General features: G+C 30.5%; 10 protein-coding genes, 1 long non-coding RNA gene and 1 pseudogene across 16 annotated transcripts; 9 read left to right on the forward strand and 3 right to left on the reverse strand.

Annotated features, from left to right (window-relative positions):
- Positions 1-4189: 4189 nt before the first annotated feature.
- Positions 4190-6216, forward strand: LOC114369280 (annotated as a pseudogene).
- A 4534-nt stretch (positions 6217-10750) lies between these two features.
- LOC114377670 lies at positions 10751-15152 on the forward strand. Its single transcript, XM_028336302.1, has 6 exons — positions 10751-10947; positions 11234-11389; positions 13682-13762; positions 13860-13985; positions 14132-14227; positions 14868-15152. The coding sequence occupies exons 1-6, from the start codon at positions 10848-10850 to the stop codon at positions 14948-14950; spliced, it is 642 nt and encodes a 213-aa protein (XP_028192103.1). The 5' UTR covers positions 10751-10847; the 3' UTR covers positions 14951-15152.
- A 756-nt stretch (positions 15153-15908) lies between these two features.
- Positions 15909-17163, forward strand: LOC114370282. Its single transcript, XR_003657812.1, has 3 exons — positions 15909-15993; positions 16182-16587; positions 16778-17163. It is a non-coding gene; the product is annotated as an uncharacterized LOC114370282 (long non-coding RNA).
- A 992-nt stretch (positions 17164-18155) lies between these two features.
- Positions 18156-25372, reverse strand: LOC114377679 (CCR4-NOT transcription complex subunit 11-like). 2 transcript variants are annotated; one of them, XM_028336314.1, is made up of 12 exons: positions 25082-25372; positions 24630-24740; positions 23377-23463; positions 22577-22630; positions 22266-22411; positions 21965-22115; positions 21747-21884; positions 21222-21293; positions 21071-21144; positions 20830-20971; positions 19528-19606; positions 18156-18506 (listed from the first exon to the last, which is right to left on the reverse strand). In XM_028336314.1, exons 1-12 carry the CDS (start codon positions 25238-25240, stop codon positions 18409-18411), a joined length of 1311 nt encoding a protein of 436 aa, XP_028192115.1. In that variant the 5' UTR covers positions 25241-25372; the 3' UTR covers positions 18156-18408. The 2 variants fall into 2 exon arrangements, 1 of the variants encoding a protein (XP_028192115.1); XR_003659129.1 differs by lacking the exon at positions 18156-18506 and having other exon boundaries at positions 20830-20960.
- Positions 25373-54606: 29234 nt separating this feature from the next.
- LOC114377691 (VAN3-binding protein-like) lies at positions 54607-59962 on the forward strand. 3 transcript variants are annotated; one of them, XM_028336325.1, is made up of 7 exons: positions 54607-55045; positions 55831-55950; positions 56908-57352; positions 57957-58199; positions 58464-58513; positions 58788-58845; positions 59052-59962. In XM_028336325.1, exons 1-7 carry the CDS (start codon positions 54707-54709, stop codon positions 59264-59266), a joined length of 1470 nt encoding a protein of 489 aa, XP_028192126.1. In that variant the 5' UTR covers positions 54607-54706; the 3' UTR covers positions 59267-59962. The 3 variants fall into 3 exon arrangements, with proteins under 3 accessions (XP_028192126.1, XP_028192127.1, XP_028192128.1); XM_028336326.1 differs by having other exon boundaries at positions 55840-55950; XM_028336327.1 differs by having other exon boundaries at positions 55843-55950.
- A 5148-nt stretch (positions 59963-65110) lies between these two features.
- On the forward strand, positions 65111-69727 carry LOC114377727 (protein tas). 2 transcript variants are annotated; one of them, XM_028336328.1, is made up of 8 exons: positions 65111-65409; positions 65515-65610; positions 66596-66679; positions 67027-67187; positions 67544-67661; positions 68224-68359; positions 68938-69116; positions 69219-69727. In XM_028336328.1, exons 1-8 carry the CDS (start codon positions 65158-65160, stop codon positions 69456-69458), a joined length of 1266 nt encoding a protein of 421 aa, XP_028192129.1. In that variant the 5' UTR covers positions 65111-65157; the 3' UTR covers positions 69459-69727. The 2 variants fall into 2 exon arrangements, with proteins under 2 accessions (XP_028192129.1, XP_028192130.1); XM_028336329.1 differs by having other exon boundaries at positions 65272-65404.
- A 4682-nt stretch (positions 69728-74409) lies between these two features.
- On the forward strand, positions 74410-82156 carry LOC114369287 (PH, RCC1 and FYVE domains-containing protein 1-like). The gene is made up of 7 exons (XM_028326489.1): positions 74410-74457; positions 75698-75784; positions 75870-75971; positions 76458-78536; positions 78647-78793; positions 80613-81073; positions 81653-82156. The coding sequence occupies exons 1-7, from the start codon at positions 74410-74412 to the stop codon at positions 81813-81815; spliced, it is 3087 nt and encodes a 1028-aa protein (XP_028182290.1). The 3' UTR covers positions 81816-82156.
- A 2144-nt stretch (positions 82157-84300) lies between these two features.
- LOC114377754 lies at positions 84301-85451 on the forward strand. The gene has a single exon (XM_028336330.1). It carries the CDS (start codon positions 84461-84463, stop codon positions 85082-85084), a length of 624 nt encoding a protein of 207 aa, XP_028192131.1. The 5' UTR covers positions 84301-84460; the 3' UTR covers positions 85085-85451.
- A 2926-nt stretch (positions 85452-88377) lies between these two features.
- LOC114377770 (malate dehydrogenase, cytoplasmic) lies at positions 88378-92352 on the forward strand. Its single transcript, XM_028336331.1, has 7 exons — positions 88378-88532; positions 89570-89728; positions 89870-90045; positions 90566-90843; positions 90934-91069; positions 91159-91270; positions 91862-92352. Exons 1-7 carry the CDS (start codon positions 88490-88492, stop codon positions 91954-91956), a joined length of 999 nt encoding a protein of 332 aa, XP_028192132.1. The 5' UTR covers positions 88378-88489; the 3' UTR covers positions 91957-92352.
- Positions 92353-95391: 3039 nt separating this feature from the next.
- On the reverse strand, positions 95392-97724 carry LOC114377786 (transcription factor MYB13-like). The gene is made up of 3 exons (XM_028336333.1): positions 97422-97724; positions 97106-97235; positions 95392-96339 (listed from the first exon to the last, which is right to left on the reverse strand). The coding sequence occupies exons 1-3, from the start codon at positions 97552-97554 to the stop codon at positions 95811-95813; spliced, it is 792 nt and encodes a 263-aa protein (XP_028192134.1). The 5' UTR covers positions 97555-97724; the 3' UTR covers positions 95392-95810.
- Positions 97725-118146: 20422 nt separating this feature from the next.
- LOC114377802 (cryptochrome-1-like) lies at positions 118147-122749 on the forward strand. Its single transcript, XM_028336334.1, has 4 exons — positions 118147-119259; positions 120206-120424; positions 120681-121387; positions 122006-122749. The coding sequence occupies exons 1-4, from the start codon at positions 118944-118946 to the stop codon at positions 122564-122566; spliced, it is 1803 nt and encodes a 600-aa protein (XP_028192135.1). The 5' UTR covers positions 118147-118943; the 3' UTR covers positions 122567-122749.
- Positions 122750-126674: 3925 nt separating this feature from the next.
- Positions 126675-131282, reverse strand: LOC114377818 (probable inorganic phosphate transporter 1-3). Of its 2 annotated transcripts, none has more exons than XM_028336336.1 (3): positions 131153-131282; positions 127809-128884; positions 126675-127482 (listed from the first exon to the last, which is right to left on the reverse strand). In XM_028336336.1, exons 2-3 carry the CDS (start codon positions 128823-128825, stop codon positions 126898-126900), a joined length of 1602 nt encoding a protein of 533 aa, XP_028192137.1. In that variant the 5' UTR covers positions 128826-128884; positions 131153-131282; the 3' UTR covers positions 126675-126897. The 2 variants fall into 2 exon arrangements, with proteins under 2 accessions (XP_028192137.1, XP_028192136.1); XM_028336335.1 differs by having other exon boundaries at positions 131031-131210.
- Between the last annotated feature and the right edge of the window lie 12897 nt (positions 131283-144179).

The following is a 144179-nucleotide window of genomic DNA, read 5'->3' on the forward strand; positions in this document are numbered from 1 at the left end:
GTTATATGAATGATCTCTTTGCTTAAACAAACAATCAGTTGGTAATCACATGGCATGTTTTATGTTTATTAAGCTTCCCATTTGACTAGCTATTCCATTGAGGAAACATAACATTGGGATTTGGCCCATTTACTTCCCTTATTCTCTATTTAATTAGCTTTTTTACTTGATATTATCACCAAGCAAATTCCCCTCTATTGGTAATTCTTACATGTTGTGAAGGTTCACATGTATCATATCAATGCATGTGAGAAATTTCTTTTAGCCCTCTTGCTCTAGCATCACGTGGTTACTCCACTAGTGAGGCTATATATATTTTTCATTTATATATAGCCTCACTACGACTATTCCTCTATGATTCTATCTATAGCAATGCAAATTTTGTCTCCTTACAAATCTAAAGCATGTGATTTGGACATATCTCTTGTATCAACTCCTGTGAACATGCTTATTTGTCTGCATTTGAAGGTAGCATGAAATGTTGGTATTGGAGGATCTAATTTAGAGAGAAGAGTATGTGCAAGCATGTTTGTACATCCAAAACGGATTTGGGTCTTGTACATCCATGGTGCTATGATACTATTGCTAAGTCAAGGGTGCCATAAATGGACCCAAAAAAGAGGTCAATTAGATTTAGTATCTATATCGATACAATACCTTGACAAAAAAGAAAAATAATTATAGACTATTTATGTAGACCAAAAGAAAAAAAAATGGTTGATTAAAAATTTAAAAGGCTAAAATTTCAACTTCATAATTTATTTTAGATGTATATGCATCTTATTACGATTTTGATCGTTTTCGTCACTGATTATTATTATTATACCTTATTTTCTAAATTGCATTAGGTGAGTCACATTGGGTCTAAATGTCTTACGATCTTATTCCAAATTGGTGCATTTAAAGAAATTTTGAAATAACCTAAAATAATAATTTATCTTAATTATAATTATAGCATGAATCTAATCTTAGGGTATTTTTTTTTCATGTATTTCAAAAATTTTCTACTAACCACCCTCTTTTATTATAGAAATATCTGAATTATCCTTTCCACAGTAAAAAAGGATGTTGGCATAAAAATCCTGAGGTGCGTGAAGTTTTATCCCAAATTTTTAATAAATGTTTCCACCAAAATAGTCCTTAAGTTGGTCTAGAGTCTAGACTAGCAAGTTACTTATAATTAAAATTAAATTTACAAAATTAAGTTTAACCAAACTCTACTTTTCAATTGTAATCCAAACACTCGTTAATCTTTTCTCATATATTCTATGATTTACTACCAAAGTTACGAACCTTGAATACAACATCGACTCTCTGGCCGTGGAGCTTACCAATGAGGAGTTGGCAGAAATTTCTAAAGCGCGCATTTCTTGTTAACGAAGTTGCAGGACACAAGAATTTTACATGTTCAGAATTTGAAAATTACAAGCATTCTTTTGATAATTATTTAAAGAGAAATGCTAGCAATATTTTTTTTTTTATAAATCTACTTCTCATTTCTTATTTAATAAGTCTCTCAATATTTTTTTTAAAAATTTAATCTATAATAAAGAATGTGTTAAAAAATATGTTAAAGAGTTCATTGACACTCTTATCCAAATAAAGACTTTACGTAATCAAGAATTTGTGGTCTATTATTCCTTTTATTCCAAAAATATAACTGATGTTTTAACATTCAATTTTTTTTCACATTGACTAGTGTCATCGGTTTTTAACAAAATATTAAAACTTATACTTCAAAAAATTAATGAATTTATGGAGAGTAAGAATATTTTAATAAAATTATTTCAATAAACAACTTATTTTTTTAATCTGTGTAAAAAAAACTTTAAACATCAATCATTTGTAAATGAAAGAATTATTGAATAAGCATTATGTTTTTTTTAGGGGAGAGGATGGGGGCATCATCATTGGCAAAGAAAAAAAATCCAAATAACTTTAATGTGAGAGGAGGGAAGAAAAGTTTTCAATTCCCTTGACAATAACACTTAAACTATCTGTTGGCTTTTCCAAAACACTTTGAATTCTCATGTGTTTCAACTTATCCAGAAGCTAACAAAATTTCAGTTTTTTTCCAAAAGATTAAAAGCATGTTATTAATATTTTGTATATAATAAAATGTATATTTTTAATGAAATTAAGTGTTCGTTTTTGTTTATTGAATATATATTTATATTTTAAAATATTAATACATAAAGGACTCTTATTTAGTGTTTCACCTTTTGGACCCATAAAAATGTGACCCTGCACCGCAGAATCTTCACAGGGTAACAGCATAATACCAATATCTGTCTGATAATGTCTTGGTTAAGAAATAAGGAGGTAGTGTTCAGCAATTGCGATGAATTGTTTATTATTTGCAAAAGTATATTGCGGTTTTCAATTTCAAAACAAAATAAAACTGGAAAATAACAATAGCAAGTAAATCTATCATATTTTTTTTAGTAAAATGACATATCCTATCTTTACTTCAAAAGAATTGCACAAGTATTTATTAAACTGAAAGGCAAGTCTAGAACAGGCCAAGTCTGAAAAGAACTCAATGAACACTTCCCCAGCATAATCGTATGATGCTTAGCTACAGCAATTGCCATCACTCTGCAGGAACGAGTATAACAATACAAACTGTGATTCACAATTGTCCCAAAAAGCATGAACAGATGACAACGATATACCCCCTCCATTAAAAAGTTAAAAATAAGTATGTAACTATTGCTAAAACACTATCTTGTTAAGTGCCTTTAAACGGAAAATTTCTAACATGATCACAAGTTAATATATCTCCTCATCAATTAGAAGCAAGGAAGGACATGGAGCATTATTCTCAGGCATGGAGGCTCTAACATGACATGAAAACTTCAACAAGTTAATGACATGGAAAGTTGTTTTATGACATGGAGAACTATTATTAGAAGCATTACTCAGACTTCTGAGGCTTAATAGATGGAAAAATTCTAACATGACTTGGCCGTGAAATTTCTAACATATGACAAATTAATGAAATTTCTAACTACTAGCTAGGGTCTAGGACCACATAATTAAGTATTCACAATTTTCATATATAAGGCAGTCCACTTATAAATTATGATCAAGTTTGCTAACTATGTTCTCTCAACAGCACAGGAATGGAAAAATTAGCAAAGTTCTGCTGATAATTCATTGCATTGCAGGTGCATAATCAACAACGTTAGTACGAGGAACAAATTAAATCAAGAACGACATACAAGACAACTTCACTACTGAATAGCATGTACCAAGTTAGGAAGGAGAGGAGTACAAGAAAGGCTAAGGAATCAAATCATATATCATGCATGCATTTTGCATATGACTTGATATTTTGCACGATGCATGCATGCTAAATAGTAATAAAAACAGTGAAAAAGATTGGAAAGTATTACATAAATTAAACATTCTTCATGTTGTTCTTAAAATCGTCTCTCTCTCTATATACAAACATTAAATATTAAACCGGATCTTTTCCCATGATGCTCAAACAAACCTCCTTTGTCATTAAGTCTCAATAGTGTGATATTGTAATTAGTCAATCCCAGAATTTGGCCATTTTTGGTGAAGTATATTGGGCGAAAGAAACATAGAGAATGATGATAACAAGTTGAGAAAACAAAAGACTTGGTCCAAGACGAGTGCACTCTGTATTCCTTCATGTTCCACATTTGGTACACCGTAGGCAACTCGTATTCATCAACATGGCTCCCCACAAAGATAGACAGACATCCTCCCATCACCCTAAAATGATACATTCAAATTTGATCATCAGTTTCAAAATCGAAGAGAGCTAGATGTTGCGGCAGCGTAATCTCTGATAATCTCTTTTCCCTCATATATATCAAACTCAAGGATCACGTAAAGGAATGAAATCTTCACGTGAATAGCAGACCGGGCAATGAAGAGCTCCATTCAATAGCTCCCCTTCGTTATTATTCCTCATCAATGATGTGAATGTAGTGTATATATAGTGATTCTCAAGAGTATAAATTCTCTGCAAGAACCCACAATCTCTACGCTGGAAGATTCTGTACGCAGACCGTGATGGGAAAGGTAAGGTGGAAGTAAGAGTGTATTTTGATAAACATTTCTAGTTGATCCAAATCCTTCATAATAAAAGGGTCTTTTCAATTTTCCTTTCAATTCTAGATTGCTTTGACATGATGTTTTGTTTTCATGTGAGATGGGTTCAGATGATGTCTGCAAAGAAGTGGAATGTGGAAAAGGAACATGTAAACCTTCCAAGAACAGCTCTTTCTTCTTTGAATGCGAGTGTCAACCGGGTTGGAAGCAGAGTCTTTCAATGATGAGTCAGGCTTGAAGTTTCTTCCTCGCATAATTCCCAATTGTAAGCAAAGGATTCTCTCTTAATATGTTCACTATCATATTGCTACTTTATATTGGTGAAATTGTCTACCTTTTAGATGTAAAGAATGCAAAGTGTATATGTAACTTACAAATTCAATGCTGCTTTATTGAATTCAAAGTGGCTGTTATATAGCCTTTATAACTCCTAACAGAATGCTAGAAAATAGCTCACGTACAACTATGTGATTCTCAACAATTGGAAATTCAAAAGCAACAGAATCCTAGATATTAAAAACATAACAATTTAAACTCCTAACTTATAGCAACAGATTGTAACAGAAAGTTAGACTCTTAATTGTAACAGCAAAGACCTCTTCATTAGAAGTAAGGGGGATTAACTACAGAAAAAGAGGCTAGCGAGATAACTTGGTGGAAATTTTACCTAGAAGAACACATTGTCTGCTTGAAGGGTAGAGAAATTTTCTTCATACACTTGGCCCCTATCAGAGTTGTCTTGACTAATATGTTTAAGTAAATAATATTTGGACACCTACAATGCGAAGTGTGACACCTAGTGAGAGAGAGATAAAAAGAGAAATATATAGGAATTATAGATGATATAATGTGACAGGAATTAGGATGAGAGATTGTAGAGAGGAATGATCGATAGGTGTAGATAGATATTTGAAAAAATTGAGTGTTAAAAAATTATTACTCAATGTGTTACATGAATGGTAACACAAATGTTTTTCTGTTATTAAAAAAATTTGGTGACCACCTCTTGCCCTATCTAAACCATCTAAACCAGTATAGAGAAAGAAATAAAAAAAAGAAAAAGAAAAAGTGATAGATGTGATACAAAATGATGAACATCTTATATGATGTGATAAAAAAATACTGAAAAAAGAAATATCAATTAAACCCTTGAGGTATACACAAAATACTACTCTATATAAGTATTAAACAAAAAATGCATTTTTAATGTCATAAAAAAACTCAAAATTTTAAAACTTTAACAGGATTTAGAATTCTTATTCTTTATATAAGTATTAAATTAAATGAAAAAATAAATACAAAAATTTCTCAATATTTAGAATTATTTTTTTATAATGGTCCGCAATTGCATAATTTTCAAGATAACTAATCTTTAATCCGTAATAGTAACACGATGCAATCCCATAAAGTTGTGAAGTAGAGGATTACTATAGTTATACCATAATCTGTCCAAAATTTCGTCCAACGCAACAAAAACTGAGAGGAAATTACATAAGAGAATTAAGTCAAAATACAAAATTGCAGTACACTAATCCACCACAACTAAACCTGCTATCCAATGTTTGTGGCAAATTGTTTCAGATCATATAATTTGTTTTTAACTTATTATACGTTTAGCAAGTGCCACATGGAACCGTACAACTTACTAATGAACGACAACAGTGATTAGCAACAATTTTTTTTAACACATTCTTTTTATAAGTTAAAGTTCATGTGGCTCTTACTAATTTGGGAATAAAAATAAGACCTACATAAATTCCATTCAATAAGAAAAAGTGCATAAATAAGTGTTAGAATATATAAAACTAGTAGTATTAGTTGTTATAGAAAATGTTACTAGTATTACTCTTAAAAGTATTTCATTGTTTTTCATGCCCAAAGATTTGCATGGTATGTAGGCACATTGGACTACTCTTACTCCAAAGCCCCTGCCCCTGTTCAACAAAAGGCAACAAAACCCAATGAGTCAATTTTTTATGGTAATTGAAAGATATAACTACTGGCATCTCATACTTCAATTTGATAATTTTTCTTATGAGATATCAATAGCATTTTGTTTATTGTAGCTTGCCATTGGGTTGATTGTGGAGGTGGCTCATGCAACAAGACATCCATGTTCTCCTATAATTGTGAATGCGATGCTGGCTATTACAATCTCTAAATGTCACTGCATTCCCTTGCTTCAGAGAATGTAAGATTACAAACCACATTCATAGTTAACACGATACCATTCGTTTTAAGGGAATAGTATGTTCTATGATTGATGTTGATGTAAAAAAAGGATTTTACCTATGTTCAGATTATTGTACCACTAAGTAGTTGTAGATAATTTATTTGAGATTTAAATTTTTTTTGTTTAAGGTTCTTTGGGATGGGTTACTCTGAACTTGGAATATCAATGACAAACTCATCTACTTCTACACCACCAGCTTTGAATGACAACATTAAGAATGAGGGTAAGTTCACAAGCATTTGGTTTTTCCTTATCTTTGCTCATCCAACAGGTCTTTATTGAGACTTTGCATACATGTTGTTCTTTCCAAAAATCTCCAGAGAAACTGGAATTTGATCAATTAATATATCGACCTGCTTAAACAGTTGAAAAATCAAGGTATGAACATGGTCATATGGTTATCAAAATTGCCATTCCGTTTGTTATAGATTGAAAAACAATAATTTTGATGTAAAATAATTTATTAATTATTTTTTAGAAAAAATGAGTTAATTTATATTTATTTACTATCATAAAAATCACTTAAAAAATTGTGATAAATTATTCAAAATAGCCTTTAATTATAATAACATTTTATATTATTTTCAGTTTTTGATTATTTCGTAAAGATGAAACTAACATAGAAATTAAAATAAGTATAAGTAATTATATAGAAAAAGTGAATTTTTTATTTAAAAAAATGCAACAACGGACCATATATAAGACTGTTTTTCTAACTTATAGTCACAAATTAACTTGTTAAGCTATATACTGTAGATTGTTCTAGCCATGTTATGGCAATGCATGATCCTTGTGCGTGTTTGAATTAGTAGGAGTGATTGGTGTTTGATCAAATTTTCAAGTCAAAGTGTAATAAAAAGAGACTAAAAGTTATTTTTATGATTATGTCGGAGTTACGGGAATGTGAATCTAAACACGTTATTGATTATAATCATATATTCCGTGTACACGTGATGATTCATTTTCTATTTTTGTTTATTTAATATTTAGCATTGATTTAGCAGGTAGCTCGATTCTAGAAGGAAGCTCCTTTTGGCTGGTCATGCTAATTATGTTTATTGCATATAGCTTCAATTACAATAGAATAATAGCCGGATGATTTTAGCAGTATCTCATTTTATGCTATTAATTTGGCCAGGGATCAGTAAATAAGGCATCACAGAATAAGGGTTTTAATACATGACATGCAGTTTTAGTTATTAGCACACGATTTGTCCTTTTTTTAAAAATTCTCTTTATTTATACAGTTATTCCAGAGAATATTAATGTGATATTTGAGAGTGGAGATAGTATACCATGGCTTGTGTTAAGAATAGTTTGATAATATGATTCGATGAACGTTCTTTGAGGTGTATCGTAGTGTGTTTTTTTTATCATAGTAAATATATAAAAAGGGTACAAGGAGTAGAACCCATATTCAAGAAGTCTTGAGGTGTATCGTAGTGTGTTTTTTTTATCATAGTAAATATATAAAAAGGGTACAAGGAGTGGAACCCATATTCAAGAAGTCTTGAGGTGTATTATAGTGTCACTCAGACCAATGATCCAGAAAATGGCATTAATGAGGCGGGAATGAAGGATGTCTATCATGTTTTTGTGAAATAGACACATCCATTTTGCTTTTTTTCTTTCTTTCCCCTCATCATTAATAAGAGCCCATGAAAATCAAAGGTAAAGTGATGGGCATTAATTCAATAAGGATGCAAATTGAAGCTATTTAAAGATATTCCAAACTAACCCCATCGACCGGATTGAATTGAATCAATTTTTTAAGAGAAAAATTATTCAATTCAATCATTTTAGTTTTTTTAATTAATTATTCATTTTATTTGATTAAAAATTTAAATCTAATTTAATTTAAAGTGATTTAGATTAGAGCCATTTTTAGTTTTAAACTTATGTTTGCTTTTCTTTTGGAAAAAATATTAAATAAATGATAATATATAATAAACATCATAAAAAATCATTGAAGATATTAAATATATATTTTATAAGTTAATAAACAACTAATAGTAGTATAACTATTTAAATATATACTATTAAAAGTAAATTTACACAAATAATGTAACTTTAACCCAATAGTTACTAAAAATTATCTTTAATTAAACATATTTTTCACAAATAAATATAAGTTATAGGATATACTTCTCAGACTTGATAAACCTTCATTTTTAGTGGACGGTCCAATATTTACTTAGTATTAAGAGAACCTTGCGAAACTAATTAAGGTAAGAGAACTTTATCTTTTATTAAATCATAAGCTATTTATTACATATACTCTTACCTGAGCATTGCTAACCTGAGTGTCAACATATCTTTGCAGGTATACTCTATCACCATTAGATGAGGAGCTCACAGAAGACCATTCGATTGTGACAAATTTAGTAAGAATATGTGATAATTTTATAAATATATAAAAAAATAAAAATGTAAACATGAGTAAAAATATAAATTTATTAATAAAAATATATGTATACACTCTCTTTGTTTTTAATTATAAGAACTTTTCAATTAATTTACGTCTCTTAAGAAATATAATTAATTTAATTAATCACATTAAACTTATCATTTAATTGTACTATCATTTAAAATTATTCTTTTTTTATTTCTTTATCTACTTAATTATTTTTTATTAATGTTTCAAGAAAAAATAATTAAGTAATAATATATAGGAAAAAATAATTAATACATCTAAAAATTTTAAAAATTTCTTATAAAAAGAGAAAAATAAATTTTTGAAAAAAATAATCTTGTAATCAGAAATAAAAGGAGTATAACTTTAGTTTGAATTACAAAATTAAATTTGAAATAAGATTCAATCCAATAAAAAAAATTGATTTTTTCAATTTATGATTCATTTGATTTTCAGTTTTTGGATCCATTTTCATTTTTGTTTTGATTAGATTGGTTGATGAACAACACCTAAGCACATGGTTTTGGCAAATCAAATCAGAAATAAATAACTGACTCATACGTGTTTGAATAAATCAAAATAAAAATGAAAAGAAAAAAGGGGTTGACTATTCATTTCATATTCACATTGGCCGGTTGCATGACCCAAAATCTTTATTATCCTTACTACGTAAAGCATCACAATTTGCGACACGTGTACATACATGAATTAAAAAGTGACTACTAAAAAATCAAGTAATTTCATGAAAACGTTCGAGAGACACCCAACGTTCTATTTAAAATCTAAAGAGAAAAAGAGAAATGTAAATATAAGATTGATATGTGATACGAAGAAGAAAGATGGAGAGAAATAAAATTAGAAATAATTTGTCTCAATTATTCTTTCGGTTTCTATGCAAAAATTAACATTGATATTTTAATGAATTTATGATTAGTAAATAATTGTGCTTTTAAAGCAACATACAATTGGAAATTACTTGTTGTGAACATAACATTAATATAAAATATTGTTGTTAATAATTATTTAATGCGGCCTCTCATTTCAACATTTTTTAATTCATGACACTTAATCTATTACAAATTTTAATTTAGTTTTATTTAGATCAATGATATATTAGTAATTATTAAGTTAGTGTAGATGAAAAGATATTTCTTAAAAAAATATGCCTGTCAAGAAATCAGTTCTGAACAAGAGTGTTCATGGACTGATCCAATTCAATGAAAATAAAAAAAAATCAATCAAAAAATTAAAAACAAAATAAACCGAATGGATAAAATATTTAAAATATCAATTTTTTTATTAGATCGAATTTTAAATTTGCTTTTCAAAACCTACCAATTCCAATCCAAACAGAACTATATATATTATATATTTTTATTCGTAATTTAATGATATCGTTTATATTTTTATTTCTTATATATTTGTAAAATGATCACATAACTTGTACCCATTTATATAAAATATATTTAATTAAAAATATTTTTTCTTATTAATTAGTTTGAGTTAAGATGCATATATAAAATTATCAAGTTGAATAAATTTATTTTTGATATAGTATATCTTTTAAAAAATCATATTACTATTAGTTATATATATAATGACATATAAAAACAATGCTTGATACTTTTATTTATTTTTGTTATATTTATTATATATATTTTCATTTATTTAATATTTTCTAAAAAAATAAAAGTAAGATTAGAAGTAAAAATCGATTCAATCCATATCAATTTAAAATAGACCGGATTAAAATTTTAAACAAAATCGATTAACACATGAATTAACAAAGCAGAAATAATTAAATTAATTTTTTTTTAAAAAAAACCGATGGAAATCCAATTCGAAAAAATATCATATACAGAAAAACAACATTTGATAGAAACAATACTCCAGTCAAAGACTCAACTTCCAACGACATGTCCACGCACTGCCTTTTGGTCGTAGCCATGTTCCACCATTTATTAATTTGTATGCTTGATTTTCACACTTGTCCACGAGTCATTCAAATTCAAATACAAGTACCCCAAATATCTAAGCCTTGTTTGCTTTTTCTAGTGTTAGCTTTTTATGTTATGTGAGGCCCTTCCTCTCATTCTCTTTTGACTTTCTCAAATGGCCTTTGCAAGTGTCGTAGCCATTGTCGCATTTCTTCTTCTACAACCTCTTTCAGCTACTTCTGACCTCCTTTCTCCTCTGCTTTCTCCCATCTTTGGTTTGTAACCATTTCTTCTACACTCTTTTCTATATGTTTGTTTATTTTCATTTCCCGGCTTCTAATTTCTTGAGTGTTCATCTAAGGATTTGCATGGATCTTTTAATTAACAAGATAGTGGATATGGTTCTTGCATGCAAAAAAATTGTGTATTTTTATACCATTTCTTGTTGATCCAAATCCTTCATAAAAGGGTCTTTTCAAAAAAAAAATTTGACAGCTTGGGAATACTAAATTGCTTTGACATGATGATGTTTTGTTTTGTTTTCATGTGAGATGGTTTCAGATGATGTATGCAAAGAAGTGGAATGTGGAAAAGGAACATGTAAACCTTCCAAGAACAGCACTTTCTTCTTTGAATGCGAGTGCCACCCGGGTTGGAAGAGAGCTCCTTCAAATGATAAGATGGGTTTGAAGTTTCTTCCTTGCATAGTTCCCAATTGTAAGAAATGAACACTCTTAGTCACCTAAAGAAAAAACAAAATATGTGTTGTTCTCTCTTGATTTAATCTTGACTGCCTCTAACCAGCAAATATATTTGTTGATGACAAATGTTTAACTTCCATCCAGTGCCATACTAAAATAGTGACTATGCAAGTGTAGTAATTTTTTTTAATTAAATAGTTCAGAGTTCAAATTCTTAGGTGCAGAAGGACAGACCAACCTAAGGAGGAGGTGATCCCCCTGTTTTTTTTTTTTTCAATTTAAAAGATTAATATATTAAATTTTTATTTTATTTTAAATAGATTTGATTGTTTTTATTAAGTAACAAAATCTGATTTGAAACTGATTATATTTTTAAAATTTTAAATTATTATGCAATTGGTTTTATCTATTAAATCTTTTTTAAATTATAAAACGACAATAGTCTTTTTCTAAGAAATCTTATTTCAATATTATATTTTATCAAAATTTAGTTATTATATAATAAATTTTTATCTTCTAACCTTTTGAAATTATAAAATTAGTAGTAATTTTATATTTTTTTAAGAAATTATATCAAAATATTATATTTCATTAAATTATTAAATTTTAGTTGTTATATAATCAGTTTTTATTTTCTTTATTAATATGTAGTTGTTAAACTCTATTTTGATAAAATAATATGGAAGATACTTTTTTATTGAATATTTATTAGTATATGTTGAAAACAAAATTGTTGAAAATTAGTAGTTATTGATTATTTTCATGACATAAAAAAAATGAAAGATATTATGTGTGCTTATTTTGGGTGATAAGACGTCATGTGTTTTGATAGATTATTAATATATTTAATGTGTTGGATGTGTTTTATTTTGTGTGATTGATCTCCCTCTCCTCATGTCCGTCTCAGCCGTAATTGGTATTGAGTATGAAATAAATCATATTAAGAGAATAATATTTATGTATGTTTATGATTTCTGATGAGGATTAATTACTTTTTCAGACTGTGAATATTTCATACTAATACCATAATTAATAAAAAAAATAAGTAAAATAGTAACATAGTTACTAGACGTAGCAAAACGGATTAATGGGACTGATGTGAGTTGCGGGTCATAGTCGGTTGAGCCCAAAGAATCAAATTTAATTTGAGCCTTTAAAACTTAGTGAAAGTTTAGTTTTTTGAATTTTTAACAAGTTTATTCGGTTAAATATGGATTGGATTTGGTGAATTTGTATGTTAGCAACCCCATGTTTGGCACAAAACTAGCAGGTCAGTATCTATCAGAGGTGCAGGATCCTTTGTGTGGGATTTCATCTTAAAATCAAATGTCTGTCAGAATAGACTATTCACCAATTTCCTTCATATATCTGTCCTTTGAAGGAGCTGTAATTAGTTTGCTGGCACTAGAACGTGAATTATATGAAGGATAGAGGATCTGTTCGTCGATCTGTGGAGGGGTGGTGGGTTCAAATTTATTCTGACATTTTTTTTGCCTATAAAAAAGTACTAAAAATAACTCACGTTTAATATAGACTCAAAATTTTAAGCTTATGTCCTATATTTTATTGGCAGGTTCAGATTTTGTTAATTAATCGGTCCATTTTATCACCTCTAATAATAACACATGATTGGTTTTTCAAAAACAAATTGATATGTTTTTCATTTTCTTCTTGCTGTCTAGTTTGGCCGCATGTGGTTAAGAAGTCTATGGTTTTTGCTTATTCAGTGGAATTGTCTGATGTGGTCTTATGTGGATAATCTTGGATTTTTAGAATCTTGAGTTTAAGTCTAATTCAACCCCAAAAATTAACTTAAGGAGTGGTGGCTGTCCCTCACTTATATATTTTAACTTGACTTTATTTATAGTCGATGTGAGACTTGAATTTTTCCTAATACATTCCCTCACGTCCAACACTTCTTGGACTTGATGTGTGGATAACAATGGTGGATGACCCTTTGGATTAATATTGGATATACTCCGATATCATCTTAGATTTTTAGAATTTGAATTTGGACCTAATAGATAAACAATATACATTATTACATTATTTTGATTGTCATCGACAAATGTTAGTAATATATTTTCGATCATTTCTAATACTTTTTTTATTAGATAAAATTCATGTGAGTCCTACTAATTTACAAATGAGACTCACTAAATGGGACATAATACCCACTTGAATTTCACCCAATAAAAAAGTGTGTCTACAAAATTGTATCAGAAAGTATAGTATTGGCAATATTCTCTTAATAGTATTTGATTGTTTCATCATATTCTGAATGATTTGCATGATATATCCTCTGTAGGTACATTGGACTACTCTTGCTCCAAAGCCCCTGCCCCTGTTCAAGAAAAGTCAACAAAATCCAATGAGTCGATTTTTGATGGTAATTGAAAGATAATAACTATAGTCTATAGGCATCTCATATTTCAATTTGATATTTTTATGACATATCATAACATTTGGTAAGTGCATTGTTGTAGCTTGCCACTGGATTGATTGTGGTGGTGGCTCATGCAACAAGACATCCAAGTTCTCCTATAGTTGTGAGTGTGATGTAGGCTATGACAACCTCCTAAATGTCACTACCTTCCCTTGCTTCAGAGAATGTAAGATTGCAAACCTCATTCATAGTTCATACCATTTGTTTTAAGGAAATTATATATAAAAAAATGTTTTGATCTATGTTCACAGTGTATCTCCAAAGTAATTGTTGAAGATAACTCAATTGAGATTTGAAATTTGTGTGTTTAAGGTTCTCTTGGCTTGGGTTGCTCTGAACTTGGAATATCAGTGAAAAACTCATCTACTTCTGCACCACCGACTTTGAATGATAACAGCAAGAATGAAGGTTTGGTTTTTTCTTATATTTGTTCATCAAACAGAAGTTTTTTTTTTCTTTTCCTTTTTCTGACTTCAAACTGAAGTTTTAGTTGTTGTATAAGTTGGTCTTTATTGAGACCTTGCATATATATTATTGTTTCTAGGGTAAAATTAGTTTTTTTTCTTCAAAATATTTCGAAATTTAGTTTTAGTTTTCTATATACAAAAATTTAACAAGTTTATATTCCCTACATTTTATTAGAAAACATATATTTTTAGTTTCTGATGAGCTAAAATCACATCATTTTTAATAAATTTAAGAAAATTAAAAACGTGTTAAATAATTTTAGGGATTAAAGTTAAATTTCGAAATATTTTGAGAAACCAAAACTATGTTTTACTCTTCTAAAATCTAAATAGACATAACTTAAACAGTTGAAAAATCAGACTTCTTTTATATTCTTTCTTTCTTTTGGTATAAATATTGTCCTATTGTTATCGAAATTGCAATTAGAGACTGTTTTTCTAACTTATTGACGGAAACCAACTTGTGAAGCTATATATATATATATTTGTGGTAGGCATGTTGTGACAGTGTATAATCCTAATCATAATATCGTGTACTCGTGATAAATCCTTTTTGATATTTAATATTTTGGGTTTATCAGGTAGCTCAATTCTACAAGGAAATTCCCTTCGGCTGGTCATGCTAATTATGTTCGTGGCAAAGCTCCATTTGCAAATAGGATAAGTGTTGGATGGTCTTAGCAGCATCTCATTTTATTGTATTAATTTACTGGTGTTCATATAAATAAAAATAAGGCATCACATCAGGGTTTTAATACATGACAGTTTTGGTTATTATATATTTCACGATTTGTCCTTTTTTTTCGTTAAACAATTATTTCAGGGTATATTAATGTGATGATCGAGGGTCTTGTAGCTTTTGTGCTTCCCAAGTGTCACGAAACTGTATATTTGTTTGATTTTGTATTCATGTAACTTGCGTAGGTTCCAGAATTTCTCTACAAGTATTAATGTAAATGGAGCCCAGGAGGAAAAACTGGAAGAGATGTTAACGGAAAATGTTTTCTAAGAAAATGACAATTTAGTTCAATGCATATTTCACTTTTAGCTCATAAATACATTTTATAATAATTAAATGTTAAATGATTTTATTAATAAAAAGTCTTAAAAAAATCAAGTTAACTTCTTTGGCCTTGGAACTAAAACTATTATTCTTTATTGAAAAATTAAAATACTCCTCAAGTTATATGTCCACTTCTAAAAGCAAATTTGTTTTTATTGATCTGTCTATTTAAAAGTTTGAGATAATATTAGTTGTTATCTTAATAATTAAAATCTTATCTTTACGTAATTTTTAAATACTTTACACACTTATTATAAACAAAAGAAATAATAGTGGTCATATAAGAAAACTAAAAACGCAGCAAAAAATAATAATAAGAAAACTAAAAGTAACTAACATAAATAAGAACAATGACTACATTTCTTAATTTGTTTGTTACAAAATAATAGTGAATATACTTTTTTTTTTCAAAATATTTAGTAAGAAGTTACACTTTAAGGCTACATGAGAAGTCTTTTAAACCTAGTAAGCCAACTTATTTAAAATATAACACATTGAATTATATATAATATAAAATTCAAATAAAAATTATAACACGTTACATTACCAACAAAATAATAAATAAATAAGAAATGAAATAGAAGGAGTATAGAACTTTATTTTCCAAGTAACTTATCACCAACTGGACAATGGTTGAAGATTTGGTAATGTTGGTTCACTGATGCTTATGATTTTACTAAATACTTCATTACAGCTGCGAATTTTTAAGAAGAAAATTATGGGTTTTTTTTTTTTCTTAGCAAGTTGTAAAAATTAATAATGCATCTTGCTTTTGCTTATTTGTCCAACTGTCCTTCATTCATATATCCATGTTGTTGTTAATCATGCACAGGAATATAAAGAGATGATGAGGCCTTTTATGTGGTGATAGTGTTCTAATGAAGACCCTTAGTCTAGTACAAGCTGCTGCCATTGCTGCAGAACGCAGATTACAGTATGAGATATGTTGTGGTTCTCAATCTGGTGGTGACTATGAAGTTGCCAAGAACATTGTGCAGCATAAGGGGAAAAATGTAAGAAGTTCAAGTTTACCTGTTAACTCATCATCTAGTACTCCTAATTTTGTAGATTTGACTATGGATACACACAAAATTGGATCTAAACGACGAATATGCCGTGGATCAGAAAGCACTTCACATTCTCAATGCAAATCAAGTGTGTCATCTAGTGATAATAGAACTCTTCATTCTGAAGAATCTGGAATGTGAGAGTGTGTGATCTGCACTCTGTTGAATAAAGTAAGCATCCAAATTCCAAATATATATCATTGATTATTTTTTCCATTCTTACTAAGTATAATAAATAAGAGGTAGAAAGTAAAGTATTCACTTAAGAGGAATTGAATTCTACTTGAAATTACCATACAATTAACACTACCTATGGCCTTATAACATGATGCATTTTCTAATGCTTGTTGTACCATCGCAGAGTCGCATATGCGAGTTATGAGGCAATCGCCAAAAGATGTTAGTACCAAATACAACAAAACTTGGTCTTGAAAATTTTGTACGTTGGAAAACAATGTCAAGTTGGACAAGTGCTCAGCCTGTGACCAGTGGAGATACTCTTATGGCTCAGCAGTATCAAACCTTGGTACTTGGCAGAAGAACTGTGTAATTTGCTTTGTTGGTTTTTTGGCTTTAGTCTTCACAAGCACTCTGTTTTTGGTCGTTTACTACCCATATGTGGGATGCTATCAGTATAAACACAGAAGAAGCTAACATGATGTAGGGTTTAAGGGGCACGAAATTAATATAAACATTTCTATAAGTAAAATACAAAAAGTCTTAGCAATCTTCTTATGTGCATATATCTCTTGGAAATAATATAACTTGTGCTGTAAATATACACTTCATACACTAGAAGTCTTAGCAATCTTGTTATGGGCCTTTTGTTTTCATGAAAAACAACAACCATTAAAATCAATGGAAAAATAATCAAATACATGGTGAACACCATGTATAAATTATTAAATAATTTATGCTTACTTTAAAATAATTTTTTATCACATTATTATTAAAATCATATCTTTTCTTACTTTTTATCTATGCTTCTCTTCAATGTACAATTTCACCTCCATCCATTGGGCCCTCATGGCAGAGGTCCACTGGTGCACAACTATGTATCTAATTAACAAACTTTTTCTATTTGATACTTATCAGGAAAAAAATGGCTTATCAATATCAATGTATAGGAAACATCGCTTCTGTTCATACTACAAGTTTTTTTTTTTTTGTCAAAATTGAATAATCATGACACCAACTGACTTTAATGTATACAATAATACATAGAACATGTCAGGATTCGATTACCTAATCGGCAAAATATTGAGTTGTTTATTGTGATTTGTCGACTGTGATGCTCCACCTAATCTCGTAGTAATTTCTTCTTTGTTCAACATCACATTAATTACTCAAATTTTCTATTTTTGCTCCAATTGAATGAGTTTGGTAGCCTAAAATTCTGGATATGAATCTGATGTGCTTCAGATTAGATCATAAATCTTGTGGTATTGGTAGCTTCGTTTCAATCACTCCTACAGTGAACGAAATATTATTGCAGATTTTTTAGCTTGCAAGTAGTAACACTCACAAGTTACGTGTGGCTGTGGGTTTACACACTTCATATTCCAACATCTTGTGGGTTATGCTTATGAATGTGTATGGGTAACTTACCCAAGGTCTATTGTAGATTCTTAGGTCCTAGCCCCTTCAGTAAAAAGATAAATATATTAATTTGTATTTGAAGATGTTATTTACTTATTTTACTTAACTAGAATGGTAAAAGGCAAAGGTTACACAAGGTCAACCACATGAGGTAGGGGGTATAGTATAGTGTTAAAATTCAATTACATTCTAAATTCTCTATTCTCACATCTTTGAACATTTCATAATATAACCCGTTACAATTAAATGCAAATGACATGCTATAATCTTGATTTATTGTCCACAATTAGAAAATGAGTACATAACGCTACCTAGCTCTAGGTAGATACATATCTACAGAAAGTCTTGAAATAGGACAGCAAAGAGGAGAAAATTGACAGACTAAAACAACAATCATTCCAATGACTTGAGCAGCCTAAATAACGCAGCTGCCTCTCTAATACGTGAAAACTCGATGCAAAACGCTTGAACTTCAATGAAGAGATCTTTAACTGCAAGTTGGGATCATCACTAAAATCAGTGACATGTAGCCATTTTCACTTTCTTCTTGTGTGCCAGTAAATATACAAAATTACATTCAACTCTCAATAGCAAACAACAAATAGGAAACCCGCAGAAACCAGGCAAAATCAACTCTCAATACTGTTTTTTTTTTTTAAGGAGATTCAAATACAAGTGATAAGATATCCACAAAAAACATCAGCAAAAAAAAAGATATCCACAAAATACATCAGCAAAAAAAAAGACAAAAACTAAACATGTAACACTGCATGACAATCTCAGAAGAAATACAAAGACAGCCCCCTAAAAAGTCCTTTAGTCACAGAATCTAAGTGCACTAGTCAATCCTGAATAAACTCCAAAGGTCAAAGTCGAGCAGAGAAAATACTAGTGTGTCTTTCCAACCAAACACACCAAAAAACCACAAATTGAGCAGAAATCCTTTTAGAACCTCTATTAGTGCCAAAAGAAACTTTTGGAGATCCTTGGACAAAGCCAAGGTTCTTCTTCTCATTCTATATTGGCACAGGCCCCAAAGCATAGTTAAATTCAAATTGCAGGGTGGCAGGAACATGGATGTTGTGGTTACAAGTGATGATCCAACAAAATGATCATCAAAATGATGGCCTTGTTGGTTAGCCGTATGTACTATGTAACTGAAATTTTGAGTACAATAAACAGGTAGCCCCAATAAAACCCCATTAGAGATTTATTTCCCAATTAATTTTGTACTAGCTAAAAAGTTCAGGAGCTTAATAAAGGTATTCACTTGTGTGCCTTCAACAAAGAACTTGTCATTTAAAATATTATCTACAACAGTTTAAACAAATTCTGAACCTGTTCAAGTATGCTATTTCTACACCTTCCGCTTATCACCAATTGTATAACTAATCCAGAGTAAAACTAGTTATTAACAAACAATTTATCTTCCTTTCTTTCCTTTACTAGAGACCTACAATTTTTAAAGACAATAATGTTACAATTCAATAATGTCCAACTGGGTAAACTCACCATTAATAATATTGTTCCGAATGAGGCTTTGCAGAAAAACACAGACAAGTCTCACAAGCCTGTTCTGCATGTATTTATCCTGAGAAAAAAAGTAGAAAGCAGAGATGTTAATTATGGGGGGAGGGGGGGAAGCAATAGCATAGTCATCTTATGAAATGCAAGGAGAGAAATGGTTACTAAATTGGACCACTATTGTAATCATTTAGTATCTGAATGACATGAATATAAAATCCAGCTAAAAAATTGTATCAATGGTTGTTATGCAAATTTTACATAAAAGTTCATTGCCAATGACTTTTGAACATGTGGAAATAATAAGGTACTTTAGCATACATATGCAGGTGGTTAGATAAGGGCAGTTATCCTATAACAAATGTATTTGCATGCATGCATCGTGCATTCATGTGGATACATTTCTGTCCAGTTTAAAATTGTAGTAGTCAACTGGTTGGCATGAGTAGTGGATACGTTCATGTGGATAAACCTTAAACTCTTAAAATTTAAGGTAGACAAAACAAGTTATCTCATTGTCAAACTTTTTTCCAGATAAACTTAGGTAAACTCATTAAACCCATGTAAACTTGCATAAACTCGAGTCAAAAAGTGAGTCATCAAGTTTGAAATCAAATGCAATCCCCCCCCCCCCCCCCCCAATTGAACCCATAGTGACAGTGTTTTACCAGGGCATAAATTTAAAATGTTTTCATTTTAGTAAATTCTATTTTTATGAATTTATTGGTTATTTATGTAGTTTGATCTTATTTAGAACTAATGTACTAATTACTATAACACTTTATTATTGAAGTTTGCTACTTTGCTTTATTATGAAGTTGAAATTTTGAATTATTGTTGAGCTTAAGAGTATTATGTTATGCATGTCATTAATAGGTTCTTTAATATTATTTTTTATATTAGGCTAACTCTTACAATTTTACAAGTTGAGTCTATGGAAGCTTCACGAGTTTATGTAGAGTCTTGGTCGACAACCTTTACTATCTCCAGCACTTCTATGATACCACAAGACAACAAAAAGATTGCGATTTCATTTCTGGCAAATTTCAGACCTAACACCATCGCTAGAGGTCAGTTATTTTTCTATCCTGTCAGTCCAAATTCTCCCATAATCCTATTGTCTTTATTTTTACCATGCCATTCCCATAAGTGAATGAAATATCATAAAGAAACCCAATCCAAAATCCCTACACAATCTACAATAGATGAAACAGAATACCAGTAAATATTAACACAGAAGCACAATCTTTTGTGAAAAACATGTTTGTTTTGCAGAAAATAAAGGCTTACCTTGATGCCCACACAAGATGCTATACAATTAGTTATGTACATGTGAATGAATTGAGATGGTAGTTCAACAGCTGTTGTCAGCCTGTTCACAACTTCCATTGAATGTAGACTCATGTCCATATTGACAAGTACTGTAAAGTATCTGTATCCATAAATAAGCAAATAGAAATAAAGAAAATAATAGCGATAGGGTAATGTATGTACTAGAGCACAGATAATATAATAGAGGAAGAATGCATACTCTGCTATTTCTGGAGAATTTATCAACTTAGTGAGAACGTCAACTGCAATAAGGGGATTGTTTTCCACCAGGTCCTGATAAAAAAAATGAGAATAAACATCAAGACCTAACTCGGTCATTGATTCATCAAAAAGATTACAAAAACACTTACTGGCAACTTTCTTGGTGTCAGTCCACAGTGATATACAAGTTTTGGATCATTTGCAAACTCCACCAGGACTTGCTGGATTACAAGGAAATCAAGATCGTAATCTTCATTAAACGTTTGACAAAATAAGAACTAAGGTACAGATACACATTTGACACTGCAATGTGATACAATCTGTAACAACTATATATATATATGCTATTGGAGAAAAAAGAGTCTTCCAGTAGTTTACTCAGCTTTCCTTAAAATTAAGAGAAGGAAATCTTTTTGCATAACAAATCAATCAGGAAACCCATCAATGTAATCTAGTTTCTACATAAAAACTTGCAGGTTTGGATGGCATACAAGCAACAAGGATTTTTTCCTTGATTTGTTACAGTGAGGTGCTAGTTCAGAATTACTTCATCTGTCCCTATATTGTTCAGTGTAAAGCACATGGTCTTTTCATGGGGTTATCCATTTATCCTTAACAGAGATGCTCCTACAATGTTTTCATCTTCTATCAAATCAAATAATAACAATAATCACCTCTTGCTGTGCAGGTGCAAGGGCTCCCTTCAGAGCTTTCGCAATTAAGTCCCTTACTGCAGCCCCTCTGCTGGTATCAACACACATACCATAGTCCCACATAAGTTCATGATTGTCATCAGGATTGAGCCAAACTAGCTGAAAATGAATTCCCAGTATAAATAGCTTGAATAATTAAAACTCAAGAATCAAATATTGCAGATACAAATATGCAGTACCTCCCCATCAATTATCGGCAGCCTTGGTGGAAGGGGTCTGATCCAGTGAGGACTTAATCCTTCCAATGAAAGATTTGACAACAACCCAACTAGTGCCTCATCTTTATCTCCGGCACCATGTTTAGGTTTTGTTCCAGGTCGCAAATCAAACCTATAAATCGGTCGTTATAATAATTTAGAGCGTATGAACTTTGAATTGCTACTCTAAATTAGCTATAAGAAACCATTGAAGGGACAAGAAAAGCAGTAAAATTTAATAAAAAGCTATATAAATTAATCAATCCACTGCATGGGGCCATACTCTACAGAATCTGCATCACAACTTGGGGGAACATCTGGGTCGGGGACTACATTTTTTACAGAGCCATCTTTAAATAAGCAATGGTATAGTTCTAGATGAACTTTATCAGAAAACTGCTGCTTCAATTGATCTAGAGGAGGGAACTCCTGGAATCAGAGAGGAAAAATAAGTATAGAAATCCTAAACCAAAAGAAGGACTATCCTGAGACATTTGAAAAAGCAGTGATACATCTTAGAAAAGTTAGATATTATGGAAGGACAATATTGGATATGTTATGGGTAAGGACTTTGAATATCTATAAGTAACTTACATGTAATGACTGATCAAATCCTTTCACATAATCTGATGCAGACTGTTTAAGAAACTGCAATCCTCCAGGAAAAGAAAACACCTCAGAAATTACAAACCACTAAAAATAAACACCTAATGAAAGAGATAGAGTAAGGAAGATCAACAGAAAACATTAGATGCATGTTGAAGGTGAAACAAGTGACAGAATCGTAAACTGAAAATAAGTTAGAAATATGTTTAACCAACAAACAACATTCCATTCACAAAATTTTCAATCTAAAACAAACTTAATGGCCAAAAAGTGGATAGATTTTTATCAAGGATTTTTTTAGGAGAGAAGAAGGCAAAGGCAACATGGAAGGAGGATTAGAACTCCAACAGACAAAATGAGAGTCAAAAGAAACAAGCTGAAAGGAAAAAAGATTAGAACAATCAAAATTAGCATTCACTTATAATTACAAAATGAACCAGCAACCAGTCAAATAGACTCGCTTAAGAAAATGATTTCCAATATCATACAACTTCTGATTAAAATTTCTTTATAATCTTGCTCTGCTAATTCCACACTTGACTAAGAGTGGTTGTTACAGAGTATCAATAACAGTATTACATGTCAAAACTTGCAAATGCCTAATAACAATACCTATAAATAACCTCTTCCCCGACTATGTTCAAAGAAATTGTAGCAAATAATAGCTAACAAGAAATGATGTTTAACTGTATAAAATAGTATGTTGAACTATAAAAAAACATCATTATGGAGAAGAAATAAAAAGATAACATTTATGAATAGCGTTAGACAATGAAACAGAATATAACCTCTTTCCCACTGTTGGAGCTATTGAGACCTAGTAGCTGTAGAATAAATGCCCTCTCAACTTTTTCTGACCCTTCATTACAGGAAGCCTGTAGCCAAGAAATTATCCTTATCTCAACAGTCATATAACACAATAACATTAAATGTAGAGAGAAAAAGCACAATCCTACTTATTACTTAATTCATATAGAGATGAAAAATGATGCAATATCAATTGCTTATCATAAACCTTTCATGGTTGTTTCAGCTAAGATTTCCATTAAGAGTTCCAAAAGGGAATTGGCTAAAGAGAAACCCACAACTACTAACTCAGTCAATATCCAGATTTTAATAATACCATTTGTGCAGGAATTTTTTTAATGGTTTATCCTAATGTTTTCTTAGCTATTCCGCTCCCCTCTAATTGGAGTATCTTCCACTCATCAACTTTTCTTACTCACACGGTAGTCAACTCGCTAGTTTAAACCATTAACTGTTGGAGTATACTACTGCATAGCATACTGTATTCTGTTAGTTAGTTAGTCAGTTATTTTCTGTTGTAAATAGCCAACTGCAGTAACCTAGAAATAGCAATCAGTTGTACCTCTAAACACATATATCAATTATAATTTTTTCTCAGATTTCTCTCAATTCTCCTCCTGTTGTACCATTTAAACATAAACTTTCTGCCCCATAGTGACCAAGTTGTGCTAATTCACAATAAACTCACCATCTCTTATGGTAAACTTGATTCAAATTCAACTTGCACAAACTCATTATTGTGAATGAATTAGTTATTTTCACTTTTTCTTAGACTGATGTTCATAAATAACTCATTTCTAATTCAGATAAAATATAGTTAGTTCTATTTTGTCAGAATTTCAGATTTGAGAAACACAGTGGAAAATTACTCTACAGAAAGAATGTTAGCTTTCCATATTTGTATAATATTTTAGTCACACTTTTTATTCATCAACATCTGGAGCATGTAGGGGGACATAAATGCACTGCAGTACAGATCCATTTTTAATGAGCAGTTTTTCCATTCTGTTGAGTCATTTACTCTCTAATATATTATTGACAATAGTTTAACTAGTTTCAATGATAAAACCTTATTCTAAGGTGCCTGCTTGTCGTTCTTATTCATTGTGATTTTGTTAAGGAATCACATCCTCCTCTAGCCTTCAAAAACCGGTTCTAACTTCAAAGAATTAGACAAATCAAATAACCATACAAAAAAGTTCCAACAAGTAAAACGACAATAATAAGTGTTTACATTTACAATAAAGCTTATGAAGGGATTTGAAGCCGGTTTCTGGGATGAATAAGCCTCAACTAGCAGAGCAAAAGCTATTAACCGCTCAGTGGTGCTGAGCACCTTATTGTCCTGCCCACAAAAAGATTCCAAACAGATAACATCCAACATTATTTCCAATCAAATAATAACAGGATAACAAAAAATAAATAAAATAAAACACACTAAAAATCTGTATCTAAATTTTAAAAACTAAAAATCACAAACCCATCCCAAAAAAAATGAAAATCCAACCCATTATTTAAAATCAACATCATTTCCACCTAATTATCCTAGAATTTAAATGGAGAATCCCTAAAAAAAATGGCATGCTAGAATCAGTATCTAAGGTACAAGATTTGTGATAGAAAAACCTAGAAGTTGAATTGCGAGTGGGGAATGAAAAACCCTAAAAAGAAAAAAATGTTACGAACCTGCAATAGGATGAGGAGATAGGAAGAGAGAGTGAAATGGCGAGAGGAAGGGATTGCGGAGTTGAATTGGGAGAGGATCTCATGGAGTGGACGCTGCTCTGCTCTGAGGAGAGAGTAAAGTGTTTGCGATTCTTCGCCACTCAACCTTCGAATGCTCATCTTCTTCTTCAATATTAGTTAGGGTTTCGGTTTCACCCACTCACTCCAAGTCAAAACCAACGAGCGCGATTTCTAGGTTTTGCTTCTCCCTTCTGTTATCACTTAACACCATGAACAACAACCAAATCATTAACACTGCAAGATTTATTTTTATTTTATCGGATGCCTTTTACATTTTATTTTATCAACCAATTAAAAAAAAAATGTTATGGCACTTTTTAAATTAACTCGTGTACTGCACGATATTAATTTTATAATTTATAATTCTTTTATATATCATAAATTTTTAATGGATTTTTCTGTTATATTTTAATTAATAAAAATATATATTAGTATATATATAGACACACATAATACTCAACAATATTAATATACAATAAAGTGCTAAATGTTATAAAAACAACAAAATTTTCTCTGATATATATTACATTTTTATATACATGCATCAATTTTGGGTTTTTATAAAATTTCTTATTTCATAAAAAATTATCTCCATGAATTTTATTTTATATTTAATATATTTTCTATAATAAATTTATCTATTGTTAATTAAAGAAATTTGAACATTAATATAAAAAGTTAATTTAACATATAAAAATCTTATTTTAATTGAATAAATAAAATAAAAATTAATTTGAACTAAAAACTCATTCAAAATGGATCAATGTTATTATTGAAACTGTAGATGTTTTGTAGCATTGGAACAAATTTTTATCTATTAATGTTTCCTTTTTAAACGTGAGTTTATCCTTGCTTTGCAATGCAAATATAACTTAATACATATTGTTTAAGAAAAAATTTGTTTACTAAAAAGAAATAAAATAAACTAATCGATAACTTTGCCTAGTACATTGTTAAACAATATTAGAATCATTATTAAAAATGTTAAAAGAGGAATGAAATAATTGATTAAGAATAAAATTTTGTCATTAAAATTAAAAATTTTAAAAATAGAATTATTTATATTTAATAGAATAATAATTAAATATAACACTAATAGAATGAATAACAAAGAATCTATTTACATAATAAAATAATATTTATTTGAATTAATAATTGAATTAAATAATACTATTTAATATTTTTGAAGGAAATGAATATGATATATATACATACAAATTGATCATAGCACTTATATTTTTATTTTTATTTCATATTTATAAAATTATCACATAACTTATATCTATTTATAAAAAATATTTAATTAAAAATATTTTTTATTAATTTTTTTACTTTCTTTTTAACTGAATTAACTATTTGACTTAAGATGTATAAATGTAATTGTCAAGTTTTTTTTTACATAATTATCAGGTTGTATAAATTTATTTTTGATATTGTATATATTTTAAAAAAAATTATACTTTATTAGTTATATAATGTTATGTTATATATGAAATATTAAATGAGAGAAGTGCTAGAAATACATTCTCTAACACACCTATTCAATCATTTTCTCTCTTATTGGTTAAGTTTTTTTTTTTTAAATTATAAAATCAGATGAGAGAAAAAACATAAAGTAAGTTTAATAAATATAATATTTCAAATTTTATACAGGATAAAAACAAAAAGCAAAAACTAAGGCCTAGTAAAATCTATCTCAACAGCATCAGCAAGGAGAAGCAAGTTGATCGTTGATGGGGGGAAGACATAAATGGCAATAACAACATCCTTCTCATCCCCTTTTATTGCAAAGAAATCCTCACATTGATTTCCTTCCCAGAGGGTGTGGGCAATACATGCACACCATTGGTGACTAAGCATGCCCCTGATGTTGAAAATTAGGGTAGTATAGTGATGAGTAACATTAATATTGTTGGTATGGATCAAGGTCACAGCTTGTAAGAAATCCGAGTAGCAGGTGACTTGGGGTAGTTGACGCAAGCCTTTGTGAATTGTTGTTTATGCATCTCCCAAACTCCCATTGAACCTTGAAATCCAATCTTTATCTCCAAATCCAGCTTGACCACATTGGCCTGGTCTATTGCCATCTACCAGTGTTTGCCTTGGCTCTTGCTCCATATCAAAATGGAAGCACACAATAATCACCTCAGCAAGGTGAATGGTAGTATGCTTATGATCAAAGAAAAATGAGTTCCTTGAATTGATCGTCAAATGCTCCAAATGTCTGTTAGGAAATGAGCTTGCCTCGAGCCCATAGCTTCCTCCTTCAACCAAATCAATGGGTCCTTTTGAAGCTGAAGGTTGTCAAGAAGAAAACCAAGCCTCGACCAAAGGTGCTTAGGTGACTCACAATCCCTGAAATAGTGGAGGAAAGTATCCTCTTGCCGAAGACAACATAAGCAATTACCAGATTGGGCAATACCTCTGTGGTAGAGTTGTTGGAGAATGAGAACTGAGTTGTGAGGAAGCAACCAATAGAGGAACTTAATCTTCTTCGAGGCCTTTAGTCTCCAAATCCAATTCCAGACATAGGTTAGTTGATCTCCAAACCTATTCTTGAGCAGCCATGGGTAACTCGATTTAGCAGTATAGCTCCCATTTAGATTACCCTTCCAAATAACCATATCATGGACATGATCATTCAGAACCCAGGTGATTCTTTGTACAACATGCATAATATTTTTGGGAATAAAAGAGGCCAAGTGTTGAAGCTGCCAAGAATTATCCCGAAACACATCCCTGATTTTGAGGTTTGTGTCTTGAATATTTACAAAGTCAACTTTGCCACATAAAGGCCCCTCTTGGAGCCAGGTGAAACCCTCCTTCAAAATCTTCTTCGTTTTGCATAAAGCAGCTCAAAAAGGCGAACCTTTCTTTTTCTCCAAATGCAAGAAAGGGTTGTTTTTGCAATACTTGTTCCTGACAACTTCAACCCAGAGCTTATTCGGCTGATTCACCATGTCCCAAACTGATTTGCCTATAAGAGAAGTATCTGTATCCCTAGCCTTTCTAAGACCCAAGCCACCAAATTTTTTGGTCCAGTGACTTTGTTCTAAGCCACAAAATGGAGGCCTTTATCTTTATGCCCTTTACAAAGGAAACCCTGAGATGTCTTGTCAGTGCTCTTACAAAGATACTCGATCAAGAGACCAAGTCAACTGCATACAATTAATATGACAGAATAAGGCTAAGACTGAAGAATTGGCCACAATAAGCCTACCTGCTTTATTCAACAATCGATGCTTCTAAGAGGTCAAATTTGTCCTCGGATTATCCAGGATAAAGTTAAAATCAGCCACAGAAGTTTGTTTATGCAACATGCGAAAGCCAAGGTATCTATCAAAAACTAGGGTGATCTTGATGTTCGTGACCTTCACATTCTTCAGATGTTTTTGGGAAGGGACCCTAGATGAGTAAAATGCCCTAGATTTTTTATCATTCACCTTCAGAATCGAGTCTTGGCAAAAGAGTCTAAGATACTGGAAAACAGTCTAGCTTGGAATGATTTTGCCTTCATGAAGATGGGGAAATCATCCAAAAAAAAAAAGAAGATGAGCGATAGTTGGATCGTTAGAAGCCATTGAAATAAGAAGCCGAGTAGCAGACACTTTCTTATTGATAGCCAAAGAAAGCTTTTCCATCCATATGCCAAAAAAGTAAGGAGATAGCCTCTCGAAGGAAGAAATGAGGGCAACTTCTCACCATTCCACAACAACAAGGACAAGGAGGAAGATGAGACACAATGCATAATCAGATTAATCGTAATAGACAAGATTCCAGATGCCTCCAACTGATATATAATCGTAGGCTTTTTCTAAGTCAATCTTGTAGACAACATCACCCTTCCTTCTCTTGGATTTCCTCATTGAATGGACCACCTCTTGGAGAATGATCGTGTTGTCTGAGGTTCTTCTTCCAGGTATGAAACTACTTTGGAAGGGGCCAACAATCTCCTCCAAATGAGGGGGCCAACAATGATCTTTGTAGTAACAATGTACGTTTTTTATCTCTCCAAATTTGAAGTGTGTAACTTTTGGTCTTAAATTTTTTTAGATAACAGTTTACATATGAGTAAAAAAATGGTTTAAATAATTTTTTAAACAAAAAACTTACATTTCAAAATTAGAGAAATTTAAAACGGACAAAAAAGATTTGAACGAACTAAAACTGAATTTTAGTCATTTTAAAGGGACCAAAATGTATTTCATCCTTTTTTTTTTATCAAACTTCTTATATATAAAATTGGAACTCAAAATTTAGAAACTAAAATAAGAAAATAGATTATACATTAATGTTATAAAATAATTTTATATTGTTATCCAATTAAAATCATCATATATGTGGTATGTATTTATTAACTTTTAATAATTAACTTAAAAGTTATATCAACAATAATTTTTAATTTATTGAAAATATAAAAAAAATTCACTAATAATATTTAACAATTAAACTAAAGTCAAATTATAGTTTTTTTATGTGTACCATGCTGAATATTACTTGCTCAAAAGTGATTTATCATTAGAAAAGTGACAGATCTTATCATTATCCTTTAATATGTTCTCTCTTGTCTTCTAGTGTACTTTTTTTCTCTTTTTAAAGCTTCAAACTTATACATTCTCAAAAAATATCCAAAAGCAAACAATTCGTACGGGAAAATGGTAAGGGCTGGGGAAAATGGCTTGTATAAATTGGGAGAAGGCAAAAAAATTAAAGGAGGGCTAGGAGTCAACGACTTGGAACTTTTCAAATGGAGGCTATTGGTTGATAAGGAAGCTTTAGGATCTTAGTGTTATAAAGTATGGAAATATATGGATGTTGGAGTGGAAATTCAAATGGTATAGAGAGTGAGTTGTTTGAGTGGGAGAAAAAAAATGGAGAGTGAAATGCTCATTGTTCTTAGTCATGTGTTTATATTACTTGGCAATGCAAAGTAAATCCTCACAAAATGGATCCCAAAAAAATGGTCATGCATACAGCAGCAACCACCAACATGCATATTGTCACAAGATACTCCTCATGCAAATATGAGGGCATGAAGATACGAGAACTTAACTCCATTGAGCAAGCCTTAACTTTGGCTAAATCTCATTACTAAAAACACAGATCAGATTACTTTTAACAAACAGACTTGGCATCCAATACTATTCTTGGGTAGAACTGTAACCAATGATAGCACATACACCGAACCCTACGTACACTGGAGAAAGAGGTGTTCGATCTGTAGACATATATAGAGCACGTACAGATTTGTATATCAATGATGAAGGAGTTTTATCAAACAATGCAAGAAAGTGAGTCTGGATGGATGGAGATGAATATAGCTTTGAATCAAAACTACCAGAAACAAGATCCAATCAGACTACTGATCAAGATTTTAGGCCAATAGATCAATCACAAAGTGATACTACTACATATAAAGGTGGAAAGCGAAGGGGGGAAAGGGTGAAGTACAATTAATGATGATGTTTTTCATAGTATAATGACTTCAATGAACAAGTTGGGTGAGTGTTATTACGCTGGAACTGTTCAAATTAAATATCCAACAACTGACTTCTTGTTTTATGCATGAGAAAGATGCGTACAACTGAAAGGAAAGATAAAGTGTTACCTCAATGTTGGATAAAATAGAAGGATTGTCTGAAGATGACATAATAGCGACCTTTGCCATTGCTTTTTCACTATGAATTCTCAGTCAACGATGAAGAAGTTTGTGGATATTGTTTAATTTAAACAAAAATGGTGTTTGATAGAATTTAGAATGTCTAGTTTTAGATACATATGTAGTAATCTTGTGGCAGTGGTAGGGATTATATATGATGTTATTGTTGGTTAGCTAGTTTTTATATTTCAAAGTACAATATATTTTGTAATTTGAAGTGGTAAACTTGTAGGACTTGTTTTGTTGATGTTTTTTGTTAGTTTCATATATTGTGGAATTAATGTCCATAGTGTTTCTTCTAATTAATACAGAAAGCTTCTGATGATAGCATTGAAGCTTTGGTATCAGATTATGTTGCCTATCCTGAAAAGGAACAAATCCCTCCTAAGGTATTGTGTCTACGTGGGAATAGTTCACATAGTGCATTTAATCCCCTTGTTGTTTTCTAGCAATGCTAATTTGGTTCAAATATTGGCATCATATAGTTAAAGCTGCTTATGCTAGTATTAGAAGTAAACCTTTTCCCTTTTTTATTCTAATTTTGTATAGTATATTTGCCTTCAGTTAAGTATGCAAGCTACATATGTCTATCTGATCAAGTTGTATGAGCTTGTAATCTGCTTCTTCTTTTTTTTCTGCCGTCAACATAGCTGCATTTTTAATCAAAATAAATGGACACCAGTGTCTGTTGTTATGTTTTATGCTATTTTTAATATAGTTGTTGTTTCCATTTATGTTAGTTTCATTTAGTTTTTTTATTTAATTGTATATCCATCCTTTCCCTGTATCTCTCCAAAGAGTATATTTTTATTCTTTTCCTTCCCTGTCATCATGGTAACAACGTCTTAGATAGGCATCCTTGCATAAGAAAAATAATAATTTGAGAAGGTAGTTAATTAAGTTTATTTTGCTAGAAAATTAAGTATGATTATTAGTGTTTGACATCAGACATGCATATGATAGGGATGTTGGCTTTTTGGAAGATAGTTACTATGGTGTATGGCCGAAGAAAACACTATCTTCCGTAATATGTGGTGCAGTGTCATTATTGGACCATGCTTCAGAGTTTCAGTAGAGTGGTTACTACTGAAAATCCTAAATTTATGTGTTTGTACAGGAGAATTAAAGAAACTAATTAGAATTCTAGCTTGTTACTGATGCAAGAGCAAATGATATATGGCACCTGCTTAGTAAAAAGATTGCTTGAAAGAAACGCATTCCTTTTCGGCTCCTTTGACTTGATGGAATTTTGTGTCACAGAGACAGTAAAAGAACTACAATTACAGAATGCACGTATTCAAATTGCATATGAAAAGTAAACCACCAAATTTGTTTTATATCTGTTGCAACATTCCTTATGCGGCACTCTTTTTTTTATATATATAGATATACTTTTTCATTTGCCTATAAAAAATTAAAAAAAAAAAGCTGGAAAAAAGTTTATTTGCTTTGGTGTTACAAACTTTTAATAGATTAATAGGTGTACTACACTAAGTATAAACTCGTGTTAGTGCTTTGTGTTTTGTATCATTTCACATGCGATCAATCTAGCTGTCTTTTCCTATCCAAATTAATTTTTATCCTTTCTGGTACTTCCCTCCAATGCCCAACTTTTTAATATTATTTTCCTTATCTATTCTTCGTGTCATTTCGGGAATGTTGACCTCTATCTTCGAGCAATTTCTCTTCATACATTTTTTTGTTGTTTTTGAAAGAATAAAGGGGCTAAGATTTTATGACAGTATGCAGTTATTTAGTGGATTTGGTTGGAGTGAAATTCCTGTATTTTGGGTTAGGATTTTGTGCATGGTCTCTTGGTGCACAGTTCATGATTTTTAAACATATCTTGCATTGCTGATATGCTAAGAGATTAGGCAGCTTTATTAAATGTTTTAGCCAGAATAATTGGTATTATAAATTGGGTTCAGGATAGGTGAACATTTTGGGTGCAAATATGCATATGCTATCATTTGGCTTGTATATGTTTCTTTGTGCTGCGATGCTGGTTTTGTGTAGTAGCAGAGCTAAAATCTCAACACACAAGATAGCTCATTTATCCCGACATGATCATAAAATCTCATCAAGAAGTTGCCATGATGGTTTGACAAGATATCTAGCGTGACACTAATTTATTAACTTAGTTGTTTTCTTGTCTTTTTATTGATACTGTACCAAAAAAATAGTACACATTGGGACATAATCTTCTTACCGACAATCTAGCATGTTTTGTTACCTGTTTTTAATGTAGGCTCTTCATCTAACAATTAACCTTTAGTATTGATTTAAGACTTGCCCGTCATAGATTTTTTTAGTATTTTTTAATATTGTTTTAAGATTTTAAAGTTTAAAGTGATAGAATTTAATTTTTTTTATTTAGTATTTTGTTTAAGATTATTTTATTCTAGACTATTATGTAAACATGAAATGTTTATTATTTTTTTAAATATTTATTATTATAATTTTAGCTTGTAATAATATGTGTTGTTGTAGGTGTGATGTATATGTATTGAACGATTTAATTTAACTAATATTTTTTTAATTTATTCCAATTTATTTTTCTAAAAAGTTGATTTTATGTTAAATTTTTTAAAATATATTTTTTTTAATTTTAGGTGGGCTAATGAGTCAACTTATGATGGGTCGGATTGATATTTTCAAAATTTAACCTTAAATAATCCGAATTAGATTGATATGTATATACAGTGGGTTGGGCTCAACGGATCATAGTGACCCATTTTAAAAGCTCTAACTTGCTCTAGGGCACTTATTTTCACCCTTCCATTGTATATTTTGATCAAGAAAATTGTGTTTCCTGATATTTTAAGAATAAGAAAATTATAAAAAAGCGGGCTGAGAATGGCAGAAATGGAAGTGGGGAGAGCAGTTCCCATGGCCTTAAAAAAATGGGGTGTTTGTTTCAATTCTCAAAACTACATACTATTGACTAAAAAAGGCTACATATTATGTTGGAGAAGAAAAGACAAGGATAACAGTTCACAGCCTTTATTTACGCCATTGGTTTTATATGAACATTTAAGTTGAATAATGAATACAAAAATGGATCCCATCCCAAATTCAACTTGAACAGTGCATGGCAGCCTAGCTTTGAATTATTAGACCTATCATTAAGTTAGGTAGTAGCCTCAACACTGAAACAAGATTATGACGTGGTCCTCAAATTAGATCACAAAATTCTAACTTAAATCCATCATGCCCCATCTCAAATCCTAGGACAGTCATCTCTTTCACTCTTATTTCTTTTCTTGATATATTTTGGATTATTGTCTCTTCTCTCTAGTAATATGATTTGTTTAGAGACTTAAATACTATTAACTATAACTAAACTGAACCCAATATATGAATATATCTCATAACAAGCATTTTATAACCTCTGCAAATGCACGGAGTTTTTATATATTACAATAATCTAATTATATAAATTAAAATTACTTTATTATATTTTCTAATGAATCAAATTAATCTATAAATATAATATCATATTTAATTTGATTTAAATATGAAGATAATTGAATAATTACAACAGTAATATTTTAATAATGATAAGATTTGTTAGAACACAAAAAAAAATTAAAAATTGAAGTAATAGCATACTCATAAAAATAATAATTAATACAATTTATTTAAATTTTAACAAAAAAATGTAACTTAACATAAAATATGATTCAATTTAAATTTGAATTTGAATATTATAATAATAATAATAATAATAATAATAATAATAATAATAATAATAATAATAATAATAATAATAATAATAATGTATCTTTATTTTCCCCTTTAATTACCTTTATTATCACTTCACCTAAAAAAGATTGTGAGCTTTCTTTTTGTTTTAGCATTATTCTTCAGTTGTTATACAACATTTATATAAATCGAACTGTTAAACAATAGTTCAGTTCATGTGTTTAGAGAACTGTTTTGATATAAAAAGAAGGAATGACCTTAGGTTGGAAAAACGGGTGACTTTTGTGAGTCTCTCTTTACTTCAGTAATTTTGGAGTGTGAATTGTTTCTTATCTTCCATTGGAACATTCCGTCATTGTTATTTGAATTGAGATGCCAATGGTTTTACAAATATTATGAAGTTGATGTGATCAGAAATATTCTATTTTATTATTTTTCTTGAATCATAGTCGATCCCAATGGCCATGCAAGGTAACAATTAAGAAAAAATATTAAGTTTCAACAAGCTTGTAATTGATTAAAAGGGAAGAGATTATGATTGATCTTCCTTCACCCAGTTTATTTTATAGTTTCATTAATTAATTACAATACGATTATAGCAAACATTAACTACTACAAAAGTATTTTCTACAATGCTGGATCAGAAATATTATTTTAGTCATGCACTCTATCTTTATTGTTATATGTTGCTATTAGAACAATAATGGGTAAAATTTTATAATATTTATTTTCATATTTATGTTTAAAAATAATATTTGTACTGAATTTTATATCTGCATAGATAATAATTTTAATCTTTCTTTGTACCTACTAGGTAGGTACCTATAGACCCATACTTATGATTCACATTTTACTTATGTATAAGATTAATAATAATAAATCAATAGAAATAATTTAATTGAAACAAACATAATATTGATTCTTCTAAACATAAGTTATAAATAATTAAATACAAAGATAATTATTTAACCATTAAAATTAATATTTTAATCACTTAACAAAAACTCTAATTAAAGATTTAGTATTTTCTAATCTCTAATAGTGATATTGTTAGCGATTAAAGACTTAAAGTATTATCATAAAAAATATAATTATTTTTCAAAAGAAATTATATATATACTCCTATTTTGTAACATATATATTAATTATATATATAATATTTTATTAGTTTCGCTTGTGAGTATTTTTATGAATACCCATAAAGTCCGGACATACTTTACCATCCCTAGTTGCTACATATCCTTGGCACTAGGATGTGGTGTAGGGTAATGTTAGAAAATGATAAAAAGAAAAATAGTTACGCTATTATATTCTCTGTGATATGTTATGGTTTAACTCTTTTAAACAGCAAAATTTCCCCCAATGTTATGCTTCCTGGTGCACTACATAATGTCTAGTTTTGTTTCATTTTATATCTCCCCTCTATTCTACGCAATAAGATGCCATCTTCAATGAAAATTAGTCTACTGAACCATATATGAACCGCCCTAACAGTAAGAGTGTGTGTTCTATGATTTTTACATGACATAGTTATATATATAAATATTTTGTACTCATAAGTTTGGTAGACCTGTTTACATAGATGAGACGTTTAAGGAAACACACGTTAAGAAAAAGGATAACACCTGGGTGGATAAGAGATCAGATCAAACCTATGTAAGTATTTTTGTACAAACTTTTTTTTTTTTTTTGGTATAGTGAACAAGCTTATATACGTTAGTTAACATGTTATATAAATTATTTAATTTTTCAATAAAAAAATTAACTTTGGCTGTTTTTCATTTAATTAGGGAGATTTTATGAAGAAATTGTAGGAAGGCTTAGTAGTGGGACATAGGCCATTAACCTTACATCAAGAGTTAAATTGTGGGGTGATGTTGTTGGAGACAAGTCTTGAGACATGTCCTCCCATTATAGGCCTAGTGTGAAATCACTAATCTTGATGTCAGGAGCATCTTGTAGGAGTACTCAAGACATTTTTCTAGAATTTGTTGAACAAATTCATGAGCAAATGAAAGATTTCCAAAAATTGAGGAACAAATGAAGGAACATTAGGAACAATATCAAAAGATACAAGATCGAGAATATATTTAACATCATTAGGGAACTTACAACAAGTGTTAGTGACCTCATCAAATATCTTTAATCCAGTAGTCGTCACTATTGAAGAATATTTTGATAATAATTATTAATACATACCTAGTCATTAGAGACATGACACTTTTATGGTTTTTTTGGTATTATGACTTTGTATCATACTTTTATGGTTTTTTATACTTCATAGTAACACTTTTATGGTTTTTTTTATTACTTAGTAGCAATTATATACGGATTTGTACTATGACTTAGTAGCTCTACTATGAAGTGTTATGACTCATGTTTAGATGAAAATTAAATATTTTGTTATGGATTAATTTTCTGTTTAAACAGATACTTTTAAATTATGTGTTTGAAATTAATGAATATATCCAAATATTGATAATTTTGTAAATAAATAAATTTTAATAAAAATATATATAATTACCAAAATTAAACCCAATGTATTACAATGAGTTTTTTATAGTGAGAAAACGCACTGTATTATCAACAGAATTATCGTCTATATATTTTAGTGGATTTGATCAACTGTAAAATAGCTCACTATAATACAGATGGTGTATCCATTGTAATTGTTTACACATTCTATTTGTACTCATCAATTATCAACAGTTTTCCCTTAGTACTATTAGTACTATTGGCGGTCAAATTAGTGACAGCTAAATCCATTATATTACTCTCGAATTCATGGGTTTACATTTATGGATAGAATTATTATTACATAAAAACAATGAAACATTTATAAGCCGTCAATTTACAATAAATATTTTAATCCATTATAATAGCAAATATTATAGTGCTAGAAATCAATTTTGTACCATAAAACTAAACACATGATTGAAAAGTTTGTGACTCAAATCTGGGCATCCTAATTTGCAAGTAGCAAAACTTGACCCATATCATAAATAACATAACTCCATCTGCTAAGTGCAACTACCACCCTCCACCATCACTCATGATATATATACGGCGCTTCCTCATTCGGCGGCGTACGTCCCACCATTATTATTATAGGCAGTCATATATATAGCCACAAAGTAGTATCAATTCACATCCAAAGTAGCTAGTTAGTGACTCCCCAAAACTATGTTTGATATATTCAACATTTCAAGTTCAACCATACCCTTTGTCATTTCCCTAGGTCCACTTCACTTAAGATAATTGCTATATGTGTACACCAATAAGGAAAATTGTGGTGTAGAATACTCCCTTTGCATTTTGCAACCCTTTAGTCATTTAGTATTTAATAATATGTCTCTCCCTCCCTCTCACTTTGAATTCGTGAGTGAATTATTGATGGGGCTTTTTTTGTTTCCATTCATGGGTTTCTCTACATACAAACCCTTTCCTTTCTTTACGTCAATTTAATTTCATCTTGAAAGAATAGGGCGTTCTTTCAAAATTTGAACCGATTCTAGCTTTCTTTTTGTTTCAAAAAAATTAAGAGAGATACTCTCTTGGGACCCTTTATATGATTGCTTTAGCGTTGTGTCTAACAACTTTGATTGTTCACGGCAAAGCTTAAAAAGCGTCCCTTTTATTTGTGTAAATTTTATTTACGTGATACGGATAATGTGATATATACTATTAATCGATATTCAATTTGAACTATTTTTTCCCATGTTTATTCCTTTTCAATTCAAGTGACTGATTCTCAAATGGACTTTGGAACTTGGAACCACATGTGTCTATCTTTTGTGCTTCATTATGTTCCAATTTTGCTCGAATCCCATGCAGTTTGACTTTTCATTAAATCAGAAAAGATAAAAATTAACACCATGTGTAAAAACGTAATATGTTGGATAAAAAATAGTAGTAATAACAAAAGGAATAAATCAATTAATTCAATAAAATCTATAAAAGAAACAACATATAATTTACATAGACATAAAAAAGAATTTACATTTTTATTTTATATTTTATTTAATTATATTATTTTACTTTTAGATGTGAATATAATATAAAGTCTAAATATTTTTTTCTTTCTATCAGTTTTTTATTTTATGAAATGGGATATCCTATCTCATTGTTGGTTAATATTAATAAGATTTTTCCTATCGATTATAGCCAAAAGAAAATACACGCCGACGTAGGTCCATCCCACTATGGATGAAAACAATGATATCAATTATTTATACATATAATTAAAGACTAAACCAATTCCTAATTTAGGTAAGTGTGTGTTTTGATTATTATATTCACTTTTAGTATGGTGTTAGCTTCTATGGAATCTTTTGTTAGCAAAAGCATGCCCCCGTGAGTAACATGTCGCAAAGATTTAGGGTTATGATGATTATTCATTCTCTTCCCCATTGTTGAATCTAGAAAGGGTTACCTCCTAAACAAAATCTTCCACTCCCTTCCATGAAGCATATTTCATGACGATATGCACAATTTTTTAACAATTATAATCAATTACAATGTTATTAAATTAAAAGGAATTTATAGGACTCTGTACCTTATTATTTTAAATTAAACATCATTTTTTAGATCATAAGAAAATAACTTTTTCACCACCCCAGTTTTACAATGTTGTCGAATTCCTATGAGAGATCTCTTCCAGTGATTGAAACTAGTGCAATTTTTTTATTTTGAAAAGAAAAGGTAAAAGATCTTACGTTAAATTCTTTATTAGATAAAAATCTTTAAATTAACTCATTTTTATTTTTCATCTATAAAAATTGCACGTTTGGATTTGAATTTTAAAAAATCCGAACATTAATAACAAGAATTCCACTACATTTTGCAATTCCTTATTAAATATTTAGTAATTGATCTGATATTGAATATTCTATAAAAAAAACCTTTTACTGAAATAGTAATTAGAAAGATAAATAACATAAATAAGATTCTTTCATCTCGTAGAGTAAATTTTATTTCTTCTTAGCTAAAACATAATTCCAAAACTACACATTCAATTCAAACCATAATTATTTTTTACCCTATTCCCTTTTACCTTTCCTTGTTCCAGTTTTTTTCCTGTTAAAGCCACTCTTATTGTTAAATTACCATGTAATTAATCTAGTACAAGAATAGGAAATTGTTGAAAACCAACTTTATGCATGCGTCAAGCACATTGTGATTGATATGTCATCTTCAAGTCAAATTAAGTCCCCCGTTGTGTATACACATTTGTTGTGCTGGTGCTCCTAATCAAATATTCCACTTAAACCGTATTTGAAACTTGAACAAGGATTGAAACTTGATATTTGCTCAATTGGGTTGTTGTTTCACCATCTTTGAACAGTACTAGGCCTCCATGTCATCCATATGAAATGAGTTGTTTCCTATAACAAGAGAGGGAATCATTCTCCAATTAATCTTGTCCCTTGCTTGCTCACATACATATATGTAGTTCTGTCCCATCATATTATACATTTTTATTAATGCTTCACATTTTGCTAATTAATCACCCAATTAGAAGCTTAGGTCCATATACTGTAGTTTTGACCTATAAAAAATGGCCAATTGGGTTTGTTGAAAAGGAAAATGATGGTGACCACACTTGAGGAATTCCTTGCTTTTTTTTTCTCCGTGCGGAAGCAAGCTCTTGTCCAATTTGCACTTGTCTTAGAAGCAACAAAGACATGTGGTAACTAATCAATAGATTGTAGATATCAAATTATACTATATTCTTGGTCAAATAGAATCATGGCCTTACATAATTTCGCACATATGGAAATAGTTGTTACTGTTAAATTCAGACACAACCTTCTAGTCCAAATACTGAATCTCCTTTTTTTTTTTTTGCACGGTTGTTGCAGCCCCTGCCCCATCTCATCATATATCCTTCAACTTTCGAATCATTACTGGATATTAATTGCAGCACTGCCAACCAATAACAACGTATTATTCGCATAAGAAATGGTACCTTGTATAAATCTCATACAACTTTGGTAAATAAACAAAAGGTTTATCCTCCCCTTTACAATCTTTCGAAGCAATAGATGTATTATAAACGCTGATAATACGTTAAATTTTATTTTAAAACTATATAATATTAAGTGAATTGAAGTTTCTTAATGGATATATATCAATTAAGGTTTTAAAAAATAGTTCGTGATCAGACTTTTGACCGTGATGTCAAGATTTTGGTCGTAATTTGGAACGCAACAGATAGATTTGTTTGTAATTATTTTGTAATATCAAAGATCACGATGAAAATATGACTATGATTGTGAGTAAAGTGCAATTAAAATCTTGATATATATAATTGCATCCAAGTAACTGAAAGTGTTATTAGTTACGTTTATTTATAATTTCTCGTAATATCAATAATCATGACGAGATGACAATTGTGATTGTCATTAAAATATAATTTAAAACCTTGAATATATATATATATATCACAAGTAATTGAAGGTCCCATCAGGTTTATCTAATGGGATCATGAAATTGAAAGCACTAATTAACTGAAGAATATGCATATGCAGTTGAAGGTTCCATCAGGCTCTAAAGCCAGAATTTTGGGCTTAGGAAGAATTTGCATAGGGATTATGAAAAGGTACTGATAGACTCCAACGACTATTCTCTTTAGCTAAACGTAGTAGTGCCTTTGTGTTAATGATGAAAACGAGTTTATTATGACGTTGGACCAACCTATATATGCAATGCACCCCACCACTTTAATCCATTCTATATGATCACATTGCTAGCTCCTCTGACTCAAGTGACCACATGTCTCTCTGCTTGTAGAAGCTGCTGAGTGTGTTGATAATTTAATAGCACTCCATATTCTGTGGTTGGCATAAATTCGAATTCATGAAGGCCCTGGCTTCAATCATGGTAGTACTTCTTTTGTATTAAAGTTCAAAGATCAACCAAGGGATTCGAATTCTGTACTTCGTATGTCCGTGTGTACATAAGGAACTTTTGTTGCTTACTAATGTTCACAGGATATAGCATTTTTCAGAGTGAAAATTCACATTGACATAATATGGTTATTATGATGATTACTTTTATATTTCATTATGATGGCATCAGTCATCACAAAAACCTTGCAATGTTAGAGCCCATACTTTCCTTGAATGCCTTTTTTTTATATATATCTAGCGACTAGCATGGCAGGGCAGACTAATTATATTTCTCTTTTCACGGATCAAATTTAGATGATTTTTTGGAAGATTCAATGTAGATTGTTTTAAAAGTTTAAAACTACAAATTAATTAAAATTTAAGAGATATTATGAGAAAAGTGGTAATATATTTTAAAAGAATTATATATAATATAGAAACTTTTTTGGGGGTGTAACTATATATGAAACACGCCACTCCTAATAACTAATATAGATTTGTTAACAAATTCCTTATAGATAATGAAGATATTTTCAAATACATGTACAATGATATATATATATATATATATATATATATATATATATATATATATATATATATAATATTTAACAATAGAAATAGTATAATGATAATAAAAATGTACATTGAAATATAAAAATTAATTGTTAATTTGATATTTTAATTTTAGAAAATAATTAACCTCAATTTAATTGATAAAATGTTTTGTTAATATTGAGTAGTGATTTTTAAAAATATAATTTTTGTTAGATAATTGATTAAAAATAAAAAAATACTAATAAGATTTTCTTTGTAAGAGTAAGGATTTGAGCAACTTATTACTTATTTACAGGATTTGAATTTATTGTCTCTTGAACAACCACTTGTTAATAATAATGAAAACTCAAGTTTATATATAAAAAAAAAAATGAAAGCTCAAGTTTATAAGGGTAGATTATTCAATTATAAAATATTTTAAATTTGAATTTTTCATATTAAAATATTAATATAAATTATTAAACTTAATTGCATTCTTTGTGTCAATACTAGCCTATGTGCGGTTTTAGTTTTATTGATTTTAATAACTCATTTTTTTCTAAGCAAAGAATATTATTAATAGCACAAGTTGTGCCTCAATATGGTAAAAAATTACAAGGATTTCAAATGTCCTTAAAGCAAGTCTGATCAATAATTCACATTTAATCCTTATAGTTTTTCAATTATTCAAATTATATGTCAGTCACTCCAAATTTTATCCAATATTTAATAAAAACATAATAGAGGTGTTATTAGTACATATCATTGACTTGTATGCGTTGGTAAAGGAATATATATATATATATATATATATATATATATATATATATATATATATATATATATATATATATATATATATATAATGGCTTTTGTTATATTTAATATACTCTTATTTTATACAAATGAAATATACATCGAACCCTAATTTTAAAAATACTTATGCATCACACCTATGTTATATTTATGACTTTCTGTTAATTATTGGATAGAATTTTTAGGTGAGGAACTTAGTATGAACAATTGAATATCTATAAGGAGTAAATGTAGATAATTAAAATTAGGATACCAGCGTTGCTTCTAAACTAAATTATGAGAATAAAAAATATAATTACCCAAAATTATTAAGCCTAATTTTATTTAAAAATTATTTTCGTAAATTTTATATTTTTTTCTAAAATTATTAAAATCTATAAATCAAAATAACATTATAACATCATGTCAAATGTCATATTTGACAAAAAAAAGCTGATAAGTAAGTTTAAATTATGAAACTAACTTATTATTGAATTAGAAACATTTGGTAAAATTAGTAATTAAACTAATTGTTATGTGTAAAATGATATAAATAGATGTATATATATATGAATTTGTACAAGACATTTTAACTGTTATAGACATAAAAATGTTTTTTTTATAATTTTAATTTTATGTATTTGAGTTAATTTTGAACCATTATCTTTGTTTTTCACTTTTTCTTCTAAAAATTGAATATTTATTAAATTTAAAACAAATAATTTGAATAATTATAATAGTTTAATGTGTAAAATGAAAATGTATTAAAATAAATAGTTCAATATTTAAAAAGATGTTAAATGATAATATTTATTTAAAACATTGAGGGTAAAAATAGAAAATTATAAATCCAAACATTATAAAAGTAACATAAAATAATTTATTAAAGATTTTTAGTCAAATATACATATAAAATAGTATTGAATAAATTATAAATTAACTGAAATGAGTTCAAATGACATTCAAAATGAATTTCTAACTAGCTTTGGACTATGCATGGTTTCTAACTTAATTATCTTGATGAAATTCGTCTATAGAACTATTTATTATAGGGAATTATCAGTTTATAGAGCTTTAAAGCTCCTCTATTTTTCCCTTAAAAAATCCTCTATTTTCCTAAAATTTTATAACTGAAAAAGAGTTAACCCTTTTAAAAAAATATATATATTGCATTAAAACTTTCAATTTCTCGTGAGATTCAGCATCACATAAAGACGAATTACTCTAGAACACAAAGCGGAAAGTTGCACCAAAAACAGAGACTTTCGTCCCCTAATTATGCCCAAAATTCAATGAAACACTAATTGACTAGGAAGATCCAGCTAGGTAGAGCAATGTTTTATGTCATGGGGGCGTAAGTGCCGAAAATGTTGGCATTAAAAGAAACAAAAGTACAAACATTATCCAATTATTTCACCATTGTGACCAACCAATTAACCCATTTACAGCCCCACATATTTGACCACGGAAATATTCCTTGCCGTTTGTATAGTTTCCATTGCCCTCCACAACATTAACATTCAAAGGGACAAAGGATGATGAATGAGGCTTAAAGAGACAAGTACTAGTAGTAGCAAACTGTGTAAAGTAGTGGCATGAGAAATCCAAAATGGCAGAGGGAAGAGGGGCTAGCTATAGAAGAAACAAAACAAAAAAGATTTTCATAAAAGGAAGAAATGGATAAAGAACAAAAGAAAGGTGTTGGTGTGTGAAGCTTTTAGGGGAGAAAAAAGTGAAAGGGGAGAATGTTAAGATCAAATAAAAATAAAGGGCAAAGCGTTAAGGGGCACATTGAATAGGAATAAATGCAATGCAGTGATTCAGTGACTGGCTGAAGATTTTGTTACGGTAAAACGTATCTGTCAGGGTCTCTCTTGTAATTGTTGGGTTCAGAGAGTGAGGGCCATAACACAAACACAAAGACCTCAGTGAGAGGGACACAATCACAACACGCTTACATGACACACTGGACCCACCTTACCCAGCCAAGTTATTCTTCATACATCCTTCCTCATTTATTTTGCATATTTGAAGGTGACATTCAAATATTCAATAATATTTGCATTGTTTTTCTTTTATTTTCCTGTAATTTTTTAAAAAATTATTATTATTTCTTTAAAATAATCCTTCTACACGGACAATTATATTATTTTTTTATTCATAAAAATTAAAGACATGTATTATGAGTTTAGAACAATTCACACATACTGTTTAACCATGTTCAACTAACTGAATTAAACTTCCTTAATTGTATAATTATATTGTTAGCACTAGATATAGTGAAACAGGTTAATTTTTCACAATATATATTGAACAAAGGTTTGAATCTCTATCCCATAATTAATATCTGACCATATCCCTTTCTCAGTGTATTGATTTGTAGTTTTTGCTTAATATATATTCCTTTTCCAATTTTTCAAGTCATTTTTCTAGTCGCTTTACACTATTAGAAAATATTCTTAACCAACAATATTTTACTACTTGACTAGTACATCAAACTAGTCCTTCACATTGGAAGTCATGTGATTATGATATCATTACTTAATGATAATACTTAATGCATGGGAGGTACTAAAATAATGGATTAAAAGAAAATTTTGTAAAAAGATTATGCATTAAAAACATAATATATCAAAAGTCTCAAACATTTAGATGTGGTTGCTATGTCAGACTAGTAAATGACATGACAACTCATGTGATTTCTAATGTGATTATTGTTGATGGATTGACAAGTGCACTAATTTGTAAAATTAAAATGAAAGTTCGAGTATCATATTCACAAAAACTTTTTTTATACTTATATAGATGAATATTTGATTAAGAACAAGATTTGGAAAGGTTGTAGAAAAATAATAATTTAAATTGATAGAAAATTAAATCAAACAAGAAGAAAAATTAAACAAAAATTTAAATTAAAAGACAGAAAGATTAGAGTACACCATAATATTGTAGAAGTAAATTCAGAATATAAGAATGTTGGGAACTTAGCCTACAGAGTTACTCTTTGATGTAATATTAATGATTTTTCTCTATTTATAATTATTTCAATTTATACATGTATCTACTAGTATACTCTAACTTTGGTCCCCCACACGAAAGAGCCTAATTTATCAATTTTCTCTTCCAAATTCCTTTGTAGAGCTAAAATAGTAAATCACATTTAGAATATAGATGTATAACATGCTAACCAAAATTCAACCTATCCCTAGTGATGACTTTATTTAAATATCATTTCCTAGTCCTATTAGAAAATAGCGTTTCACAACGCTATCCCTAAAACTTACTATGCAAATGAGTGGTCAAGACACAAGTAATAATATTAAGCACAAGAAATGATTATGCAAAAGTAATATTATTAAATAGATAGGAAGAGAAATTATATCAAGAGTAGTTAACTATCAAGTTCCCAACAAAGGAGATTTAGCCTCTCGTTGTCATGAAAACATTATAATTGCAAGAGAAAAATATTTAGTTAAGGAAAAAAAGATAAGAAAGAAAATGGAGGGAAGGAATAGCCCCCAATACTTGTTTCTCATTCTTTTAGCCTTTGTCTTCTATAAAAAAAATTATATTCTTTTGAAATTTTTGTGTGTCTTTTCCTTCTTCTCTCTTCCTCTTTTATAGGTGCATATTAGAAAGCTTCTTGCACTAAGCCCGCCTTTACTTTCTTAAATTAGCTTATTTTCCTTAATTATTCATACTCTCCTTAATTAGCTTGTTTTTCTTAATTAGTCATATTTTCCTTAATTAGTTCACTTTCCTTAATTATTTCTACTTTTTTTGGGCTTTATTTTACTCATTAAGCATCATAAATTCATCACTTTTAATAACAAAAACTTAAATGATATTAATTTAACAATTATTTTCTTAAAAAGGAAAAATTATGAGAGAAAAATTATAAATTCCTATATAATTTAGCCCCAAAATATACTCATAATTAGTAGTTGTCAACTATCATATTATCACTTAATACTTAATAGTGATATTTGACAACAAGGACAAAAAATATCAACGAAAGAAAAGTATAAGAACTAAGACTGGTCAATTATTTTGTTTACAGACTATAAGTGAAATTCGGAAAAAGAAAATTAGGGACCAAAAACATATTAAACCTTATTTTAAAATAAATAATATCATTAGGGATGTGCACTAGTTTGGTTCAAGTTAGAAATCCTTTATCGAGCCAAATCGATGGGTGTTGTTATCCCTATCGTCTCCGACCGTCCAACTCATTGGTTTATGTGGATTGCAAGTTAGTTGATTCAGTATACACGGATTACCATCATCATCAAGTCAATCAATGACGATCTTTCTCACTTTTCACCACTTACGGTATCCATTTTTTTTTACAACATTGATGGAGCTATGTAATTGACCTTAAAGATGAGCAACCATTGGATCTGGAAGAGAGCAAAATTGTCTCCATTTATGGTGCCACCACCTTCTCACACCACCATTGAACAACCTCCTTAGATCTTAGAAGATAGCAAAGTAGCAATGTAAGAGGAAGAGGGAGTTGGTGGCAACATTGGTTAGAAAAGGAGATGAAGACAAGGTGGTGGTAGACATTGGTGCGATGGCACTGGTGTGAGAGAGACAAGAGGAAGAAGGGGGAGAGTGATGAGATGGGAATGACGACTAGGGTGTTTTAGGGGAAGGAAGAAAGCGAGGGTGAGCCTTAGGCCTTAACTGTTATGTATGAGGAATAAGGGATATTGGGCTTCACTTCACAATAAATGGGCGTAATAAGGGAAAGAAAATCATTAAGTTATTGGTCTCAGTTCGGTTCTGGTTCTAACAACTACAAATCTACACACTGAACCCATCAATAATAACCCATGCTAACCCATTCTCAATACCTGACTTAATTGTTAACCCATTCGAACCCACTAGTTTTGCAAAAAAAAAAAATTGTTATGGGTTGAGTCAGATAAATATGCATACCCCTAAATATCATATTATACAAAATATTGTCTATTAAATAAAAAAATATCATTACTTCACTTATGATCGGTCTTGACATTTTAGGGGCTCAAGATAAAATAATAATAAGGAATCTTATATATAAATATTTAAAAAAATAAATATATATTACATAAAAAGGATATATAAATATTGTTATTATCACATTATCTAATAAAATTTATACTTCCAATTTAGGATCCAATTTACCATCATTTCCATTTCTTCCTTCTCTATTTCTTTCACTTGTTTTGCTAATTAGGCATGAAAATGAGTCAAGCCTTACATAAGCCCAAGCTACAAACCCAAGCTCAATCCTATTACTTGTGACATACTTATTTTTTAAGTTTAACCTGACCTTTATATAAGTCTATTTGACCCATAAACCAGTTTACGAGCATAGCATATTTAATGTTAGTGCCTTAAATCATGTCAAGTGATCAAATAACACTTTTTGCATTTCTTCTAAAAGCTAATCTAAACATTTTAATAAAACAATCACCACATTCTTTTTGCTGCATATTACCTCTTGCCAAATCAATTTGACTCTTGCTACAATGTTGCTCATTCTTCTGTTTCATTAATTGTAATCACATGTTTTTAGTTTTAAATTTTTTATAAGCAAATTAAAATGTTATTATTAAAATCAAATTTGACACATGTAACAAATAGCATTCCTCCATTGCAAGTTCCAACCAAGCCACTTCTCCCTTGCAATTTCCAAAACATGAATCACAAAATGACTAATAGCACCCCTCTCTTGCAAGTTGCAACCAAGTCACTCCATCCCGTGAAAAGCACCCCCACCTAGGTCGGGGAATACTTATTTAGATTAGGAACCAGGAGTGAGGTGGGTTATTTTATAATATTATATATCATATTAATAATATATATATATATATATATTAAGAAGATACTATTATTAAACAATTAGTCCTTCGAACTTAATAAGCTTTTTTCTAAAGGTTATGATCTAACCTATTTAACTAATTTCTTTTTATAAAAAACTTAAATTTAACATTTTTGTTCCATAAGTCGAGTTAAATTAGATCTTAAACAAGCAGATCATAGGCTTCGTGCATGTGTGTTCTTTTGCACGGGATATCCTATAGTTATAATACGTGTAAAAAACTAATAACTAGTTAAAAAGAAAAGGAGGGTAAAATAGCATGTCAGGATTACTTCTTTGAATCTTAATAACATGCATGTCCTGGCTGGCCTTTGGTTGTTAAATTGTATCTATCTCTCCTACATTCCCAAACCAGCTTGCAGATATGAGGATGCAGACACAATGGATTCTTTCCAGCATACTTGATAGTAACAATGACTCGTTATTATTGCCCATCACTATTAATGTTTCTTACTATATATTCTATCGATTTGGTTTGGTCACAATCTGATTCTGTGCATTATCGTTACTTGTTTCGTGTCTATTGATAGTGTCTTTGTCCGTGCACGAACAATTCGTGTAGGTACACACATAGGTGTGTAGTTTTAGCTAAGAAATGACAAAAAATACTCATACTCTCATACAGTTAAACCCAGCAGTTTGACAACCGTCCAAATTTAACTTATAATAATGTTAATTAAATTTTAATCTAAAAACATGCATAATTGTAAAATGCTACGTGTTATAATTTTTTTAATGAATTACTACAATTAATATTATTAGAATATATAATTTTTTGAAAAATAACTACTAATCCAATCATAAATTCACGCGTTAGTAGTATATTATTAATCGCAACGTGTTTTAGACGTAATATCGCATGCAAAAATCAATATTACTGGGGAAAAAAAGAGATGAATTGAAGTGTCACAAGATCCCACCAATCCCAGAACTAAAGTCTAAAGGGATTGCAAGTATAAATTAAGTGAACTCCGGCAATAAATTAATAGAGGAGAAACCATTAATTAGGTGTGAGACATTCCTAAAAAGTCATTTTAATCAACTAATAATTTATTATTTAATTAACATAATTAATTTTATCTGATTAATATAAAGATCGTTAAAAATTAATTTTATATCTCATAATTTATAGTTGGATTTTCCCCCATATATATACTTGATGTAGTATTTGACTATTTGTGCTTATATATTTTTTTTCTTTTTATTCTCAATAATCTACTAAAATTCTTCATTAACTCCCTCCTTTAATATTCAATTTGTATTTAATAAAACTCTTTACAATTACATAAAATATTTTTTCTATAAAATAAAAACCAAATAAACCTATGTGTTTAAGTTATGTTACGTTTATTTCTACTTTAATTGTAGTTTTATTAAATACTTCTAATTCAATAAATTAACTTAATTTTTCAATAAACTGAAAAATATTTTTTATTTTATTTTTTACGCTAAATATAATTGTTACCCTTCAACCAACATTAGGTAGTCCAAGTAAAGCTGAGCTCAAATACCTTAAGCATTATCTTGGATTCAGGTTAGGTTTGTTGGTGAAAATTTATCATCGATAAAATCAATTAATATTAAATGAATAATAACAAGTTTACATCTATTTTTTTTTTGTTGGCAAATAAAGGATGTATATTAGTAACGGTAAAATAAAAAATATCTTTGATTTATTTTTAATATTTTTTAACAAAAATCAAAATAATTAATGTTGTATTAAACATTTTTTATTTGCTCATTGTAAATATCAATTTTCAGCCAATTTCTTTTTACCCATTTTGTTTTTTTTTTAATTTTAAGCAAATTTTCTCAAGATCAATTGTAAGATTTATTTAGATCAGACAATAAAACAGTTTACCGATTTTCTAGTTAGACCATCAATGATCAATCTAGTCCCCTTTTCAAAACATTGATGTAAAGAGTGTAACCCTAGCTAATTCTCTCAACGTGAGATACAGTTCTATTTAAAGGTGAAAACATACATTTTAATAATGTGTATATCATATAATCTAATGAGTTTGGCACTTGTAGTTATTAATGCAAACGAAATTCATCAAATGAGGTGTACTTTACACGTACGTGTTGATGAAAATGCAAAAAAAGAAAAAAGAAAAAAGAAAAAAAAGAAAGCATGCATCAAAATCAACACTATTCCAATTGTCTGTTTCCACTCGTGTGGCAGGTGGACATTAAAGGCAATGCAAGCAGAAATATTCAGCGTTATTATAACTGTATATCTATATATCTTCTCCTTTTCAATATTTGTTGTAATAAATTAAGAATGCATGAAAAAGAAAGGTTCACTTTGCATGCATGGCATGATCATGAAGACAATAATATTCATCTATCTATCTAGGTATCAGCCCAGAGAGAGGAATATTTCATTAATGGACAAGCTAGCTGGATGAACAGTTTTACACTTTTATTGATCGATGTTTCAAATCAGAACTCTCTCATGCTTACAAACCTAATATGTCATCAGACACTTCTTCATAGAACTGTAACATCCTTGTCCCCTCTTTCCTTGCTAGGAGGAACTCGTGACCAAGATAGATATATAATGAAGGATTTAATTAAGGTGGTAGTAAATGCTATAATATTGGTATGTTCTACACAACTTCATACATTTTTAATAATGTCATATTTCTCGTGCAGAGGATTGATCATGTTTAGTAAACTGTATGTCTTACACCCAACTGAGATCAGTCATATATAGTCATAGATCAGTAGTGAAGACCCTGTCAAAGGATTATATTTACATATATGTGTGGTATATATTTTGTTTTCGGGATATGATTCACTTATTTGTTACCTGCAGGGTTGTGTAGAGAAATTTTGACCCTTTATAGATAAATTTTACTTTATTTTTCTAACTTTCTAAGTACTAAATTTTTTTTAAGGTTTTATGATTAATTAATGAACATCTACTTTATGATAGTATATTCAATTACTACTAGGAGTGGTTTTGTCCATTTTAGCCTAACTAAAAAAACCACAAATTTTACTTTCAAAGAAATGTATTTGAAGTTGTGTGAAATTAATTTTGGGTAAATACTCAATTTATTATATGAAAATGTGATGTGTTGACATATTGATGTCTAAAAGTTGAAAATTTTGAATTTAGTTTTTGAATATGAAAAAAGTGCGACAAATTATCTTGTTGGTAACTTTTTTCCATTATCCCTAATGTGTACGCCTACATGACACATCTGTGATGATGTTGTAGCTTACGATTGTCATATATATGTTCACATGTTATTTACGTAATTATCATGTGTCTAAAAGTTGATTTTTTAATTTAATCTTTAAATTTAATAATTTGTTGTCATTTTAATATTTGAACTTAACTATTTAAAGACATTTTGATTCTTAGACTTAATCACACACTGTCATTTTGATCTCTGAAGACACTTTTAATTTTTCAATTAAGTCTTATGTTTCATATAAATTATTAGCATTTATATTATCATATTTCTTCATTTCTATTCTTTATTCCTCATTTTTTTCACTTTCCTTTTACCAATTTTATCATTTAAATTATACTATAAATATGAAACTAATTTATGAGCGATTACATAACATTAGTTAGCAACTAAATCTAAGATATTGCTAATATGATTCTATAAGGTTCCAAATTAGATCTTTTACCCAAATCACATATTGATATTATCTTATATGCTATTAATATATGTAGAATATTAGTTTAATTAATAAATTATATTTTATGGAATAACATTAATCACAAAAATACACTTAAAAAAACTTGAGAATCACAAAAGGGAGAAAAATAAAGTTGTTATAACTATTTTCTTGCATATCCTTTTTCACTAGGGCAAGTGTAGTACATCCTGCTCCCTTTTTTTTTTGTCTTTGGAGTTTTCAAATCGTTGCTTAAGGGTAGGGTATTAGAGGACATGACCCTCAGGTGGCACGTGAAACACCTACCATTTTTCATTCTTTTGATTACATTTGGAGTGTGGAGAGTGGAATTTTTTTTCTTAAGGATGAAGGAGATGTAAGTGGGAGGGATAATGTAGGATCCATGCAATGTGATCAATTGGCACATTATCAATGATCAAAGTGAAATGATCAACCATATCAAAAAATGTAAATAACAAATGTTATTTTCACAAATTACTATCCCAAGGTATATAGAGACATTCAAGAATTTTAAATGTAATGGTTACTTCAGAGTGTTGAAGAAGCTCTTTGAAATTTTTTAATTGAATAAAGTGTAGCTTCTTAAAGATGTTAGACAATGTTTATTAAGAAAAAAAAATATATAAATAGTTTTAAAGATATTTTTAGAATTGATGCTTCTATTGAATAAATGATGAATTTTGCATCCACATAACCCTTTGGTGCATGACATGCGAAGCACATATCATTTTTCATTCTTTTAATCATGTTTAGAGTCTAGAGAGTGGAAAATTTTAAGGATGAATGGTGTAAGTGGAAGGGATATGACCTAGGATCCATGTAATCGATTGGTACAAGATGGATGATCAAAATGAAAGGATCAAGTATATTAGAATTGTAAACAACAAATGTTATTTTCATGAATTATTACCCCAAGGTATATAGGGACATCAAAGAATTTTAAATGTAATGATTACTTGATAGTGTTGAAGAAGCTATTTAAATTTTTTTAATTGAATAAAATCTAAATTCTTAAAGATGCTAGAAAATGTTTATTAAGAAAAGAAATAGTTTTAAAGATGCTTTGTGTTATTTTCATATTAGAATTTATGTTTTTCAGTTGAATAAAGGACAAAATTTGCATACAAATGATTAATGTGAAAATCAAGATGAACTACAAAGTGGGAAAGATAAAGATAAAAAATATAAGTGATATGGAATGGAACTAAGGAAATATGATAATATTTATGTTAATGATTTACATATAACGTGAGACTTAATTATTATTATTTTTTAAAAAAATTAGAGACCAAAATGATAGTACATAGTTAATGTTAGAAGTCAAAATATTGCTAATTGATTAAGTCTAAAAACTAAAATGATAACAAATTATTAAATTCAAATACTAAATTAAAAAATTAATTTTTAAATACATAAATAACACATGTCAATTATCTAAATAACACATGATTATCTTCATATGCCGATAATCATTAGATGTGAGTTATTTAACATGTTTTTTCTTCCTTCGTTTTTTTTCTTTATCAAATTTCCCCTTTTTTTATATCTTTTAGTTTTATTTACCTTTATTATTTTAAAAGATACAAACCACAATGAGGAAAGCATAGAGACTGCATTGAACATACTCCAAAGCCCCTTTGGAATGCCCATGCTAGCGCTACATACTTATAATTACTGGTGACGAGAGGTAAAAGAACTCATTCAGTTTTTTTCTTCTTCTTTTAAAAATGCATACTCAAGACTGGGGTTTAAAATATATTTATTCTTGAACCCAATTTTTTTCTTCTAATTACTATTGTGATCATTTTGTTGATAAAGCCCAATTCTTATGTTATTTTGTTTGGGAGTGGATGTAAAAGATTCAAATAAAGACACTTTCACAAAACATAAATATGATCAGCATAAAAAAAAACTAATGTGATACATATTCTAAAAAAATATAATTTATTTTTAAATATTATAATTTAATGAAAATATTTTTACAAATTTAATGATAAGACTAATTTATTATATATTTTGTATATTCAGAGAAAAATTTGATTATTTATCTTAAAAATATATCTGATTGGTCGAGAATGGAAAAGTATATAAAAATATTTTTAACTATTTTTTTTTTCTTCTTTCTTATATTATAAGCATTCTTGTGGGGAACTTTTTTTACTAAATGTACTATTTGCAAACATAGCATGGAAAACGAAAAGGTCCAAACTTGTAATTATGAAAATGTGGTAGGGTATAGTATTTGCTAGGGAGGAATGCCGTGGATGAAATCCTCACCAAGATCAACGGTGTTAAAATCACTCCATGTTCTTTTAATAGAACTCCTTGTTCCCACTCTCTCACACGTTCATCTTACTCTATAAAATCAAAACCTCTCGGAAAACATTGAACATAAAACCTCTTCCATCTTTCCTCAGTTCTTCTAACCAATCCGAACCCGAAAAATGGAAAAGGAGCGACCCGCATGGAGACCCGACCCGTTTCACGCACGACCGCCGCCGCCGCCGTCGGAGACGCCGCGCGACCCCATGGAGTTCCTTTCCCGGTCGTGGAGCGCCTCGGCCCTCGAAGTATCCAAGGCACTCGCATCTCAGCAACAACTTCCACCTTCTTCCAACAACGTTAGCATCGTTTGTTATAATAATAATTCTAATGCGTCTATAATACTCGAAGACATAGCTGGTGAAGTGGAAGAGTCTGCTGCAACTGTTTCTGGCAACCCTTTCTCCTTCGCTTCTTCTGAAACCTCTCAGATGATCATGGACCGCATCATGTCCCACTCCGTATGTTCACTTACCTTCTCTTCTTCTTCTGTTCCATTCACTTCATGCTTTCTTTCTTAATTACTACCACTCACTTAGACCATGTTTGGAAATCCACCTCATTAATAAGTTTGCGGCAAAGGTAATTTTTAACATCATTATTTTTATGTTTATTTTACTTTTGTTCATTAAATTTGCATTAAAACTGTGTCTGTAACATTTTCAACTGAAAATCAAAGATGTTTTGTATTTTGTTTAGCTACTTTTTCTATAAGGACTTGTTAAAAAAAATTGAGTTTCTTTTATATACAAAAATATTGTTGATCAAATTTAGAGACGAAAATTGTTCTTTCTCACTAATTTTGGAATTATGTGAATTTTAAAAATTGTTAGTGATAGAATTTTTTGTTATTAATTTTAGTTGGCCAAATTTAGTGACAAAGATATATTTTTCTTCACTAATTTTAGAATCACAAAAATTTAATGACAAATATTTTAAAGATTACCTGTAAATTATTTTTTAACTGTTTTATTTTTCTCTAAAAAAACTATTTTTATTTATTTTTTCTTATAATTAGATTCATGAACTTATAAACTCTGTTTTATAAACTCTATTAGTTTCTGATTTAACAGGTTGAAAGAAAAAATAGAAAGCTTTCCTCTCATCTATATAAGTCCATTTTAGCTTAAAAATTATTTCAAAGCATAAGCTTAATTTGCATCACAATCAAGAAGCCTCTATTTTTTTGTTTTTGTGTTATGGTATGGTCAGAAACTGAAGCGAAATGGGTGGTTTTACTTTTGAGTTTGGTCAGCAGGAGGTATCACCACGCACCTCAGGAAGACTCTCTCACAGCAGTGGCCCTCTTAATGGCTCCCTAACAGATAGCCCTCCGGTTTCTCCTTCTGAAATTGACGATTTCAAGGTACTAACTATGTATCTCTCTATAAACCGACAACCATGTTGTTGGATTTTTTTTTATTAATAAAAAAAATATTTTTTTTATTTTAATAGAGTTGAACTTTTTGGTTGGGTACAAAGCACGAACACTGGTTTCACTGCACACTTGGAACCAACCAAACCAACCATGATGCAGTTTCAGTTTCAGCTTTCTCTGGTACCAACAAAACAAAATAAAAAACTTGGATGACACCGGAGAGAGACACCCCCGGCTTTTTTCTCTTTTCAGTTTAGCTTTCAATACAAACAAATACTAGTTTTTTTTTTTTTTTTTTTGCAAAAATACCATATTTTCTTTTCAGGCCCTCGTCTCTGGGTATTTCAATTATGTCTGTTCAGTTCAGAGTAACAAAAACTGCACTTGTTTGTTTCCATTACAATTTCTGTTACAAGGTTATCCACAACCTGTTATTTCTGGTCCCCCCTGTTAGTCAAATTTGTTAACAAATAACAACACCAACCAAGACCATTCTTCTGATTCCTGAATATGCCTTAAAAAAAATTTCCCTCTTGGGTTGCATTAATAGCTCATGGACCCCCATATGAGGAAAATTGGGAAAAGGGGTTGAACATAACCATAGGCATAGGCCACAATATAAAATAAAGATAAGTACTAGTACAGTTTTTTTGCACTGCCACGCCAAGGTTGTTACTTAGTTGTTCTGTCTTTCAGAACCGCAGAGCCTAATGTTAAACGATCTTGTCATCTAAAAAAATTGCTTCTATCTTTAATTTAGTACTAAAATTTACCAATTTTAATAATGTTTTAGTGATTTGTAAATAGACACAGAATTTTCACTTACACGACAAGATCGATATCCATTGAGGAACACACAAAGCTTATGTTACAATACAAATTGTTGGTTACTTATTTATGTTGTTGTTGCTAAGAATGGCCCACCACATGCAATTTTCTCTGCAGTATAACCGTTCCAACAACAACCACAACACTGTCAACATGATCACCGGCTTGAATGGTCAATACTGGGGTGCCGGCGGCGCGGCGACGACCGCCGGTGGTGGCAAGACGGTGGGGAGGTGGCTGAAGGACAGGAAGGAGAAGAAGAAGGAGGAAACTAGGGCCCACAATGCTCAGCTCCACGCGGCGGTTTCGGTTGCCGGGGTCGCCGCCGCGATGGCCGCCATCGCCGCCGCCACGGCTGCCTCGTCGGGCTCCAGGAAGGACGAGCAGATGGCGAAGACCGACATGGCGGTGGCGTCAGCAGCGACGCTGGTGGCGGCCCAGTGTGTGGAGGCTGCCGAGGCCATGGGGGCCGAGCGCGACCACCTGGCCTCGGTGGTCAGCTCCGCCGTGAATGTGAGGTCCGCCGGTGACATCACGACGTTGACGGCAGCTGCGGCCACAGGTATGTGCATGACACTGAAACAAATGGCATTTACTTTGATTAGTTGAACATGAAAATTTTGGTATTATTTGAATTTAACTAGAATGTACATAAATTTAAAAGTCTATTTACGTGTAGGAGATTATTGATTTTATAATAATTATTTTAAAAATATATTATTTAGGTACTTTTTAATTAGCTATATTATATTGGATTAAACAATTTATTTTAATAAGGAATCTTGATAAAATCACTTAAATTACGAATGCATCGAAAAATTGATTTTTTTTCTTCGTTAATCACTTAAATTACTTATTTACTTCATTCCCACTTAAATTTAGGAGAACCAGTGCATCAAAATCTTTAGATTACCAGTGCATCAAAATTAAAGTCCACTAATTTTCTCCCAAGGATTCTTTTTATTCCTTGTTTTATACTAATATTTTGGTAATATATCCTGAAATAGGACAACTTTTTATTATCCTATTATTCTGATGTACATGCAATATTTTCAGGTAACATTAGTTCTTGTTTGTAAAATGCATCTGTTTGTCTCTACATGGGATTCTTTTTGTGGGTTTTCAATGCTTTTGTTGAGTATGTTGCTTGTGGCTTGAATTTGCAGCTTTACGTGGGGCTGCCACGTTGAAAGCAAGGGTCCTTAAGGAGGTTTGGAACATAGCAGCTGTGATTCCTGTGGAGAAGAATTTGGGCAGTGGCAGTGGTGGCGGCGATAATGGTAATGGTAGCAATGGTAGCTCTAATAGTAGCTTCAGTGGTGAAATTGTACCAGAAGAAAATTTCTTGGGGATTTGTAGCAGAGAATTGCTAGCCAGAGGTTGTGAACTTCTCAAGCGCACACGCACTGGTATACTTCCTGAAATTTACATTTTTGTTTTGTTTTTGTTAGTGTGTCTGAATCAGAATATTTGTTACAATTTGTTTCCCTTACTTTTGTTCTCTCTAACATAATTTGGCATGGTTTGTGTTTTGTGTCTGTGGAGTAAAAGACATTAGTATAGGAGACTCTGTTTTGTTTGTGTTTTGATTTTTTTTTTTGTGTGTTTCTTCCAATTGTTGTGTATATGATGATTAGGAAATGATTTGATTTGAGAATTATTTGCACTTGCAGGTGAACTGCATTGGAAAATTGTATCTGTTTACATAAACAGGATGAATCAGGTAACTTTTTTCTTTTCTTTGCTCCAAATTATGTAGTAGTATAATATTAATGTACTTTTGGTTCTAGACTAGGGTGTAGATAATTATTTGGTCATCAATTAAGAGTTTTGATATTGATGAGTATGAACCTGGCTATGGAAAAAGTTATAAAGTGAGGGCGCTTAGTATGTATGATGTGATGTCAAAGGGATCAGATCAAGTTGTTTTAGTTTTCCAAGAAATCTGCAAATTGTAAATTGTAATATAACCCTTTGGAGTCTCTTTTTGTGCTCAGGTTATGGTGAAGATGAAGAGCAGGCACGTTGCTGGGACCATCACAAAAAAGAAAAAGAGTGAGTGAGATTTTGATTTAATTTTACTTTTTTTATTATTTTTTTGTCCTCAAATAATTTTAACTGATTTGGAGGTGGGTCTTGTTCCATTTGGGGATTTGTGAAAGTCATGGTCTTTAATTTTTAAAGTTGCAAAAAGAATCAAAAGGGTTCTTCTTTAAGTTTAATTCAAAACCCCCTTTTCTTTGAATTTTTTTTTGGCACAGATGTGGTGCTTGGAGTGATCAAAGATATGCCTGCTTGGCCTGGACGCCACTTGCTTGAAGGTGGTGAGAACCGTCGCTACTTTGGTTTGAAAACAGTGATGCGTGGTGTTGTGGAATTTGAGTGCAGAAATCAAAGAGAGTATGATGTGTGGACTCAAGGTGTGTCAAGGCTTCTATCTATTGCTGCAGAGAGGAACAACAGAAACAGAATATAAATATATAATGAAAAATTATTGAGGAGATGGTAGTAATTAAGTATGATATGATATAATTAATTAATGAACATGGTAGTAGATCTTTTGATACATGGTGGGGTTGGTGGGGTTTTAATCCAAATGTAAAAATGGGTAAATTAAATTGAAGTTCTTCTAGTTATGCCATATGGGGGTTTCTTTTCTTTTCGTACTTTCTTTTTAATCTTGGGGGACACATGGATATTTTCATGTATTTTTTTGAATGGGAAAGTAAAGTCATTTGAACCAAAGTGAGTGAAAAATCATGGGAACCTTGGTGTTGTTCTTTCTTTTGCTGATTTGGAAAGAAAAAAGCGTATGTATGTTGGACCGGGGCAGTCAAAAGAGAAGAAAACAAAAAAAAGAATGAGTGAAGGAAGTGTAGTATTGAAGATAAAGACAAAGGGTGATCTATGTGCTTTTATTTATACATGTTGATTTAGGCTTTCCCTGATTGGATCCCAAGAAATAGTTTAAGGTTTATGAGCTAGAGCCATCATTGTTTTGGATTATATTCTTTCACTTGTGTATTTTTTTTGTTAAGTAAAGTGCTGAACAAATATATAATATCATATTCATATGCCTCGGCAAATATAGCTGAGAGCGACGTAACATGTAAATAATTAGTAACTTTACTTAAGATGGGGTAAATATTAAAAATTTAAAAGGTCTTCTATATAGTTTTTTTGTAAACGGCTTTCATAAAGTTATAGTTGCCTAGTATGTAAATCAAGCCAGGGAATAAAAATACTCGTTTGCTTCGTTGCAAATCATGACCATAAATCGAGAAGCCAAATCGAGGATTTCCGGATTTTTTTAAATGGGACTGAAATTATATTTATATTTACATTTTAAAAGGGATTTACCACACTACTTTTTATCTGTTTGGATTGCATAGTATCTCGATTGTGGGATAAAGAATCATGGTGCGCTGAATTGCCAATTGTTTGGCCAGTATTCAAACTTTTCAAAATCAATTTTGCTGATGAATATATTTCATTTCAAGCAAATTGAATGTTTTTAATTTTCTGTCAAGTGTGAGATTGGCAAAATATATTTATATTAACACCTTAAAATATATTATTTTCAATCTATTTATTCATGGGCAGGAATTTAGAATTTGCAACAACAATTTATCTATTGTAAATTTTAGTGGTTTATTTTAAAATTTTTTGAAGGACTCTCAATTATTAATATTTTTTTATATATAAAGGACTCTCAATTATAGAAAACAAGCAAGATATTAGAAAAATACTATGCCATATGTTCTAGTAAAGTTAGAAATTTCCATCCTTGTGTTTTCCAATGATTCTAAACGCATGAGTTGTAAATTTTCATTGGTAGCTAACAGTAGTTTTTGCCTTTGAAATTTAACATATGATATGATGATCGATAGGTGTTACCTTGTGCACAATTTTTTTTTCAAAAACAATAGATATTTTCTACCTTCTATAAGGAGTCGTCTTCTTCTTCTTCTTCTTTTTTTTTTATCGGCAATTAGCAAATTATATATAAGCACAAGGGGTGCAAAAAGTAATACAACACAAGTTTAAAAGAAAGAACCTGAGAGCTATAAACAACAAAGCACCACTGGAAATATATACCAGGCATAGAGATCTGCTCTCGGAAAATATATAGAAACCACCTATACATAGTATGAAAAGATTGAAACAATAGAACTCCATCCAACAGCCCACCATTGTTTAGGTTTCTCCCCTTGTAATCCATGTGAAATTTGCCTAAAGTGATCCAAAGCCTTGTTAGGGGATACAGTGTGGATGCCCAATATAACTTATACCATTTCCACCAAATGGCTTGTGCAATTTAACACAAAAAGAGAACATGAGAAGCATCTTCATCGACTTGATTGCACAAGACACATGTTAGGTCCTCATCTTGAAGTTTGATGTGCCAGGTTTTCTTTTGTAGGTAAACTATCATGCAAGACCTTCCAAATAAAAAATGAGACCTTTTGTGGAATTTTTACTTGCCACAAAAATTTGAATTCATCCACCTCATGTGAACCAATCCTCATATTATGCAATCCAATGTAAGTGGATTTGGCAAGTGAATTTATTTGATGAATCCACACACCAAATCCATTGGTACCACCTTGTCCGCAAATATTAGCATTATTTACCACATCTAAAAACTCCAACACCCCCCTTGTTTCTCACCTATGTTCCTAACTCATTTGATTTTGATATGGCAGTGATGGTCATAGGTTCAGATTTAGGTGAAGTGAAAAGGAATCCTTTGTTTCCTCCTTGTGCTCCTAAGGGTGTCAGCTATGAAAACTTCTTCAAGGAGTGTAAGAAACCTGCTTGGTATTTTCTGGCCAAGGATTATGGCCATTGTGACATGCAAGATGATGACACTATTAGGAGATCAACGCTCTCACAAATAAAATTACTCATACCCATAATGGATGATGAGAACACAACAAAGATTATACTGTAGAAAAATAATAACAAAAACAAGAATTTAACGTAGTTCGACACCTCTTGTCTACGTCCACGGACCGTCTCAAAAAGTATTTTGCTATCACAAAAATGATTACAAGATTATAACTCACCCCAAATAGTGTAGCACTCTACAAATCCAAGTACACCACTCAATGATTACAAGAAATGATAACATTCTCACACAAAAACACTTTTCTCTCAACAAAATAACTTTGTTTCACAATTTATCTTTTCATATACTCTCTCTTCATGTGTTCTGTTTCTCTATTAATTATCTTTTCTATTTATAGTGAAGATTGCTACTAATTATAATAAATAGGTTCTTTTAGAGGTTGAAACAAAAATAACTTCCAATGCATTTATTCAACTAAGATTCATATAGTAAAATGTAATCTTACACTTTATATTTAAGTCACCTAAATCTTTGTGATAAAATTTCAATTTCTAATATATATGCATCTTATCTTTTAACTTGAAATTTTTCGAACACCAAAGAAATTAGGGAGAAAGCTACCTATTGTCTATGAAAAATGGAGAGTTAAGGAAACCTATGAGAAGGTTTGTTGGAGGAGTCATTCTTGCATTCTTGAAAGCTTACTTGCATGATGATAATGAGGACTTGTTGGCCATAAGAGACAGGCATGTGAGTCTACCGGTGGAGATCCAATTTGATTCTTTTGTGTGAACATCAGAGAAGATGGGGAGCATATATTTCTGTTATTATCATGACACACATGACTGAACTTTTGACTTACACATACATTAGATTAAAGTTACAGGTGAAGTGCATCATGTGCAAGATATTAATAAAGTGTCCCTTTTTTTGTTGCATGTTGGCTATTTCTGGCTCAAATATAGAACTATTATTGACAGACATTAAAACCATTCACAATAGAAGATTGTAGTTGAAGTAATATTACAAGTCTTTTACTTTAAATAAAAAGTTTGAAGAAGTACCAGACGTATTTTTTTTTTGTTAATTAGCTATTTTTCTTCACCGACAAACAAATTAGTGTTATTTTTTATACTTATAGTAATAGGTATTATTGTTTACAAAGAAAGTAAATTCAAATTATTAACAGTAATAGGTATTTGATTGGTAATAAATTTAATTTGTCGTGATAAATAAAAACTTTAATTTGTCTATTGGGCATTATCTTTATTAAAATCTATTTGCAATTCTTTTATTAAAATTTAGAAACGTTATATGAATGATATAAATTATTTTTGTAAAATAATATATATAAAAAATTGCACCATCCATGTAATTTTATTAATTTATTAATTATATTTATAAAAAATTGGATTATTTGTTAATATTTGTAATTTATTTATTAATGTAAATAAACTTTCCTTTGGTACGTATTTTTTTTTTCAGAATTACCTGAACGGCCATGTTTGTTTTCGTCTATTGCAATTCACAAACCTTCATGCAACCATAGTGAACACATAAAAGGAATTGGAAATTGTCCAATATTGGCTAACCATATCCAATATGAATTTATGTGAAGCTGCGTCGAGTATATTTAAACACTTCTGTCCATGGCACTAATGAGTAATGCGTTACAGTCAATCATTCTCAAAAAATAAATCCACACTTAGTGGAGGCAAACAGTGTTATCCTCTTGTGCTAAATATGTAATTTAAAACAAAATATACATAGTCAATCCCTTAAGTAACAGCACCTTCATCAAAGGCTAGGCAATAAAGTTTGGTTAATATGTTCATGTCAGGATCTACCATAAAATGAAATTATGGTCTAGCATGCCACAAAATTAATAAAAAAAAGCTTGTTTCATCCAAAAAAGAGTCATGCACAAACACACTTATCCAATCACGCTTGACCAGCATTGTAACGAATGGTCTTCCTGAACACTTGAACTCTGTTTTCTATTTCCTTCCAGAACTTGTTATGGGCTGATGATAACAGATCAATCCGAACAACCCTCTCATTGACCTATGGGGAACAACCATATTGAGTTCGAGTAATATTAGTCGACCAAACAAATGTTGTAACAGTATAAATTGACAAAATGACTATACAGCTAACCAGGTCTACAACATAACGTGTGAAACAGTATTCCATGTCCATCCTTTTGGTTACCCATAGTCCAGACTTGTTGCTTCAAATCATAGAATTTCTGATGACATTATTTGGATTTTTTTATGAAGAATTTAAATTTTTTAAATTTTAAAATAAAATTTTAAACAACTAAAAATGTGAAATTTTAATTTCCGTTTAAAAGGTGAGAAATTAAAATTCTCTTTTTGATAAGAGAATCTTCCAAAACATTTTGATAACAGAGCATCAACAATACGAGAAGGAAAAACAGGAAGCACAACAAATACAAACAAATGGCAAAAGCAAAAAGGAGCATTATAAGACCCACGTACCCAAGGGACTACGCTTGACACGCAATGCAAATGATGAGAAGCTGAGCATGAGCTCGTGGAATATCGATTAGGTGTGGGTATAAGGGGACTTGTAGAACTACACCCGTTAGTTAGGGGAGTAGTTGTCGCTACCCATCATGCGGTGGAGGTGCTCGCCGACGCTGAGGGCTTGAGCCATGTCTTGTGCCATTGACCAAATGTTGTGGTCGGGGTGTGGTGGTGTACGCTGCCATATTCCGATTCCCCTGTCACTTTATATACCGCATAAGTATTCTTCTATTTGGAAACACACCAATCATAATTTTCTTTCTTTTTGCATTCATTTTCTTTTACCCTCACAATTTTTTTTATCCAAACACAAAATTTTAAAAATTAAAGAATTTTAATTGAAATATTTAAAATTCTTAGATTAAAATAAAATTTCTTAAAATTTTAAATTCCTTCATCCAAACACTCTAATTTTATACTTAATAACTTGTTACCTATGGCCATAGAACACTGTTTTCCTTTTGTTTAGCTTTGTTACCACTTGTTTGATAAAAGATATTGTATTATTTTAACTTAATTATTATTTTAATGGTCATTTAAAAAATGTGTGTTCAACACTTCAACTATTATTTTACTGTGAATATCTTTAAAATTAGAACTGAAGTTCTTTAATTTGATTTTTTAAAAAACATAGCATTTGCAATGTGGGTTCCCTCCTATTTTCCACGCCATAGATCACAGAAGATAGAAATAGAGTTTGTAAAAGAGTCTCCACAAAGTTGACACGATGATATGATAAAGCATTTTCTGATAAAAATTAACTGTGGACAAAATCATTAGATATTTGGTACCTAATTAAAAAATAATAATTAAAGTCAAATAAAGAATAGGATAGAGAAATAAAATAATATTATATAAATTTATTGTATTACCCCTCACAGTCAAAAGTATAAATGAAAACAGCTGTGCCTCAATTCAAGAGAGTTTGTCTAAAGGATAAGCTGAAACTGAAACTGAAACTGAAACATGGTATCTCTGTGTTCCTTCACTTCTTTTGCATGTGACAACCTTTCTCTTTCTCTTTCTCAGTCTCTCAAACCGTCATCATTGCCTCTCATTCACTCTTTCACACTTCCAAGAAACACTATCAGGAAGAAGAACGGTGCTAGTGTGAGGCCTCTGTTCTGTGCCCTCAACAACAATAACAACAACACTGCCTTGCAGTACAGAACCCTCGGCGACTCCGACCTCAACATCAGCGAAATCACTCTTGGTACTGTAAGTTTTTTTTCTTTCTTATTCGATCACATTCTTAATTATTCCTTCGTTTTCTTTCTTTTTGATTGGTTGGTGCCACGTTGTTGTTGTTGTTGTTGGCTTCAGATGACCTTTGGGGAGCAAAACACTGAGAAAGAAGCTCACGACATTCTTAATTATGCATTCGACCGTGGAATTAACGCTCTCGACACTGCTGAGGCCGTAAGTCTGTTGTTCATTCAATCTTTATCTGCATTCGCCTTGTGTATTTACATCTTGCTGAAATATTTGGATTCTTTTTTATTTATTTAATTAATAATTGTTTCCATGTGTTTGTGTATAGTAATATTAATATATCTATTGAGAGCTTGAGGCAAGATGGGTAATTTTTGTCTATACAATCATAAACCATGCTCATGATTATTTTAATTTGTTTCAAATTCACTTTTAACCATCCATTTTCCTAAGTAGCTCTTGAAATAATAAAACTATTCAAGTAATCCCCTGAAGTATTGAATACACATCACTTGTCCTTAAGTTGATGCATTTTAGTAAAGTTTTTAGAGATCAATTTTATTACAATTTGAGCTCAGACTCAACCTCACAAAAATGGCTTGTAAGGTGAGGTTAAGCACTATTTAAGCCATATCTCTAGTTGACGTGGGACTAATCATCATCCTTGAATTTGATACTACAATTAAGGCAATCCCCAAAGTCATTACAACTAAAGGCGGGCTAGAGATGACAACAATTAAGGCGACTTTCCAACAGATTTAAAGGAGTTTTTAATATTTGAGGGACTACTCTGCATGATTTCTAATACTTCTAGGACTACTAAAGTAATCTTTTATTTTTTTTACTTTAGGGACCATTTATGAGAGAGGATAACAGTTTAAGGATGAAATTGATGGTTTATTCGGTTGAGATTCGTTCCTCTTTCATGCTTTCATCTCTCACTTGATATGCTAATATATATATATATATATATATATATATATATATATATATATGCTTACCATGTAAGAGCATGACAGGAGTGAATGTCAACAATATAAATTAAATGGATGGTTAAGATTAAAATAATTTTGACCATTCAAATATGATATGATTGATGTTCTGATATTATGCAAGATTCACTATTTGATTGCATAAGGATCCAGTCATTATCATTGCAATTTGATAATGTGCTGTTGGTTTTTGATTGCAGTACCCAATTCCAATGAAGAAAGAGACACAAGGAAGCACTGATCTCTATATTGGTAGCTGGCTCAAGTCTCAACCTCGTGACAAGGTATTGGGTGCTTGCTTTCACAACTCTGTCTATGCTTACTTTTCTATGTGCCTTGGATACAGGGATTGTTAAAGGTTAAAAGTAATATTGCATTATTACTTCCCATGTGAAATAATGATATTAAAGTTAAACTGTCTTGTTTTTAAGCCTATTAAACTTTTGGTAAGTTGTTTTTGCATTGAGTAAAGAGGCTGATTGAAATAAATTTTAATTTGGCTCATTTTGCCATATAAGATGATCAGCTGACCCTGAGATTTGGCTTTCAACTGTTTTGGATGGTTTTTACTGAGTCAGCTCTTTGTTGAGCTAAGAGTTTGAAACTATGTGTATAACATCTTTGTGGATAGATTATTTTGGCTACCAAAGTATGTGGTTATTCTGAGAGGTCAAGTTACTTGCGTGAGAATGCAAATGTTTTGCGGGTTGATGCTGCAAATATCAAAGAAAGTGTAGAGAAAAGCCTTAAGCGCCTCGACACTGATTATATTGATTTGCTGCAAATTCACTGGTGAGCTTACAGAATTTTTTTGTTACTGTATTAGTTGTGTATATAATTTGAGGCTTTGTAAATATCCGTGGGAAACTTGTGTATAGTTTGCATTCTTAAAATATTATGATTCTTATTGTTTTAGGAATCTTTGTAAGTTAGTAGCGATATCGGGCCAGAAAGACACGTACTAGGTTTACCACACTTGTACTTGACCTAAAATGTAACCTTGATTATTAATACATACAGGAGTGTTATGCATTTATATATTTACCTGATGCAAGCAGACAAGTTCAAATATTCTCCTATCTGTCTCTTCACTCTTTTGAGACATAAAGCTAAAGTTTTTGAACTATATGGTGTTATGTTCATTATAGGCCAGATCGATATGTTGCATTGTTTGGCGAGTTTTCCTATGATTATTCAAAATGGAGATCCAGTGTGCCATTTGTTGAGCAATTGCAAGCTTTCCAAGAACTTATCAATGAGGGAAAGGTAACTGATTTCACTCAATTTACTTCATGCTTTAGCTTTCCTAGTTTTCTAAGGATTTCTAATGATTTGTGTTGGTTTTGGCTCAGAGAAACTGAACACATTTTTTTATTTTCTAAAAGTATTTATTCCAACTGAAACTATTGATATTTCCCTGAAATTATTGATATTTGCTTGTAAGTTGATAGAGAAAATGCTGTTGAGGAGTGGAGTGGTATAGTAGATTGTTTATCTCTCAAAAATTTTGGTTGGACAAGAGGGATGAGATGGTCATACCACTTTTGTTGTCTACTTTTATATGTTATATGCGGCAAATGTCTCGTATCCTATATTCCTATTACAAGTCTGTAAATAAAAACAAACTATTGCATGTCTCTGTGTAGTCAGCATAAACCCATAACCTTCTAGTCCAATCAAGCTAGGATTTGCTGTTTCCTTTGTTTACTTTTCATGACATTTGTGCCAAATGGTAATATGAAATTCAAATATTCTGATCACCATATCATGTTTATTCTCTTATGCATGTGAATGGGATCCAGTTTCTTGAGATTTCTGTCTGCATCAGGTACGCTACATAGGTGTTTCAAATGAGACTTCATATGGAGTGATGGAGTTTGTTCATGCATCGAAAGTTGAAGGCCTTCCAAAGATTGTCAGTATCCAAAACAGCTACAGCTTGCTTGTTAGATGTCGTTTTGAAGGTGAGATTCTGAGATTGGCCGAGTCTCATTCATATCACTTTCACATTTTCTTGCTTTGTGATGCAAAGCTGCTGCTCCTATTGCCCTGATAATTTATGATTTTTGTTAAATAGCCATGCTATTTTTCATCATAAATCACAACTCCTTATACATTGTACTTCCTAAAGACTCCAAAAGATACAAAGTAATACAATAACTCTTGCTTTTAAGGATTTTTTTCTAGTAGAAATTTCCTATTTACCTCCTCAAATTTTTGGTCATGTGCACTTTGGTGCTTACAGACTGAGTAACATGATGCTTAAACTTTTTAGAAGTGTACATTTTGGTTATTTCATCCAATTTGCCATCAAAATTAACAGAAATGGCCATATTTGTTAACCTTGAGTCCTAAGTGCACACGAACCTAAGTTTAAAGGGATAAATTAAACCTTTCCCATTAAGAAACTTGCAATGAAATTTGGTCACATGATTTAAGGATCAAAGTGCATATGACCCTAAGTTGGCACTTGGCAGGGTGTAAATTGTACTTTTCCCTTTCTAAGCTTCTTTAAATTCTTTGTTGGTTTAACTTTTTGCAGTTGATCTTGTGGAAGTTTGCCATCCAAAGAATTGCAATATTGGCTTACTAGCCTATTCCCCACTTGGAGGTGGATCACTCACAGGAAAATATATAGATATAAATTCTGAAGCTGCAAAAAGTGGAAGGCTTAACCTCTTCCCTGGTTACATGGAAAGATATAACAAATCAGTGGCACGGGTATGCCATAATTCTAGTTCTTGTATTTGGAGTTCAGATTATGTTCTAAAATATGATGACAATACTTGAGAATCTCCTTGTTTTTGTGTGGCTGTATTTCAGGAAGCTACTATTAAGTATCTTGAGTTGGCCAAGAAGCATGGGCTAACTCCTGTTCAACTTGCACTTGGATTTGCAAGAGATCGTCCATTCATGACAAGTTCAATAATTGGTGCAACCTCTGTGGACCAGCTAAAAGAAGATATTGATGCTTTCACAACAACTGAGAGACCTTTACCAGCAGAAGTCATGGCAGATATTGAAGCTATCTTCAAGAGATACAAAGATCCTGCCATTCTTTAATGATTATACCTTTTAAGTTTACTTACCATTGATTGCCAAAACACTGCTATTGATTCATCCTGTTCCCCATTCCTCTATTCTTTTTGTCATGATTAAAATTAGAGGATGAATAAAATGCATATTGAATCATTACATGTAAACTAGGATTTACAAAAACTGTCTGCATTCATTCCCTCAATGCTATTAGGACTTGCCATTTTGTTATTTAAGTCTCTAGTGTACTGGCTACTGATTTTTATTGTTTAGATGACATTCTCACCTTTATTTGACCTAACATGTTACACATATTCAATGCAACTGAAAACAAAAGTTAACATGGCTGGACATTTAAATGAATCTTATATTGGATAAAAAAGTGAATCTTCTATTCCACTCAACCGAATTAATATACTCATTTTCCGAACATATAATAAGACCGAAAATGTGTTAAAACAAATCTTGATCATAAAATATCAATAAGATTCATAGATTTGTTATACCATAAAATAAATCTACGAATCTTTACTGTTTCTAAAGTTGTGAACTTTTTTCCCTCAAAACTCAAGGAAAACCTGTAGTCTTGAAATTCTTGAATTTGTAGTGTATTATTTTGTGGGTTAGTAGGTCAGTTGTTGTTTTTTTTACCAATCCTAAATACATTTGTTTCTGGTCTGGAATATTTGATGCATCAGATTTTGAATCTTTTTATTCATTTGTTTATTTTTGTTGGAAAACCACTTTAATAATGATCACCCTTAGTTCACATTAGTTGTGGCAGGTAGCCATGCACAATATCAGACTTGTTGAAGTTCGAGATTCATTATGGATAATATTGAGATAGAGTTGTTGAAGTTTGAGATTCATTATGGATAATATTGAGATAGAGTATATAAGTGAGAAGGAATTCTTATCTTAGAATTCGATTTTGTAGGAGTTAGTTAAGCCCAAATCCAAGTTATAACAATTTTCATTATTGAAGTTGTCTTTTTAGAGAAGTCATTTGAAATTTTATATCGAAACTTTATCTTTTGTGTGTTTTTCCTATACTTAAATGACAGAAACTATACCAACAGACAGTGAATGAGAGATTAAGATTGGATTCAGAAGGCAGTAGAGTCTGTACATGCATATAATTAGTATGTGTATCCTTTCTATGATGCCCCCCAATAGGAAAATTCTCTTATATACTCTAGATTCGTAGTGGGGATAAAGTTTGATTATTCTTCTATTATAAATTTGATATTAGCATCGCATATGGATGAAGTTATCCATTTTTTTAAAATAGTTAAAATACAACATATAAAACAGTTCATCAAGTATAAATTTAATTTAAAATAGTGTCGTCTGGCTTAAATACAGTGAGTAGAGTTATCTATTTTATTAAGGAAATGATTAAAATACAACTAATATCTAAAACAGTTTAAATACATATTTAGATTGGTATTGTGGATACAAATTTAAATACATGTTTTGTGTTCATAAATTTCATTACGTGGAGCAAAACAAAGTCATTTTATCACTGATCCAGTCCTACTCTGCAGTTCCAGCTCTGCCACTCTGCATCCTTCTCTTCAACTTGAACTTCCCCCATGTTCATTTTCCTTCAAACACTCCTAACCAATGAAATTTACATAAATATTTCATAAATAAAAAATTTACTGCCTACAAATGCATAAAATGAAGCGAGTCACTAATTGGAACAAAACGAGAAAAAATGGTAGTAAAGATGAAAAATGTGAGATAAAAGTATGTATAAAGAACATTATACTTTGTCTAGAGTTGTACAAATATTTTTAATCAGTAGGCAATTGATTAGAAATTTACTACTAGTATTGGACTTCACAAACTTAGATTCCAAATTCATGTCCTTGTCTCTATTAACTATTTTTTTCCTGCTTTGATGAATATGTTTTGATTTTTTTCACAAATTTGCTACTAGTCTTGGGACTTCATAAATTTACCACTATTGATGAATATGTTTTGCTTTTATATGAAATTTTTGAATCTCATCTCTGCTTTGGTCATTGAAACTCTCTTGAATCAGAAAAGCCACAAGCATGTACCCAATTCTTCTCTGACCCATATATTATACTCTGTTCATCACAAGCAGTGTCTCATTTTTTTGTTAATTGTTACTTGCTATGTGATATGCTCTCTGCCATATTTTTAAAAAATCATCATTTACTATTTCTTTTTTTTTATTTACCATGTTAAACCAGTCAACCTTTATTTCTGTTTATATCCAAACTCTTGTTTTTCCCATGCAATTTCCTTCTTTTCTGTTTTACCTATGTAAATGATATCATTTGATCATGTCATTACTTGATTCTATTTTCCTCTGCTAATAATGTTCTTGAAACCATGTACTGTCACCGTGTTTATGTATCACCCAAGAATGTATTTCTTGGTATTAATAGCAGATTTTTGTCACGCTGTTTCCAATAGCGATGGTTTCTTAAATTTAATTTTTTCATGTGTCAAAGCCAAATAATAAACCAGATTCATAACAAGTAATATAAACAGGGCAATCACAATATATCATTTGCTGTAAAAGAATGTCAGGCAGGAAGGTAATCATAAAACAAGGCAAAAAATGAATAATTTGCAAAACATCTCCACGTGTTTAAGCACGGAGTTTACTAGCCACCTCTAAAGAATAAAAAAATTGTATGTAAGACACATACCCCACAGTTATGGTTTCTTAAAAAACAATTCATCTATCAAAGCCAAATAAGAAAACACCAACAAAAAATCCATATAAAAAGTAATCAAAATCGAACACCCTATAATTTGTTGCAAGGTATCAGCAAGAAAGGGAGACATATAATAAAGTAAAAATTGAATAATTGGTAAAAATATTTACCTAAATAGTTAAGCAAGGAACAGTTACATAACTTTCAGCAATTTGTGACAGCAACTCCAGTTAGTGGAGAGTTCTGAAGTAAGCACTCGACTACCCTGTTTACTTCTTCATCACATATTTCTACGTATGGATTCATTTTAACTTTCAATGACTCCAATCTAACAAAGCACGGAGGTTGAGTTCTCACTTCTCATTGTAGCATGATTTGATAGATCCTGCAATTAGAGTGAATTGAAGACGTATTTTAATGGATATTGTGAAATGCAAGATTGAGTATAGGCCAAAAAAAAAAAAAATGACACAGAATGCAGACGTCATATTCATATGAGATCATTATGAAAACAAAAGAGGAAAAAAAAAACAGACTAAAGTATCTTACTTTTAGTATTAACTCAAGGGTACACGAAGAAAGTGTCAATATCTTTACATTATAAGTGAGCAGTTGCAGCCAACCTGAATATATATTACGAGTGGAGGTTTGAATATTTCCTTCTTCAAGAAATGAAAGATCGCACGTAGAGGAAAGTTGGTAACAACTTGGACCCAAATGATCCAAGATTGTGGGAGAACTAAGATTTGGAGTAGAAAGCACAATTTTGTGTTGAAAGGCATGTGGAAAGATGTTATTGTCCAGGTTCAAACTGAAAAGGTTAGAATTAGATATGAAGAGTACTTTTGCATCAGTGCAAAGAACATTCTTTAAGGACCAAAGTATTCAACAAGTTGCAGACTAAAAATGGCTTGGCGCAGCCATCATCATCACTTGCACTAAACCTGGCATTGGCCAGAAACAAGCTTTCCAATGCGGGTAACTGCAGAGATTTTGGAAGTTCCATAGGAGGGCCGCCAGAAGACAATTTGCGAAGCTCGAGAGACGTCAAAGACGGACAGGAAAAAACAAGAGGCTCAACAAAACGGGTTTGTTTGTCGTTGAGATTTAACATTTGGATTGTCAACTGCTGCACATTGCGCAACACGGCGTATTTCACGACCCTATTCATGGTTCTGGTTCTGGATGCAGTTGTTTAGCCGTGGAAGTGAAGATTAATCACTGAAACAGAAATGTCGCGACCAGGAATAGAGAGGGTAGTGAGACGTTTCCAGATGTTCTTCCACCGGTTGGACAAGATGCAAGCCCCAACAGCATCTTTTGTGCGCATAATATCACACTAACTCTTCACTTCCTAAGAAACTTATTTAAATGTTTCCAATAGTTAACCAAGTAGATCTCACTTGAAACATGATTCATGTGATTCATGATTTTTAAATATGAAAAAACTTTTTCCTTATCAAAGGCCTCCTTGGTGCATTAGCAAAAGCAACATGCTATAATCATGATTCAACATTGTTAGTCATTTAACCATAAGATAAACGCAATCAATTCAATGAATGTAGTTTAGTTTGTAACACGTCTAATTCGTTATAATCAGAGAAAAAATACACTCTTGAGAAGAAACTAAGAGCTTTTGACGTGACTGAGTCCCAGATTGGAATTAGTCTCATGGCCAACCAAAAACTCCGAAGTTTGTGGGGGTAACTTGGAGAAAAAAAAAACCTATTTATATATATAAAAAATTCTTCATTCGATAAGGGTAGAGTGAAAAAAATACATAAAATTGAGGAGAGGAGAATAAAACGTAATGAAAGATTGTGAAGGAAGGTAAGTAGTAATAACTAGTAAGTGTTTATTTTTTTCAGTTCTACTTTTTAAAAATACATTTCCAATTGAAAACCAAACACGCCCTTAGTTGGTGGACGTGGTAGCAGTTTAAGAAGCGCGCCAATATCTCATTCCCTTTCCTTTTACGTAACTTTCGCATCTCTCTCTCAATTGCTGAATCCAATTTCGCTCAGAAACTGATCACACATATGAGAAATCTTCATCTGGGTCTTTCCCTGATTCTGAATCCATAGCACATATCCATGCACTAGTGCCATATCTGAGTTTAAGGGTTATATTTTTTCATTTTTCTTTAACATTGTCCAATTTCTGGGAGAAGAATTTCCATCTTGAGGTTTTTGGAGACTTTGATGAGAGGCCTAAGTAGAAAGCATGACGCTTGAGCTTTGTCCTCTTCAGTGGTTTCCTCACAATTTCTTTCAGATGGAATGGCAGATCTTGCTAGCTTTGGGAGTCATGAGCGTGATGTTGAGCAAGTTAGTTTCACCACCAAATTAAGCTTTTATCTGAAAAAGAAAAAAAAATGTTTGGTTTGGTTTGTTTTGTAGCTGGAAAAGATTAGATTTTTTTTCCCCGTTAGGCATGATCATGCTTGTTTGTATCAAATAGTATTCATTTTCTAAATGAAAAGAAAAATCAAAATATTGAGGGATCTTTTGTTATGGTGTATTAATTATAGACTTACAGTTAAAATGTTATCTCTGGGTGTTAGCAATTATGGCTGTTGGTGATCTTCCTCCAAATGAATTGTTTGTCCTTGCTAGAAGAAGTATAATTGGAGATAAGGCATACCCTTGCAAGCTACAACTTGTTTGATTTCAGGGATGAGAGGTAGGGTAATAATGGTATGAAAAAATATTTTGTGAATAGCATTCCATGCATGATGCATAAAAAATAGTCATGGTACTCTTTACTACTAGTTAGAAGGGGAACAGTATCCTACTTTATGCAGGAGACAAGAGAAAGAAAGCAATGAAAAAGATACTGAGGCGCCTAGGTTTATAGATACAGGCAATGAGATAGGAAACTTGAATCATTTTGTTGAATGGCAATAGTTTGTATTCTATTTCTAGGAGAGGCAAATTAAGTAATTACAAAAGCCATGGATGCATGGGGAGGGCCACATTCATTGAGCATGGTCATGATATTGTTCCTTTCTTAGTGGTTTTTGATTAACAGTCAAAATCTATTTATCTAAATGGGGATAATACTTAGGAAAACATTTTTTTCTGGAATAGAAATTGTTACTAACTGATATGGTTTTCTAGAGATTATGTTGCTAAGGTGCTCCACTTAAATTTAATTTCTGTCTTATTTCTTTGTGAAGGCATTCATTACTTTAAAAAAGGGCACTCAGTTAGTAAAGTATAGTCGAAAAGGGAAGCCAAAGCTTTGTACATTCAGGCTCTCATCGGTGAGTTTTTATAATGAAAAAAAAAAAATCATTCGTGTCCAAACAAACATACATGCATATTATATATATTGAATTTTATATATCAGTATGAATGATTTCATATTTAGCGGCATTAGCAGGATGAAACGAAACTGATTTGGATATCTCATGGAAGGGAAAAGAATCTAAAATTGTCTTCTGTTTCACACATCATCCCAGGACAGAGAACAGTAAGTTAAATGGTTGGTCTTTGGAGGCTAGATTTTATGGTCGGTTATGTTAGCACTCTGACAAGGATATCCTGGGTTTCCTTTTAATTTCAGGCTGTCTTTAGAAGATACTTGCGTCCTGAAAAGGATTATCTGTCATTTTCACTTATTTATAAAAAGGGGGAACGATCACTTGATCTGGTTTGAATACACATCCATTTTGAATTTAAATTTGTCAATTTCATCTAAATTTTGAATCTATTGCTTCCCCTTTTCATATTTCTAGATTTGCAAGGACCAAGCTGAGGTAGAGGTATGGTTTTCAAGCCTTAAGGCATTAATTTCCCGTGGAGAGCGTATTAGGCGTGGAAAAAGTGATTTATCCAATGTGAGTTCTAATAAAAATTGCTTAATGCCTTAAATTTTCAACTTATCTTAGTTTACATGTTAAACAGACTTCCTATTTATGCCTTCAATTTCTCATTGATTAAATTCTAATTTTATGTATTGAAGGATTGAGTTACCTCTAAGATCAGCAGAATCTCAAACTCTAGGAGGAGTTATCCTGGTGCATAAAAACTCAAGGATGCTCAGAATAATTTATGCTACAAATACATTTGAAAAATATGCAAAATTAAAATTCTTATTGACATAAGATTAAATCTGTATATGCAAAACTCGTCAAAATATCTCAATGCTCAAGATGAGCTTTAGTTTCCATCCTGTAAACTTGTTTCAATAAATTACCATAAGTGGGGGCAACAAATAACAAATTTTTAACTACTTGGTCATGGAAACCATGAGAAATTATTGTTAAAGCTTAAGTTGTTATAAACTTTATTTCTAACATCTATATTTTAGAACATTCCAAAAGAGTAATTGTTTTGACTCTCTCTTACAGGAAAGTGTTGACTTAATTCCAAATGATCGTCCTAATGCTGGAACACTAGAGTTTGCATCAAGCATTGCCCGTGGCAGGTTTTCTTTTGAATCAGTATCTCATGAATCTACATCATCTTGCTCTAGATCAGATACAAATATGCCAGTAAGGACAAGTTGTGGAGATGGTTCTCGTGTTAGTGTATCAAGTGTTAGCCACTCAAGTAGTGTAGGATCAGGACTAGATGACATAGAATCTCTAGGTGATGTTTATATATGGGGAGAGGTTTGGGTAGATGGCAATTCATCTGATGGATTGGGGAGTCTAGCCTCTTGTAAGACCGATGTGCTGACTCCTAAACCATTGGAGTCTGATGTTGTTCTTGATGTCCATCAGATTGGGCCTGGTGATCGTCACATTGCTCTAGTTACAAGGCAGGGAGAGGTTTTTACTTGGGGAGAGGACTCTGGTGGAAGACTTGGTCATGGATTTGAAAAAGATTTTGGTAGACCTCATCTTGTGGAGTCCCTGGCAATTACCAATGTGACTTTTGTTGCATGTGGCGAGTATCATTCATGTGCTGTGTCATCATCTGGTGACCTATTCACCTGGGGTGATGGTACACATGGTGCAGGACTTCTTGGTCATGGCACTGATGTTAGCTACTGGATACCAAAAAGGGTTAGTGGTCCTTTAGAGGGACTTCAGGTTGTATCTGTAGCATGTGGAACATGGCATTCAGCATTAGCAACCTCCAATGGGAAGTTGTTTACCATTGGTGATGGAAGATTTGGTGTATTGGGCCATGGAGACCGAGATAGTGTGGCATATCCAAAGGAGGTACAATTATTGAGTGGACATAAGGCTATTAAGGTTGCATGTGGAGTGTGGCACTCAGCAGCCATTATAGAGGTTATGGGTCCTTCTGGTTCAAACACTTCAGCCAAGAGGCTCTTCACATGGGGTGATGGCGACCAATATCGTTTGGGTCATGTTAACAAGGAAACTTACCTTGAACCAACTTGTGTAGCTGCAGTTGCTGAGTATAATTTTCACCAGGTTGCATGTGGGTACACTATGACTGTTGCACTCACTACATCTGGTCATGTTTTTACTATGGGAGGCACAGCATATGGTCAACTAGGAAATCCAAATTCTGATGGAAAAGTGCCAATTCTAGTCCGAGGTAAGTTAGTAGGAGAGTTTGTGGAGGAAATATCATGTGGGGCCAATCATGTTGCTGTGTTGACTTCAAGAAGTGAATTATATACTTGGGGGAGAGGTGCCAATGGAAGACTAGGACATGGAGACACAGATGATCAGAAATCTCCAACACTGGTGGAAGCCTTGAAAGACAGGCATATTAAGAACATCTCATGTGGTTCGACCTTTACATCTTGCATATGCCTACATAAATGGGTTTCTGGAGTTGACCAATCTGTTTGCTCTGATTGTCGACAACCATTTGGTTTTACCCGAAAAAGGCGTAATTGCTATCATTGTGGATTGGTGTATTGCCATCCTTGTAGTTCAAAAAAGGCTTCAAAAGCAGCACTGGCTCCAACACCTAGCAAACCACATCGTGTGTGTGATGCTTGTTATGCTAAGCTAAAAGGTTCTGATAGTGCTTCCAATTTTAATAGGGACATTAGTCGTCCATCTAGTTCCATATATGGAAGGGAAAGTTTTCACCGGGGAGAGGTAAGGTCTTCAAGAGTTCTCTTGCCTCCTACCATAGAACCGGTTAAATACCTTGAGATTAGGACTAATAAGCCTGGAAGTACACATGACTCCATAGTCCGAGCTGCTCAAGTTCCTACGACTTTACAATTGAAAGATGTTTCATTTCCAATTTCATTGAGTTCTGTGCAGAATGTTTACAAACCCGTTATACAGCCAAGTCAACCTCCAACTCCACCAACATCAGCTACTCCAATACCCATGTCACCATATGCTAGAAGACCACCAAGCCCACCGCGTTCTACCTCCCCTGGATTTTCAAGAAGCCTTATTGATAATTTAAGGAAGAAAAATGATCATTTGAATCAAGAAGTTACAAAATGGCAAAACAAAGTATATTCATAATTTTTACCACTTTCAGATCTAGTAATTATGTTCTTTATTCACAGAGAATAACATGTCTCGATTAATAATATTTGTGAATGTTTATTTCTTTCAAATAGAATCAAAATTTGGAGCAGAAGAGTGACATGCAAGATATGAAGATTCAGGAGCTTCAGAAAAATATTGAAGAAGCCATGTCACAATTTGGAGAGGAATCTTCTAAGCTTAGAGAAGCAAAGGAATTTATTAAGTCCTTGGCAGATAAGGTATCTTAATTCTATATTTTGACATCAAAGTTAAACTCAATTTATGTAAATAACATTTTCCTGCTTGAGCCTTGAAACAATGTTTCATCCAAAGTGACGAGAAACAGGAATGAAAAATCATACAAGTGGGGAGGATGAAATCTTTGAAGCATTTCTAATTGCATCTTCACACACACACACACACACACACACATTCAATGTAATTAATCCTTAAGAAAATTCAAATCATGTTGATGAACTTGTTATTGGTTACAAGTCTCTTGTCTATCAATAGTACTTAGGAATAAACTATGCACAATGATCTGCTGCCTTTGATTTTCTCTTCTGACTTCTTTGTAGCTAAATCATATTCCCCCTGATATATATTATTTTCACTATCCTAGCCGTGCAAGAATCTTATAAAAAGTTGGGAACAACTTGAAATCTTCCTTTCATACCATCAGACAATTAACACCAATTTTGCCAAAAAGTTGTGCAAAAGTTGCCTCTGTACCCCATACTGCATTATTCCCCATATAGAATTATATTTTTATATATGAGAACTCAATTAAATGAAGGATAAGCACTCATTTTGGAAACTTAAATAATTATGTGTGACTATTATGCCTGAAGAAATGAAGGAATATATCATTATGTTATCCAAGTGCATTCTACAATAAAATTGCTAGATTTTTGTTATTGTGTATGGGGCAAATATCACTGGATTATTGTGGTACTAAAAAAATATATATTTTAAACATAATAATGATTTGTACCAGAAATTTTGAGTTACTGTAAATGACATTTTCATCATTACTGTGTTGTGATTCATTGTCAAAACAAAACCTCAATCTAACATTTAGCTTATTCTTTTAAAACTAACTACTAATTTCAACAACAAAAATTGGTGATTTGAATGCGTCCAAAATTCTTATTATCCCCAAATGACAATAAAGAAAAAAAGTATAAGTTTTAGATTTAGTTATATGGTTGTATATAAATTTGGCAAAACAAGTCTGGCTAAATTATCTTATGATTGTGCAGATGACAAACCTTTTAATTTTCCAAAGGATTTCAGCAACAATTAATTGATGCAACAAAATAGATGACTATCTTCATTGAATCTTGGCATTCCCTAAAACTGAATAAGGGAAGCAATCATTGAGTTCATGGTGTCAACAAAGAAGTTTAAATTTAGGCTGAGATTTACAGATATATATTTATTGTTACACTTATTAAAACTATATTATTTGCATTATTTATGTATTTTTGATAATTGTTATCTTCTCAGACTCCATAAAGGAGCAATAACTCTCAAGATAGTCAAACCATTATTTATTTTGTCCACTACCTCACCTTTAACTGCAAGACATATGCTTAATTTTTCAATCTGAATAACTCGGAACACATATGGACCTTCATCCTTTCATCAATGTACTCACCTTGACTGCTAATGAATAGGGTTAACTAAAGAGTTATTGCATGTCATAATAAGCTAATCTTTAAACCTGGTGGGAAAGAAAAGGAAGTTGATCAGGATATCTGGTTCATCATAATAAGGCCTAGTTTGGATTAGCTTCTAGCTTACGAGAGCTTTTCAATCCCAAGTATTTGATTCCTAACATACAAAGAAGCCCTTATAAATTTATAGGTGTTTACGGAGAAGTTAGCCGTGAGAACTTATGAAAAGCTAAGATACAGAAGATGATATATTTTACCTTATGCAAGAAGTTAAATTCATTTTATGCTCTTGATATATTTTATTTTCTTTGCCATTAGTGCTTGTTGAGAAGTTTATATCAAAATAGCTAAACTTTCTTCTCCATTTGGTTTTATTTAGTTGAGGGAAGTGACTGAGAAGTTGCCACCTGAGATTCCTGACAAAGAGACCTTGAGAACCATGCATGCTCAAGCTGAAGAATTTCTACATGAAGAAAAAGATTTTGAATCTTCTTCCTCCCCACAGAGCCTTGAGTCTGAGCAACAAAGTGCACCTGATGTACCTGCCTCAGATAGTGACTCTTCAAAACTCCAACAGCAAAGAGTGGAAGGAAATGATGATGCTTCTGGGGTTGTTCCATCTATAGATGGAGAAAATATTCTTGAAGAAAGCAGCAACTCATCTGTATCTAGTCTAGTAGTGATTCCACCAAGCTCAGGAAATGGTTCAAAATTGCATGACTCTGGTATACCTGTGAAAGAAGGAGAAAAATCAGTCATTGAACAATTTGAGCATGGTGTTTATGGCACACTCGTAGTACTACCTAGTGGTTACAAAGTTTTCAAACGAATTAGATTCAGGTATAAGATACTTGCTAATCTAAAATTCCAAATGTATTTTCTTTGCATCAATATTTTTAACTAGTTTCTAACTTAATCTATTTCATAAAAATCCTGTTTCTCAATGTGGGGGTTGCATGTAACAATTTCTATGTGTGATTAAAACTGTAACTAAATGTTGAAATCTTCTATGGTCTTCTATTTCCGTGGAGGTAGTGATGTCCATTAGCAATTATGGAGGTAGTGATGTGTATTGATAGCTTCTTAATTGTTTTATCATAGTTGCTACTTGATATTGATATAAATAGATATAGATGCTTTTCTTTTATAGTATTGGCATGTGGAGGACAAATGTTACCATTTGATTATAAGAAAAGCTTGTATGTTAATTTGGTTTTTGTTTTTTTTCCCCCTACTTTTTAGTTTGATGGCAATTGGTTAACACTTTGCAGCATTATAATGTTATACCATTAATTTGAGTATGGTTTTTCTTATTTCAATTGTTTCTATCTTTAATACTATTTCTATCTCCTTCGGGAAAAAAAAACTATTTCTATCTGTTTTCTCTTTTCCTTTATTATTTTCTTTTCTTTTTTGCAGTAAACGAAGATTCAACGAGCAGCAAGCAGAAGAATGGTGGAACCAGAACAAAGATAAGGTGCTTAGTAAATACAGTCCACCAGCCGCAAAAAATTCAAAAACTGGATCATCTATTACCCCTCCACATGCTGAAGAGAATAGTGAGGCTTTACCTTCTTCCTAAACTTACTTCTCTGGTTTACCTAGACATACCATAGTCTGCTGGAATGATCTAGAGAATAGAGGCAACATCAATCTATCAAGTGTAAAGAAATCTATATTAGGAAAATTAGTGTAAAAAACTTGGCAATATCTACAACAGTCTGGATATGACCCGCAATAGAGGATAGAATATGTAGTAAGGTTTAGAGGTAGGCATTAAATTTACTTTTGATTAACATGCTTTGGATCTCATTCTTTCCTTTTGACTCTTCCTCTATAAATCCCTGTGTTCTTGGGTCTTCAGACACAGAGCTCTTGTTATTGGTATTGTACATTGGTACATGTGTAATTTAATTCCTCTAACAAGTCTAGAGAAGCAATTAAATGAATAATGCTATAACCACATTTACATAATACTATAATAGTAGTAATAATTTTAATAATAATTCTATACTGCATGTTCTGTTAAATTTGATGTAACGGGCTGTTGGTTCAACAGTGGAAGAAAGTGCTAGTGGTAAAATTAAATATCCTAAAGTAGTTGTTTCAGGCTGATGTTACTTTTACTAAAAGGATATATTAAATAAAGTTTGAGTTTCCAGTTTCAACAGAAAGGAAAAGGCTATCTTGCTTACACTCCATAGACTAAGACATGCAAATCCATTAAAAACTTAACTCTTATTTGAATAAACTTTCTTTGTAAACACTTATAAAGAGAAGAAAACAATAATATAAAATGAATTGAGCTTGTCTCGCAAGTTAAAATCAACTTATGCCCTTAATTTTTATAGAAATTTTCTTATTTACCTTATTTAAAGCTAAAGTGCATTAATTGATTTTAATTTATAAAAGAAGTTCAATTTATTTTACTATCTTTTTTTTTCTTAAAAATATTTACGGAGATTGATCTGTTTGACCTTAGTGTCTTCATAAAAAATATGCAAACTCTACTGCTTGTAGTTATCTCTTTCAAAGCAAAGTGGACCCAAATGGACAGTGATATGTTTTGTGGTGGGTCACTTATATATATCCTCTCTAATTGATTGCCAAACATGGCCAATTACAATGCTTCCAAATCAAACGGGGAAAGAGTGGTCTAAACTTTCAGTGCCAGTTAGTGCTGGTCTATTTTCATTCGTATAGTCTATTTAACAGGGTACATTCAAATTTTCAATGTCTTCTGAGGAAAATGAAAGCAGATGTGTCCATAAAATGGTCATTTTATCGCTAGATTGAGATAGAGGAAAAGCAGTACTACAGCTTATCCAAACTTATTATTATAATTGTTCTTTAATGTAGTTTAACTGAAACTCAAATTATTAAAGAGGGGTGATTGGACTTAAAGTGTAGATAATTTTAAGAAATCAGAAAATAAAAGTGATTTGAGATATTTGACCTTCAGATTCTAAGATTATAAATGCAGAATCTTGGAGATAATTCTTGAACTTAAGATCGATTCTTACTGAGATTCAGCGGCAGAGACAGACCCATGATCTCCACCGTGTAAGATTGATTCTTGCACAAGAACCTTCAAGATATGCAATGTTTTAAAAAAATATATTTTTTAATCTTTCTCCCTAATAAAATTTCAAAAAGTCAAGTTTACGGTGAGATCTATAAAAAATGATTTAAGAATCCAAAGTAGGCTCTATCATTGGAATAAAAAATTAAAAAAAATCTTAAATCGCATGTGACAATACACGAAAAAGTAATTTAAAATCTCAAAATTATATTTATCCCTAAAGATGCTTTAAGAAAGATTTATTGTCACTTGAGTTATTACTTTAATTATATTAATAAATTTTGATAATTTATTATAAAAGTTATGAAAAACTTTACATGAATATTCAATGTGTTATTTGACATCTAAAAAGGAAAAAAAATATAAATATAATAAAATTTATGATCTGATAGAAAGAGTTAAAAAATATAGAAATATTAGAAGAATGTTTAAAATAATAAAATGTTTAAATATCATTACTCAAAAAATTATATCAATAATTTTACTCAAAACTTAATGGCAATCTAACTATGAACTGAATAAAATGTCATTTCTTTCTTCTTTTCTGCTATGAGGAGCGGGGTACTGGTCAGTGATCAACTTGCCTTTTACGTTAGAAAGAAAAAAGGAGCCCGCAACCCAAAAGTTGCATACTATTGACACACCACATGGGAAAACCTATAATATTGGTCTTTACAGAATTTAGTTTTCCTTATTATTCTCATCATACTTAGCACCCAAGGTTGCTTCCATGCTGTCAATTCTGCCGAAAGTGTTGAGCTAGGAGTGAGAATTGCACACCCTTATGATTAAGATTTCATATTATTACAACTCTTGCCATCAATGCGTATCTATTTTGTGACTCTATATGTTCCATGTTTGTTCTTGTAGAAATCAAAGACAATGGCACTCGTGTAATTCTATGGCAAAATAATGTGTCAATTGGAGGGACCAAAAAGATGTTAGCAACTTGTAGAGCAAATTGATTATATAAAAACTAAAATGGGGGGATCATAGGTTCCTTCGTGAGATTGAGAATAATTTCTAATAGCCCTTCCCTTCATTTGGAGACACATTATTGTTCTTTCTTCCTACAAGCCTTTTTCCCTATCCAACTCTTTTCTCTCATCAAACCAAAAGCACCCTTAATTCATTCACTTTGTGATATGTCTCGCAAGAGGCTAGGAAAAAAGCTTCAACCTGCCAAGAAGGCATGGAAGAGCTTCTCCAACACAGTCCAACACAAACTCCACAAACTCAACATCCCCAAGTCCATGAAAACCACCCTTCAACGCCTCCTCTCAGCCTTTCACTCCCTTGGCCATCTCATACACTCTAGACTTCATCGCTCACTCACCACTATAAGGCCACGTGGTGCCACTTCTAATTACTACCATGCTCAATACAAGCACTGTGCAGCCATACACATATATGACCTCTTTGACCACAAGGCTAATTCTGTGTCCATGCATGCCACCAACAAGGCAAGTGCTCGTGCAACACAAGTGCAAGGGGAAACAAGCAAAGGCAAAGAGAAAGAAGAGCATGGTATTTACAAGGGTAATAATTTTGTTGGTGAGTGTCGCAACCAGCAGGGTCACGGCGGTGAGAGTAGTAGTAGTGGCTTGAACACCATAGAGGATGCATGGAAGGTTGTGGTTGCCAAGTCTCCACAACTACACGTGGATCAAAAGGCAGAAGAATTCATAAGCAAGTTTCGTGAAGATATGAGGCTTCAGAAAGAGAGGTCAATGCTTGAATTTCAGGAGATGCTAGCACGCAGTACCTGATTTTTTTTTTTTATCTCAAGGACTATTCATTTTCTAATTTGACATATGGAGTGCACATTAAAGTGATATATACATATGGGGCATGATGGTTTGATATATATATTTTTTTCATTTTCATTTTGGATTCTATTGAAATTAAAACAAAGTCAGCACATATTTGTTTAAGTATTGTGAGTGTGAAGATGTATAGGAAATTAGGCTTTTGCATTGAGAGGGATTCTTGGTTTTTTTTTTTTCCAAACATTATTTGAATTCCTTCTTTTGGTTGACAGCAAGTATCTGATTGATTGTGCATTGTTTTGTAATCGATAATAATGAAGCGTATAATGTATAGAATGTATTTGGAAGTGAGTTTTGTTAAGCTTTATTTTTCTGGTGACTACACTTGCTTTTAGTTATTTGGCTTTTTCTAAATCTGCTTGTTTTGTTTGCTCTTGTCCAAGGTCCACATGCATCCATTTTCTCTTCCGAACTTCAATTATTTTCAGTTGCTTTGTTAGGTAACTAATAGTGATTTGTTGGGGGCATCATCAAACTAATGCAGCTCACATGCTAGTAAATTAAAGTGCCCCATCTTTAATAATGGCACTACCCTTAGTCTTTTGGAAAATGCCTATATACATGGAGATTTTTCAAAAGTAATTCAAAATGTTCCAGGTAGATTTTTAGTCTATCTATTAGTATATTAAAAGCTAACCAGGTTAATTTGTATTTGTATGTTGTACGTACAAGATAAATTACAAAAATTTCAATTTAAATACACGAGTAATTCTTCGATTTCTAAATTAGGAACATGGGTATCAATCAATATTAAATATTGATTATTATCAAAAACTTTTTCATAGTAATACGTTTTTTTTATAAAAAAATTCAATATTTACAATAGTATTTTTCATTTAATTTTCACTTGATAAATTTGAAAAAAACATGTAAAACATGTAATTGAAATATATTTAAAATAATTTGCAATCAATCTATATAGATTGATACATGATTTGTATACAAAGTGTGTGATTTAATACTTAAAATCTTTAAATTTTGGGGTTAAATATGTTTTTGGTACTAAAAAATTAATTGTGCTTTAATTTTAGTCCTTAAACTTTTTCTTATTGATTTAAATTCATGAAATTATGAAAATAAGTAAAATTGATCTCTCATTCTAACTTCTTTAACATTTTCACTAAGGTAGCTAACTATTATTACATGATCATGGTATCCACATTGCCAACCATGATGTCGTATGACATTAGAGACCAATTTTACTTATTTTAAAAAATTCAAGAATTAAAATCGCAATTTTAAAAAATGTAAGAACTAATACCAAGTTTGGCCAAATTTTAAAGAATTAAAAATACATTTTTACATTATTTCATTCTTATTATAATTAAAATTATTTAACTATTGTAATAATTAACTTACACGTTTAATAATTATAAAAAAAATAAGAGTGTAAAAGGAAAGGAGAAAATGATAAGGGAGATATACATAATATATAATTAGCATATGAAAGAGTAAAAAAATAATGATGGATCATGTTAATTCCATTAATTCTTTCTCTTCCAAATATTGTTTTCTCAATTATGAAAATAGAGAAATCTCAAACAGGAAATGAGTTGAGTGTTGTGAAATCCACTGAAAAGTCGCCTCTTAATGCATTTTGAGTAATGGGCTTTGCAAAATGGCTATATATCAAATAGTAGTTAGAATTATCCCAAACGCATAACAGAGTCAATTATAGCAAACAAATATTGTAGGGGAGCTTCTATTGGCACTACTAGTAGTGCTATTGGCACTATCCAGGTGGGTAGATTTTTTATTATTCCAAAAATGTTACTTCTCTTTTACTCATCTGGTACTAATTTCGGTAAATAGTTGTGAGTGAATTGATATTTTTTTTACTTAAACACTTTCATACCTCAGTGCCTATATCATCTAATTTAATTTAATTGCAAATGCTCAAATGTCAATGGGTATATAATAATATGAAGAAAATATATAATAAAAAAAATTCCATTTATGAGGTTATGAAATAGATTCTGAACTTTTGGAAAAGCTAAAAACTATGGTCCACTGATACAGTATTATGTGGCTGATGATGCTTGATTGCATGCTTGATACAAATTGTACATGGCGTGGGGCCCACATCAGCGGATGCTCCGTGATCACTCAACTTCCTTGATGTCGTTAAGCATCTGGGAAGAATATCCTTCCTCCGTTCATATTTATTATCTCATAAGTTTTACATGAAATTTATATTAAAAAGACTCATGTAAATTTTTTTATTGATAAATATTAATTATTTATTTTTTTAAAAAAACTCACGTTAAAACCAATGAAATTTCATAAGTTGTACATGAGCCTTACTAATTTAAAACTTGTGAATTATATTCATTTTGAATTGTTTGTTTAAGTTTTTTAAAATACTTTTTTAATTGAAAGGTATAACTAAGAATTTATGTTAATTATATAATTTCAAAAATAAAAACTTTCCTTTATAATTTTTTAGATGTTATTTTTTTAATAGCATCTTAGCTTGTAATAAGGCTACATCTACAATTCCCGGACTTTACAAGTAGTGAGTCTTTGATTCTCTTGAATATTAGATTGGCTTTTACTGTTTTAGAAGTTTTACGAAATTATAACATGAAATTTGTGGGTATTATTTTTTAAAAGTTTACAAAAAAATAAGCTTATAAAGGAAAGGAGAGGTCGAAGTAAAACTGTTAAAATTGAACAAAAAACAATTGACTCACAGAAACCATTATTATTTTCTTGATCTAACTCATTAAACCATAGATTATAGGCTGGGCCGTCCCGGATAAGTTGAGTTTATCCATGATTTCATTTTTTTTATTATAAAATTTAGTGAGGCAATTTACCGATAATTGATCATTTTATTTTCTATTCTATTGATATCATTTTTACTATAAAATTTAACTGATAAAAAAATATAGTAAGATTTGTTTATTTGCATAGAAAAGAAAAAAAATAAACAAATAAAATAAGATAGATTCACACTTTTATAGTTAATTTTAATTCAAAACTATTTTTATTCATTTCTTTTCGCTTTATTAAACAAACCCTAGAAAGAGAATACTTTTTGCACCCGGTTTCCACTTTCTCAAACCCAGACGAGGAGCCTAAAAAGTTTCAACGAACAATTCTTACTTATTTTATTATTTTTTCTTAAACTATGATACAGCTTTTTTGTAGGTTCCTTTTCTGTTTTGCCGTTAAAGTTAAACCTGCTAAAGCGGCGTCGTTTCATTCAGTCCTAGCGTGGCAACACTATCTCCACACAAATAAATACCCAAGTCTACCCTCATTTCACAACCCACACTCACTCTTTCACTCTTCTTCGTCTCAAATCTCTTCGTTCCTTCGATTCGTTCCATTTCTTCCAAAATGGCCAAAGACCCAGTTCGCGTTCTCGTCACTGGAGCTGCAGGTATTTCTCTCATCGCCATAATCTCTTCTCTTCCGTGCTTAATTTTCAGATTCATCTCGATCGCTTGATTTTACACCCTTTTGTGTTTTCAATGCGAGATCTGTGAGCTGACTGTGTTTTTGGATTTGTTTGATGGTTTTGAATTCTGGGTCTGTGTCAAAATTATGTCTTTGGTTGTGTTTGAATCTTGATCTGCTTACGTCTCAGATCTGATGCTGTGATGAACGATGATGATGTTTTATGTTTGTGTATTGTTATTAGTTTTTGTGTAGATTTGTTTCTCAGTGATTTGGTTTTAAAACCTGGGTCTGGTTTGGGATTCTTATGCAATTGTTTGTTAAGGTTGGTTTTGTTATAGATGAAAGGGTTGTGTTTTATGTTGCATTAGGGAGTAATAGTTGAAACTAGTGTAGTTTTGGGCCTTTCCTTGCCCTTGTTTATCATCTAATGACACTTGTTATGATTCTTCTCTGTGAATGAGTGAGAATCATATAATTCTGAAACATTTAGTGTGTAAAGTTGACTTACTATTATGGGAAGGATTGAATCAGTTGTTTGTGTGTTTGTCACTGTTCTTTATGAAACGTTATTGCAATGGTTCACTTTCATTTAACTGAAAATAAAAGCCACGGTAAATTTGATTATTTTCTGGTGGTGCACTTTATTTCCTACAATTCTATTGGTTTTTGTAATCTTGTTTTGAAAATGGTGGTACTGTACCCTATCCAGGCTTTTTCTTTTCTTTTCCTTTATTCACATATTTATCTGTGTTGTTTCAAGTTTTTTAATTGATTTCCTCGTACTTTTACAATGTCTTCTGTTGGCTGTGTTTTTCTCACATCTAACTAAAAACTAGCGTACCCCATTGCCCAGAGGTTCTTCGCTATGCGAAGGTATGAGGGAGGGATGTTGTACGCAGCCTTTCCCTCACATCTCAGAAATGAATTTTATGGCGGAACTGAATATGGGCTGCTTGTGGATGCATAAAATTTTGTTTCTCATCCTGTTGTGCTAATTAAATGTTTTATCAATTGTAGGGCAAATTGGGTATGCTCTTGTCCCTATGATTGCTAGGGGAGTGATGTTGGGTCCTGACCAGCCCGTGATCCTCCACATGCTTGACATTCCTCCGGCAGCAGAGTCATTGAATGGGGTTAAAATGGAATTGGTGGATGCTGCATTCCCTCTTCTTAAAGGTATGACTTACCTTTGTTGAAGGGACTGTTACATAAATATCATGAATAACAACGTTAGCCGTCTTGATTTGACATAGGTTTCTTTCAGTAGCTTATATGATCAACAAGATTATTAAATCCTGGGATATTTATTTGTTTCAGGTGTTGTTGCCACAACTGATGTGGTTGAGGCATGCACTGGGGTCAATATTGCCGTGATGGTTGGTGGATTCCCAAGAAAAGAAGGTATGGAGAGGAAGGATGTGATGACTAAGAACGTCTCCATTTACAAGTCCCAGGCTTCTGCCCTTGAAAAGCATGCTGCTGCCAACTGCAAGGTGATCCCTTTCATCTGAATCTTCAGCCCCTTCTTAATTGACTATAATTTCTGCAGTTTTTTTATTTCAACATTGTTTTCACTTTCTATTTTAAATTGCTTGGGACATGTTGGTTTACTCTTACAATTGAAAACTATTTATTTGTTGGTTTCTATTAGATGGTTCTAGACATAAGACCAGTAAAATACAAGTGAGTAAACTGATCTTATTTGTTGTTTTGGCCAATTAAGATATTTGCAGTTGCAAAGAATTTATTTGTATCCTCGTTATGTCTGTTTTTGTTTTTGTTTGTCAAACTTTGACAACTTTTGGGAGACACACGTTTTCACATGAATTGGGTATTGAGGAAAAAGCTCCAGCCAAGTTTATATATGTGCAAGTGTATCTATTTGTATGTTGAAGTCCTTGTGATTCCATCATGATGGAATCTAACTGAGTTCATTCTTTTTTGCAGAAATCATGTATTTCAGTTTTATGTGGTTGTTTTGGAATATTTATGAGACTTTGCATTATCTTTCAGGTTCTTGTTGTTGCTAACCCAGCAAACACCAATGCATTGATCTTGAAGGAATTTGCTCCATCTATTCCCGAGAAGAACATTTCTTGTTTGACTAGATTGGATCACAACAGGGCATTGGGCCAAATCTCTGAAAGACTGACCGTTCAGGTTTCTGATGTAAAGAATGTCATTATCTGGGGCAATCACTCATCAACCCAGTATCCTGATGTTAATCATGCAACTGTTGCAACCTCAGCTGGGGAGAAGCCCGTCCGTGAGCTTATAGCTGATGATGCCTGGTATGCCATGAATACCGTGAATTATGACTTTCGCAAATTATTATTATTATCTTTGTGTTTATTAAAGCGTCGCTATTTTTCATTGTCAAGGTTGAATGGGGAATTCATTACTACTGTTCAACAACGTGGCGCTGCAATTATCAAAGCTAGAAAGCTTTCAAGTGCACTATCAGCTGCTAGTGCTGCTTGTGACCATATTAGAGACTGGGTTCTTGGAACTCCTCAGGTTAGTTGGGTTTTTGTTTGTTTTTTTAATTCAGGTTCTTTGTGTCTCCAGCTCAGCTTATAGTTTTTTTTTCTCCATTGTTATTTTAGGGCACTTGGGTATCAATGGGAGTATATTCTGATGGTTCCTACAATGTTCCAGCTGGACTTATATATTCATTCCCCGTCACTTGTGCCAATGGGGAATGGGCAATAGTTCAAGGTAAGTGTTTTGTCACTTAATATTGTGTTTATCCATATTATCTCACCATCTTTGGTGTTAACCCTTGCTTAATTTGCCGGTGTTTGTTTTTGCTTTAATATTTTTACATTTTTATATTAAAAAGTCACTGAAATTTCAACAATTCGGGGTAGAGCTTTCTAATGCCACTGAAATTACGGGCCAGTTTGCTTTTGCTTTATTAAATGTATTTTTATTTAAAAGTTTTAAATAATTTACCATAACTACACTAAACTCTTGGAAAAATGCAAAAGTCTTGAAAATAACGCCATTATAGTGCGTTTCTTATCTCTCATAAAGCTAAATGCGCTCTGTCTCTATATATAATCTGGCAAAATTTCTCCAATTTTAGCCTGACTTTTAAAAATGTTAATGAAACAAGATTTACTTAAATAATCTCTTTCTTGGTGTGATGCTTGCTAATGCAACTGTAATTATTGGTGGAAAAACTTGGGAAATGGTTATACAATAAAAATGTTTTCCCCCCTTATTCAAATGCTCTCTATATAGTTCTAAATTTGATCAATCATCAATGCATCTGAGCTTACATAAGTTTTGCTTTTTTAAACCCAGGACTTTCCATTGATGAGTTCTCAAGGAAGAAGTTGGACTTGACTGCAGAAGAGCTTTCTGAGGAGAAGGCATTGGCTTACTCATGCCTAAATTAGACACCATTGCTTTTTGTCTACTGTCCTTGTTAGTAGGTTCCCATGTTTTGCCTATAGAAGTGTAGCTTCAATTTTGAATAATGCTCCTTCTAAGATACAAAGGAACTATCACTGGAGAAGAGTCTGTTTTTCATTGGAATTACTTGTATTTCAACATCTAATCCTTTTAGGAGGAGGATATTTGAGCCCATGGGCCGCATATTGAATTTTGGATTAGTCCTAATTTTATGTGCGTTAGTGCCCCCGGTTGAACTTTTTGGTGTGTTTGTGGTGGCTGTACAAGATTTTTGATGTATGTGGGATGCACAAAGCGTGCAAACATATACTTCTAGGCCTTGTGGTCGAGTATTATGCACTAGTATTACGCAATAAGGTCATCATGGATATGCTTTTTAACTCTAGCTTGCACTCTCTCAAACTCGGCTTATGAGAAATGTTGGCAACATTCTCTACTAAAACTATCGTCTACATATTTTTTCCCATTGCTTGAAATTTGAGACTTGGAAATATTAAAGTCTCATTCGCAAAAATAGGTAAACAGAATGATTTTAGCATTTTTCAAAGGAGTTACGAACAAAGTAGCGTGAAATTTGTCTCATGTTAAGCTCTCATTCCTGATTTAGTGAGGCTTACATGAGTATCAATCAATATAAAAAAAAAAAAAAGAGAGAATGATAGTGTGTTTATCGTTACTGCTAATTTGAATGACTTGTCAATAACAGCTTTATGGGATTAAAATTCTTTAAGGGAGTATTTTTTTTTTTTAAGGTAAAACTGGCCAGTAAAAATAAATTTGAGTTAAACATTTCAACTCTGTTGACACTAGAGCTAACAGTGAATCGAATCAACTCTAATATAATTTGAGACTTATCCAATAATTGACTCGTTGATTTTAGTATGAGTTAAATTTAAATTTAAAATTAACTTCGTTAAATAAAAGAGTTAAACATATTAAATATTTTATATTATTGAATTATTAACATGCACCCAGCAACAAAGCTCAAACCTCAAACAAATAGAATCAACATTAAAATCTCATTAATGAGTACTTTTGTGAGCTCCCAGCTTATGCAAGGATAACAAAAATGAAAGATGAGAAAAAACAACAGAGTTCCTTATCATTGAACTATTTCATAACTTGAAAGAAATTCGTCACATGATTTTTTGGGTAAAAGAAATCAAGATCCTAAATTTTCAATGGAGGGTTCTCTCGGAGAGTAAGAAAGGAGTGAAAATGAGACTGTTTTAGAATTGATTCAAATTTATGAAAGGTTATTAGAGTTATATGACTTTCTAATTTTTCTCTCTTCACACCTGGACAGTTTACTAAACTTATTCATCCTTTTTTCTTATTCAATATCCATCTACTTAAGTTTAAATACTCTAAAATTCAATATGACATATACATAGACATAAGCATAAAAAAAAATATCATATCATAATTAATTAATTAATTACATATACTTAAATTAAATTTAATTACTTTTATAATCTAACTAAAATAATTAATAAAACATTATTGATATTGTAATGTTACAGATATTACGCCTAACACTATTCTGTATTGTTTATCAAATATTGACATTCGAAGTCCAAAATTCAGAATCTTGGCTGCTAATTCCGTTAATATTTCCCTAACTTTCGTCCAACTTGATTTAAACCACTTGGTCATGGTTCTTGTTTCTTTTGCCGTCTCTTTATTTTAAAAAATGTTCGTTATATTTTCTTATTTAACATTTAATATTTTTTTTTTTTTTTTTGCATTCAGAGTATAAAAAAATGGATCGTGCATCAATTAGAAATAATTGTCGTTATGATTTTTAGATGTATAATAAAACTCAATTTATTTTACACATTCGTTTTATATTATTGGTACATACACTATTTACTTTTAATAGGATTAAATTGCACACAATAGTTTTTCATTTAATTAAAATAATATATATGCTAATAAACACAATCTCTTTTTAATTTTAAAAAACATACGTTATATTATTTGAGTTTAGTTTTTATGTATTATCAGTGTGTATATATATATTACACCTAGAAAAGATTAAAAATCATTATTGTTACAATTTTTTTAAGATAATTATTATATAAGTTAATTAACTTATAATATATAATAGTTTGTGAATGGATGATAATATAATTAAAAATTCTCATATGGTATAAGAATTTAGAAAAATTAAACAGAAAACCATTCAAATTTTAAGTATTTGAAATTCTATAAAATTGATTTAATTACCCTTTTGGTCCAAATTTTAAGTATTTTGTTTAACTCTTTTGATCTTTGCTATCCAAAGTCACCTAATATTGTTATACAAAATTCTTTAAAATTGTTACAAAATTGAAATTGATAGTGTAAAATTGATAGGACAAGTCAAGAGCTTTGTTGGCATTGGGACGAATCTTGCAAATATTGTGGCTGAAGTGCTTCCCCCACCAAAGCAACACCATTATTGCCTCTTGCAGCGATTGTGATGCCTCCCACCGCGATTGACACACCAACGATGTTGTGCGGAGGTTTGGTTCATTGAAGGAGATCACGATGTTCACCAACACATTGTACGAGAGCATTGAGAAGTCATCTCTGAGAAGTGGTTAGAAGGAAAACAAATCCTTGGTGGCAAGGTGAAGAAGAAAAAAAGAGCTTTTTTAAAATTTATGGCAGTTAAAAATGGTCAAAATCTTTCTAGGGGTTTTACCACATCAGTTTTAGCTTTGTTGGATACAATTCTATTCGAGTTAGATAAGTTGATTATAAGCACTAAAACTCTCATTGCAAGTATTAAGTAACATAATTGCATATTCACGATTAGAACATAAGACTTCTAATCAAGTTAAAACAACATCGCACCACTTAGATTCACATATTTTGTAATAAGATATTTTAAACTATAAAGACTAAAAACAAAAGTTACTCCAACTATAGAGACAAAAAAATAAAATAAACCACTTAAGTTTCTCATCTAAACACAACCTTACACTAGTGCATATGCTATCTACTCGTTATATATTGAACATTTTAATTGTAAAGTTTAATTTTTATGTACTGTGAATATAATTTTTTTGCATTATCAACTAATAAAAGATATTGATATAACTCTAAAAATACTTATACAAGTTGATAAAGTTACCTTTCTGTAAATATAATTTTTCAAGTGCTAATTAATAAACACAAATGTCTTTTCGAAGTGTTATTTTGTTATTTTGCAAGGTTCAGAGAACAAGGTCGAATGATTTCAAGTACCCGTGGGTGACAAAATTTACTTTTCAAAGCAGGCAAAATATCTTGCAAGTTGCAATTAGGTTACGACGAAAGCCTTGGTGGACCGATTCAAATTTAATAGTCCACTTGAGTGCAGTGATTCTCTCTTGAGGATAAAACCAAACAAAACGGACAAGCATAAAGAAAATAGTAAGCAATAAAACACGTGGAAAAAAATTGAATACTTCATTACATAATTAATTTTTTTTGAAGCAAATTACATAATTAATTTATTGCTATTACAATTTGAACAACTCTAACCTAATGAATCATTTTTTTAACAAAAAAAAAATGTTAAACGAACATGAATGAAGTATTGCACAATATACATAAAACAAAGTCAGTATTTCCCTTTTGGTCCCTCAGATTAGCTGGCATATTTTGATGATATCATAACATAATCATTTTTACCCTTTACAAATGTTGCTAGTTTCTTTTATCAATGAATGACCCTAGCTCTTAATGTTCTCCTTAATTCCTTGTAACCGTCAAATTCAATTTTGTAACATATATGATTATTATTATTATTTTAAAAAATGTTTTCTATCTGCCGAATTCAATGATACCCTCAATGTGTCTGAAAATTTCAGAACTCTGGCAATTCGATTGACTCCCCTGATTTGATGAATATGTCATACCAGAAATCCATGCCATCATCATAGTTTGAACCATTATAATCAACACTTCGTTGTTGGAAGCTTTCCACTGAATTAAATTGGTATTGAGGGGGTGCTAATTCATTTGAAATTGTCCAAGAATTTGATGTCATCATGGTGGAGCTTTCATAATCCACTGTTGCCTCTGACCAAAAGCTTTCATCAATTGGAGGCATTATTGTCTCCACAGACTCTATGTCTTCACTCTTGATCATGTTGTCCATGTTTTTAGTCCCTTCACTAAATGATGAAAAGTCACTTAAAGAAGTAGTGCATGCTGATGATGTAGGTTCTAATTGAGTTAGTGTGCTGGAATTGGAATCAGATCGTTTGATTCTTGGCTTGGAAACCCTTTTTTGGATTTCTGAATTCAGTAGCCTCTTCTTCAAGTGGGTGTGCCACACATTTTTTATTTCATTGTCAGTTCTTCCTGGTAATTTTGCTGCAATTGCTGACCACCTGAAAACATGGATCAAGATCAATTTAATAATGCATCAGATTCTTGTTTTGGTTTCTTGGTTGAAGAGATTGAGAAAACAACGAAGTAAAAGTTGGACTGTATTGATTTGTAGGATTACATAGACAGTAAATCTCATGCACTCATTGGAATATATGTACGTCTAGTGTATGTTAATAGTTGCATGTGCTCTGAAATATGCCATAATACTTAGTGCCGTGCAAGGCAAATATAGTGAGAGAATCTTGCTAACCCACCCACATGTTTATTATTCTTTAATTTCCATATCATATATAATCATGATCCTTATTAAATAATTAAAATCTTCAATTAAAATATTATATGTACTTCATTAAGATATGGTAAAAAAAAAACAAATCATACTTTAAGGGTCTTGGTCCTACTAGTATTTTTTTACGAAAATTAATTAGAAAGTGATAAAAGTCCATTAATGAAATCAATCAATCCTAGACTATCTAGCACATTTTATGGCTTTTGCCTGGTATAATAATTATCAATGGACCCAATTCCTTCTCAATCTTATTATCAATATTAATGCCGCTTGCCCCCACCACTTAATTAAATCATGTTTACTTTTCAGAGAAATTAAGAAAAAGATAAGAAGCATGAAATTGGAAACCCAAATCCACTTTCGAGAACAAAATCGCTCATTACAATTTCAGGCAAACTAATTAAAATGCTCATCTTATTCATGGTACTAAACATATTAATGCCATTAGTCTGAAGAAGAAATCAACCAATATATACCTGTTCCCCAGCAACTCATGCATCTTAATGATAATTTCCTCTTCTTCGCTTGAAAAATTTCCTCTCTTGATATCTGGCCTTAAATAGTTAATCCACCTTAGCCTGCAGCTCTTGCCACACCTTAATAACCCTAAGAAATGATACCAAAGAACCCAGAATAAAATCAATAAACAAAAAATCTCATGACTCCAAATCATCCAAAAAGTGGAATATGTCAATTACCAACTTTATAATATAAAAGGGTGAATGGAAATATATATTAATTATCATAAATTCAATGTGTTTCTTTTGTTTGTAAATTGAGAATTTAAAGTACCTGCAAGCTTTGGGAGGGCACGCCAATTTCCATGGCCATGTTTTTGGATGTATGACATGAGGATTTGATCTTCCTCTGGGGTCCAAGGACCCTTCTTCAATCCCATCTTTTCACAACAAGGAGCTCTAACCATCTTCTTCAAAAATTGATGTGGATCGATAATATATTGTATAATGTATTTTTGCTTTGGTCTTACTCTTGTGTGTAGCTCTCGATAGCAGTTAGCTGCAGCTCTGTGATTGTTCAACTTTATGTCCCAATATATGGCTATTTATATCCTTGGATATTCCGCACGCCACTGTGATGAGCAAGAATGGTCCAACAAAAGACTTAATAAAACGTTTTCATATTCAAACCTTTTAGGCTTTAGCACAGTTTCCGGGAAATGGAGGAGCTCCCCCCCTCTCTCTCTCTCTAGAAAAATAAAATTATTTTTAATTTTTCTATTTAAGTGAGACTAGGGAATGTACACAAAAAAAAAGTGATGAGACTAGGGAATTTGAAGATTTCATTATTATGTGTCTGTGTCGTATTATGGGTTGAATATTATTCTAAACTCCGTCAAGGATAAGATAAAGTGGGTTATAGTATAGGTTTATATGATTGATTGTATGTGACATTTTTTGCGTGGATTCATTTAATCCTTTATGTCAACCAAAAGTCTAAAACGGTGAGTACAACTACATAAATAAAAATATATAAGCAACAATACGTAATATATATATATATATATAGAGAGAGAGAGAGAGGTAGTTCCTTCAGACTAAAATATATATAAAAATGTGGTAGAGTAAAATGTAAACAAATTTTAATTAAATTTTCCATATTTAATGATATAATTCATTTAATTACAATTTTATTCTAATAATTTTATCTTTTTTGTCTTATGTAATTAAATATAAAGGATACTTTAGAGAATAAACTACTCCCTCTGTTCCATTAAAATAATTATTTTAGATTATTTTACATATATCAAGAAAAATTAATCAATATATAGATAAAAGAGAATAATAATTTTGTAAAATTAATATTATCACTATTAATTCATTTTTTTGTTTTTATATCTCATATCATTAATATTAAAGTAAATTACATTTGTACCCTATATGTTTTTTTTCAAATTGCACTCGACGCTCTTCCTTTTTTGCACCTCATAAAAAATCCCTTAATTGTTTCGTTCACATTACACTCAGACTCTCTTCCTTCTAAACACTGTTTAATAATTTAACAGGAAGTAGACACATGTTGATCACATGACTTTTAATGAAAATTTATGTCTAAAATATTTTCATCTTCTTCCTCTTAACTCCATGAAAGACATGACATCATTTTCAACCTAAAAATATTTTAACACTCTTCCTTCTTTTTATTTTTTTCTCTAAACGGACGTGAACCCAACTTTTTGTTGGATGTGAATCCATCTTGTTGGTACACATGTGTTAACACCCTTCCTCCTCCTTCTCTTGCTTCTTCTTTTTCTTCTTTTTCTTAACTCCATAAAAGATATGACATCATTTTCAACCTAAAAATATTTTAACATTTTTCCTTCTTTTTATTTTTTCCTCTAATTGGACGTGAACCCAACTTTTTGTTGGATGTGAACCCATCCATCTTGTTGGTACATATATGTTAACACCCTTCTTCTTCTTCTTCTTCTTCTTCTTCTTCTTCAGTTCAATTTTTTTTTTTGTGTGTTGGGTCGTTTGGTTATTACGTTTTTGTTGGACGTGTTCTCAACAATGCCTATTGATTGAATATAGTCATTTGCTTCAAATTTTGGTGTTTTGCTCATGCATTTGTATTTTTAACTCCTTTCTTTAAAATATTTATTTTTTACGGTTAGGTGGTAAAAGTAATGTAAAAAATGGAGGAATATCGAGTGCAATATGAGAAAAACATGGAAGTGCAAGTGTAATTTACTCTTAATATTATAAGGGATATAAGTGGAAAAAGTCATTAAAGTTGCTAAAAAATAAAATGACAAGAATTTTGGGACAAATCTTTTCTTCTTACACAATAATTATTACAAGAGAGAGGGAGTAATTTTTTTTATTGAGACTATTAAAATTAGATGATGTTAACTTATTTTCTTAATTATTGTGAATCAATTTTTTTTGCTTATATTCTAATCTAGAGGTAGTATCAAATTATTCCAAAACTCTTCATTTTTATTATTCATTTTCTTAGAATCTAATGATTAAATTAATAACTCATTATAAGCAAAAAAAAAAAACAACCTTACTTTAAATAAAACTGTTTCTTTTTTCTTAAAATAATACATGCAAGAAGGAAAAAAAGAAGTCCCTAGTCAGCTTTACTCATGAGTGGTTCCATGTTTTACTTTAACCATGCATAAGACAGAAAGGACTGGCTTGCACTCGTAGATATTCAGCCAATTTTGAAATCACGTGCTTTGATTTCTTCTGCGAGCATCACAAGTGGCCTATTTGCATTTTAATTTGCAGTCTCTTTCAGACCAAATCTTATCCAAAGATGAAAAGATGAACAAAGAGAATCCTATGGTACTCTTGAAAATTTCCAAGTGAAAGATTGAAAGTTGAAACTGTATAGCTCAATATGAGAAATGTTTGTTTGTACTTTTTTTTGGGGTAAATATGTTTGTTTGTAATTTTGCTCCGTGAGAGTACTTTTACGACCGTGGGGGTGGCTATGAATTAATTAGTATTGTTCTATGTCGACAATTTAGAATGGCATCAACTTGTTCAACTATTAAACTCTACTTCTATTAACAATGTTGCATAGTTTAAAATTAATTTGTAATTATAACCCTATTCAAAATATTATTGACAAGGGAAGTTTATACTTCAGCACAAGCTATGATTATAATATTAATTAAACAAAACACAGATGTGATTGTGGAGAAACAATACGATCTCTTATTCGGTTCAAGAAAAATGATTCCCCCTATAAATTATTATTCAATTAATCGCAAAACATAAAATAAGAGATATAATGCATAGCCAAGAAAAAATAATAGATTAAGCAATAATGAAATTTAAAATCGTATAAACAATCACAGAAATTGATATAAACTTTGAAAACATATTTTTTTAATCATATTATAGGTTGGAATACAAGTATCACGTGAAATTTCACATCAAGTAAAAATAAAAAAATTAAATACCATATAATTAAAAAAAATACATAAATCTTAACTTTTTGGGTTGAGTTTGTTTGAATTTTAAAATAAACATTTTTATATAAATATTTTTTTAGAAAGAAATAAGATTTGTTTCTTAATTAAAATAAATATAAAACTGATTTTTTAAAAATAAAACAGTTTAGATAAACACAAAAAAAATAAAAAAATATATATTTATTTTATTAACAAATAAATTTAATCAAACTAACCCTAATAACACACTTTCTAATATTATCTTTGTATTTCTAATATTATCTTTGTAATCTCTTGGTTAAAATTTAAGTAAGTCTGATTACTTTCGACATGATTGTGAGACTCATCGAATAAAAAATGGATTCATATATTCAGCAGACTTACATGAGATATAATATTTGTATACTTTCACCCATATACAAAGATATCAAAATATGCTAATTACAAGTATACTTCAAATTTCTTTCCTATATATAAGATTTTTTTTTCATTGAACAATGATCACACTGGGATTAAAACTTATAGCGTTATGCATATTACCTAAAATTTTCACCACCAGGTCAATCCTAGTATTGGATTAATCTAGTTGAAGTTTGATATAGTATTGATTTGTATATATTGACACCGGAAAATATATACTCTATTTAAACAAACAAAAAAAAAATGAAATTTTGGCTTCAAAAAATGAAAAGTAAATTTAAATCCAAAACAATCTTGATATCAGGTAATCGTATGTCAAATCCTAATTCTTTAAATAAGGAGGTTTAACTCAGTTTATGGGATAAGGTGTAATTATTGTAAATATTCTAATACTTTAATATTTGTCCTTTTCATTTTGGAGTTTGAGATTTTAGACATTTTTTTTCTTTTCTAATTTGATAATATTTAAAACAAATAAATAATTAAATAGAAGAATGTATTAATTAATATAAATTAGATAAGTCCATCAAGTTTGACCTAGTGGTGTAGGATTGGGGTAGAATGCACAGGATCATAGATTCAAGCATCAATGCAATTATTATACACAAAAAACAAATAAATAGAAGAATATATTAATTAATATAAATTTATTGTCTTAATTATTTATTTATAAAATTTGAACATGAGAGAAATAATTAAATTCATTAGTACATTGAATGAACATATGTGAGTGGTAAATAAAAGAAAATTAATTACTTCTATTTATTTGACACTCAAGAATTCTCTGTTACTGATATCTTCATTAAAGAATTCAGATCTCTAATCAGTTATGTTAACAACTTTTAACAACTTTTGATAGTGAAAAATATATTTTAATAACAAGAAACATTAAAATTAAATTATTCAAGTATACAATCAAAATCAAGCAGTCATATATATATAAGGCATCGTTCTTATATATATATTAGGCACCGTTCTTATAACGCTAAAGAGATTACCAATGCATACTGTCTATATATTAATGTTATGCATCATCACTACCTTTGATCAAATTCTCACTATAAAATATGTTTGTCATGGTGCATGCATGCATACATGCATGATATAAACCACAAATCATGAGAAGTGCTCCTCCCAAATAATTAATTAATAGGGAAAAAAAGTGTGATATAAGATGCGACATGAATGCTATGATGAAAAATAATGTCAGAATTGTTCTAAATATATAAAGCATTACTCTTAACTTACACGTTGAAATCTTCGTTTCTAAGAAAAATGCACATTTTGAACATTTTGTTTATATATACTTTGTTTGAACATATATAAAAAGTAAAGCAAGTTTTTAACATGACGCGATCTTTGTCTCAAGGGCATATCCATCCACAGCAGAATACTGCGGCAGCCAAGGCAAGGCAGCCATAATAAATAATAATAATATGATATCGGGAGAACCATTAGGCCATACAAATTCAGGTGAACGTCATTTTTTTATATGATTTATATATAGAAAAAAAACGTTAATTTACACATTTTCATTCTTTCTTGAAGCAAAAATATATAATAAAACGTATGAATATAATATTGTGCTACCTTGCGGCACTCTTTGCGTTGTGCCTATGAATTTAATTAGTATAGCAAGTAGTTGTTCATATTCTATATATAATTGATCTAGAAATTTGAAGTTGCAGGACAATATACTTGTGTATAAATTTGCAGGTTTAATAATATAATATGCTATATATCATTAAAAGTATATAATATATATATATATATATATATATATATATATATATATATATATATATATATATATATATATATATATATATATATATATCCCATACTCCCTACTACTTCCATATTTTGAAAACAATGATTTTTATTCTATTTTTAATACCATCAAATTTTCCTCTTTGTATATTCGCAACCAAACAATAATTTAACTATTTATAGTCTATATATATGTTTTTGCGTTAAATTTTTAATGATATTCATAGCAAAGAAAACTCTTTTATAAAAATATGGAACAACAAACGTGAAGTATGTACCATTTAAATTATCTTTTCTTAATGTTTTCTAGTCATTATTTTTTATGTGATCTAACTATTGTATTCATTATTTATTATATTTGAAGATATATCCAATAAATATTATTACTTAAATATTATACATGTTATGTAACAATTAATTTGGTAATTTTGTAGCAAAATTATAAAATAGTAACAAAGACAAATTCATGAACAACTTATAACATACAAGATAAAAATCCAAAAATCAACAAACAAATAAAAACTCAAAAGCAACATCCTTTATTAAAATAAATTATAGTGTCTTTAATGAGTACAAAGGTAATGATTTTTTGAATAAAAAATGCAGTATATTATAACAAAAAAATCTAAAGAGAATTTTGTTAAAAAAATATTCAGTAAAATAAAATGTGAGTGTAAATAAAATTAAAATACTAATATATAATAGAGATTTTTTAATGTATACCTACTTGTGTTTTAGTTGGATACATTTTCATGTTATAATTAAAATCATTTTAAAATACACTTATCTTATTTTAACTAAAAAAAATAAGTGAATGTATATTAGCAAGTTTTTTCACAAGACGGAACTACTTGTTAGTATAGGGCCTCCCCCTCCCAATTTTTTTAATTATATTTGTTTTAATATATGCTAACTAATTATTTTTGTTTGGTATTTTTATTTGGGGTTTAACTGTATAAATAATAACATTTGAGTATCGTTTATCTTTTATCAAACATTTTATTCTTTTTATAGTTTTTATTGTGGAAATAATAATGTTTTTTTTTTCTTTTTAGATGAACTAATTGAATACTATTTATTTTTCTATTTAAGAGTACTTTCCTTTTACAATATTTTGTTGCTATTTTAAAATACATAAATGAAATCTCATTTGAGTATTGTTAGTCTTTCTTTCATATTGATTTGATAATGAAATCTCATTTATTAAGCTTTGTGAATACTTTATATGATATTGACAACTTGAAAATTAAGACACAAACAAAAAATATATAAGATTGGTCTAGTGACAAAAAGAAAAGAAAAAGAGAGAAGAATTATAGGTTTAAATTTCTCTGCTAATAAAAAGTAATAATATTAACCACCAACATTTGTAAAAAAAAAAAACACCCTAACATATATTGTTTCCGCCTATCACTATTCTTCTCGCATTCTCGTTTTGTTTTCGATTTTCTAGCAATTGTTTGTGATGCTCCACCACGCCTCTAATCTCAAGTGCACAAATCCAAATTCGCTATTGTGTAAATCTTGAGAAAGCAAACAGGATATCGAATTGTATTGGTGTTTGGTTAGAACTAAAATTATTAATTTTCTAAAATATAAGAACTAAATATTTGTATTTTAAAATAAGAGAACTAAAATTACATATTTTTTAAAATAAAAAAAATATCTCAATTTTTAAATAAAAAGATCAAAATTAAGGATCCATTAAAAATAGAGAAATTAAAAATACATTTAAGTCAATTGTTTAACTTGTAAAATATACTTATGTGCCTTGTCCTGTAATATATATATATATATATATATATATATATATATATATATATATATATATATATATCTTCATTTTTTATTATTGTTGGCAAAGTAAAAAATCTCAAGCAGACAAATTAAAAAAGAAAAAAAGACGCACGTGGTATCATTTATTTTTGTAATGGAATATTTTTGGAAAATTAATTAATTTATTTTCAAATTACAAGTGGTCGTCTAAAGAATTCTTAAAATAAAATATTTTTATGAGCGCCCCGACATGCACGTTCATCCAAAATAATAAAACCTAACGAGAAACGATTAATTGTTTCAAAGAACAGCTTTTTTTTTTTTTTTAAGAAAGCGGTTTTAAGTATTTCAAATATAGGAAAATATGGACAAAAATTGATTCAATCCTCTCTCTTTTTTTCTTTTGCAATATAAATTAATTTTTTAAAGAGCAATATTCTTTATTTAGCATTTTGATTATTAATTATAAGCACAAATTTTAGAAAGATGAATGACATTTTAATATCCCTATGACATTTTAAAAATCTAAACTAAAACATCGTACTTCATTGTCTATTAAAAAATAATAATACAATAATTAACAAGGTCTTGTAGCCGTGAAAGACTTTGGTGTGCTATTGTTTGTCATTTTGGACGTGCGTGTGTTTGATTTGTCCCTTTTTTGGTGCATGCATGAAAATTTCTTGTGAACATGCAAGAGTGACTGCTTAGGTCAGAAAATGAATGATACCATGAAGCCAGAGTTGTATCCATCGACCCTTTTTATATTTTCTAAATGAATATTTTCCAATTGAATATTATTGCTCTATTAATTGTGATTGCCCGTGTCATGGTCATTCTTCGTTGGCGGTGTGCCCAGTCTTTTCAACAAATATATGCGAATTGTTATATTCTTGTGATGTTGTACTATGCAATAAGAAAACAAACTGCTTATGCCCCACCCTGCCTTTAAATGTTAACTTGCTTTTTCAAATAATGCAGCCGAAATTACAAGGCTGAATCAGGGAAAACCTGCATGCCAATAGCAAAACCAGGGAACAAGCTAAGATATTAATCCAAGATTGTTTGAGGTGATGACTAGTTTTTAAATATAATTTTTAAAATAAAATATATTTTATAAAAATAAAACTTAAATATTTTTTAATTCACTGTTAAAATAGTTGTAATTTTTAATGATTCCTATTAAATACAATCTCTATTCTATCGTTATTGTTATCATCATTATCAACATTAACACTGTCACCATCATTTATATCATACTATTAATAATACTAGATTTATTGATATCAAATATAATCAATATTACAATTGTCTCTGTCGATAATGACACCTAACTATAGTTATTATCACTATTTTATAAACACATCTTTAAACTAATTTTAATTAGATAAGAGACTTTTAAAATAGGTTTGTTTTTTAAACTAAAATTAGAAGGAAAAAAAATAAAACTAAATTTTAAAACTTACAACTAAAAACCACCAAAAGGGGCCCTTAAAGATTTAGGAGATATATTTAGGAGTAAAAAGTGTTGGAAAGAAAAATATAAAACGAAAAAAATGTACAACAACTTTTATTGTTAATAGTATTTTTTATTTGAAGATACAATTAAATAAATAATTAACATAAACTTAATTTTTAAATTTTTTAATGTAAATATAATATACTTTACTGCAAAGTTTTATCCCATGTAATATAAAAAATGACCTTGTAGTTTAAATAATAGTACTTTTTATATAAAGTTTGTTCGCCCTTCTCCCAGGTGCCTTTACAAGTGCATGAATAATTAGTGTATTTTCTTCTTTTCCAGGGGAATATGTTCATGATAATGAAACTTGTTACTTTTCACGCAATGTTGAAAGAGATACGGAACACAACATTTATTGTTTTTTTCTTCATGATCTTTATAGGAGTTTGAAATTGCTTGTACTAGATTTCAGTATATTCTTCTTTAAACCTTAAGAGTTCAACATATAATTACATGTAGAAAAACATTGTCTAAACAATTACTTGTTAATTTTGTACTCAACTCACTTTCTGTGACATTTGAAATGATATGATCGAGCAGCATATGGAAAAGCTTTTGGGGCGGTATTATGCATCTTCCTCACATATAAGAACAAACAAATGAATGAAATAATCACATCTGAGTAACTCTTTTCCTTTTGTATACAAAATCTTAAGATAATTCTAGTTAAATCATGTCCAAGAAGACCAGGATATGCCACAAAGGTTTATGCATTTATGGAGATAGCTGAGAAAGAACTTGGTTGGAAGCAAGTACTTATCTTAGACTTTTGTATGTGACAATCATGGTTCAATTGGTAAACATTCAGGTATTTAAGAAAGGTTTTGTTGACTGAAAGATTAAGATTCTGAAATATGAAGAACTAGCAATCTGTGCTTTAATGTACTTGGATATCTATTGAGCAAGTTGTACTGGACTTTAAGTTTACTGTTAGCTCTTTGGCAAGTGTACCAAATCGCTCGTAGTAATAATTTCTCGGTAAGCCGAGTGTCGTATCACAGGAATTTTGTTGCACTTATGTGAAGTACTTTTCAGTTTGTAAATTGTAAATTTAGTAAATATAATCTAAACCTAGAAAGGGATAAGAAATTTAAAATTTAAAATAAACAATAAAGATAATAGATAAGATAAGATAAAAGATTTAAAATTTAAAATAAAAGATAAAGATAATAGATAAGATAAAAGAAATTTGAAATTTAAAATAAAAGATAAAGATAATAGATAAGATAAGATAAAAGATTTAAAATTTAAAATAAAAGATAAAGATAATAGATAAGATAAGCTAAAAGATTTAAAGATAAGATTAGAAGATAGAATATTAAATTGCGATAAAGATAACTACTTCTACGAAATTCAAATAAATAAAATCTAAATCTACTAAATCTAAATACTTACTCCTAAAACCCAACGGTAAAATAAGGAATAACTACTTCTAAGGAAAACCAACACTGAAAATAGGAAATAAAACCTATATATTAAAATCGCTAAAACCTGACAAGTCTAATTAGCCTAGATATATGGATTCTGGATTTGTCTGTTATCAATACCAGTGAACTAATTCTGCCCCACATCTATCCATTTACTTGCCCCTGATGCCTCACGATGACAAGCCTACCTTAATTACCTATCTTCCAAATGTCCTTTGCGAAGACTCAATAACTAAGATGCATTAGGATTACATTCTAGATGTTTGCTAAAGCATGGGCATTGGGGCATTAAGTCATGCTAACCCAATAATTTCTTTCTTTAATTGTTCTATTAAGCGTTACCCTCTCCCGAGTGGCCTAACCCTTAAAACCGATTCACGCATTCATTCCTTACCCCTAATTAGGCTTTACCCTCTCCCGAGTGGCCTAAAGACTAACAGAAAACAAAGTCCGAGATGCAGAATAAGCAAGAAAGAAAAGCAGATAAAAGATACTGGAAGAAAAACCCTCTAAAAGATAACCCGATAATTTCCTCCTTTTAGTGTTCTCTTAAGCGTTACCCTCTCCCGAGAGGCCTAACCCCTAAAACAGATTCAAGTATTCATTCCTTACCCCTTATTAGGCTTTACCCTCTTCCGAGTGGACTAAACCCTATCAGAAAGCAAGTTCAGAGATACAGGATGTAAAAAGAAAGAACGGTAAATAAAGAACTTGGAGGGAATTCCTCTTTTTATTGATAACTCTTGAAATGCTCCATACATCAACGGTAAATAAAGAACTTGGAGGGAATTCCTCTTTTTATTGATAACTCTTGAAATGCTCCATACATCATTGGCTTTTTAGGCCTGCCAGGCCCTAGCTAGGGGGATTAGCCACTCATGATCATGAGGGCTTTACAGTGAGAGGATGGGTGAAAGAAAGAAATAGGAATATAAGAAAAGGAAAAGGAGAGAACTGAGTGCCAGAGGTCTGAAAACTGAGCTCCCAGGAAGTGTGTCCTTTTTTCTAGGCTGACCCTCTTATTTATAGGTGCAAACTTGGGCTTGGGCCTTCTTCTGATTTTCTTCTTCTTTCTCTTTATTTCTGCTCCTTTTTGCTTATTGTACCTCCTTTTCCACATCTGCAATCAAAATTCAAAATTAATTAAATCTTTCCAAATTAAAGCATAAATAACTGCTAAATAATTAATTCTAAGTTAATTTTAGACCGATTTTCCACTATTAATTCACTATTATTTAGCAGTTATCATTTACCTTGATTTTCTAAGTTCTTGTTTTGTTATGAACTCTCGAAAAAAAAAAATCCCCATGCATAAAGTCAACGATTACTCTTTTTTATCTTCAATGTGCTTCGTTTTGGTTCATAAAACAGGTAATTGATAATTCTATTCTTTTGTTTAATATAGAAGACATGATTGACTGATAGATGCAAGTCAATCAAATTATCTTTTCTTTGAAGTTTTAATCACCATTGTAATAGTTCCATTGATTCTAAATGCTTAAAAACAAATTAATTAATTGGAATTCAAAAGATTATAAAATTTGACAAGAAAACAAAACATTAAACTCGGGTTATTCCTTTGAACTTTTGGTTGCACATTTTCTTTCAGGTAAATCCATGAACACTGACTTGTGTTTCATAAAACTTAGAACCAGATTAAAATTGTATCAAAATAGTGTACATATATGGAACAAGAATCTCAAGTCAAGTAAGGACACTGAAAAAAAAAAAAACTTGAATGAGTTTAATCCATTGAAGATAGCTTGTCGAAAATCTTCCCCAAATTCCTGTGTCAAAATGAAGATTATAAATTTAGTCAAAATATTGCTTCCAATAAGATATCCTTCCTGCATCCTTTAATATATTTTGTTTAATGATTTTCATTTGTATGCTATCCAGTATTAAAAACAAACTTATCACTTCACTGCATAACATACATGAAAAGTTGTGAACAATCTCAAAACAAGGTTCTGTGCTTAAAATTTCATTCGAAAGAATGTGCTAGTGATAGTCAAACTTGAAAGATAATCTTTAATGCATACCTGACCAACTATATGTGCACTTAGCTCAACTATTACTTGATTGTCAATAACTCTGACTCTAAGTATTTGTCTACAAACTATATCCAGCATGGCTTGGATATCCTTCAATGTATAACTGCACCAGGCCACAAATCTAATTATTAAATGACAACCAAATTAAGATTTTCAAAAATCAAGATGGAAGAACTAAAAGTATAAATAATTATTGGATATTTTCATATACACTAACAGGATTAGATATCCTCCATAACCAAATTCCTTCCTTCAAATAGATTTGTAATTAATATAGTAATATTGGTTGCATTTGAACTTATTGTAATTACTTTTACTATTAGGACTGAACATTAGTAACCCTAGTTTTGTACAGTTACATTTATTCAGAAATAATATTCAGTTCTTCTCCATTCAATTTCTAGTCTAATAAGAAAGGTTTGAAGTATAGGCCTTAACCATAACCCAGGCCCATACAAGAAACATCCATCTTAAACTTGAAAAAGCCTGACCCCTGATATCTACTACAGAGGACAACTTTTAGATACTTAATATAAAATAACTAGATAACTAAATATACACGAGAAACTTAATAACGTGGAGATCTTATTATAAAGCTGATGGACAATCAACAATCTGAAAAGGCATACTTAGGAACAGTTGTAGATAACTGACACTGCAAATGTCAAGTATAAAATACAAAAGCTTACGTGTCCATGAAGAAAGAGAGAAACCAATATATAGCTTTTGTAAGCTTTAAGAGCTATAGCATTGGTGGAGGACATTGGAGCAGTTGCAACCTAGAAAATAAAAGGTTGCTTTAACAAGAAAGCATGCACATGCAACAGAAGTTGTAATGATATATATGAAAGATGAATTATTCACGTTATGCAGAAAGTTGGATACCTTATGGAGATTGCTGGACCAACATTACAAGGATGGTATGGTGGTTCTGTTATGGCTTTTGCTTTTGGGGCAGTAAGGATTGGTTCAGTGCCAGCCCATGGCTACAATTGAAACTGGAACAAAGTGCTTGCTGCAATCCACGGTTCAAGGTTTAGAAAAATCATGATAGACCACGTATAGTTGGAATTGAACCAAGTGCTAAAATTATATGTGTGCAACTTTTCAATAATTAAATAGACATAGATGATTTCAAAACATATGCAACTAAAGATGAGTATATATTTTACATTGGCAGGCATAAGATATAAAACATATGCAACTAACCGTGAATAGGAACGACACTAGTGGTGTTGCCTTTTTTTGTCTTTTCATTTCATGCTGCTAATCTTCATATTTATGCTGTGCCTGTGCAATCGAAAATCAGAATTAAAACAATTTGATAAAAGGAAAAGAAAGAACGAAACACAAAATAGAATACTTTTACCGAGAAATAAATAAAGAAACACCACTGTTCAATTGGACTTTACTCCCCAAGAAGGAGGCTCTTCTTCTCCATCTTTTGGTCGTAAAGCTCCTTTCTTGCACAAGTCAACTCCTTCTTTAGGCGATTGACCTCTTTTGTTGCGGCTTCATGTTGTCTCGGTTTTCCGAGTCAAGCAGCCCCTGGCCCTAAGTTTGGGGTGTTGATAATTGTCATATATTCTTACATTTAGTAGTAATTTTTGACAATTACATGATATCTCTTTTGTTTTAAGCTTTGTTTGCGTTACTTTTTTGTTAAGTTTTGAATAAAAGTTTAGTTGTTTAGAATTTTTAATTTTTATACTTTTTACACTTGATCTTGGTCTGTGTGTTTGTGTTTTGTAGAAAAATTTGATGAAGAGTTGAAAAGCTTTAGAGTCATTTTGAAAGGAAAGAAATGGAGAAAAGTTTACTGCTAAGGCTTAAGCATGCAATTTTGGGATGGCTTAAACCAAGCTCTGGAGGAAAAATATTGATGTTATTGTATGTGCTTAAGCATGTAACTTTGGTGCGACTTAAGCATCATCCTAGAACTAAAAATTGAGTGTTGTTATATGTGCTTAAGCACGTCACTGTTGGGACAGCTTAAACATAACTTTGGAAGCCATGCTTATTCAATCGTGCTTAAGCATACGAATTTTGTGTGGCTGAAGCACAATTGCTAAGAATTAAAATCCCCCTTAAAAGATAAATCCAATGAGTATAAAAGGCGACTCTTGATCAAAATTAGGGATTCTTGGTGGGTTTTTGACAGAAAAATATTAGAGGGAATGCTCAAGGTGCTGATGCTTGGAGATTATTCTTCATCTTCTTCTTTATCAAGTTTTATTTTCCTCATGGTTATGCATAGCTAACCTCATCCTTCGTTGAGGTTTAATGTAATCGGATTTACTTTCTTGTAATTATGCTTTTTATTATTCAATTAAGAATTGTTATTGTTTCTCTTCCATGCTTAATGCTTATTTTTGGTTTGATCACCGATTCCATGACTCTCCATATTCAATTATAATTGAAAATTTTGATTGAATTGTGAACTCAAGAGAACATTTAATAATTTTTATATCTAGGGATAGGGTAAAAAGGATTGGACATGGTTAAAACCCTTATTCTTAATGCAATTACTTTTGGTTATACTAATTTAAGGGATTAATAGTGAAATCAAGAGATTTAGGTTCTATTGCTTAAGGGATTAAGGTTTGAATAAAATTATGGGTTGATGATAATATGACCTTTGATTGAATGATAATAATAGTAATTGCACGATGGAATGATTTGATGAAGTTAAACCCTAATGACTTTTTTCATTAATTTAGACCTCATTTATTGTGCACACTACGTGTGTTTGATAAAATTTCAAAACCCAAATTTCTTACTCTTCTCTTTTATTTTTATACAATTGTCTTTTAATTTTAGTTAATTAACTTCTTAATTCTCGTAATCTATAATTATACTATTAATTAGATATTAACCCACGTGATGTGCGGGTATACACCATTAAGAGAAATAGATAAATTAAAATGAACCAAAATATTTAAAACTTGTTTAATTTGTCTAGTTTTTATAATTGTGATATTAAGCTACGTATAAGCTAAATCACACGTTAATTAGAATGAAATTCTCCTTTATTTAGTGAACTCCCTTTGAAGAAAAAGCATGTATAATTATATACAACGAAAAGGAAGATGATTCATTAGAGGAGAGTAAAGGATTTTGAAATAGTCCATTAATATCAATCTCATGAGTAATTCATGGAAACGTCCATTAATTCAAGTTTAAACTTCCTACTTATTACTTCAATAGCTTAGTAGCTGATTGAAAACACATAGAAAAGAAAGCTTGATGACCAATTATGAAACTTTATTTTAGATTGATTATATGTCTGATTAAATATTTATGGGCTAGACTTTCTTATTATCTTTATCAATTATCATTCTTTCATATTTCAGAATATGATTTTATTTGGCTTGAAACACTTAATTGTAAATTTTAATGTTTCATACATAATTCCTTCTTTTCAAGGAATGATTTTATAAAAAAAAATTGATTGTCTATCATAACTCATACTTTTACTGTTTGACTATGATAACACATCGTTAAAAGACGGATCTAATTACAATGGAGAGCTTTAATTTCCTAAAATATAAACATATATATGAATAAACCCGTCTAGTTAAGTACATCATCACCTCAATAAGTCTGAAAGCATGTTCCATAAACTGTAGTAACTCTGATGTTGGGACCTCTTTGTGGATGTAGCCTCAAGTGTTGTAGCCGAGTATCTTTGTTGCCTGTCAACCTATAGTGTAGCAGTTATTTTGGTATTCGGAAGCCAATGATGAGGAAGAAAATGAAATAATTTCTCACCAACAACAACCCATTGAGGAAGCCCACTAAAGTTTGGAAGGAGAAGAACCTTTTCCAAGATTTATAAACCAAGGAAAACAATGACGTCATGACCAATCACTTTCACATAAAAATTTTCTTCTTCCTCTCCTTTTTTATGTCGAAATTCTTCTTATTTGAACATTGTATAGGCGTCCAAGTATGTAAATAGATTTTAAAAAAATGTAATTAAGAATTAATATATTTAAATAAAGTTCATATATGTCTATTGTGTATCATGAATGAGAGTGGTCAAATTTAACAGTGTCAATTTCTATTAGGGTAGTTATTTATAACACTTGTATGTCCTTAGTGTGTGTGACAACACGTGAAAAGTGGAGTGTTGTCAATTTCAATCTTTATCCTTTATATGTGTGACATCATTTGAAAGATTTGATGTTGTTCCTTGAAAAACATTTTGAGGTGGTCATTATGAAGTTCATTTTGATGTTTAGTTTTTAGAGTGATGTTTCTATATTATTCTATGATAGCTTCAATTTGATGTTTGATGCTCTCTATGTGATCTTCTTATTTCAAGACTTTGTTGTTCAATACACTTGTCATGGATGAGTACTCGAACAAAAGCTTTCTTCACCATACTTATGTGCTTCAAGAAATCTTTTGAGTTCATAACTCACTAACAACTATTCTGAACAAATCTTTCTAAGCATCATTCTTAGTACCTCAAAATAAACATATCCATTCTTTAATAATTTTGTTACTAAAACACTTGAATAGAATGATAGTCATCACAAAAACTCATCATTTTATCAATTGTTTGACTAATAATTTATCATAATTAAAATCAAGGATGTAAATTCAACAATCTTTCCCTTTTCGATGATGGCAAATTCTTAAGAGCAGATTGAAGGATGACATCTGAGTATCTTAATTTAGATCTCCGCTGAGAGTATGCATTAGTTTTGTTTCATTTTAATTAAGTGGGGAGGCTCCCCTCAATTCATGCATAATACACATATATGATTCAAACCATATCAAAATGCAGAGAAACAAACAAAACACAAAAAGGTATACCATTTAATTAGATCAAAATATTCATCTAATATTTGTTATGTTGATCTTCTTCTCCATTGTTCATTACCTTTGTTTTCCCTCTTCTTTGCTGTGTTGGTTGCTCTTGATTACTGACAAAAATAAAATAAAATTTTTTAAGCATAAGAAACAATATCTCGTGGAAGATACATTAGTGATAATATTTTCTTTGGCGAATTTTCGGACTGCTCCATGACCTCCATCGTTACTTACCTCTCTCTCTTCCCACTTTGATATACATGAGAAGTTTGATACAAATAAAATTTGTTAGTTATAATTTATAATAATAAAAATGTTGACACAAAATAAATAAATGAATAATCATTCCTTTTTTTGTTCTATAGCAAGCAATCTTAATTAAGTTCTAAATCTCAATTGGATACAAGGGTAGTGATGTGTGTTAGTAAGGAGTAGTAGTGATAGATATGGATGGCAAAGTATGTAATCCACCCGGAAAGCAATGGAGTTTGTGGTTGCACAAAGTTGGCGTAAGTTTGTAGTCAAAGGGGATCGAGGTGTCAAATTCTTGTACTTCATGGAGGGATTTATCAGACATTTCCCATTTCACATAGGGATTCAATAGTCATTTCACTGTTTTTAATAAGGGTATATTTCCACCGTAGAAGCCACCTTCATTTCTATTTCTAATGTTGGGTTGCGATTTTTGAATCCATTCTGCATGAGTTCCACTTGACATGACACCAGCATATGGCAAATAACAATTCAAATTTGTTGGTTCCTTAGTTTTAAGTGACGAAGCAGCAAAGGGTATTTGCTATTCCTATACTAACCGTTACCAAATGAAACAACTATTAGAAATAGTTATTTCATTCATCAAACTGACCTAGAATGTTACGTCTTCAAATTTTCAATTTGATTTCATCAAAATAGACTCATGTTAGTATTATATTTTAAAACAACCCATTTTTTTATTAAAAAAAAAAAACTTATAAAAGAGACCCAGAAGGGTCAATCACCCTGCTATTTACACTCTCCTTTTGATTTTCTTCCTAAAATACCGTATAAAATACACTCCCCTCATCTCTCTCCATAAGTTTCTCAGATGAAAGAAGACTTCTCCACAACCGAAGCAACACACGGTGATGAAGGAGATGAATTGCAAATATGGAATTAGTTTTCTATTTTTCCCCCTTTAATGGGGGTTGTGCCTTTCACTATGAACCAAAGAGAGGGTTAAAAGGTTTTCTTACCTGTGTGAGAGGATTAGTGATGATGATATGCACAAGAAATCATGATACTGTTGAATTGAGAGATTCTTGCGGCTGAGCAACTGATGACAATTATGAAATGTGGACAAAAGCAATTGCTGAAGACCTATGGGTGTGTGCAAAGGAGACTGTATTTTCTATGATATTTTTGAGAAGAAAAAAAATGAAAAGAAGAGTGTATTAGTAATAAGGATGTAAAAATAGCAAAAGCCTATCAATTTTGGATTTTAGATGGTTCTTGGATTGGGCTATTGGGCTCCAAGACGCGCCTAACTTGAGTTCTGATTATGTGTGGTGAATGCACGTGTTAACAACTTTTTTGTTCTTTTTCTTTTTTTCTTTGTAGAGTTGATTCAATTGACAAAGACAATAAAAGGTGTACATTAATGTCTAAAAAATATTTAAATATTTTTTGTGCGTTGACCTAGAACCCAAAAAATGAAAAAAATTATATACTTGTGATAATAGAAAATAAATAAATACATAAATCGAAATATCATAGTGTTTGACTATTAAAATTTGTTGTAATTACTATTTGATCGCCAGTACTTAAAAGAGTACAGCGTAGTTCAAAACAGTTAATAAAAATTTAACAGCACAACCAAATGGGAACATTGATGTATAAACTTTACATTTTAGAAACTTGTCGAAGTTTTCGTGTGATTTTACTATATATACTATTTTATTAAAAGGGACAGCACTTAACGTAAACAGCAAATGCTTGCCAGATTTTTGAGACAGCGCAACATCAATGTCATGTCTTCATTGCTGGAAAGTAGTTATGTAGTTGGTAGGTCTCTATGACGTGCTTGATATATATATATATGAAAAAATAAAATTAAAAAATATTAATGAAGGAAAGTATATAAGAAAAATAAGTTTTGAGTTAATATTTACTTAAAACTTTTCTAGTAATATAGATTATATTTCTAATTTTATCTATAAATTAATAATAAATAATTTTTAAGCTTATTATTTATTAGAACTTATATATTTAAATAATTATGTAAAAAAAATCTGACCCCTCTTTAATACATTTGTTTCTGGTTAGTTATTGATGATTAATTTTGATAAAATTTTATATAAATAATATTAAAACATGTAAATATAATTCAATAGTTGAATTGATAAAAATATATATTTTTATATTAAGTTATTAAATAATATAATAATTATTTAAATTACATCCATATAATTTGATCCATCGTATATATATATATTAAAAAAACCTTATATAGATTTAGTTTTTATACAAGGATGCTCCCGAAATTTTTTTATATTATGTAATGTTTGATGACATTAGCCCAAGCTAACCGTAACCATAAGTTCACTTAATTTAATATTTTTTATATAAATTTTCAAGCAAGATTTTATTTCCATTCCTCAATCTTTCTTTAACTGCATATGACGTATCCACGTATATCATAACATGTAATTGAATGGCAAATGTTGTGACTTCAAATTAATTTTAAGTATATATTATTTGACCATTTTCATCTTAAAGTATCTCAAGCTCTGCATATATATATATATATATCAAACACTTCATTGTTATTATTATTTTATTTGTTACATCATATTATTTACTTCCTCAATTCTATAATAATGGTTGTATAAAAAAAGTTGTTACAAGATAATTACAATTCTATAATTACAAGATTATGTTCTGCATAATCTTAATTTTTTTTCATTTATATCCCTTATTATATTAATGATATCGATTATAGAAATTAAAAAATAAATTAATAATGATAAAATAATTAATTTTATAAAATTGTTATTCTTTTTTATTCACTTATTAATTTTTTTATCTATATAAAATAACTTAAGACAATAATTATAATCAATCATAGGAGTATATTTTTTTATATTGTCATATCACTTATATTATTTTTTAATCATGTTATAAGTATTAGTTTTATTAATAATTAATCTTTATTAAAAAATTTAACTTACCGCCTTAATGAAATTTTCTCATTTTGTCACAAAATTACATTTTTTTTCTACTGCGAGTCAAACTCAAGAAATTTAAATTCAATTCTATTAAGACAAACAACATTTATTTAACTACTCATTTAGTCTTATATTTAAAATTAAAAAACATGGTATGCATAAGAACTTAAAAGGAAATTTTTTAAGTATAGATAATAAAAATATATAGGTATCAAACAATTTTTTTTTAAGTAAACAGAAGTACTAAAAGTTTATAACAACTTAGACTTCCGGTGCTATATCAAATAAGTTAGACTCCATTAATGTACTAAATGACTAATTAAATCCTTTTTTTTTCTCCACTATTAAATAACATTTGATAGGATATTCACCAATCTTTTTTCTATTCTTTTACCTCAGTCAACGTAGGAAATTACATGTGTGATGTCCCCAGTTTCCTTCGGTGTGATGTCCCACTCGTGATCCACATACTTTAGACTTTGGTGGGATCCTCACCATACATTTCCCGGGAAAAGACAATTTCACGATTCAATAACTTCTGACTTTAATGCCAACTGCATTAAAGTCTACATTACTAGCTAAGCCTAATTTAGTAATTTACACTATGTTCAATTTGATTTGTTCTTTGTTTGATTCTTCTTTAGCTAAACTTCAAGATGTGTTGGTTAACACTGAACATCTAGCTCATGGGTATTTGATACCTTCTCTAATATAATTTGAAGTGGGTTTGTGGCTTGAATTGAAGAGTTTCTATCAGTTAGTCATCTTTCTTTGTCTCTAAGGATTTGTTCAAGCTCTAGTTGTTTGTCAATATATGTATGTATACAGTCTTCTTTGTTTCGTTGTTTATGTTTTTGAGATGAACCGTGCTATGCAGCAGAACCTTTTTATTGATCTTTAGTCAATTTTGGTTAATAATTGGAGATTTCCCATTTGCATGTTTTTATCATTGGTACCTTGGTGGGGTTTAGAGTTTAGATTGATGAGTGTGTGAGACATGTGGGGAAATGTTTCTATGAGTTGGATTTAGGTTGCATGGCATAAAGAAAACAAAGAGGCAAAGAAGTTGGAATTGGAGATTCAGATAAGATAATCTACCCGTTGGTCTGATATCTAAGGAGTTAAGTCCTTTTTCACCGTGATTTGAGGCTATAAATAGCTTTGTTATATTGACAAAATTCCAGATCCAAGGTTTTATAGTCAGTGCCAGGGACTTCAGCTGCTTTGTGTTGTGTGGGTAAGAATATTCAATTCAATAAGAAAACTATATAGTTTTCAAGGTGAGTACTGTATTTGTTTGTGTGTAAAAAAGGAAACTTAAGGAGAAGTACTTATAGTTTGATGGGGGTTAAGGCTTTGGCTATGGCATGAGGAATCTGAAGTATTCTATATGGGTATGAATAAGACTATAGTTTGGTTTAGGAGGGACCTTAGAATCGAGGACAATCCTGCATTAGCTGCTGCTGCTGCTGCCATGGATGGTTCTGTCTTCCCTGTCTATATTTGGTGTCCCAAAGAGGAAGGGCAATTTTATCCGGGTCGAGTGTCGAGGTGGTGGCTGAAGCAGTCTCTTGCACACTTGGATAAGTCACTGAAATCACTTGGAGCTGAACTAATGCTTATCAAAACTGATAGTACTCTTGAGGCTCTTTTGGAATGTGTAAATGCAATTCAAGCAACAAAAGTAGTGTTTAACCATCTCTATGGTAAGGGTTTTTGTTCAAGAAGATAGCTTTTTATGGAATTAACTTTCTTTGTTGAAGGCTCTAACCACATTTGTATTGCTTCCTACTATAATTTATTTTGGTGCTGTTAAAAAATTTGAAACTCCAAAAGTTGAGGAAGCAAGTAGGTTTCTGTCAAAATATTATATTGAGCTTAGAACTTAACGATAAGGTGGGATATTTTTTTTATTGTTTGCTTTGTCTTCTATATATATATATTAAAGGATTGCCTAGTGCACTAGGCTCCCATCACTGTGGGGTCTTGGGAGGGTTATATTATATGCAACCAGAGGGATTATTTCCTTGTCTAGAAGCCAACCATACGGTTATGCCAAGCTTCATCTTCATCCTCATTAAATAATTATATTGTTTTTATTTATTCATAGTGAGTTTTGCTGTGGAATTCGAATTGCGGTGTACATCAACAGGGTGGAAACCTGGCATTACATGCTTAGGACAACAGAAGATATTTGGATAAACCTGAAGAAGAACACAAAACTATTTAAGTTGCTAAAGTTAAAACAAGATCATCTTTTTCTGTACAGTTTGTACTATATGGTTGAAGTGGAGAATATATTATCTGATTACACATTTGATTTGACAAAAGCAGTCTGCAATTTTACAACATGACACCATCTTGTCAAAAACCAAATGAATATCATCTACTGCCATCAGGCATTTTATGTAGGCAAACATTGTTTTTCTTTATGTAGGCAAAAAATGTCCTTCTTGATTTCTCTCTTCCCCGTTTCACAAAACTAGAAACCATGCAATCTATCTTGAATACTGAATAAGTGAATAGAAAATCATTTGGTTGACACCTCATATGATGCTGCAAAAATTGATAAAAATGCCTCATAGTGAGAAAATTTTCTGATATAGCTTCTCAATTCAATGCCAGATATTTGATCACTATTTCTTTTCCCAGATCCGGTTTCGCTTGTTCGTGATCACAACATCAAAGAAAAGCTAGTGGAACTTGGTATAAGTGTGAAAAGCTACAATGGGGATTTGTTGTTTGAACCATGGAGTATATACGATGAGACCGGACATGCTTTTACAACCTTTGATCCCTTTTGGAACAGATGCTTGCATATGCAAATCAAAGCTTTTTCACTTATTCCTCCTCAATTAATTCTAGCGGAAGGTACGACTATATTCACGCTACTATGGTTTGATTGTTTCTTGATAATATGATAATTGATATCAGGTATTTACTGGAGTCGAGATATATAAAAACCAATGAGAATTTGAGCATATATAATATCTTCTTGTGGCAACAACCAGCTATGTGATGATGTTATTCTGTTATTATACCATCCTGCCCACAAATTGACATATATTTGTACACACGAAACACTAAGATGAGATTTTGGTTCTCTATCTTCTTCTGTTGATTACAGGAAAAGTTGGGAAATGTTCAATTGAACAACTAGGTCTTGAGGATGAATCAGAAAAATCGAGCAATGCATTATTAGGAAGAGCATGGTATCCAGGTTGGAACAAGACTGACAAGGCTTTAACCGAATTTGTTGAACAGCACCTACTTCACTACTCCAAAAACAGGTTAAAGGTTGGTGGGGATTCCACTTCACTCTTGTCACCATATATTCATTTTGGAGAACTGAGTGTGAGGAAAGTTTTTCAGTTGGCACGTACCAAGCAGATATTATGGGCAAATGAAGGAAACAGTGCTGGTGAAGAGAGTGCAACTGTTTTTCTCAGGGCCATTGGACTTAGAGAGTACTCGCGCTATCTTTGTTTCAATTTCCCATCCACCATAGAGAAGCCACTGCTTGGGAACTTGGCATTTTTCCCTTGGAAGACTGATCCTGCCAACTTTAAGGCTTGGAGACAAGGTAGGACTGGCTATCCTTTGGTTGATGCAGGAATGAGAGAACTATGGGCAACAGGATGGATACACAACAAAATAAGAGTCATAGTTTCTAGTTTCGCTGTGAAAATGTTGCTCATACCATGGAGATGGGGAATGAAATATTTCTGGGACACACTTTTGGATGCAGATCTTGAAAGTGATATCTTGGGCTGGCAGTACATCTCTGGCTGCTTGCCTGATGGCCACAAGCTTGAGCGCTTGGACGATCCTGCGGTATGTCGTGTTTTCTTGACTCATAAGTTTTACTATTTTCTTTGTGACTCTAGGATCTAAGGATCTCACATTCATATTTTAATTTCTACTCATTTGAAGTTTGCGTGACCAGCATAATCTATATAAAATATCACATTATGTTGTTCAATTTGATTTTTCTGAACTGAAACTTTTTTCTGTGTTTGATAAGACAAAATTGCAGCACAAATCGCTTCCTAGATTTATGTTGTTCTTGTGGCAGTAAAAACATTATAGATTTTCATTTCAGATTTTTTTTTTAAATGCATTTGATATCTAGAGAAATTTATCCGTTCATATTTACTTTCGATTTTTTTATGTGGCTATCTGATTTCTGCTTGACATAGTTAATTTGTATGTTCAAATTCTACAGTTATAAATTATAATTATATACCAAATCATGAACCAACTATCCGAAATCTAAAGCTATTAGGTGAAGGACAATAATGGTTATATATTAAAATTAAGATAACTAACAAAGTCCTCTTTTGGTCAAGTTGTATATAATGAGGAATAAATACTACTCACTCAAAGCATAAGATTCTGACACATTAGAGACAGTACTCAAACTTCTCTATTTTTGTCTCACTTTGGGAACAGATTCATGGGGCTAAATTCGATCCAGAAGGTGAGTATGTACGCCAATGGTTGCCTGAGTTGGCAAGAATGCCAGCTGAGTGGATTCATCACCCTTGGAATGCACCCCTTACTGTGCTAAGAGCATCAGGAGTTGAGTTAGGTCAAAACTATCCGAAACCAATCATTGACATAGATCAGGCAAGAGAACAATTGACTGAAGCAATATTCAAGATGTGGGAAAATGAGGCAGCTTCGAAAGGATCTGGCTCAGAAGAGAGAAATGAAGTTGTTGATGAGAGTGAAAGTTTGGCCATTCCAAAAGTTTTCTTGAAGGACAAGGTTTCGCACATCACTTCTTCATCTAATGATCAGAAGGTGCCAACACTTGATAATCCCCAGATTGATCCTCCTAATAGAAAGAGACCAAAATGTTCGGCAGAGGTCGAGCAGAAGCAGAATAATTCGCGAAATCTTAGCAAGGATACCGGGGTGTCAAGCATTGATCAAGACGTGTCCTCCACGGCTGAATCTTCATGCAAGAGGGAGAGTTCAAGCTCTTATTCATTCTCTGTCCCACAATAATGTTCCTCGTCTTCTAATATCAAATTTTTTTAAGTCCTTTATAGCTTCTCTTGATTCACTAAGGCATTGTTTCATGAAGGATGGTATATGATTTTGTTGGATAAAATGCATGCTCAAGAACCTTATCAAACTCAGGATATTCTTTATCTATCCTCTATTAAAGGCGTTTGGTTTTTTACTTTATTTTTTATGGGGAGATGTTAATTTGTTGTTTTGTTAGAAATGTTAATCCGGAGGATTCGAACCCACAACCTTTTTTTCCTTCTTTCTCCTTTCACCCTTCCCAACTAATGGGCCAACCTTATATCTCCCTAAAAGTCATTTGGTTGTAGATGGTTTTACATTATGAGGATCAACCCTCATGATTATGTGGTCGGTTATAATTAGCCTATCTAAAGCGCTGATTTGCTTCAGTTGCTAACTTGTTTCAATTCAATTATTTATGTTACAGCTAGCCTTTATTGATGTTTGCATCAGTTGCATGTCAAAAATGCCTTTTCTTACAGTGCCTAAACAAGCCCTTTGGACTCAGTTTAGACGGTTTAAACTATGTTGCAGTTTGGACATCATAGAAGCATTTTTGATTATTTTTTGTCTAGCTAATAAAAGTACCCATGTCTCTCTAGTACAGTGTATGTAGATAACTTAATTATTACAGGGAGTAATGAATGAGTGATAAGGTTAAGATTAGAAGCCTTAGGGATTTCTTTCAAACACAATTTCAAACCTAGGATTTTTGTTTGTTAAAAGTATTTCTTAAGTATTGGGTGATAATTAGTACAAAGGTATTTTTCTCAATGTAAGAAAGTATATTTTTTAAGACCAAAAAATGTATATTCTAGATTTGCTTAAAGGAAGAAGTTTACCTAGAGCTGAAACTATTGAAACCGCTATGATCTTTAACGTGATATATTATTTGAAAATGGAGATATTATTTCATATCTTGAATAATAATAAAAAAATTGAAGGGTAAATAACTTAGAGGGTTAGAGGGTGATCAATAAGATATTTTAATTAATTTTTAATTTTTGTATTAGTTGAAAAGTTTATTTGATTGTTTAATAAATAAATTTTTAAAATAGTTTTTAACTTTTCTGAGACATGACATTTTTTAAAACACTAACTTGTAAATTTTTATATTTATTTTTTTTTTCTTTAACATTTATTAAATTTCTTTTATAATATTTTCTTTTTAAGATAAAAATTTATTTTTACCTTTTTTTTCCATATGATAGAGATTTCTCAATTTAGTTTTTAATTATATATGAAATTGATAGTGATAAGTTTACATAGTTTTTTTAATTTCTTTTGGATATTTTACAAATAAAAAACTACAGGTGTTTAAAATTAATTTAATACTAAAATTATAAAACTACAAAATATATTTTTATAAAACAATTTAAATTAAATTTTGTATAAAAACATTACATATAAATATGTTTATTTATGTAATTTATATTTTTCAGTTAATTCAATAGATAATTTTATTAAACACTAAGAGAGTTTTTAAATTTCCAATTAGCTTTTCAACCTATAACTACCTTTTTAGTTACATAACCTAATATTACCTTTTATATGACTCTAGTTAGACAATAATGGTTGACATAAATTATAACAATTTATATCTTTTTACTAGGTTATCCTTTGAATCTTGACCTTAGGTATAAAATATACTATGCAACTTAGGAGAAAAATATTTCTCATATATATACTTAAAATTTTTGATAAATATCAGTCATTACTTTCAATGGTGGATACTTTATCTTGGTAAAAAAAAAAAACTCACGGTTATTCTGTCCATGTCATGCGATCTCACTTACCACTCATTGGGAGCTTGTTTAGCTTTGGGATAAGATAGCATAGCTGAATAGAAAAAATAATAAAACTTTAAAACTCGAAAACCAAATCATGCAAAAACAAATGAAATGTGGACCATCATGAAGGAGTATCAAGTACAGTCATCTTCGACCAAATCATTTATTTTCTCTACTAGTAATCATCCTTCTCTATGTTTCTTTTCCCCAATATGTTTCACAAAAAATAAAGTAATTTGTAGGCATAATTTTGAATTTATTATCTTTCAATTATCACAATCAAGATGATTGGACTCATACGTTATCACACACTCCATTCAGTTGATTGTGGGGAGTTGCTATAGCCTTAGCTGTGCGTGATTGTAAGCTTTGTATCCGCACTTGTAAGCATGCAACATTGACTTTATTTTTTTTTACTTCAAAAAATTATTTATAAAGTCTTTTTTTAAATATTATAATAATAAATATTTTTTTACGTAATTATTTATTGATGATAGTCCGAGTGAAACTATATAAGTCTTGTCTCCTAAAATAAAGTTTTAGATTTAGGTTTTATGAAAAAAAAGAAATATGTGATAAAAGTAGTCAATCATATTCTTAAGTAAAGATTAGTAATAAGTAAAATTAATAGATATTCTACGTTAATATTATAATATAAAATTATATCAATAATTCATGCATTTTTACATATAAAACGTGTTCTAAGAATATCAAAACTAGAATTTTTTTTATTTTTTTGCATTATCAAATATATCACTGATCGAAAGGTCCAAAGTTCACACACTAGTATCATATCTTCGTTTTTGCGGCAAGAAAATGGCAAAAAGGGAAGGAATAATAAATTTCTTATAATTACACGATGATTGGAAATTTAGAATGAGAATGATACTATTATAAGTTAATATTTGGCACGTATTATTATTAAAAAAAAAAAGTAGTCTGGCATTATCAATATTAAATTTGTTACCTTATCAATCAAAAGTTATCATTAATATAACATTTAAAATAACTATTATAAAAGAAAATAAATTTATTATACATGATTAATTATAATTAAATAACATCGTATTAAAACTTTACAACTTTACACTATGTACATATATTATTTATTCTTGTTATATTTAGCTAACAAATAGAAGTACAATTACCAGGTATCTATTTTGAACAAACAAACAATTTAGAAAGAACGAAGCATACAAACTGTAATTGCTTTAAAGCTCTAGCACCCTGAAGCATGCAGCTACTACATCATTAGTGTAAACATATCACAACCAAAAACCTGTATTAAAATGTACAAATATCACAATTTGAGGTTGAACCACTTTGTTGAACAGAAGCTTATCTTTCAATTATAACAATCAAGATGATTGGGCTTATATTTTATCGCCCACCCCATTTGGTTGACTTAGGAGAGTTGTGAATGCCCTAGCTGTGCGTGATTGAAAGCTTTGTATCTGCACGTGTAAACAAAAAGAAATACAAAATGCAGCATTGACTTTAAAAGCGCATGTATCGGTGAACGATGTAAAAAAGTTATAACTGATGCAAAATGACACTTTTTTTTATCAGTCCTAATTATAACCACGGTAAAAAAAATCATTTATGTTATAAATAATTTTCATACTACATTTTTTACATAAATAATTTTTTTATTTTCACTTATTTTTGTAAAAAAAGTCAAAATCTCAAGTAAATTTTGACAGAAATTGTTTTAATTTAAATAAAATAGTTTATATATTAGGTCTTTTCGTAAATACTAATAACAAATAATTTGTTTGGTATAACTTCAAAGACATAAGCCATTGATTAGTTTGTTTATTTCATCCACAATTTTGTGAAATATTAGTTAATTTATACCTTTTTGTTTAATTCTCAAACTTGCTTTTCAAACAATCTTAAAGTCTATTTTTTTTAACACATGCTATCCTTCTATCGATAGTTAAAAACTATTCTATGAAAGGACTAACATCCATTTAAGGATATTAATTCTTTTATGCAAACAAATTTGAAAAACAAACTCTTAATTATATATTTTGTTGGTAAACCGGTGGTTATGATAATTCTAATCATATCTTTATTTTGTTGCAAAGAAATGACAAAAAGCAAAGGAATAACAAATTTCTTATCATTACAAAATTATTGAAAATTTAGAATGGCAATGGCATTATTATGAGTTTAATAGACAAACTATCAATATTAAAAGTTATATTTAATATAACTTAAATAATTATTATAAAAGACAATAAATTAATCATAAATTGTGATTAAATAACAAAACAATAAAACTTTACAAATAATCAAAAGTAAAATTACCAGGTATCTATTTTAAACAAAAAAAAAAACAAAAGTAAGAACCAAAAGCAAACAAACTGTAATTATTTTTAAGCTCTAGCACCCTGAACCGTGCAACTACTACATCATTGGTGTAAACACGTCACAACCAAAACCCAGTATTAAAATGTACACATATCACAATTTGAAGTTGAACCACATTGTTGAACACAAACTTAACTTCAATCAAACAGGAACTGTCCTAGCAGACACTGCATGTTCAGCATCATTTTCACCATTCTCCCCACTCAACTCCTCCAGTGATTTTCCCTTTGATTCTGGAACAAGCAAGGTGAACAACATCCCAATGAAGTTGATCACACCAAGCATAATGAGTGAGTTCTTAATTCCAATACCAGTAGGGTACCCTGCATCAGTCTTGGAAGGGTCCTTGCTTTGTGCAGCATATAGGAACCCAAATGCACCCACAATTGCACCAGCCTTTCCTGCAGCAGCAGAGATTCCATGGCAAGTGGACCTTAGCCTTGCAGGGAAAATCTCTGCTGGCACAACAAATGTGGTGGAATTTGGACCAAAATTGGCAAAGAAAAAGGTGAAAGAGTACATCACCACAAACCCAATTCTGTTTTCTTTCTCAGACCAATGATCATATGGTATAGCCAAAGCAAACATGAACACAGTCATGAAGAAGAACCCCAACAATTGGATGGCAAAACGGCCCATGTAATCAATTAATGCCACTGTGAACCAGTAACCTGGCACAGTACTGCATAGTGCTATGAGTGTTTGTGCTCTTGCAATCTTATACACCTGCAATAAAAATAAAAAATCAGTCATGAAATAGTCTTGCACACTGATAGTGTAAAAGTTTTACACTTTTAATCAATAGAAATCAGCATTGGTATATAACTTTAAAGATAATTATCGTAAAAATTAATAAATTTATCATATATAATGATTTGGGATTGGATTATAGTGTAAAACTATTTTACATTGATGTCAATCAATAGTCTTTTTTCTCTAATTTGTATATAATCGTTTTTTAAATGCACTAAAAAAATTGTGACTTCAAAGGAAGAAAACAATTTTCATCACTAAATTTGGTTACTAATTAATTCATTGATTTTTGTTAGTACCTCGTGGATTGCATTCATTTCCTTTGCTGGAGGGATCCACCCAATTGCACTGAAAATGTCCTTCTGGAAAAGGTTTTGGCTGTAGAATGCTATGTCCAACAAGAACCAAGTGGTGGTGGTTCCCAACAAATGCAGGCCATGGCGTTTCACAAATTCCTTGGTGAACAAACCATACTTGTTGCTCTCATTCTCTGTCAATTTCTTCACCTTCTCCTCTTCAGCTTCAAGTTCCACTTGCAACACCTTAGACATGTCTGCAGCAGCTTGTTTTGCATTCTTGGCCACAAGGGCAGTGTAACGTGCTGTCTCTGGCATCTTCATGCGCCAGTAGTAGGTGAGTGCAGCAGGAACTGCACCAAACATCAAAACTATTCTCCAAACATAGTCAAATGCGGGGTCCAAGGATGCTTCTGGATTCTGTTCATAACTAGGAAGCTTGTACTTTTGGTCATATGCATATGAAACAATCAATGCCACCACTCCACCAGCCAGGATTCCGAATCCTTGCATTGCAAACACCGCGGCTATGAACGCGCCACGCGTCTTCTTGTTGGCATATTCAGACATGATTGTGGCAGAAAGAGGGTAGTCACCACCAATCCCAAACCCTAGCCAGAACCTGAAGAAGCAAAGTGAGGCCATGACACCCTCTGGAGTTGACCCAAAGGAGAGTCCTGAGGCAAGGGAGCACACTACCATGAGAATGAGTGTTAGTCCATAGACTCTTTTTCTCCCCATTTTGTCACCAAGCCAACCAAAGAATAGTTGGCCGGCTAATGTGCCACATAGTGCTACACCAGTCACAGAAGCTTGAACTCTTGGAGGAAGTGAACCTGGCTTTGGTGCACCTGGTTCTGTGTAATATAGCCTCCCTAGAAGCTTGGTGACTAGGGAAATGCAGAAGAGGTCATAGGCATCGGTGAAGAAACCCATTCCAGCGATCACAATAGCAGTGAAGTGGTACCATTGTGTCTTTGCCACATCAAGTGCATTCAAAACTCCCAATTCTCCAGCCATTAATTACTACTAAAATTGTTGGCTTATGTTACCTAAGTAGAGAGCAATAAATACCTTTCCTGTACAAGTACAAAAGATCAAGTTTAATTAACAACATTTTGACTATTGGAAATAATAATTGCACACTCAAAATGTGAAGTATCACTTAATGAAAAAGAAAAAAAATGAAAAAAAAAATATAAGTATTATATATAGAGAGAGAGGTTAGAACAACATTTGGCTATATGCATACCAACCAGGTTAATATATGTTGGAGTATATATGTAAGTATTAAATAAAATTTTATATTAGATAAAAATAAAAAAAATAAATATGATATAAATAAGAATAAAATTTATAAATTTAAATCTTAAAATTTTAAATTAAAATATGATATAATATTTACTTTTGTGATTGTTAATAATTTATTAATTAGTCTAAATTTTTTCATTGTTTAATCTCCTCACACAAAAATATCTATAAGCAGGAAATACAATACCAAGTAATTCTCATATATATAATGCAGAATGAATATATAAAAAAGTTTGACAACTCTTAATATTGAATATATTTATAATATATAAAGCCTGAAGGAAAAGTTATAGGTGACACATAAGCATAAACATCTTTATTATCAAGCCATGTTAGCATAAATATTATTTATTATGAATTCTCTACATTTCATATTTTCTTATTATATTAGAATATTTTTGTTTTTACGCCTTTTAATTAATTACAATTATTCATAAATTAATTATTTTAATATAGAATTTCAAAATATAATTCAATTAAGGAAAAGACGACAGAAAACAGCATGCATGCATGAAGAAAACATGAATATTCCTTCAATAACTACTATATATCAATTTTACTTTAATATTGATCTTATTTATCTCTTTCTTGGCAAATGTTGCAAAACACACCATCGATGCATGTCTTTTTAAAAAACTATAAAACGACCTTAGATGACATGGTTTATATTAACATCTATCTTTTGAAAGAATAAATTGATTTAATATTTTATTGCAATGATTACTAATTATTTACTATATATTTTGCTCTAAAGTGTATATATCAAAATATATACTAGGATGATTAGTTTTTATCATTTTATTTTTAATATTTGAGGAGTTATGTAATGATTTTCCTTTTACATATATCTATATCCTTTAGAGTCTCTGAATAATGATCACTAATATATTATAGTTATACTCATATATCAGTTAAAAAATATTTTATCATTTCCTAAATGTTAAATTAATGATAAGTACATAAATATTCTTAATTACATTGAAATAAAATAGAGTTGAAATGATAAAATTAATTATATCTCATTTATTTATTGAATTATGTTTCAATAAAATATTGATAAATAACTTATTAGTATTTAAAAATTGTACGACTTTTATAATTTTATAATTGTACCTATCCCGTAGAATGCATGATTCTATACCTAATAAATATAATAGAACATGATAAGAAGATAATATACTTTGTGTAAGAAATTAACCATCAAAGTGGTCGTTTGGAAAAAGCTGCGGCTAATTTTAACCTTTGTGAAGGCTGATGTAAGATATGGATAAACTACGCTTACTTCGGAATTAAAAACTTCACTGATGGTCATATTCAAATGAACTGACTCTTAATTTACTAAAATATTAATGTCTTCCATATCAGTTTCAGAATATCCTGACAGCTTATCGTAAAGTTTCAGCTAATTTTTCTTAAATTCCTTGTAATTTATGTGGTTGAATCTTCAAGTCTACTTTTTTTTAGGAGGAATCTTCAAGTCTATTTGAATATTTCCTGAAAAATATCTTGATGAATTACATGATAGATGGTGATCGAGGTAAGGAATAATTGACCTTGTGCGTGTTATGAAACTTTTTTCACGAAAAACATGCAACAACCCCTAACGATGAAAACATTTTGTGCTAATTAAACACATGAAGAAATTAGAGAAAGACAAAAGGACAAAGGCACAACGGACAATTTATTTTGTTTGCATACATTTGTTTCACTTCTAGGAGGACTACATACTATTGTAGCAGGCAAATAGCAGTGTAATTAACATCCCTGATGGAAAGTTAATGTGTTGTGGGAATGCATGATCGGATTGATAAAAATGACCCCAGAATTCAATGGTGAAATAATTATAGTTTGTTACCATTATCATATATAATTAATAACCAAATATTTACAAACAAACAAAAAAAGTGTTGTTACCTCAATAGAAAGAAACTCTTCCACTAATAAGTCTTGAACTCTCTTTCAGGTTCCATACATCACCAAAAAGCATGCACAACAAAATTTTCCAACTAACCAAGAGAGATAGAGAGCGCACAAACCTGATTTGAAGGAGTAATTGAACAAGTGTTAGTGTTGGGAAGTATGGTTGGCATCGTGTGCAACTACACACATATATATAACATAGTATAGCACCCATCCCAAGAATGTATTGCTTCAGAGTCAAAAGAATATACTCAGCGTCTACAGTATATGCTCAATCTTGAGCATTCACATCCTATCTTGTCAACGCTTCACAAACAAACACTACAAAAATGTTAGTTTATTTATTGTCAACCAGCTGGGCAATTTCACACTTGGTTTTTCTTGATACATCTCTCAACGTCCCAACATTTTAATTTGACTTGGTATGTGAATAATATGATAGATAATTTTTTTTTGTTATACTAAATTTAAAATAGACTCTGATATCATCTTAAAATAAACCTGACTCTGATATCATCTTAAAATATAGATTTATGATAATTTTATCTTATAAAATTGACTTATAATTAAAAATTATTTCCTACTTATATATTTTATTTAATTTTATCTTTAGTCAACAGAGGGTGCAGAAAGTAATTCCCTATAAACTAATGCTCTATGTTAATGTGAACCAACTATATTGTAATCCAGTTCACTAAGTACCTTTTCAAAGGCTAGGTTGGTCACAATCAGATTAAATTTCAGCAATTTTCTTTTGAAGCAACTGTTGTAATTTTAAATTAACAACTAACATTTTTTGTGTAATTTCATTTTCGGAAAATATTCAACATATATCAATTTTTCCTTCCATTTCATTTTTATTTTTCTCTATTTCTTTATTTTTTTATCATATCACTTACTGTATTTATTATTTTCTCTCACTAATTTTATTATTTTTTCTTTCTTTTTTCCTCCTAATTTACCTTAAAATGGGATCGAACTTTTTCAACCTTTTTTTGAGTCTAAGTTGTTTGTTTTACTTTACATTTTTTTTCTTGATGAATCTCCTTGCACGGTTACATTATTAAGATGGGTAGTTTTTATGGATTTTCTTCATGTATTTACTTTTAGTGACAATTTTATTCAACACAACACATGATGAAATATTAAAATGAATACATTTTTTAGCAAAAAATCTTGATTTATCATATGGCATGAGAACTGGGGGTGTTCACAAGTATGAATCACATGCGAACCCCAACTAATCCAAATCGATCCAAACAATTTGGTTTATGTCATCTATGTATTTGGGTTAAAAGAACCGATAAAAATCATTCATGTACTGGTTGGATCACGAGTTTAGATTTATAGATCCTTGACTTGTTGAACTGATCCGTGAACTCATAATTAAAATATAAATATTATATATATTAAAAACAAAAAAAATAACTTGACAATCAAGGAAGGTGTGGTAATGTATTAGTTCTTTTAGTGTTTTTAATAAAATAGTAACAATTTAATAAGTTGGGGGATAAATCCACCTCGTCACTGTAAGAAGCCAAGAATACGTTGTGATAAATATTTTTTTATAGAATTAAAATTTATGATAAATAACTTATATTGTGATATAAGATTAATTTTAACAATTGATAAAAAAAATTTAAAAATATTGAAATTAAACTTTAAAAAAATGGAAAGGATAGGTTAAAAGAGATAAGAAAAATCCATAAAAAATGTTAGTTGAAGACTTTTTTTAAATAAAAATGTTTTTGTTAAAAAAATAACTCATGAAATTGGTCTAATTATTATCCTATTTTTTCTTTATATTTAACAAAACTAATTTTAAAATATTTTTTCGTGTTGGGATAAAATCGTAACTCTTTTTTCTTATATAGGTCTAAAATTTGAATTTAACATAATTTTTGAATAGTTATAAAAATAATCCAATTCTGGACTGAAAGGAGAACCCACGCTTTGTTGTGTTGTGTGGTGGCGCTTTGTTTCTTAGTCGGCAGGTAACAATCCCTTCACTTCACAACAAACCATGTTTCATGCTTTTACATTTACTTTCCACTCTCAAATTTTCTTCACCAACCAATATAATTAACAATTCTTTTTATATATCACTTATTTTTTTATAGTGTGTTGTGTAGGTCACAAATACTAGTTTCATATTGATAAACATGATCATCTTCATATAACTATTTTTGTGAGTTTTGATAGAGTTCAGTTAATGGCAAAATAAGAAACCCCCCAAGCTTTGTGGTTGAAAAGGGATGGAATAGAGAAGAATCAAGTAAATTGACATTAGTCATGATTGTCGACTAATCATGCCTTCATTGTAACCGATTATTAACCATGAAGCCCTCTCTTGTGTGATTTTTTAAAATCTTTTGTGATATATGCTTTAATTGTGAAACCTTATTCCATTTAGAGACTCATGATTATCACATAGGATTGGTGAAAAGTGTATGCATGGTAAAGTTAACTTTTTACAAAGGTATATACTCTCAGAAAGATAGAAAACATTTTATACAATCCCTCACAAAGGTATATACTATGTTCAGTTATATCATTTGCTAATAATTTTCAGAAAGTAGGTACTAGGTAGTTGAGTATTTTGTCTTTTGATTACTCTAATGAAAATTTACTACAATTTTGTAAACTATTACATGTTTTATTTTTTGAAATAACAAAGTACTATAATTAATATTTCAAGTGCAAGAGTTGTTAATTTAAGCTGCTTTTGTTGTTCATTTTCTTTCTAATACCACCATAGGTCCATGTTACTTTCACTTACTTCTATTTTTTTTATTGTGGGTAGGTTCTTTAGAACTTACAAATGAGACAATTGAAAAAGAAAAGTGGTACAGAGAGTGTTAATGATTCATCTTCAATTCCACGAATTAGCACTCCCTCTCCATGTCATACTCAAAGTCCATCACAACAAGGGCCAGAAGCTCTTTCACAACCACAAGGACATGAAACTCCACCACAACAAGGGCAAGGACAACAACCTAAATATGCACAAGCAGAGGAAAAAAAATTGTTAGACCCCTTTCTAATGTTTGGGAACATTTTACTAAGAATGAAGATGGTAGGACTTATTGTAAGTACTATAATGCATTATGTGCAACAACTAGTTCTATCTATGGAACCTCTAACTTGAGAAGACATATGTTCCAATAATATAAGAAAAACCCACACAGGCAGGTTGATAAAAAACAAAAGGCAATTGTTTTTGGAAGTGATGGTGAGAGTGACCCTAATAAAGTTAGTATGAAACTTGTTGACTTTAAACAAGAGCAGACTCTAATAGCACTTGCAAAGATGATAATTATTGATGAACTTGCCTTTAAGTTTGTTGAAAATGAAGGATTTAGGAAATTCATGAAAGATGCTCAACCTAAATTTAAAATGCTTTCTCATGTCACTATTGCTAGATAGTGTTTAATGATGAAAAGGAGAAGTTGAAGCATGTGTTGTTTGCAAATAAACATGGTTTCACTTACTACGGATACTTGGACATCAATTCAAAATATGAATTACATATGTGTGAAAGCTCATTACATTGATGAAGGGTGAGAATTGAATAAAAAAATTGAAATTTTCTTTGATTTTTTACCACTAAGGTGAAACCATAGGGAGAAACCTAGAGAATTATTTAAAAGAATGGGGGATTTCAAAAGTTTGTTGTGTAACAGTGAATAATGCAAGTGCTAATAACTTGGCTATTTCATATTTGGCTAGAGCATTGAGTATTTTGAATAGGCATACTTTGTTGAATGAAGAGTTCATGCATATGCGATGTTCTGCTCATATTTTGAATTTAATTGTTAGTGATGGATTGAAAGAAATTGACATATCCATTAGGAAAAAAAGAGTTACAGATAAGTTTGTGAAGTCTTCTCCAAGTAGATTTGCAAGTTTTAAGAGGTGAGCTGAAGAAGTAAGTGTATCCATTAAGGCCACGTTAATACTTGATGTACCAACAAGGTGGAACTCTACTTATTTGATGCTAGATGTTGTTGAAAAATATGAGCATGCATTTTTTCGTTATGAGTATGTTAACGCTACATATGTGTTAAATCTCTTATCTAGTGAAGGGGAAGGTTGTCCCAAAGAGATTGATTGGCAACATGCTTGTGTTTTTATTAGCTTTTTGAAGACTTTCTATGATGCAACTCTTTTTTTTTCTGTCATTGCATGTTACTGCTAACACTTTTTTTAAGAAGCTGGTTAGTATTCAAAAATCACTAAAAGGTGGAGGCATAGTGATGACTTAGTGATACAAAGGATGACAACAAATATGCACTTAAAGTTTAACAAATATTGGGACAATGGTGAAATTAACTACCTTTTGCTTGTTGTTATTTTTCTTGATCCTCGTTATAAATGTGAGTACATTCAATTTTGTTTTAATTGTATGGACATGATAAAAAAATTGAAATACCTCATTCACAAGCTAATTTAGCAATATATACTAGAGCATCCCATTTCTCATCCTAGTAGCAATTCAACCAATTCTAGTATATTGGCTTCAAACATGGCCTCGCAACATAATGATGACAAAGGTGATAAGGGTGATGATTGGGATGATGAATTTAGAATGAAAATGAAGAAAAAACAGGGAGAGGTGCAAAAAAATGAGTTAGACAGATATTTAGAGAATGATGTTGAAGATGACCACGTTGAGTTTTACATTTTGAATTGGTGGAAATTGAAAGCATCTAAATATTATATTCTTTCCTATATGGCTAGAGATATATTGGTTATTCATATATCTATTGTATCATCTGAGTCTGCATTTAGTACATGAGGTAGAATTCTATATTCATTTCATAGTCCCTTGAATCCTACTACGGTTGAAGTTTTTATTTGTGTCCAAAATTGACTTAGATCTACTAAGCAAAATGTTAATAACTTGCAAGTTGAAATAAATGAAGTAGAAAAGATTAAATCAGGTGTGTAATCTCTTATTTCATTTTTTATATTTGTATAAAATATCAATTAATTTTTGTGCTAAGAGGGTTGTGCTTAAATTTTTAGAGTTGTTTGGTTTGACTTTAAATACCGCAAGTATCGGGACTCCATGTGTTGGGACTACTAGTGTTGGAACTTTTTAAAGTATTACTTTCAGATACATTGTTATTTGCTTCACTTTTTTTCATACTTTTTTTTACCATGTTTATAATATTAATGAATCATATTTTGTTAATTTATTTTAACAAATCTAGTTGCAACAAATTAATTTGTAGGAAATAATTGTGTTTCAGACTATTATAATAAATTTCGTTAAAGAATATTTTGTTTAAATTTGTATTAGTCTATTTTAAAATATTGTGTTGATGGTGTTAAATGAATCAATTTTACTACTTTCATACATTTGATAATATTGTATTAATTGTATTGGATATCTAAAAGAATTATGATATAAAATAATAGTTCTAAGAAAAAAAATCAAATTCAAATGAATAATTCGTTGATCGAACTGAAGCAAATAATTTATAAATGAGTTAGGTTATGTTAAGTTAAAAAAATTATGAAAATCGAACAAATCAAATTTAATTAAATCAAATTCTAAATTCAATTAAAATCAATCTGAACTGACTCCTAATGTAAACTACTCCCTTCAATTATTTAATTTAGTCCGTTTGTATATTAAGATTTGTACTTTGATTTTCTGTGATAATGATGCCACATGACACATGCAATGATGCAACGCCCGATATAATGTGAAAGTGTACGTGAAACTGCTCAGTTTATGGTTTGCCACAATAGCAACTTGCAATTAAACTAAGATGTTATACGCGGGATTAGTGGGTGATGATTGATAAGTCAATATAGCGAAGGGTAAGGCTGTGTACAACATCCCTTGCATATGCGGTAAAGTTATGCCTTGGTGGGTTCGAATCCGGAAACAGCCTCTTTGCATATGCAAGGGTAAGGCTGCGTTCGATTATCCATCAATTCTTTTTCAGAGTAAGATAATTGTTATCAACAAGGGTTAGTTTAAAAGGTAATTTAGAGTGTATTTGGGAACACTTAAATTTTTTTAGAACATTTTTTTATTTAGAAAAAACTTCTATTCATATATGTTTGAAAATTATATTTGATAAAATTAGCTAGCTAATAAATTAATTCAAAGCTTATAAGATGTAAATTAGGAGTTGAAAATCTGAAACCTTATAAAATAGTTGATTTAATTAAAAATATTTGGTAAGATTGTAACTGATAAATTAATTAGCCAATAAATATCAAATGATGGAAAAGAATATATTTATAATATTTGAATTTATTTTTAATAAAACTAGTATAGGTAACATTATACTTTTTTCTTTTAATCTTAGCACGGAATGAATAATTCTTTAATACAAACTAAACAAAATATACGCCTTTAAAAAAACTAAACAAAATATATTATTTTACAACAGTTTTTATCTTATGCAAATAAAAGATTTACTATCTATAATTTAACAACTAACAAAAAAAATTAACACAATGTAAAATCAAATAACTAATTGAGTCATGATAATATAAAGCTTTGAAATTGTCATTTGTCTAACAATAAATGATAGAACAACAAAAATTACGCATAATAATAACTACATTATGAATATCTTACAACAAGAAGTATATCGCAAATCATCCATAGGCAATTAATATGTACTATCAAAATATCATAAACTCAATTCAGGATTATGAAATTTTATATGAAAGTATCAAAGAAAAATCAATATAAGTACAATGTTCAGCTAAGTTTGGTTTTTAGAATAGGAGCTAAAAACCGAAACCAAACCGCAAGAAAAATGTATTTTTTTTTTGTTTTTGATTTATTTTAGTTTTAAATTTCATTGGTTTTGATTTTTTTTTATCGAATTAACAATTTAAAAGAGTTTGGTTCAGTTTTAAACTTATAATGTATATATTATACTTTAATTTAAAAAAAATTGTATGATAGAAATTCGTTCTTGAAATTGTTAATTTGTTAATCAATTTAACAACTCAAATAATCATTTTTAGCTAGAGATTAATTTTATATTTTCTAAATATTACTAACATACTAAATGAATAAAATATTCACACAAGAAATACTGAATTAAAAAAACCAAAATAAAGTACAAAACGTACAAGTTTCAAACACAGCCGTACAGCGTGCATTATATTAGTACATTGCTCTTTAATTATTTACTGTATCTATCATCAATTTTGTGCTTGCATTATATTATTCGAGTCAAATCACGGGCGCACATTTTATTGCCGATTAATTATTTTTTTTATTGTTGCCCATAAATATCTTTTTTATTATTAATGTCAATAAATATCTTAACGAATGTGTAATGTGTATCAAAAAAATTATTTGTTGTAACAATCAACGAAAGTCACATTTGATGGAAATATTTTATTGAGTTAAGGTGATTGGTAAAGGTAAAATAGTACATTTATGAGGATCTTTAATTATTTATCTTATTAAATAATTTAATTAGAGAAATATAATATTCGATTGTAATTAAATTTATTTTTTAATTCAAAAGACTTATATTTTCATCTTTTTTCATGAGAATAATTTTATGAAAAACTTGACAAAAAAAATTCAAAAAATATTATTTGTTGGAAATATTTTTTTTTTAAATCAACCCAAACATAAGAAACTAACATTCTCAGCTGAAGATTTTCAAAAAAATTTCAAAAAATTCTTGTACCAAATGCATTCTTAAAGAGTAAATTCAACTATGTTTCATTAAAATATGCTTAGATTACCCAAAAAATTAAAAATTAAAAATTCCACACTATAGATAAAATGTGGTATATTAATTTATGTTTTGTGCTAACTAGGGTTCGACCTAGTGGTGCATATGGTTTGGTTAGAAACTAAGTTGGCCTAACATCCCACACTTAGGAAACATGTTCCAAAGCATCAAACACATGAGACCAACCACTTAAACAAAGTAACGACTAACTATCATCTCTTTAAACATTTCAAAAACAGATCAATCATATTCGTAATATTTATTGTTAAATATAAAAGTCAACTGAGTTATTTAACCCTCAAATTAAATACAATATTACTAGTTTTAGTATCCGTGATGCAAAGAATTTATTGATGAGATAATTAAGTTGAATGAATAAATTATTCAAGATATATAGAAGATAGTAGGTAAGAGAAAAGTAAATTTCTATTAAAATTATTAAAACAATTAATTAAAAAGTAATAAAATTATAATAGATCATAATTTCTCTCAAACAATTGAAACGATAATATAATTTAGGATAAATTATTCATTCTATAAGTTAGATGTTGTTTTCTTCCATTAAAAATGTTTATCCCCATTGATTATATTTTATTCCTATTTTATATGTTAGAAAAATAAAGCATTGAATAAATGAATTAAATCATAACAGAGTACGTAGGAAAAAATATATTTATATCAAAATTTAAGTAAACAGTAAATTTATTACTTTGTTGAAGTGAGATTTTTCTTCTTTTACTACGGCTCTTATATATAATGCATTTTGTAACCTATATTTGCTTTAGAAGGCTGCAAGCTTTCTAACGTGAGAAATATCAACCGCACTCTTTTTAATAATTTCTTTCTAACACTTTTTTTTATTATTGTCTAATATTTATTAAAAATCACAAATTTTAATGGATCTAACATCTAAATTAGAAGAGAAACTCATTAAATAAAAAAGAGATTCACCAAAATTTATAATTTCTAATAAATTTTAACCAATAATAAAAAAATATTAGAAAGAACATTACTCGCATTCCTCAATTAACTCTACTTCCTTCATAGGGTCTACCTTAATATGATACACTTTCTTTTTATTTATTTATCATTTGTATGGAGAAATTGAAATTTAACTAAAAATAAAGATGTAAATGCTAAAGTTGAATTCTAGTTAAAATGACTAGAACAAAACTTTTTTTATTTCCTATTTCTTCTCTTTAGAAGATATGCTGTTGTTATTAAAGCCAGAAATTCCTATGTCAAACTTCTTAGTTACTTTTATTATGGAGATATTTTGCCACTTCACATCCTTTTTTTTAATATTTTCATGTCATCAATATTTGTTTGAGATCTAAACAGTTTGAATAAGTCATTTATAGAAATTCAGCAAGAGGCAAGACAACGGATCATCATCGATCCAATGATATTGGATTGATGAGTTGATGATGGAATGGGTGGGTTGCCAATTGAATTACATGAACTAATATATATTAATTATTAAATTATATACCATAGATATTCTATATAAGTTATACTTTCGTTTGCTACAGGAAGGTCTGCTTTGGTCCCGTGGTCATATTCCTTTTAGGTTTCTCAAGGGACATGGGTTCAAATCCATATCAAAATTAAGAGTTTCTTTTCAAAATTCTCTCTCCAGCGCACAAGTTTTGAAGGTAGGTGCCTTGGACAACATGTGCCGCAGCAACTCGTGACTGACGGTGACTACTCCGATTTTCAGGTTAATCAGTTCAACCAAACCGTCCGATTCGGGTTAAATAATATTGTTATGGTTTATACATAATTAGCCTCTTCTCTATTATTGTTGAGTCTTGTGACACCTTTTACTCTACACATATATGTACTACTAATAAAAAAAATACCTAAATATCTGCTATCACGAATACAAAGTTCGAGATCATCACATGATCCAAACACAAATTACACAATAAATGAAATATAACTTACTTAAACACAGTTCATGTCATTACATCACCTGTTGCGTAACACCACACCTCAACACAACATGCCTCATTTATTTTCACATCATTTATGTACTCAAGGGTCAAACATGATATCACTCAACCAATCAATCAATGCACAAATGTTATGTAACATATATACTAAGACTCAATCCTATATGTAATGTGGTAACATCTAAGACTCAATCCTATATGTAATGTGGTAACATGCCAGTGAAAAACTCCATCAGGTGCCCAGGAGTACATGACAAAACAATCACACACTGGTAAGTCAGATCACTCTTACTAGGTAAAATCATAGGGAGATCAGTCAAAGTCACGCTATTTTGCGAGAATGTTCCAATCATGTGGGATCGGCACAGGCTTAAAGGAACACTCAGAAGAGTCCATCAAGGCCTCTCCCTCTTGATTTAGGTTCAACCCAGAAAACATTTTAGCACATAAACACTATTTATGAACTGTACAAAACACACGACTCCTCAATTATTTTCAAAATAATTTTATCTCGTTGCGCTTGTGATTAAACTCGCCGGATCCCCACAATGATTCTCATTACAATACTCGTCACACATTAACTCGTCGCCCTTAAAGGATCTTATAGTCGTGTGATTGTCCGGTTCATAGCTCACAACTCAGTGCACATAATATCTCAATGCACATATATATTACAAGTCAATACATACTCAATTTATCACATACACTTTGTCTCAATCACAATGATATAATCCCAATTTAATCCTCTAAGGATCCCTACACATGTTCATTATAACCCTAATTGCGATAAACTCATCCTTTACCTCTAAGCGGGTTTACGTGTGTATTTCGGTAGCGATAACGACATCTCTAATGGTTTCCTGAAATTTCTCGAGATTTTCCTCTGATTGCTTTGGTAGGATTGCCAAGTGTTAGAGAGAAGGATAAGAGATTGAAGCTTCCATTCCATTGTCTACATGCGATAAGTGTTTCTCTCTCTCTAGACATTAAATTGAAAATCCCAACGGTGAAGATGTGCGAAAATTAATTGCAAACTTGGTGTCCAAATTTCATGAAAATTCAACGGTTAAAGAGTCTGAAATCATAGTTTTACATGAACAGGTTTGGGTGTATGCGGGAAAAAGAAAGCTACGATGCGAAGAGAATTTCTCTCACCGTAAACATTGTTTCATAAATTCCAACGGTGAGAATGTTTAAGAATGAATTTTAAACCTGGTGTTCAAATTTCACGATAATCCAATGGTTAACGAGTCTGCAATCATCATTTTACGAAGACAAATTTGAATGTATGCAGGAAAAAGAGAGGGTGTTGAGAGAGGAAGATGGAAAACGAAACTTGAGAGGAAGAGAAAGCGTAGAGATGTGTCAGTGTGAAACCTGACCTAATATGTCTCTATTTATGACTAGGTACTCTGAGCCTATTATTTACTCTATTTATTTATTTATTTGTTTGTTTTATAAAAAATTCTATTTTATTTCCTATCAAATGAATAAATAAAATATTTTTTTATTTTCTTTCAAATCATTATTTTAATTAATAAATATGTTTTTTCTTATTTATTTAATTATAAAAGCTTTTTCATTTTTCTAAAAATCTATTTATTTTTAAATAATTTTTTTAATTTATTTTACGAAAAATGAGATGTTATAAACTTAAAGTACAGGGTTCTTGGAGGGGTTTTCGTAGTGCATGCATAATCAGCTTTGTCCTTGTAACTAGCAGCTTAGTGGAAAATATCAAGTTGTGGATTGAGTAATGAATGTAGGTTGATAGGTTGATAGGTCGAATTGATTGAGCCAGTATAAAAATCACTGATATATTCTCTTTGATCCCTTATATTTTACATTGTGTTTATTGCTTTGCTAAGTAGATAGAATATCTGTATGCGATAGACTTAAGGTTAGATGTAATACTAGGATAATTCAAGAACAGCCTTGGGATAACAAACTTGTATTATCTTTCCCACTATCTCAAGGTAGACTTGAATATGTATGCTTTAAAGATTAGACATAATTATATATATTCAATTTCTTTGGATTAAAGGTTAGACGTGAATGATTTTTATAGTAACTCAATTCACTTTTCTTGTTGAGTTATTGAGATCATGTGATTAACAATAATTAACACATTTCTTTGATTTGATTTTTGATTGTTAACAAAAAAAATTAATATATTTTTATCTAATAAAGTCTTTTTTTTTTACTACTTAAACAATTAATATATACATAATCTAATAATGTGTTTAGATACTTTGTGGTTATGAAATTCACAAAATATAGAAAGTCTTTTAGTCTAAAGGAACACTCACATTTTTTAGTATTAGTAGACTTGTTAGGTAAAATATCTTCATATGATTTTTATCGAGTGTTATATTTAACGTTCAATGCATTGTTATAAAAAAGTGTCCAATCAATTTTAAAAATTAATGTATTTACATGGTGTCTTTTTATTTGCATCCATTGGATTTGTTCATTTATATAAACTATTTTATATTAAGTATAAGTGACATCCAACTATGTATTGGATTCATGTTAGCTAAAAAGGAAAGTACACGAACTCATCTTTAGTAAATTCATTTTGTCTCTCCTATTTTGAATTGTTAATATTTAAATTTCAAGTAAGAAAGAACAAAATAAAAGATAATAGAAGAAATATGAAAGAATATTCTTCCAAGTCATTAGCATTGCAAAGGAAGGAACACATACTGTTATTTATACTATTATTCTTTCTCTCTCCACAAAAACGTGATGCATAGCGATGCCTCTAGCTGTGAGGCAAAAATCATGCTTTCCTATGCTTAAGTTTATCATTCTTTACTAAGAAAATTATTTCATTATATTCGAGTTTAAGTGTTTATCCATTATATTGAGTGATTTGAATATGTGATTCATTCAAACATTTATTGTTAGTGAAGGTTAATAGTGGCTTGGTGTATCAAACAATACTTGAGTATTTTTAGATTCAGTGAGAGTCTAAGGGGTGTGCTAGAAGTGGCCTAGAGAATGTTATTGTAGTCAGGAGTGACATAACAAAATACTTGTTGTAATCAAGTTTTGATTAGTGAAATTCTTTATTGATTTGTAAAGGAGAATTGGACATAATTCTGCATGGGTGAACTAGTATAAACCTAAGTCTTTCTACTTCTCTCCAAAGCTATTTGATTAGTATTCTCTTGTGTTGTTTTTGATACACTTTGTTTTATTAGCATTGAACGACAATCCACATTTTATCTTAAACAAATTATTTTTGCATTCATTAGACGATAGACTCTAAGTCCACTATTTCAACAAATTTGGTTGCAAAAATTATATCCTTTGCAAAAAGCTTTAAATTTTAATTGACGCACTATTCAACTCTCTCTTATAGTATAATATTTGTTATTTCACACTTGACATATTAACTTCATCATAAATAAATGTATTCCAACTTTAATCTATAATGCAAATCCTATAAACAA

The sequence above is a fragment of the Glycine soja genome, chromosome 2 (genome assembly GCF_004193775.1).
Source record: "Glycine soja cultivar W05 chromosome 2, ASM419377v2, whole genome shotgun sequence".
In the NCBI taxonomy this organism is placed as follows: domain Eukaryota; kingdom Viridiplantae; phylum Streptophyta; class Magnoliopsida; order Fabales; family Fabaceae; genus Glycine; species Glycine soja.

Excerpts from the sequence above, each read along its gene's own strand:
- LOC114377818 (XM_028336336.1), bottom strand. The coding sequence starts at position 128,825 with ATGGCTGGAGAATTGGGAGTTTTGAATGCACTTGATGTGGCAAAGACA. Across the intron at positions 127,483-127,808 it reads AAATGAATGCAATCCACGAG|GTGTATAAGATTGCAAGAGC; the intron begins GTACTAACAAAA and ends TTTTTATTGCAG.
- LOC114377727 (XM_028336328.1), top strand. The coding sequence starts at position 65,158 with ATGGTATCTCTGTGTTCCTTCACTTCTTTTGCATGTGACAACCTTTCT. Across the intron at positions 66,680-67,026 it reads AGTCTCAACCTCGTGACAAG|ATTATTTTGGCTACCAAAGT; the intron begins GTATTGGGTGCT and ends CTTTGTGGATAG. Across the intron at positions 69,117-69,218 it reads ATAACAAATCAGTGGCACGG|GAAGCTACTATTAAGTATCT; the intron begins GTATGCCATAAT and ends GCTGTATTTCAG.
- LOC114377802 (XM_028336334.1), top strand. The coding sequence starts at position 118,944 with ATGGGTATGAATAAGACTATAGTTTGGTTTAGGAGGGACCTTAGAATC. Across the intron at positions 120,425-120,680 it reads TCAATTAATTCTAGCGGAAG|GAAAAGTTGGGAAATGTTCA; the intron begins GTACGACTATAT and ends TGTTGATTACAG. Across the intron at positions 121,388-122,005 it reads AGCGCTTGGACGATCCTGCG|ATTCATGGGGCTAAATTCGA; the intron begins GTATGTCGTGTT and ends CTTTGGGAACAG.
- LOC114377770 (XM_028336331.1), top strand. The coding sequence starts at position 88,490 with ATGGCCAAAGACCCAGTTCGCGTTCTCGTCACTGGAGCTGCAG. Across the intron at positions 90,046-90,565 it reads ATGCTGCTGCCAACTGCAAG|GTTCTTGTTGTTGCTAACCC; the intron begins GTGATCCCTTTC and ends ATTATCTTTCAG. Across the intron at positions 91,271-91,861 it reads GGAATGGGCAATAGTTCAAG|GACTTTCCATTGATGAGTTC; the intron begins GTAAGTGTTTTG and ends TTTTAAACCCAG.
- LOC114369287 (XM_028326489.1), top strand. The coding sequence starts at position 74,410 with ATGGCAGATCTTGCTAGCTTTGGGAGTCATGAGCGTGATGTTGAGCAA. Across the intron at positions 75,785-75,869 it reads GGGAACGATCACTTGATCTG|ATTTGCAAGGACCAAGCTGA; the intron begins GTTTGAATACAC and ends TCATATTTCTAG. Across the intron at positions 75,972-76,457 it reads GAAAAAGTGATTTATCCAAT|AGTAATTGTTTTGACTCTCT; the intron begins GTGAGTTCTAAT and ends ACATTCCAAAAG.
- LOC114377786 (XM_028336333.1), bottom strand. The coding sequence starts at position 97,554 with ATGGTTAGAGCTCCTTGTTGTGAAAAGATGGGATTGAAGAAGGGTCCT. Across the intron at positions 97,236-97,421 it reads TGCCCTCCCAAAGCTTGCAG|GGTTATTAAGGTGTGGCAAG; the intron begins GTACTTTAAATT and ends ATCATTTCTTAG. Across the intron at positions 96,340-97,105 it reads CATGAGTTGCTGGGGAACAG|GTGGTCAGCAATTGCAGCAA; the intron begins GTATATATTGGT and ends CCATGTTTTCAG.
- LOC114377679 (XM_028336314.1), bottom strand. The coding sequence starts at position 25,240 with ATGAGCATTCGAAGGTTGAGTGGCGAAGAATCGCAAACACTTTACTCT. Across the intron at positions 23,464-24,629 it reads TCATAAGCTTTATTGTAAAT|GCTTCCTGTAATGAAGGGTC; the intron begins GTAAACACTTAT and ends TCTTGGCTACAG. Across the intron at positions 22,116-22,265 it reads TGTGATGCAGATTCTGTAGA|GTTTGATTTGCGACCTGGAA; the intron begins GTATGGCCCCAT and ends ACCGATTTATAG.
- LOC114377754 (XM_028336330.1), top strand. The coding sequence starts at position 84,461 with ATGTCTCGCAAGAGGCTAGGAAAAAAGCTTCAACCTGCCAAGAAGGCA.
- LOC114377691 (XM_028336325.1), top strand. The coding sequence starts at position 54,707 with ATGGAAAAGGAGCGACCCGCATGGAGACCCGACCCGTTTCACGCACGA. Across the intron at positions 58,200-58,463 it reads TCTCAAGCGCACACGCACTG|GTGAACTGCATTGGAAAATT; the intron begins GTATACTTCCTG and ends TTGCACTTGCAG. Across the intron at positions 58,514-58,787 it reads ACATAAACAGGATGAATCAG|GTTATGGTGAAGATGAAGAG; the intron begins GTAACTTTTTTC and ends TTTTGTGCTCAG.
- LOC114377670 (XM_028336302.1), top strand. The coding sequence starts at position 10,848 with ATGGCCTTTGCAAGTGTCGTAGCCATTGTCGCATTTCTTCTTCTACAA. Across the intron at positions 13,763-13,859 it reads CAATGAGTCGATTTTTGATG|CTTGCCACTGGATTGATTGT; the intron begins GTAATTGAAAGA and ends GCATTGTTGTAG. Across the intron at positions 14,228-14,867 it reads TGATAACAGCAAGAATGAAG|GTAGCTCAATTCTACAAGGA; the intron begins GTTTGGTTTTTT and ends TGGGTTTATCAG.